At 50.8% G+C, this 121,634-nt stretch overlaps 4 protein-coding genes across 11 annotated transcripts; 2 read left to right on the plus strand and 2 right to left on the minus strand.

Moving 5' to 3' along the window:
• Nucleotides 1–2,263: 2,263 nt before the first annotated feature.
• LTBR (lymphotoxin beta receptor) lies at nucleotides 2,264–10,022 on the minus strand. 2 transcript variants are annotated; one of them, XM_088837399.1, is made up of 10 exons: nucleotides 9,777–10,022; nucleotides 9,541–9,637; nucleotides 9,164–9,289; nucleotides 8,929–9,081; nucleotides 8,466–8,562; nucleotides 8,242–8,333; nucleotides 4,976–5,083; nucleotides 4,639–4,664; nucleotides 3,436–3,664; nucleotides 2,264–3,154 (listed from the first exon to the last, which is right to left on the minus strand). In XM_088837399.1, the coding sequence occupies exons 1-10, from the start codon at nucleotides 9,870–9,872 to the stop codon at nucleotides 2,913–2,915; spliced, it is 1,266 nt and encodes a 421-aa protein (XP_088693525.1). In that variant the 5' UTR covers nucleotides 9,873–10,022; the 3' UTR covers nucleotides 2,264–2,912. The 2 variants fall into 2 exon arrangements, with proteins under 2 accessions (XP_088693525.1, XP_055250212.2); XM_055394237.2 differs by having other exon boundaries at nucleotides 9,756–10,022.
• Nucleotides 10,023–19,822: 9,800 nt separating this feature from the next.
• SCNN1A (sodium channel epithelial 1 subunit alpha) lies at nucleotides 19,823–50,689 on the plus strand. 4 transcript variants are annotated; one of them, XM_055394218.2, is made up of 13 exons: nucleotides 19,823–20,493; nucleotides 21,155–21,515; nucleotides 31,250–31,517; nucleotides 32,895–33,088; nucleotides 38,166–38,269; nucleotides 38,880–39,043; nucleotides 39,468–39,566; nucleotides 39,773–39,890; nucleotides 43,907–43,985; nucleotides 44,107–44,164; nucleotides 44,293–44,348; nucleotides 44,718–44,793; nucleotides 45,186–46,602. In XM_055394218.2, exons 2-13 carry the CDS (start codon nucleotides 21,160–21,162, stop codon nucleotides 45,564–45,566), a joined length of 1,953 nt encoding a protein of 650 aa, XP_055250193.2. In that variant the 5' UTR covers nucleotides 19,823–20,493; nucleotides 21,155–21,159; the 3' UTR covers nucleotides 45,567–46,602. The 4 variants fall into 4 exon arrangements, 3 of the variants coding, with proteins under 3 accessions (XP_055250193.2, XP_055250196.2, XP_055250195.2); XM_055394221.2 differs by lacking the exon at nucleotides 19,823–20,493 and adding an exon at nucleotides 20,500–20,646; XM_055394220.2 differs by lacking the exon at nucleotides 19,823–20,493 and adding an exon at nucleotides 20,660–20,991.
• An 884-nt stretch (nucleotides 50,690–51,573) lies between these two features.
• Nucleotides 51,574–64,140, plus strand: TNFRSF1A (TNF receptor superfamily member 1A). Its single transcript, XM_055394244.2, has 10 exons — nucleotides 51,574–51,882; nucleotides 58,700–58,853; nucleotides 59,080–59,208; nucleotides 59,433–59,582; nucleotides 59,735–59,813; nucleotides 61,985–62,055; nucleotides 62,172–62,285; nucleotides 62,555–62,583; nucleotides 62,785–63,058; nucleotides 63,199–64,140. Exons 1-10 carry the CDS (start codon nucleotides 51,844–51,846, stop codon nucleotides 63,504–63,506), a joined length of 1,347 nt encoding a protein of 448 aa, XP_055250219.2. The 5' UTR covers nucleotides 51,574–51,843; the 3' UTR covers nucleotides 63,507–64,140.
• Nucleotides 63,759–80,607, minus strand: PLEKHG6 (pleckstrin homology and RhoGEF domain containing G6). Of its 4 annotated transcripts, none has more exons than XM_055394215.2 (16): nucleotides 80,454–80,605; nucleotides 78,977–79,182; nucleotides 77,444–77,599; nucleotides 76,223–76,387; nucleotides 75,687–75,782; nucleotides 75,390–75,440; nucleotides 75,010–75,132; nucleotides 73,916–74,026; nucleotides 73,667–73,816; nucleotides 73,342–73,479; nucleotides 73,043–73,162; nucleotides 71,712–71,844; nucleotides 71,487–71,602; nucleotides 66,325–66,470; nucleotides 64,969–65,667; nucleotides 63,759–64,527 (listed from the first exon to the last, which is right to left on the minus strand). In XM_055394215.2, the coding sequence occupies exons 2-16, from the start codon at nucleotides 79,112–79,114 to the stop codon at nucleotides 64,518–64,520; spliced, it is 2,352 nt and encodes a 783-aa protein (XP_055250190.2). In that variant the 5' UTR covers nucleotides 79,115–79,182; nucleotides 80,454–80,605; the 3' UTR covers nucleotides 63,759–64,517. The 4 variants fall into 4 exon arrangements, with proteins under 4 accessions (XP_055250190.2, XP_055250188.2, XP_088693529.1 ...); XM_055394213.2 differs by having other exon boundaries at nucleotides 74,983–75,132; XM_088837403.1 differs by lacking the exon at nucleotides 63,759–64,527 and having other exon boundaries at nucleotides 64,965–65,667; nucleotides 73,667–74,026; nucleotides 74,983–75,132; nucleotides 80,454–80,607.
• Nucleotides 80,608–121,634: the final 41,027 nt, after the last annotated feature.

Below are 121,634 nucleotides of genomic sequence, written 5' to 3' on the forward strand. Positions count from 1 at the left end.
AACAATCTCATCCTCTGTCGACCCCTTCTCCTCCTGCCTTCAATCTTTCCCAGCATCAGGGTCTTTTCCAACGAATCAGTTCTTCGCATCAGGTGGCCAAAGTATTGGAATTTCAGCTTCAGCATCAGTCCTTCCAATGAATATTCAGGACTGATTTCCTTTAAGATGGACTGGTTGGATCTCCTTGCAGTCCAAGGGACTCTCAAGAGTCTTCTCCAACACCACGGTTCAAAAGCATCAATTCTTCAGTGCTCAGCTTTCTTTATAGTTCAAGTCTCACATTCATGCATGACTACTGGAAAAACTATAGCTTTGACTGGATGGACCTTTGTTGGCAAAATAATGTCTCTGCTTTTCAATATGCTGTCTAGGTTTGTCATAGCTTTTCTTCCAAAGAGCAAATGTCTTTTAATTTCATGGTTGCAGTCACCATCTGCAGTGATTTTGGAGCCCAAAACATAAAGTCTCTCAGTGTTTCCATTGTTTCCCCATATATTTGCCATGAAGAGAAGGGACCGGATTTATTCATTAAGCTTTTTTTTTAATTGGGTAACTGCTTTACCATGTTGTGTTGGCTTCTGTCATACAATATGAATCAGCCATAAGTGTGTGTGTGTATATATATATATATATGTATGTGTGTATATATATATATGTATATATATATATATATATCCCCTCCCTCTTGAAACTTTCCTCCTCACTCCTGGCACCATTTCTTAAAACAAAGTTTCCTCCTTTTATTTTGTTGAAAAAAAAGCGTATATTTTTTTTTAAATCTAAATACCCTGGAACAACGATTAAGGAATCATGATGTCTGGCTCTAGCCTATGGCAAGAGCAGGAGGCTTTTGTTCTCTGTCTAAAAATACAGCTCACATTATTTACTGCTCAAAAAAGGAAGTTGGATTTAATACTTTCAAGGTCAACCTTAAATAACCCATCCACTGGGTTGGATCAGAAGACTCTTGGAGTGTCTGCCTTGGAGCTTCCCCACCTTGAAGGGCCCCAGCAACAGTCATAACATCAGACCCAGAGGGTGGCCTTTTATGGAAGGAGCCGTCAGCTGCAGCAGCTCCCCTCGCAATCTTTCCAGCTAAGACTGTTTCTACTGGGCAGCACGGTAGATAAATTCTGGGGCCCCAAACATTTACAAACAACAAGAGAGCCTGAGAAGGTCTGGAGTTCTTTAGGGGAAGAAAAGAAAATACAAGCATATTCGGAGATGCTGTGGTTTGATACCAGACCACGGCAATAAAGCGAGTCACACGGATTTTAGGGGGTTTCTCACTACATCTAAACATTATATGTACACTGTACTGCAGCCTATTGAGTGTGCAATAGCATTATGTCTAAAAACCAACAGACATGCCTTCATTTAAAAATACTGTATTGCTAAAAAATGCTAACCATCATCAATAACTCAGGGTTGCCACGATTTGTTTAAAAAAACCCACAATAAAGCGAGGTAAGCCTGCAAGACAAGAAGAAATAAAGTAAAAGTCACGGTGCTTCTTCTGGTTGAAGGAGGCTGGCCTACATCTCTTTATCAGCAGAATGTGAACTTGGCCTCTTAATTTATGTCTAAAGCATGGATCTTTCCCTTCACCAAACCTTGCCAAATACAGCCTTCTCTGGTGTTCCAGGAGCTATGACTCCATGCTTCCGATGCAGGGCACAGGTTTGATCCCTGGTTGGGGAGGTTTGCTGCATGTCACACGGTGCAGCAAAACAGACAAAATAGAGAACGTTGCCAAACACTTTTGTACTTTGTTTTGAACCTGGGGGTTTGAGAGTTGGCTGAGAACTTCATGCATGCGGGGTATGGAGGAGGTCTGATGATTTGAGAAAACCAGTCCATTTTATCTATTCAGAGATATTCTCTTTTTTACCCACCAGGACTCTAGAGCCAGTCTAACAGGGCCTATCCCAACCATGTGCAGCTAAACTGGGCAACTGACTTACCCTCTCTGGGCCTCAGTCTCCTCATATGTTAAATGGGAATAGTCCTCATACCTGCCTCCTGAGGGTTTTGTGAGGGCTGCATAAGGTAAGGTTGCATGGCATTGAGAACACTGCCTGCCACATTGTCAGAGATTGTTGGCCAATACTGTCATCACCTGAGTTCCATATACCAGCCTCTCACACAAATACCTTGCGGGATTATAGTTGGTAACATTTTATATTCCATAGTTTTGACCTGTGCCTTTGACATGGCCCCAATGGAGTCGCGTTTCTCTATAAACCCCAAGGAAATCAATGGCCTAGGTCTCAGCCTCCTCTTTATTTGTATGTGGGTACAGTTCATAAATACACTCACCAATTTTTTTCCTCCCCATCCAAAACTCGCCCTTATACCTCGAACCCCACCCAAGCCCTTGGTTAGAGAGACTCGCTTTCCTGTCGAGGAGGGGAGCGGTGGGTGGTCCTGCTCATCACTCTGGCTCCTTGTTGGGTCTCCCTCAGTCCACTGAAGTGTGGGCCCTCACAGGGCCTCTGAAGCTTGAGGATGTTGAGCACCACGACTCTGCCTGGGGGTCCCAGTCCTTGAGTGACCGTGTGGCTGGCTCTGTTCTGTGCCAGGCTTGGGATTCAGATGCCAGGGGGCAGTGGTTAGGGTCATATGCCCTGTCTGTGCCTGAGGCTGAGCCAGTGCAGCCCCAGTGGGCAGGGAGTCTGCAGTGGAGTCCTGGGCCTGCTCAGGTGGCCTGGAGAGTCCCGCCGGGGCGCTGTTCCCAGCCAGCGCCGGCCCTGCTCTCAGAGAGGCAATGTCTGAGGCCTGGCCCCTCAGGGTCCAGCTCTCTGGGCCCTTCTCAGGCCCTCAGTCAGACCTGTGCGGGGAGGGCAGCCTCCCTTCTCCTGGCTCCTCCAGACACCATCCGGCATGGCTGACGCTTTGGGTCCTTGGCCCTGTCAGAGGGCGTAGCACCCCAGTGTCTCTGTCTCAGCCAGGTGCCAAGCCTTGCCGTCCTCCTGGTAGGGCATGGAGAGCCCGGGAGGGCGGGGGGCACCCTCTTCGGGGACGGGGTATGGAGGCTCTGGGGGGGCGGGGGGGTCTCCAGGGCCCCGGGCTCCCCCCAGGACCGGCCCGTTGTAGATGTAGATGTTGCCGGTGACCGTCACAGAGCCGCCGGTGACATGAATGCCGTTGGTGCCTGTGGGAAGGAAGGCAGAGTGAGGGGCGAGGGGTCAAGGTTGAGGGGGGCCCCCCGCGCGCTGCCAGCACGGGACGCCCCAGGGCCCCATCCGCCGCCTCCCCTTTCCTCCCTCTCCGTGCGCTTTGGTTTCCTGAGCTCTGCGTTCATTCCCTGGTTTCTTGGTTTTTCAGTCTCGTCCCTTCTCTGTAGTCAGGACACTGGCTGTGGCAGTCTCCTCTTTTCAGCCCGGCTCACACGCTCCCCTCCATCCACCCTCCCTCCCTGTCCCCTCTTCTCACCGGGGGCCACCTGGCCTTGCTCTGGGGGCTCAGCATCCAGGTCCCTGGCCTGGCTCAGGGGACTCTGCTGTTGGAGCACCTCTTCCTCCAAACCCGGGTTCGCTGGGACGCCGGCTGAGGCCAGGGTCAAGTCTCCAGGGGCAGGCAGAAGTGGCTTTACCAGGTCAGGAACATGTGTGTTGAACCTTGGGGGCTCCCAGTTTCCATCAGCAGGATTTGATTCCTCTCCCTGCAGGACAGAGGCCGAGAACCAACCAAGGACGGGGGCCTCAGTCTCCATCTTTCTTTAATTCCCAACCCCACCCTGTGCTTAGGCAGCTCCATGCCCTCTTCATCAAGCTTCCTGCCTCAGGGCCTTTGCACTTGACGTTCCCTCTTCCTGGAACTCTTGGTGTCTGGCTCTCTGTTTTCTTCAGCTCTCTGCTCAAATATCAGCTGACCACAGAGGCTCTCTCTGTCCACTCCAAGGTAGTATAACCTCATTGCTTGCCACTGTCACTGTCCCCACTCCCCTCCCCGCCAGCCTCACCATGCTTTATTTAGCAGTTGGGTTCAGTTGCTTCAGTCGTGTCTGACTCTTTGCGACCCCATGGACTGTAGCCCGCCAGGCTCCTCTGTCCATGGGATTCTCCAAGCAAGAATACTGGAGTGGGCTGCCATTTCCTTCTCCATATTTAACAGTTGTCACCATCTAATACATAGTCGTCTAACTTTATCCTTGCACCACTGGTATGAAACTCTGGGAGGGTAGAGACTTTGCTTTGCTCACTGCTATTTCCATAGTGCCTGGCACATGCTGCTGCTGCTGCTAAGTGGCTTCAGTCGTGTCTGACTCTGTGCAACCCCATAGATGGCAGCCCACCAGGTTCCCCCGTCCCTGGGATTCTCCAGGCAAGAACACTGGAGTGGGTTGCCATTTCCTTCTCCAATGCATGAAAGTGAAAAGTGAAAGTGAAGTCGCTCAGTCGTGTCTGACTCTGTGTGACCCCATGGACTGCAGCCTGCCAGGCTCCTCCATCCATGGGATTCTCCAGGCAAGAGTACTGGAGTGGGGTGCCATTGCCTGGCACATAGCATGCTCAGTAAATTATTAGTTGAATGATCAAATGGATGTTGAAGCTGCAGATTCGTTTCCTGCCTGCCCCCTACCCCTGTTCACCTGTCCCCTGCCCCTCCTCACTGCCTCCCTAGCCTCCCCATTACCTCTGGGTGCCTCTTGAGCAGGGATCCTGGAATAGAAAATGAAACGGCAGGCCTCAGACCCCCAGGCTTTCCCCTCCACACCCGACCCCATGGTATGGCACTGCCCACCCTGGGCTCCCGGAACGGTCAGTCTGTCGTTACCCTTATCTCCAGCCTCAGAATGAAGGGGCTGGATAGATGTGGTGCCTGTGTGGGGACAAGTGCTGGGTGTCTTGAGGGTGTGAAGGGGCAGAAGTGTTGGCCCTGAGGGAGCTGAATATTCCCTCCAGCCCCCTACCCCATCTGGATGGGCACAGACCCAGGCAGACATCCCTGCTGGCGTCTGAGTCTTTCCTACCCAGCTTTCTGCAGAGAGAGGGGTGGCTCTTCCAGGTGTAGACGAAGACGGTGGTGAGGAGCAGAAACGAGACCAGAGGCAGCAGGATGGCCAGCACTAGCATCGTTCCTGGAGGACGGCAGACAGGAAGAGGCGTGAGGACACGAGGAGAGCAGTGGGTGGATGGGGCTATTAGGGAGCAGCTCTCCAGTTCTCAGGCCACCCAGATGGAAAACAGGGAGCAGGCTCCCCCTCCTGCTACTGCTACCGCTCAGTCCTGTCCGACTCTTTTCAACCCAGGCTCCTCTGTCCATGGGATTTTCCAGGCAAGAATATTGGAGTGGGTTGCCATTCCCTCCTCCAGGGGATCTTTCTGACCCAGGGATGGAGTCTCTTACGTCTCCAGCATTGACAGGCGGATTCTTTACCACTTGTGCCACTTGGGAAGTTCTTTCCCCTTGTAGACCCACTGCAGTTCCTAAAGGAGAAGTTGGAGAAACTTCCCTTGGGTTACAGAGAAGGGGCATGGAGCCTGACGTGTCCACCCCTCCACTGAGAACCAGGAGAGACTCTGCCTCAGATGGAGATGTTTGGGGCGAGTGTGGTTGGCCACCGGCACAGGGGCAGCCCTGTGGGTGAGGACAGGCACTTGGGCTGGAAATGGGAGTGGGAGGCAGTAAGGGAGGGTGGGCTTGGAGTTGTGGGTAGACTCAGGCTGTGAGCGGGGCTGCTGGATCTCCACTGGCTTGCTTGGAGCAGCTCCCAGGAGTGGGAGGGAAGGGGAGGCCCGGCTTCTCAGGTGTCTGTGTATAGCCATGGGCAACTGCTGTCTTCCTGTGGGCCTGTGCTGCCATTGACAGCATGGAGTCCACTAAGCCTGTCACTTTTTCTGTCACCTGCTCCTGAGGAAACTCAGGAGGACTCAGAAATTTAGACAGTGGGAGTTCACCCTTGGTGGTCCATCTAATTCTGTGCCCTAAGTGAGTCCAGAATGGGAGGTGTGGGGAAGAATTAGACCTGGGTTCCTGCCCAGTTATGTGTTTTTCATACACAAAATGAGGAGATTAGCTTATGTACTCTCTGAAAGTCCAGCTCTAAATACCAATCTGAGAATTACAGAGCCAAGGACATGAAGACCTATTAGCATCAAAAAATGTATGCTTCCAACAGGGGAAGGATGTGGGGAAGGGATAGTTCGGGAGTTTGGAATAGACACATACGCATGGCTATATTTAGAATGGATAACCAACAGGGACCTACTGTATAGCGCAGGGAACTTTGCTCAGTGTTCTGTGGCAGCCTGGATGGGAGGGGAGTCTGGGGGAGAATGGATATATATGTATATATATGTATGGCTGAGTCCCTCTGCTGTTCACCTGAAACCATCACAACATTGTTAATCAGCTCTGGTGGTGGTTGAGTCGCTCAGTCATGTCCGACTCTTTAAGACCTCATGGACTGTAGCCCGCCAGGCTCCTCTGTCCATGGAATTTCCAAGGCAAGAATACTGGAATGGATTGCTATTTCATTCTCCAGGGAATCTTCCCAACCCGGGGATTGAACCCAGGTCTCCTGCATTGCAGGCAGATTCTTTACTAAAGCCACCAGGGAAGCCCTGTTAATCAGCTATGGTGGTGGTTTAGTCGCTAAGTCATGTCCGACTTTTGTGACCCCATGGACTATAGCCTGCCAGGCTCCTCTGTCTATGGGATTCTCCAGGCAAGAATATTGGAGTGGGTTGCCATTTCCTCCTCCAGGGGATCTTCCCGGCCCAGAGATTGAACCCAGGTCTCCTGCATTGCAGGCAGATTCTTTGCCAACTGAGCTACAAGGCAAACCCTCATCAGCTATACACCAATACAAAAGAAAAAAGAAAAAAAATGCCAATCATTTTTGATACACAGTTAAAATTAATAATAGAATGTAGAAAATGTTATGATATAGTTAGATGAAAAATTAAGTTACAAACGTTCAAATGACTCCACTTTTAGAAAAAATGTTACTTTTTTCTATTGTGTGGGAAAATGTCTGGGGAGATATATTTAAAAATGTTGGGTGGATATGCCAGCTGATGGTTCTGTAGGTGAGGTTTAGTTTTGTTTATCTGAATTTTCTCATCTTCTACAGTCTGCATGTATTACGGCATGGGTTTTGGAGTAAGAAAGACCTAGAACAGGTATTCATAACACCAACTACCACATGGCTGATCTTGGGCAAGTCTAACCTCTCTGTGCCTTGGTTTCCTCATCTGTCAGTAAGGATAATAACAGGACTATTTCACAGGATCATTATGAGGTTTAAATGAGCTAGTGAAAGTCAAGTTCAGAGAGTGTCTGATGCACTAGCTGCTCTTATTAAAGGGAAGCTATGATAATAAGTGCTCAGCCATTTTTTAAAATTAAGGAAATAAACTTTTCCCTGACTGATAACAATGACAGTTATCAGAAACATCCTATAATTCTCTATAGGGTTTCCCTGGTAGCTCCGCGGTAAAGAATCCGCCTGCAATGCAGGAGACGTGGGTTCGATCCCTTGGTGGGGAAGATCCCCTGGAGGAGGGCAAGGCAACCCACTCCAGTACTCTTGCCTGAAGAAACCCCTGGACAGAGAAACCTGAGGGCTATGGTCCGCTGGAACACGACTGTAGCGACTAAGCACGAGCATGCATAATCCTCTTTCAGGCAAGGAAAGCAATAATTCCACAGAAAAGAGCAAGAAAGCATCAAATGTAGAATCTTCTCTCTAGCGATGGAAGGTGTAACCTACTATACTCAGTAAATGGGTTATGTGATGGTGGCATGTCCAAATGATGACAGTGATGTCAGGTACAGGTATATCTATATCTCCATGGTGGCTCAGAGGTTAAAGTGTCTGCCTGCAATGCAGGAGACCCAGGTTCAATCCCTGGGTCGGGAAGATCTCCTGGAAAAGGAAATGGCAACCCACTCCAGTATTCTCGCCTGGAGAATCCCATGGACGGAGGAGCCTGGTAGGCTGCAGTCCACGGGGTCGAAAAGAGTTGGACACGACTGAGCGACTTTACTTTCACTTTCAGAAGTAATATTGCATGTAACTTTTAAGTTACATGTAGAACATATAACTTAAAAAGTACACGTATACACAGACATGTGTGTAAGTAACCTGGCCCAGGGATGCTCCAGTTTTTCTCTGAGGAGCTTCCTGCCACAACTCTGAGAGGAAAGGGTTCGTCATTTCCCCGTTTGTTTAGATGGATGGAACTAAGGCATCTCCCCAGATGCCCCCTCCCGGCCCCGGCCCCTCCTCACCTGGCATGTCAGCGGGCTCTTGTGGATTTCTGCAGCTGGTGTCAGACTGGGCGGTGCCCGGGGCTTCCTCCACGAGGCCCTGATCCTCACACCTGTGGAGGAAAGAGCCCAGCTCAGGGGGGCTCCCGGCTGCAAGTGGAGCTGGTCTGTGAAGCTGAGCGTAAGGTGGGCTGGCACCGGCTGGGGCTGGGAGGGCTGGAGGAACACAGACCGGGCACCCTCACCTGGTGTGGGGCTGGCAGCGGGCGGTGGGAGAGGAGGTGTTCTGGAAGTGTCCAGCTTTACAGGGGACACAGTTGCTGTTAGCCTCCGTGACTTCATCTGGCAGGAGAGAAGCGTGGGGCAGCCAGGGTGAGTGGGCACAGGGGGCTTCTGTTCAGCTGTGGGCTTCTGTGATGCCTGCTGGATGGCCCCCTACCCACCCATCCTCCCCAGTCTGTACTTCGCAGCATCTTTCTCTCCCCATCGCCCAGGTTCCTCTCAATGCTGGGAGGACCTCGAACCCTGCACAGTCCCAACTCCATTTCTCTGCAGGTTTCATCTGTGAGCCTTTCTCAGGGAGGAAGAAGCATTTTATTACACAGAGAACTAGCCACCTGGGGCGTCACCATGGACACAGCACCCTGCACCCATTCAAGAGCGCCCGCGCAGCCTCCTTCCCACCCTCTGCTGCCAGTGACCTCTGACCTTTGAGCTCGGCCTCGGTGCCAGGCGGGCAGTCGGAGAGTGGCTCGCAGTGCTCACACTCAGAGTTCCAAAAGACGCAGTACATCCCCGGCTGGCAGTGGCACTGGGTCTTGCGGTCGCTAGTGCAAGGCATGATCTCCACGAAGCCCAGCACTGCGGGGGTGATGGGGGATGCTCGGCACAGGGGCTGTGCTCCAGGACATCCCAGCCCCCCACCCTGGAACACCCCACTCACTCTTGTCACAGGGGCGGCACAGCTGGCAGAAGGAGAGGTGGTTCCAGTGCTCGTTGTACGATTTCTCCGGGCACGTGGCACAGACAGTGTTCTGGTGGCGGCTACATTTGGTGGAGATGTGTGTGCCTAGGTTGTGAGCAGGGCAGGAGAAGGGTCAGGGGACTGGGGTTCCCGGTGCCCTCTGCTGCTCGCTGCATGACCCTGGGCCTGTCCTGGTGCCTACATAGGATGGCCGGCCAGTGTTTCTTGTTCTGTGTTTCTGCCAGCTGATTTCCCTGGGAGCCGGTATCTGGTGTCTATGCGAGGCAGCAAGGCGGGCTGGAGCCCCCTGTAACCCGCCTCCCCGTCCCAGACTTTCTCTGGCCCTGGCCTCTCACCTGGGGGGCAGCGGGAGCAGCAGAGGCGAAGCTTGGACTCGTAGTACTCCTTTTCCTGGTCTCCGCAGCTTTGGTTCTCCGTGTGGTATGGGAGCCCCTTCAAGAAGAGATGGAATCAGGGGGTAGAATTATTCAGGGGTCAGCTGGGAGGAGCAGAGGGACATCAGAGAGGATGGCCCAGACCCCTCTCCCCAGCCAAGCCCACCCCCACCTACCTGCATGGGCCCCTCCCTCACCAGCTGGGGTTGGGATGCGGCCAGGAGACCCCAGACGCCCAGGATGAGTAGCCTCCAGGCCAGGCCGCGGTGGGAGGTGGCCCACGGCAGGCGCATGGCGGCCAGTCAGCCTGCCAGCCGAGCAGAGGGATGGAGGCCTGGGAGGGAGGTGGGAGCCTGGACGTCCTGGCCAGTGGTGGCAGAGCCCAGAGGCTGGGACAGGACTTGACGGACGCGCCCCGGGGGCCGGAACGGCCGGGCCTTGCCTGGCCTCCAGGGCTCCAGCGCCGGGGCTCAGGAAGTGGGAGTGGAGCGGCCGGCGCGGGGCGGGGACAGGGAGCGCTGGAGCCCAGGCGGCCTCTGTCGCAATCGGGAAGAGGAACAGGCTTGGCTGGCCGACGACGCAGGGCGGGAGGGGCGGCTGGGAAAGCACGTGAGGGCAGCGGGGCCGGAACCGGGCCTCCTCCCTTCTCCGCAGGCCTGATTGGAGAGGAGAACGCAAGCCAGGCTGGGCCGGCTGGTGGGAAAGGGGTGTTAGAGCCAGCGGACGGTGCTCGGATGGGCACTCGAGAGCCCGGCTGGGGCAGAGGGGACCCAGGAACAGATAGAGTTCCAGACAGAGCTGTGTCCGGCCAGATCTGAAAACATGGATGGGCTTGGGACTGTCAGATTTTGAGAGTGTGGAGACCCACAGGGAGCCAAGGACAGCCAGCCAGACCAGCATCTGGGAACCAGAAGTCCCTCTTGGCAGACTTGTTAGACTCCTGGGTTCCCGCCCTGTTGTGCGAATTTTTAATATAAACTACAAAAGAGTCGCCCCCGCCCCTCCCCTGAGTCAACCCAACCCACAGAGCAGTGGGCACAGGTCTCCTGGGAGACACTCCAGAGGATACAGCAGCCCCTGCCTCCCCCACCTCCGTGTCCTCAGAGAATGCGGGGATGTGAAGACCGACTTCCCATGGTCAGGGTGGCCAGGCTGGGGCTGGGCAACCACCACCCTCAGTCCTAAGACCTCACCTTAGAGCCTTCGGATCCCTGAGCTGACAGCCCGCCTGTCCAGGCCTCTCACCTTAAGGATGAGGATGCTGAGGCCAGGATACCATGTAAAAGAGGGCAGGATTTCAGGAGGGCTTGGTCTGGCCCCTGCCCTGTTTCTTCCTACCATTTCCTTGCAATTCATTAAGGCATCCTCGCCCTCCCTGGCCCATGCCAGGGAGTCTGGTTTCAACGTTTCTGTGCTCCTGGCTAACTCCCACCTGTCACTGAGGGTCACCTGGGCTTGGGGAGGCACCCTAGCCTGGGTTGCACAGCCACTCCACCCAGACCCCTCCCTGTGACCTGCTGCTTATCATCTGCCGGCCACTGGCCTTTTGTGCTTGGCAACAGCCTGCCCTGAAACTGCAAGTCTGGGTTCTGGGAGCTTCGCACAGAGTCTGGTACGGACCATGTATCCAGTACATATTTATGGACTAATTTGATGATGCGTTTGCCTACAATGCGGGAGACCCGGGTTCGATCCCTGGGTCGGGAAGATCTCCTGGAGAAGAAAATGGCAACCCACTCCAGTACTCTTGCCTGGAAAATTCCATGGACGGAGGAGCCTGGTAGGCTACAGTCCATGGGGTCGCAGAGTCAGACATGACTGAGCGACTTCAATGTCAGTGTCAATGCTGATGACGCCTTGCCCACATCACAGAGCCAGTCCATGGCAAAGCAAGCCTAGAGTCTAGGTTCCAGATGTCTGGGTCCTAGCTCAGTCCAGCAACTGCCTCCTCATGACTCAGGGGAGCCCCTCCAGGCATGAGTGGTTGACTCGCTGGGCGTACATCCTTACCCTGGTTGGTCTGACTGGCTGGACAGGCTCCTGGTGGAGAATCAGGGGAACCCTGGGCAGGGGTGCACCTGTGGGGTCAGGGGAATCACAAAAGAGTGAACTGGCCTGCCTGAGATTTAGACACCTCTCTTCTCTCCTGGAGAAGGAAATGGCAACCCACTCCAGTGTTCTTGCCTGGAGAATCCCAGAGACAGGGGAGCCTGGTGGGCTGCCATCTATGGGGTCGCACGGAGTTGGACACGACTGAAGTGACTTAGCAGCAGCAGCAGCTTCTCTCCTGGTACAGGCCCAGGACTCGTCTTCTTCCAGTGAATTTCCTGGGCTGCCCCGGGGGTGGGGCGGGGGGAAGAATTGTCAGAATAGGTGTGCACTGCTCAGGTCAAGGAAATGGAGACTGGGGCTGGAGCAATTAAATTCAGAAAGGTCTGTGTGCGTTTTGACTTTAGATCCATTTTTCTGTTTTTTAAAGACATTTGTAAAAATGGAAGTTTAGTTTATTTACAATATTGTATTAGTTTCAGGTGTTGTTGTTTAGTTGCTAAGTTATTTCCAACTCTTTTGCTACTCCACAGACTGTAGCCTGCCAGGTTCCTCCGTCAGTAGGATTTCCCAGGTAGGAATACTGGAGTGGGTTGCCATATCCTTCTGCAGGGGCTCTTCCCAACCCAGGGATCAAACCTAAGTCTCCTGCATTGGCAGGTGGACTCTTTACTGCTGAGCCACCAAGGAAGCCCAGTTTTAGGTGTACAGCAAAGTTATTTTCTCAGATTCTTTCCCATTATAGGTTACTATAAGATATTAATTATAATTCCCTGTGTTATATAGTAGGCCCTTGCTGTTCATCTATTTTATATGTAGTAGTGTGTACCTGTTAATCCCATACCCCTAATTTGTCACTCCCTGCTAACTTTCCCTCTTGGTAACCATAAGTTTGCTTTCTATGCCTGTGAGTTTATGTCTATTTTGTATATAGAATCATTTGTATTATTTTTTAGATTCCACATTTGTGATATCATATTATTTGCAAAAGTAGGAAGTCAAGAAATACCTGGAGTGACAGGCAAATTTGGCCTTAGAGTACAGAATGAAGCAGGGCAAAGGCTAATAGAGTTTTGCCAAGAGAGTGCACTGGTCATAGCAAACACCCTCTTCCAACAACACAAGAGAAGATTCTACACATGGACATCACCAGATGATCAACACTGAAATCAGATTGATTGTATTCTTTGCAGCCAAAGATGGAGAAGCTCTATACAGTCAGCAAAAATAAGACCAGGAGCTGACTGTGGCTCAGATCATGAACTCCTTATTGCCAAGTTCAGACTTAAATTAAAGAAAGTAGGAAAACCACAAGACCATTCAGATATGACCTAAATCAAATCCTTTATGATTATACAGTATAAGTGAGGAATAGATTCAAACGATTAGATCTGATAGAGTGCCTGATGAACTATGGATGGAGCTTTGTGACATTGTACAGGAGGCAGGGATCAAGACCATCCCCAAGAAAAAGAAATGCAAAAAGGCAAAATGGCTATCTGAGGAGGCCTTACGAATAAGTGTGAAAAGAAGAGAAGCGAAAGGCAAGGGAGAAAAGGGAAGATATACCCATTTGAATGCAGAGTTCCAAAGAGTAGCAAGGAGAGATAAGAAAGCCTTCCTCAGCGATCAGTGCAAAGAAATAGAGGAAAACAACAGAATGAGAAAGACTAGAGATCTCTTCAAGAAAATTAGAGATTCCAAGGGAACATTTCATGCAAAGATGGGCTCGATAAAGGACAGAAATGGTAAGGACCTAACAGAAGCTGAAGATATTAAGAACAGGTGGCAAGAATACACAGAAGAACTGTACAAAAAAGATCTTCATGATGAAGATAATCACAATGGTGTGATCACGCACCTAGAGCCAGACATCCTGGAGTGTGAAGTCAAGTGGGCCTTAGGAAGCATCACTATGAACAAAGCTAGTGGAAATGATGGAATTCCAGTTGAGCTATTTCAAATCTTAAAAGATGAGGCTGTGAAAGTGCTGCACTCAGTATGCCAGCAAATTTGGGAAACTCAGCAGTGGCCACAGGACTGGAAAAGGTCAGTTTTCATTCCAATCCCTAAGAAAGGCAGTGCCAAAGAAAGTTCAAACTACTGCACAATTGCACTCATCTCACACCCTAGTAAAGTCATGCTCAAAATTCTCCAAGCCAGGCTTCAACAGTACATGAACTATGAACTTCCAGATGTTCAAGCTGGATTTAGAAAAAGTAGAGGAACCAGAGATCAAATTGCCAACATCTGTTGGATCATCAAAAAAGCAAGAGAGTTCCAGAAAAACATCTGCTGCTGCTGCTGCTGCTAAGTCACTTCAGTCGTGTCCGACTCTGTGTGACCCCATAGATGGAAGCCCACCAGGCTCCCCCGTCCCTGGGATTCTCCAGGCAAGAACACTGGAGTGGGTTGCCATTTCCTTCTCCAAGACATCTACTTCTGTTTTATTGACTATGCCAAAGCCTTTGACTGTGTGGATCACAACAAACTGGAAAATTCTTAAAGAAATAGCAATACCAGACCACCTGACCTGCCTCTTGAGAAACATGTATGCAGGTCAGGAAGCAACAGTTAGAATTGGACATGGAACAACAGACTGGTTCCAAAGCAGGAAAGGAGTACATCAAGGCTGTATATTGTTACCCTACTTATTTAACTTATATGCAGAGTACATCATGAGAAACGCTGGGCTGGATGAAGCACAAGCTGGAATCAAGATTGCCAGGAGAAATATCAATAACCTCGGATATGCAGATGACACCACCCTTATGGCAGAAAGTGAAGAGGAACTAAAAAGCCTCTTGATGAAAGTGAAAGAGGATGAAAAAGTTGGCTTGAAGCTCAACATTCAGAATACTAAGATCATGGCATCTGGTCCCATCAGTTCAGTTCAGTTCAGTTGCTCAGTTGCGTCTGACTCTTTGCGACCCCATGAACTGCAGCATACCAGGACTCCCTGTCTATCACCAGCTCCCGGAGTTCACCCAAATCCATGTCCATTGAGTCGGTGATGCCATCCAACCATCTCATCCTCTGTCGTCCCCTTCTCCTCCTGCTCTCAAACTTTCCCAGCATCAGGGTCTTTTCAAATGAGTCAGTTCTTCGCATCAGGTGGCTAAAGTATCATTTCATGACAAATAGATGGGGAGACAGTGGAAACAGTCACATACTTCATATTTTTGGTCTCCAAAATCACTGCAGATGGTGACTGCAGCCATGAAATTAAAAGATGCTTGCTTGTTGGAAGAAAAGTTATGACCAACCTAGATAACATATTAAAAAGCAGAGACATTACTTTGCCAACAAAGGTCCATTTAGTTAAAGCTATGGTTTTTCCGGGCTTCCCTGGTGCCTCAGAGGTTAAAGCGTCTGCCCCCAATGTGGGAGACCCGGGTTCGATCCCTGGGTCGGGAAGATCCCCTGGAGAAGGAAACGGTAACCCACTCCAGTATTCTTGCCTGGAGAATCCCATGGACGGAGAAGCCTGGTAGGCTACAGTCCACGGGGTCGCATAGAGTCGGACACGACTGAGCGACGGAACGGAATGGATGGTTTTTCCAGTAGTCATGTATGGATGTGAGAGTTGGACTATAAAGAAACCTGAGCACCGAAGAATTGATGCTTTTGAATTGTGGTGCTGGAGAAGACTCTTGAGAGTCCCTTGGGCTGCAAGGAGATCCAACCAGTCTATCTTAAAGGAAATCAGTCCTGAATATTCATTGGAAGGACTGATGCTGAAGCTGAAACTCCAATACTTGGGCCACCTGATGTGAAGAACTGACTGATTTGAAAAGACGCTGATGCTGGGAGGGATTGGGGGCAGGAGGAGAAGGGGATGACAGAGAATGAGATGGCTGGATGGCATCACCGACTCAATGGACATGAGTTTGAGTGAGCTCCGGGAGTTGGTGATGGACAGGGAGGCCTGGCGTGCTGCAATCCATGGGGTTGCAAAGAGTCAGACAGGACCGAGCGCTTGAACTGAACTGAACTGATATTATTTGCCTTCCTCTGTCTTATTTCACTTAGTATGATATCCTTTATGTCCACCCAAGTTACTGCAAATGGCAGTATTTCATTCTTTTTTTATGGCTGAGTAATATTCATATATATATATTTTTATGTATAAACACACACACATACCACATCTTATTAAACCAGTGGTCTGTTGATGGGCACTTGGGTTGTTTCCGTGTCTTGCTTATCATAAACAGTGCTGCTATGAACCTTGGGGTGCATGTATGTTTTCAAATTAGTCTTTGTCTTTACTGGATACATGCTCAGGAGTGGGATTGCTGGATCATATGGTATCTCTACTTTTAGGTTTTTAACAGAAGCAGAAGATATTAAGAAGAGGTGGCAGGAATACACAGAACTGTACAAAAAAGATCTTCATGACCAAGATAGTCATGATAACATGATCACTGACCTAGAGCCAGACATCTTGGAATGTGAAGTCAAGTGGGCCTTAGAAAGCATCACTACGAACAAAGCTAGTGGAGGTGATGGAATTCCAGTGGAGCTATTTCAAGTCTTGAAAGATGATGCTGCGAAAGTGCTGCACTCAATATGCCAGCAGATTTGGAAAACTCAGCAGTGGCCACAGGACTGGAAGAGGTCAGTCTTCATTCCAATGCCAAAGAAAGGCAATGCCAAAGAATGCTCAAACTACCACACAATTGCACTCATCTCACACGCTAGTAAAGTCATGCTCAAAATTCTCTAAGCCAGGCTTCAGCAGTATGTAAACCGTGAACTCCCAGATGTTCAAGCAGGTTTTAGAAAAGGCAGAGGCACCAGAGATCAAATTGCCAACATCTGCTGGATCATGGAGAAAGCAAAAGAGTTCCAGAAAAACATCTATTTCTGCTTCATTGACTATGCCAAAGCCTTTGACTGTGTGGATCACAATAAACTGTGGAACATTCTGAAAGAGATGGGAATCCCAGACCACCTGACCTGCCTCTTGAGAAACCTGTATGCAGGTCAGGAAGCAACAGTTAGAACTGGACATGGAACAACAGACTGGTTCCAAATAGGAAAAGGTGTACGTCAAGGTTGTATATTGTCACCTTGCTTGTTTAACTTATATGCAGAGTACATCATGAGGAACGCTGGGCTGGAAGAAGCACAAGCTGGAATCAAGATTGCTGGGAGAAATATCAATAACCTCAGATATGCAGATGACACTACCCTTATGGCAGAAAGTGAAGAGGAACTAAAAAGCCTCTTGATGAAAGTGAAAGAGGAGAGTGAAAAGGTTGGCTTGAAGCTCAACATTCAGAAAACAAAGATCATGGCATCTGGTCCCATCACTTCATGGGAAATAGATGGAAAAACAGTGGAAACAGTGTCAGACTTTATTTTTTTGGGCTCCAAAATCACTGCAGATGCTGATTGCAGCCATGAAATGAAAAGACGCTTGCTCCTTGGAAGGAAAGTTATGACCAACCTTGATAGTATATTAAAAAGCAGAGACATTACTTTGCCAACCAAGGTCCGTCTAGTCAAGGCTATGGTTTTTCCCGTGGTCATGTATGGATGTGAGAGTTGGACTGTGAAGAAGGCTGATCGCCGAAGAATCGATGCTTTTGAACTGTGGTGTTGGAGAAGACTCTTGAGAGTCCCTTATATTGCAAGGAGATCCAACCAGTCCATTCTAAGGGAGATCAATCCTGGGTGTTCATTGGAAGGACTGATGCTAAAGCTGAAACTCCAATACTTTGGCCACCTCATGCGACGAGTTGACTCACTGGAAAAGACTCTGATGCTGGGAAAGGTTGGGGGCGGGAGGAGAAGGGGACGACGGAGAATGAGATGGCTGGATGGCATCACCGACTCTGTGGACATGAGTTTGAGTGTACTCCGGGAGTTGGTGATGGACAGGGAGGCCTGGCGTGCTGTGATTCATGGGGTCGCGGAGAGTTGGACACGACTGAGCGACTGAACTGAACTGAACTGATACTGGCTATATGCAGAACCAGCTGGAAAGGACTTTTGTAACCACCTGGGCTGCCTTACACACTCCACGCTCCTGCTGTCTCCTCGAGAAGCCTGGGCCCCACAGTGGTAACATGTCATTTAAAAAGTAATTAATTAATTTGGCTGCACTGGGTGTTCTGTGCTTGGGATCTTTGACCTTCCTTATGGCATGATTCTGTTTTCAGTTGCAGTGTGGGAGATCTTTAGTTGCGGCATGCAAACTCTTAGTTGTGTTGTGCAGGGTCGAACTTGGACCCTCTGCTTTGGGAGCTCAGAGTCAGGGAAGACCTGAGTGTCATTTCCGAAGTCACATAGTTTAAAAGTAAAAATGGAAGTCATAGAATAATGCCTATAACATGGTCCCATTTATGGAAAACCTATGTATTTGTTTTTTAAAAATATACGGAAGTCTACAATAGCACCCAAAAAAGATACAGATGGACGCAAATGACAGTGGCACCCAGAGTCGAGGGGTGGGAGCAGAATGGGACTGAGAGAAGCTTTTATTGATCTGCAAACTTCTGTGTTATTGGAAAACTGTGTTGTGAGGAAAATGTGTTCAGGTTTTTTTTCCCCTGCGCCTTAAAAGATAATATTTAAATCGGAGCTATGACACAGGTGCAGGCCTCAGGTTTCTTTTTTTTTTTTTCACCAGAACAAGCTTGCTCTGGCCCATTCCAGATCTGGAATGCTGCTGTCTCTAAGCTGCCACACCTCGGCAGCCGCTTCGGGGACACTGGGCTCGCTCCCCGGCTCAGCCCAGATGGGGCCTCGGGATCCTGCTCACAGAAGCTTTGAAGGAAAAACTATTTGCCTTGTGGCCTTGGGCCAGTGATTGGATTTCAGGCATCAGCCGGCAAACAGAAGTGGCAGGGACGTGACTCTCTGAATCTCTGAGATGGGACAGGCAGGGTGCTGGCTACCCCTCCTGTTGGTAGGATGTCCTTTGGGAAGGTGGGGATGGTAGGCAGAGCTTCTCATGGAGCCTGGGAGACAGTCCAGGACCCAGATGGCTGGTGGGAATATGCGAACCTGCCTGACTTTCAAAACCAGGTGCAGGGGGCCCCAGTTCCCCCATGAGACTGTGGCTGGTCTGTCTTGGGGTGTGTGGCAAAAGCCCTAAGCAGATAACCCCCCACTTGGCAAAGAAAAATCCTGCTTCTATTCTTCACGCTACTACTGTTTGGTTTTGCATCCACAGAAAACTGGCCAGTCTTTGCGGAGGGTAGTTTCTTCAACTGGAAAATGAAGAAAAAGCCAGCCTTTCCCTTCTCCACAGAAGGGTCCCCTAAGGCGTTGGGGAAAGCGATGCGGTGGGATTGGAATCCTGATCGACAGCAACTCTCACTTTAAGAGGCTGCGGGAGACTGGCCACAGATGGGAGCCTTTGTTTCGCAAGACCCAGCTGAGATGCCGCCTTCTCCGAGAAGTCTTCCTGAATCTCCTGGGTTAGTGCCTCTCCCTTCCTCCTCACCCCCAGGCTCCCTCAGCACTTGGCTCCCCTCTCTGTTACCAGGATCCTTGTCTTATGATTTCATGACCTCGAGGGCCTGTCTTCTCCTATCCAGCTGCATCCAGGCTCAGGCTGGGCCTGTCTGCTTGTCCCAGCCCCCCTCCTCCCGGAGGCGAGAGGAGCCAGTGGCTACCTCCTACGGGGTCACAGTGGCAGACCTCTGGCCTGGGCTGTATGCTTGGGTCTCTGTGCTTCCTGGGCCCTTCTCTGATCCCTTCCCCCTTTCCTGCTTGGTCCCTCACTCTATTCGCTTGCGGGGTTGTCTGGGGCAGAGATTTTGGAGGAAAACCACGGCCCCCACATTGAGTTTTTGCTTCCTTCCAGGGTTGGTGCAGCCTTGGGCCAGGCTCAGCTTCTTCCTCCCCACTCTCTTCACAGCCAAATCCCTCCTGCCTCCTCGGTGCCCACTATCCCTGGGTTCCAAGGCTCTGCCCAAGTGCCCTGCTGGCCCCTCTTCGAGCACACATTCCAGCAACCCCGTGACCACAACTGGGGACACGACGCATTCCTGGCCTGGCAGCCAATGGTGTAAAAAGGAACAGAATGTCCCAGGGCCCCACCCAGCCCCCAGCTCCACCTGGGCCCCTCCCTGGGCTGCACAGGCTCGGGGTGGGGGTGAGGGGTCAAGAGGGCAAGACCAGCTGGGAGAGGCAGAGGGGTGCTCCTGGGCGGGGTCACACCTTAGTGAGCAGGGAGGAAGCCTGCAGGCCGTGTCTCCTTCTTCTCCAAGGCCTGGGGGTGAGGCTGACCCAGGGGTGCCCCTGGAAGGATTCCCCAGGGAGGGGCCCTGGTTCTTGGAAGGGCACCGGGGGCAGTCCCTCCCCCTGCCTCTCCTTCAGTGGTGGGGGAGAGGGACTCCTCTGGGGGCTGGCTCCGTCCTCCTCACCCCCGCTTCTCTGCCTGTCCTCCATCCATCCCTCTCTCCCGGTCTGTCTCCCTCTCCTCCGTCCACCCACCTCCACTATCTGGCCTTCCCTGTTCTCCTGGTCCCCACACCTTAGTCTCACTCATCCGGACTTGTCCTTTTTCCTTGCTCTGCCCTCCTGTCTTTGCGTTCAGCATCACCTCCTGGTTCCAGACCTCCGTCCCTCGCCTGCCTTCTTGTCTCCCGGTCTCCCTGCCTGCTGGCTTCCCAGGACTCCCAGCCCTGACTTTTCTTCTGCCCCACCGTCCTGCTTTTCCAGTCCGGGTGCTGCAGGTCACCTGCCCTCAGGAGCCCTCCTCCCTCGGGAGAGCTCTCAGCTCGGACTCCTCCTCGGCCCCTCCTCCTGCCCGGCTCACCTTTAATTGAGATGCTAATGAGGCTTCTGCAGCTTCCCTCCCGGCCCAGCGGGCGGGCTCCCCGGTCTGGCTGCTGCACCTGTCAGGTGAGGGGGAGGAGAGGCCGGGCTGCCAGATTCAACTGGAAAGGAACCAGTCCCAGTCCAGCCACAACCTGGGAGTGGGAAGCAGGAGGCAGCCCAGACCTCTCGGAGCCCAGCCGTCCCTGGGACCGAGAGGGAGTCAGGTCACAGCCCGAGGTCAGGCCCGGGGACCAGAGGGGAGAGTCCAGGCTGCAGGGAAGAGGGGGCTGGGCGGGGAGGAAGAGGGGCGAGATCACAGAGCCTGACACCCGGACAGGAAACAGGCAAGGAAGAGGGCCGAGACACCCAAAGAGGGGCGAAAGGCAGAGAGAGGGCCAGAGAGAGACGGAGTCGGAGAGAAGCTAAGACACAGATATTGGAGGAAGACCAAAGACAGACAGACCGGACAGAGGAGACAGAAAAGGAGAGTCTAGGACAGAAACCAGAGGGAGTCTTATCAGCGAGGCAGAGAGGCCACTCAGGGGAGCTTTGGCTCCAGCTCTTCTGACCAGACTCTGGCAGGTCAGCAGGCTCCCGGGGACGGGGCCTGGGGAGGAAGGGGAGAAAGTGGGCAAGAGGTGGGAGGAGGGTGGGATGAGGGCACGGGCCCCAGGTGATGAGGCTGGAGGAGGCACCCAGAGCCCAGAACTCAGCCCGGCCCCTCGCCCTCCCCGACCCCACCAAGGGCTCATGAAGGGAGACAAGCCTGAGGAGCTGGGGCCGGGCCCCGAGCCTTCGGGCCCCCCGCCGCCCACGGAGGAGGAGGAGGCCCTGCTCGAGTTCCACCGCTCCTACCGGGAGCTCTTCGAGTTCTTCTGTAATAACACCACCATCCACGGCGCCATCCGCCTGGTGTGCTCGCAGCACAACCGCATGAAGACGGTCTTCTGGGCCGTGCTCTGGCTCTGCACCTTCGGCATGATGTACTGGCAGTTCGGCCAGCTCTTCGGAGAATACTTCAGCTACCCCGTCAGCCTCAACATCAACCTCAACTCGGACAAGCTCATTTTCCCCGCTGTCTCCATCTGTACACTCAACCCCTACAGGTGGGTCTCCTTCCCTGAGCCCGGGAGAGAGTTCAGAGGGGATGGGGTTGTCCACTGGGCAGGCGGACGCTCAGTCCCTAACCCGAGTCAGATGTCCCTCTGGGCAGGAGAGGGGAACCCTTGATGTGATGGGCCGGCCGCCCTGCCCAGGGAAGGCTTCCTAGTGCCTGAGCCTTCTCTAGAGTGGGCTTGTTGGACTGACAGTCTCCTCCTCCACCCCTTCATCCTCCTGAAAGTGGGAGGGAGCGCTGATGCTGATAAGTTCGGAAGAGCAGGGTAGGAATCAGCCCCTCCTCCTTATCAGGAGATGAATCTGATGAAGATCCTGCAACGAGATGATTGCAGGTGTGGTGGGGAGGTGGTGGTGGTGATGGGAGCTGGCTGGGACTGGGCCCTGGAAGGGTGGTCTGGGTTGAGAAGGGCAGTTTGTGTTGGAGAAAGCAAAGTGGGGGAGCGGTGGTGATGGAAACTTCCATGAGCCTTGAGGCGGGGTTGGGGGGGTGAGTGGGGGTGTAGTCACAGAGCCAGGACAACAGGACAGGATAGAAGGTACCCTGGTCAGGCTGTTTCCCCAAAGGCCCAGGTGACCCTGTTGAGCTGTGCAGTCCACCTGTCCAGGTGCGGTGTTTGGGTGTGTCCTGAAGTTTTGGGTTTCACCAGCGTTCTTTGCCAATTTTCGGTTTGGAAGCCAGAGGGGGTGGTGGTAACCATGGAGAAGACAGGAGGGCAGGGTTGGGTGTTTACACACACCTTTTCTGTGTGTTCACTCGGTCCTGCCACACCTTACACCTTGGGACACCTCCAGCAGGCCATACACGGCTCTAGGCACCCGGCGAATGGGTTCATCAATAATTCCTACAATCTTTGCTGAAGGCCAAGTACTCTGCTAGGTATTGAAAGACAAGATGGAAGAGATAGGCATATAAACAGATAACCTCAGCGCACTGTGACAGGTACCATAAAAACTGTGAGCTAGAGTCAGAGTGTAAGGTTTATGAGCGAGTGTGTATGTGATCGCATGAATGCGTGTGAGCAAACAAATGAGGTGTGCGTGCAATTGCGAGTGGATGGAACTGGTCACATATCAGGGGTGCGATAGTCTGTAGTGTCCGGAGGTGTGTCATGAGCTGATCAGGGTTGGGACATCGTGTCCTACAGAGAAAACACTGCTCTGCCACTTCACTGATAAACTCCTGTATGAGGCCCAGGTTAAGAGGCCAGGTACTGAGAAGCTGCTTCATGCACCAGACCACCAGACGCAGTTAAGGACGCAGTTAAAAACTCCTCGGGCACCTCCTTTAATTCTTCCAACAATCCTCTGAGGCAGATACTGTTATTATTCCTGGGTTACACTTGAGGAAACTGAGGCAGAGAGAGCTAAGGCTCAAGGTCACAGACTCCACTGTGACTTTCCCTGTTTGTGGTGGTTGTTCCGTCACCAAGTCCTGTCTGACTCTTTACAGCCCCATGAACTGCAGCACCCCAGGCTTGCCTGTCCTTCACTATCTCCCCGAGTTTGCTCAAACTCATGTCCATCGAGTCGGTGATGCCATCCAACCATCTCATCCTCTGTCATCCCCTTCTCCTCCTGCCTTCAATCTTTCCGAGCATCAGGGGCTTTTAAACCCTGTTTGCCTGATTGTAAACCCCTGCCTCTTCTTAAAACCCAAAATGTGAATGTGGAATAATGGAGTTTCTGCTCAGATGTTACATCTCATTTCTTTTTCGTTTGTTTGGGGTTTTTTTTGTTTGTTTGTTTTGTGCAGCATGTAGGATCTTAGTTCCCTGATCGGGGATCAAACGCGCACCCCCTGCGTTGGAAGCACAGAGGCTTAACCACTGGACCACCAGGGAAGTCCCTATATCTCATTTCTGAGCTTGTCTTATTCCTCTCTCAGCCTCCTTTCTCTTCCCCTGGTGCCTGCGGCTTTGCTTCTCTTCTTCCCAACCTCAGTACTCCCAGCCCTCTTCCTTCCCCGACTTCCCCCACCCTCATCCCCTGAGGCAGTGGGGAGGGAGGGCAGGTAAGCCGGAGGAACTAGCCAATAACAGGCTCTCAATGAAGACTGTGGTTGAAAGCTGTGGGTGAGAGCTGGGCAGTGCAAGGATAACTCTGTCGAGGCCTGCATATTTTCCGAGGCTCCACAGGGCGCAAGGCCCAGGGCAGTAGAGGAGAACGCCCCAGGGAATGAAAACCAGAGCCCTGGCCTCTGGGGCTTGCAGGCTGGGAGGCAGGTGTTCTCACCGATTAAAACAATCCCTTCTGCAGGAGATAGTGGGGAGACACCCAGCACCCTGGATAGGAGGGGAGTCAGAGAAGGTTCCTCAAAGCCGGGGAAGGATATGGAGCCCCTACTATGTGCTTGATCCTGCACTGGGAGTTCTCTAAGCACTACCTCATTTAATCTTGACAGGTCCATGGAGACGGGCATTATTTCTATTTTGCCGATGAGGAAGTGGAGGTGAAGTAACTGAGCAGGGTCAAACAGCAAGCAATAATAAAAATAACTAGAACTTCTCTGGCGGTCCAATGGTTAAGACTCTGCACTTCCAATGCAGAGGATGCCAGTTCAATTCCTGGTCAGGGAATTAGGACCTCACATGCCATAGGGTATCCCAGGGATGGGGGAGCCTGGTGGGCTGCTGTCTGTGGGGTCGCACAGAGTCGGACATGACTGAAGCGATGCAGCAGCAGCAGCATGCCATAGGGTGTGGCCAAAAAAAAGAAAAAACACCAATGATAATGGCTAACACATATAGTACTTAATATGTGCCAAACAAAAAAAAATTTATATTTAATCAAATGATTTAATTTTCACAACAGATCTCTTATGTAGATACCAGTATTGCTCCCATTTTATAGATGAGGAAACTGAGGCCCAGAGAAGTTAAGTAATTGCCTAAGTTCACACAGGGAACTGGTGGTGAAACAGATTCAAAAATCTGTCATCCCCCCATTACGTAGAAGCCAGTGAATCTAGGGTCAGTAACTGAGTCAAAGACCAAGTATGTTTGCTTTCAAAGTTCTTTCTCCCATAGCAGTTTAAGGAGGGGCCAGGCAAAGGCAGCCAGCGGTGGGGGCTGGTGGGAGCCCGTGGGGAGCAGCGGGAGTCCAGAGGGAGAGAGAGGAGAGAAGGGAAGGATCCGGGTTATTGGTTCCTGTTCCAGGAGAGAGGCAGGGGTGGGTGGACAGGTTGATGTAGCCTGGTGGGTGGGGACCTGTGTGTGACTCATGCTGCTAGCTGGCGTGGGTGCTGGAGGCAGAGGCAAGATAGGTGACTCGGACTGGGAAGCGAGGAGGGGGTGGAAGTCGTGGAAGAGATAGAGGAGCTTGTGAGATAACTGGAGGCAAAGTCAGCCCAGGTGCCAACTGCAGGTGGCAGTAGTGTGGCCAGTAGAAGGGGTGGGGTATTCTGGGCTGTTCTGTAACTTCCAGGAAAGGGGATAAGGCTGAAGACCCTCATACTAAGCAAGGAGGTGTTGAGAGTCCAATGTGAAAGGTCAGCCACAGCGATCCCCATCCCCTTTCTGGTTAACAAAGGGCTTTTTTCACCCAAGAGAGGGGGCCAGACAAAGCCACATCCACGGCAAAGAGAGCTCAAGAGCACATTTTTTTCATTCAATCCTGGGAGGGACTGAGGCTGGTTTTAAGGAAGAGTGTGGCATTCTTGAAGAACTGTACAAAAAAGATCTTCACGACCAAGATAGTCACGATAGCGTGATCACTGACCTAGAGCCAGACATCTTGGAATGTGAAGTCAAGTGGGCCTTAGAAAGCATCACTACGAACAAAGTTAGTGGAGGTGATGGAATTCCAGTGGAGCTATTTCAAATCTTGAAAGATGATGCTGTGAAAGTGCTGCACTCAATATGCCAGCAAATTTGGAAAATTCAGCAGTGGCCACAGGACTGGAAAAGGTCAGTCTTCATTCCAATCCCAAAGAAAGGCAATGCCAAAGAATGCTCAAACTACCACACAATTGCACTCATCTCACACGCTAGTAAAGTCATGCTCAAAATTCTCCAAGCCAGGCTTCAGCAATATGTGAACCGTGAACTCCCAGATGTTCAAGCAGGTTTTAGAAAAGGCAGAGGCACCAGAGATCAAATTGCCAACATCTGCTGGATCATGGAGAAAGCAAGAGAGTTCCAGAAAAACATCTATGTCTGCTTCATTGACTATGCCAAAGCCTTTGACTGTGTGGATCACAATAAACTGTGGAACATTCTGAAAGAGATGGGAATCCCAGACCACCTGACCTGCCTCTTGAGAAACGTGTATGCAGGTCAGGAAGCAACAGTCAGAACTGTACATGGAACAACAGACTGGTTCCAAATACGAAAAGGAGCATGTTAAGGCTGTATATTGTCACCTTGTTTATTTAACTTATACGCAGAGTACATCATGAGGAACGCTGGGCTGGAAGAAGCACAAGCTGGAATCAAGATTGCTGGGAGAAATATCAATAACCTCAGATATGCAGATGACAGTACCCTTATGGAAGAAAGTGAAGAGGAACTCAAAAGCCTCTTGATGAAAGTGAAAGAGGAGAGTGAAAAGGTTGGCTTGAAGCTCAACATTCAGAAAACAAAGGTCATGGCATCTGGTCCCATCACTTCATGGGAAATAGATGGAAAAACAGTGGGAACAGTGTCAGACTTTATTTTTTGGGCTCCAAAATCACTGCAGATGCTGATTGCAGCCACGAAATTAAAAGATGCTTACTCCTTGGAAGGAAAGTTATGACCAACCTAGATAGCATATTAAAAAGCAGGGACATTACTTTGCCAACCAAGGTCCATCTAGTCAAGGCTATGGTTTTTCCCGTGGTCATGTATGGATGTGAGAGTTGGACTGTGAAGAAAGCTGATCGCCGAAGAATTGATGCTTTTGAACTGTGGTGCTGGAGAAGACTCTTGCGAGTCCCTTGGACTGCAAGGAGATTCAACCAGTCCATTCTAAGGGAGATCAATCCTGGGTGTTCATTGGAAGGACTGATGCTAAAGCTGAAACTCCAATACTTTGGCCACCTCATGCGACGAGTTGACTCACTGGAAAAGACTCTGATGCTGGGAAAGGTTGGGGGGCGGGAGGAGAAGGGGACGACGGAGAATGAGATGGCTGGATGGCATCACCGACTCGATGGACATGAGTTTGAGTGAACTCCGGGAGTTGGTGATGGACAGGGAGGCCTGGCGTGCTGTGATTCATGGGGTCGCAGAGAGTCGGACACGACTGAGCGACTGAACTGAACTGAACTGTGGCATTCTTGGACAGCAAAGAAGGTCATGAAATCTTCCTTCCCCTCAGAGAACTGCACTGAGGGAGGGGAAGGCTCTGAGCCAGGCCATCCAACCTTGACCCTGGGGGGGACCCTGCATTGTCCCCTACTCACCTCACAGGATCTGGAAAGCAGGCTCTGCATTGGCAGGCCTGGCAGGGACAAAAAGCCCAGACTTTTTTTTAGAGCTGGCACTGCCCCGCCCCATCCCCCACCCAGTGATGAACTCCTTTGTGTCAGGAATGTCACTTATCTCTGCAGCAACTGCTGATGGAAAATTCTTCCTTAGGTAAAGCTGCAGCTTCAGTTCAGTTCAGTTCAGTTGCTCAGTTGTGCAACCCCATGAATTGCAGCACACCAGGCCTCCCTGTCCATTACCAACTCCCGGAGTTCACTCAAACTCATGTCCATCGAGTTGGTGATGCCATCCAGCCATCTCATCCTCTGTTGTCCCCTTTTCCTCCTGCCCCCAACACCTCCCAGCATCAGGGTCTTTTCCAATGAGTCAACTCTTCACGTGAGGTGGCCAAAGTATTGGAGTTTCAGCTTTAGCATCTGTCCTTCCAAAGAACACCCAGGACTGATTTCCTTTAGGATGGACTGGTTGGACCTCCTTGCAGTCCAAGGGGCTCTCAAGAGCCTTCTCCAACACCACAGTTCAAAAGCATCAATTCTTCGGTGCTCAGCTTTCTTCACAGTCCAACTCTCACATCCATACATGACCACTGGAAAAACCATAGCCTTGACTAGACCGACCTTTGTTGGCAGAGTAATATCTCTGTTTTTTAATATACTATCTAGGTTGGTCATAACTTTCCTTCCAAGGAGTAAGTGTCTTGTAATTTCATGGCTGCAATCAGCATCTGCAGTGATTTTGGAGCCCCCAAAAATAAAGTCTGACACTGTTTCCACTGTTTCCCCATCTATTTACCATGAAGTGATGGGACCAGATGCCATGATCTTAGTTTTCTGAATGTTGAGCCTTAAGCCTCACTGTAACTTCTGCCCTCCGGCCCTAGTTCTGTCTTTGAAGCAGGTCTAAAGACATCTCCTCCTTCTTTACCCAGTGGTCATCAGTTCAGGGGCTCCAAGGACAGCAGTCACCAGGCTGTCATTTCGGCATCCATTATCATGATCTGATCTTCGTCACAGACTTACTGGATAAGGAGGGAACTACCAGCCCAGGGTCGGAGGAGAAGACGGAGGCTCTGAGAACCTAAAGGTTTTGCAAAGGTCACCCAACTGTTTAGGTGGACGAATCAGAATTGGAATCTGGTCTTCGGCTCCACTTTTTTTTTTTAATTAATTAATTTATTTTTGGCTCCGCTTGCTCATTGCTGCCATGTGCGGGCTTCCTCTTGTTGTGGAGAATAGGGGTGCAGGCTTCGCATTGCGGTGGCTTCTCCTGTTATGGAGCACCAGCTCTGGGCGCATGAGCTTCAGTAGTTGCGGCGCACAGGCTAAGCTGCTCAGCCCCATGCGGGAGTTTCCCCTACTAGAGAGCCAGCCCGTGTTCCCTGCATCGGCAGGTGGATTCTCAACCGCTGGACCATCAGGGAAGTCCCTCCACTTCTGTTAAGATCGCAAAGTCACAGGGCAGTTGAGTGGCAGGCAGTGCTCTCCTGTCTCCTCAGCTTTCTCTTCTCCAACAATAGGTTACTATTATTTTACTATTACTGTTCTTATTAAAGAACAGTTGTGACCATAAAAGCAATAGCTGCAGTTAGACAGTACTCACTCGGCCAGCTCTTTTTTCTCACCATGTTTCTCATATGTTAATTCACTTAATCCTTATCACCACAAAGGTAAGTGGTGAGGCTAGGAAGTGAACCTGGGAAGCTGATTAGAACTCAGTTCCTATAACTTTTACTGCTTTTTTTAAAACTTTTAATGTTACATTGGAGTATAGCTGATTAACAATGTTGTGATAGTTTCAGTTGCACAGCAGAGCAACTCAGCCATCCATACACATGTATCCATTCTCCCCCAAACTCCTCTCCCATCCTGCCTGCCCCGTAACACTGGGCAGAGTTCCCTGTGCTATACAGTAGGTTCTCATTGGTTATCCATTTTAAATATAACTGCTGTTCTTTTAATGACCAATAACAAACAAATCTCAGAATGCCAAACACACACCTTCGACCTGAGCTACATTTTTCTCCTATGAGAGGATGAGGGGCAGCCTGCTAGACTTTTATGAGGGAGATGGTGGCTGAGGACTGTGAGGTTTGGACTGGGCACATGAGGACCACCGTGTGTGTGTGTGTTAGTTGCTTAGTCTTTGTGACCCCATGGACGCAAAGGCTCCTCTGTCCATGGAATTCTCCAGGCAAGAATACTTGACTGGGTAGCCATTCCCTTCTCCAAGGGATCTTCCCAACCCAGGGATAGAACCCAGGTCTCCTGTATTGCAGGCAGATTCTTTACCATCTGAGCCACTAGGGATTGTCCTCCATATCGGTGGTACCATTTTAGACTCCCGCCAGCAGCAATTTCAGACGCTCCACATTCTCACCAACACTTGATGTTGTCAGTCTCTATGTCTGAGCCTAATGGATGTTAAATGGTACCTCATTATGGTTTTAATTTACATTTGAGGACTAATGATGTTGAGCGCCTTTTCATGTGTTTAGTGACCATTTGGATATTTGGGGGGTTCCTTTTTAAAACAATGTCATTTTCTTTTTGATTTGTAAGAATTTTTTATATTTCAGGATTTCTTCTTTAGGTATTTTTTATTCTAAGAAATTTTGCCTACCCCAAGGTTGTGAAGGTATATTTAATGTTTCCTTCTATAATCTTTATGGTTCTGAATTTTTTGTTTGGGTTGCTTGAATTAATTTTTGTATACAGACTAAGGTAGAGGTTGAGGTTCTTTCTTTCCCCCCTTTTTTCATACAATATCCAGCATCATCTTTTTTAAAAAAATTATTTTCCTCATTGAGCTGAACAGGTGCTTTGGTCAAAAATCAGGTTAACCATATATATGTTTGAGTTTATTTCTGGACTCTATTCTGTCCCATTGATCTGTTTATCCTTACATAAGCACTACACTGTTTTGTTTACCATGGCTTTACAGTCTTAAAGTTAGGTTGAGTAAGCACTCCAACTTAGCTCTTCTTTTCCAAACTTGTTTTGGCCATTCTAGATTTTTGCATTTCCAAAGCAATCTTAGAATTGACCTGTCAATTTCTCCAACATTTCTGCTGGAATTTTGATAGGGCTTGGCTTGAATCTGGGCTTTCTGGGTGGTTCAGTGGTAATGAACCTGCCTGCAATGCAGGAGATGTAGGTTCAGTCCCGGAGTCGGGAAGATCTCCTGGAGAAGAAAATGGCAACCCACTGCAGGATTCTTGCCTGGAAAATTCCATGACAGAGGAGCCTGGTGGGCTACAGTCCTGGGGTCAAAAAGAGTCCCACACAACTTCTCCACTGAGCATGCATGCACGGCTTGAATCTAGAGAGCAATCTGGAAGGTGGCATAGGAGTTCCTGATCTACTAATGTCTGCAACTCCTTTTATTTTGGTCTTTATTTTAGCAGTGTTTTCAGTGTACAGGTCTTGTACACCTTTCATCAGATTTACTCCCAGTATTTGATGTTGTTTATGCTATTTAATACGGTGCTGTGATTTCATTTTCCATTTTTTTGATCGCTAGCATGCAGAAACATTTTTTGCGTTTTAGTTTTGTATCCCGCAACCCTGTTTATTTATTGGTCCTAGGTGTTTGTTTTGTTTTGGTAGAGTCTATCCCTAAGGCCCTGCTACTTTGCCTGGACTTTCATGATGGAGATGATATAGGCCCTGTATTGAGAAAGAATGTGAGGATTTATTCTGGACAGTGTTTAACTCACGGTTTTTGAGCCCCACCTGAAACTCCTTAAAACTGAGTCTTCGGTGTAGGAGGGCGGGGAAAGGAGAGTGTGCGGTATCTGTATTTTTAAAGTTCCTCGGAAGGTTCTAGAAGTGCAGTTGAGACTCCCTGATTTAGAAAGTGTCAAGTGGCAGACGGTCAAAGGCCACCCTCGCCGAGAGGGGGTGCGGATGGCCCATGTACCTCGGGTCCGTGGGAGTGTCTGGGCCTTGCCGTCCCACCCCTTCTTCTGCTCTGGGAAACGGCAGACAAGTTCCCGGTTCCCTTCCAGGCCAGGGCCAGTGGGAAGAGAGCACCTTCCGCCTCTCCCTTACGATAAACATGCGGCAATAAATGCTGTCCCCGCTGGGACTCACTGTCGCCTCCAACCACCCGGCGGACACACCTGTCTGTGCCTCCCCTCGCCCCCGAGATAGCCCAGGAGACCTCAGAGTTATTCCCCGCAGACTTCTCTGGGCTGAACTGATCTCACCCGCTACAGACGGGGAAACTGAGGCATGGGAGATGGTGGGGGGGCGGCGAGGATTGTCACCAGGCCGCCACCTCCTAGTCTAATAGTTCGCTATCGCCCCTTCCAGGTACAAGGATATTCAAGAGGAGCTGGAGGAGCTGGACCGCATCACGGAGCAGACGCTCTTCGACCTGTACAAGTACAATTCCTCCAACAGCCTCGTGGCCCACGCCCGCTCCCGCCGCGAGCTGCGGGAGCCGCTGCCGCACCCCCTTCAGCGCCTGCCCGTCCCGACGTCGCCCCACGCGGCCCGCAGAGTCCGACGCCCCGGCTCCAGCGTGCGGGACAACAACCCCCAGGTGAACAGGAAGGACTGGAAGATCGGCTTCCAGCTGGTAAGGGCCCGCCCCCGCCCCGCCCACCGCCCGGAGGCCCCGCCCCAACCCGCTGGTTCCGCCTGCGAGCAGGAGTCGGCTCAGCTCCCCGCCCTCCACCACTCGCCTTCGCTAACAATGATACGAGGCGGGAGTCCGCGCTGGCAAAATAAATAGGTTACATACACGAATAAATTTGAAAATTAAAATTAAATGACGTCTCTCTGGGCGCCAGCTTGTGGAGGCTCCTCGCTGGGGGCCTCTGTGGGAGCGTTTATGGGATGGGAAGTCAGATCTACTGTGGAATTCTGATTCCCAGGGTGGGACTCACTTGGGACCTTCCGGGGTGATGGGACATTGGGGCTCCGGCAGGCCCAAGACAGAGAATTGTTGTTTAGTCGCTCAGTTGTATCTGACTCTTGGCGACCTCTTAGACTGTAGCCCACCAGGCTCCTCTGTCTATGGGATTTCCCAGGCAAGAATACTGGAGTGGGTTGCTACTCCCTTCTCCAGGGGATCTTCCCGACCCAGGGATCTAACCCAGGTCTCCTGCATTGATAGGCAGATTTTTTACCACTGAGCCACCGGGGAAGCCCATATCTATTTATCTATATCCTCTCTCTTAAGCCTCCCTCCCATCTCCATTTATTTTTTTAGTTTTCTTGCTATCGTCTCCCTATTCTCTGTCTTGGGCTTCCCCGGTGGCTCCCTGGTGGCTCAGACGATGAAGAACCTGCCTGCAATGCGGGAGACCTAGGTTCCATCCCTGGGTCAGGAAGATCCCCTGGAGGAGGGCATGGCAACCCACTCTAGTATGCTAGCCTGGAGAATCCCCATGGACAGAGGAGCCTAGCAGGCTACAGTCCATGGGGTCGCAAAGAGTCTTAACACGACTAAGCGACTAAGCGCGCATACACACATATATACATATACATATATATATATATATATATTTATGGCTGATTCATGTAGTATGGCAGAAACTAACACAATATTGTAAAGAAATTATCCTCCAATAAAAATAAAAATAATAATAAAGATTAAAAAAAGGGAGCGAAGCAGAGAGACGGTACCCAGAGACCAGGGTTCCAGTCCCACCTTTGATATTGGAACAAACTGCTTGATCCCTCAGTATTTCCATCTGTGAACTGGGGAGAAGAATCCTTGCTTCACCCTCCTCAGAGGCTGCATAAGTGACCCCAAGGTGTGTGCAGCTCCCAGTCTCCTCCATCAATCCCATGCTCTCCAGGTCTGCTGTCTTCCAGGTTTTGGCTTCTCCCAGCCTGGCTCCCCGCCCCTATCTATCAGTCTTTAGGACCCCAGACCATTCATTGCTTGACCTTGCCCTGCCCTGCTTACCCTTGATGCTGGTCCTCTGATGCTCTGGTCTCTGTCCAGTGCAACCAGAACAAATCGGACTGCTTCTACCAGACGTACTCATCAGGGGTGGATGCTGTGAGGGAGTGGTACCGCTTCCACTACATCAACATTCTGTCCAGACGGAGACAAGACACCTCTCCCTCGCTGGAGGAGGACGTGCTGGGCAAATTCATCTTCTCCTGCCGCTTCAACCAGGACTCCTGCAATGAGGCGTGAGTCCTTCCCTGCCGCCGGGCTTCCTGCTCCCCTCCAACCCCTGTCACCCCCTCCCCCGGGTCTCCTTTGCTGGACCATCCTGAGATTCAGCATGGAAGAGTGCTGGTTGAATAACTGAGTGCCTGCAGGTGGGGAGGAAGGGAAAGTATTGACCTCAGGTCCAAACCTCTGCCTGGGGAATGGCCCTGCAGGACGTGTGTGGCTCCCTGTTCCCTGGGTCTGCGGCAGTGTCAGATGGGAGCCTTGGGAAGGCCGGGCTTGAAATCTGGCTTTGAGAAACTAAGGACTAAAGCATGGCTCCCTATTTTTCTAAGGCCTCTTTCTCACTGGCATCAAACTTGAGAATGCCTGGAAGGTCATCTGGTCCCCTGCTCCGCTGGCTCAGATAATGTGGGCAGCAGTGGGTGGTGGACACACATGGATTGAGTCAGGGACTAACCCTCAGTTCCTGCTCTGGCTCTATTTCTTCTGGACCAGGTGACTCTGAGCATTTCACTCCACTCTTCAGAGCCTATTTCTTTGTGAAATGTAGGGAAATAAGATTCTTTCAGTGTTCATTGAACAAATACTTTTGACTATCTGGACTATGTGCCAGTCACTGTTCTGGGCATTTGGGGTACATCAAAGAAGAAGAAAAAATCCTTGCCCTTCTGACACTTTTTCTTTCTTTTGCCACACTTGGGGGCACGCAGGAAGATCTTAGTTCCCTGAGCCATGCCCCCTGAAGTGGCATCTCAGAGTCTTAACCACTGGACCACCAGGGAATTCCTTTGGCACTTTTCCTTAAGCGATGAAGATGATAACATCCATCTCCGAGTGCATGAGATAAGGAGTTTGAGGGCACTTTATACACTGCAGTGAGTCGTGGGTCTCATGGCTCATGGGAAGTGACAGTCACGCAGGTAAAGGACATCAGGCCAGCCAGAGCCAAGGGTCCCCCTCACACTACTGCACTGCCCGCCTGGCATTCTTTCAGTCACATCTCCTCTCATAATGTCCTTGAAAAGAGGTCATGGCTGCTGCCAGCTCTCTGAGGGCTGGGGGTGGGGAGGCTAGGAGTAAGGGAGGTCCCATTCTGTAGCCGCTGCTCGCCCCCACCTTCCCCTCCGTATTCCTCGAAGTTTAGGCACTGTCTCCCTGCCTCTACCCGGCTGAGGAAGGGCCCAAGGCAGCATCTCCACCCCACAGGGACCCTGTCCCTTCCTTGTCACTGAAGGCTGTCGGCAGGGCCAGGTGTCACCTGCTTCTGCCCCACGCCCCTCACCTGGAGCACACACTCTGCCCCGCACACACCTTTGTTCCTGGCTCAGGTTTGTATGTTTGTTTGAGGACAAGTAAGACAGTAGCAGCACCTGAGCCTGTGGCAGCCCACACCTGCCACCGAGTGGCTGTCGCCCTCTCACTTTGCCCGCCCAGGCTCCCGCCTTCTTATCGATGGAAAGTCCATAGTTCATCTCAGTCTTGACACTTAGGTCACTTCCTCACTTCAGAGCCTCATCGAGTCTCACTGGGGTTATCATAACCCCCCCAATCTGTCTCTCCACCCCTCGAGCCTCCCTTTATTCTGCAACCACAGGAAGCTTTATTCTTCAGCATTCTGCCTGCACTTCACTGAACTTAACTATTCCAGACAGTCCTGTATGAAATCTGTCAGTGTCTTTCTGGCCTTCGGGATCGAGTTAAAGTTCTTTATCATGGCTTTATCATGCCTCTCCTAGGTATTCAATTCTCTTGCCTCTCTCTCTATGATCTTTTCTTTATAAACAGCTTTATTGAGTTGTACATCGCATACCACAAAATTCATCCTTTGAATGAATATAATTCAGTAGTTTTTACTATATTTACAAAATTGTGCAATTATTAACACTGTCTAATTTTAGAATGTTTTCCTGTCTCCCTATATCATCCCCTCCTCCAAGCCTTGGGAACGACTAATCTACTAACCTCTGTCTCTATGGATTGCCTACTGGGGATATTTCATATAAATGGAATCACATAATATGTGGTCTTTTGTGACTGGCTTCTTTCACTTAGTAAGGTTTATCCATGTTGCAGCATGTATCAGTAATTCCTGCTTTTCTTTTTTTTTTGACTGCATCACAAGGCAAATCTTAGTTCTTCGACCAAGAATCCAACCCTGGTTCCCCTTGCAGTGGAATTGTGTAGCCTTAACCATTGGACCACCAGGGAAGTCCCCCAGTTCATGTCTCTTTTTCACTAAATAGGTTTCAATTGTATGCTTATGCCACATTTAGTTTATCTCTGCTTTGGTGGATGAACATTTGGGTGTCTTTCACTTTCTGGCTGTTATGAATAATGCTGCATGCTGCCATGAGCATTCCTGTACACGTGTGTGTGTGGATGTATGTTTTCATTTCTGTTAGGTAGATACCTAGGAGAGGAACTGCTGGGTCGTATAGTAATTCTATATTTAACATTTAGAGGAATGTCAGACTGTTTTCCAGGTATCTGTACCATTTTGCATTCCTACCAGCAGTGTGTGAGGGTTGCAAATTCTCCACAGCCTTGCATGTTATATCTGTCATTTTGGCTTTAGCTGTCTTAATGATACCCTATACCCTTTTTTTTTTTTTGGCTGCACCATGAGGCTTGTAGTATCTAGCCCCGACTAGGGATTGAACATGGGCCTACAGCTGTGAAAGAGCTGAAGGCCACTGGACCAGCAGGGAAATCCCTGATTTCCTATACTCTTAATAGAAAATTTATATAGCCCTTACTCAGTGCTAAGCACTGTTCTGCTGCTACTGCTGCTAAGTCGCTTCAGTCGTGTCCGACTCTGTGCGACCCCATAGATGGCAGCCCACCAGGCTCCCCCGTCCCTGGGATTCTCCAGGCAAGAACACTGGAGTGGGTTGCCATTTCCTTCTCCAATGCATGAAAGTGAAAAGTGAAAGTGAAGTCGCTCAGTCGAGTCTGACTCTTAGTGACCCCACAGACTGCAGCCTACCAGGCTCCTCCGTCCATGGGATTTTCCAGGCTAGAGTACTGGAGTGGGGTGCCATTGCCTTCTCCGAAGCACTGTTCTAGGTGTCATTTAATCTTCCCAGAATCCCTATGAAGTCAGTACTAGTATCATCCCCATTTTACATATGAGGAAACTGCGACACAAAGAGATCAAGTGCTTGGGCTGGTCCCCTGGCTGACAGTCATTAGAGGTGGGGTTCAAGTCCTAGTAGCTTTGCCCTGGAGTCCGTACTCTTCACCATCATGTCACACTGCTTCTCATACACCCTCGTAATGCACTCAATGTGTTTCTGTTTGTATGTGTTTTTACCAAGTGTGTGTGTAATGTGGACATAAATGGTGTTGTATTATGTATCTCATGCTGCCTTTTGCTTTTTAAACTAAGCTCTGTGAGTTTAAGCTTCATCCATGGTCTGCTCTATGGATTCCACCTGCTGCTGACAGCCCCTGGTGGCCCTGTCCCTTCCCCTCTGAGCAGGGCTCCCAGGCCTTGTAGGACTGGCCTCTTCCTCTTTTGTCCCTCTCTTGGCACAGCCTATGCTCTGGAAATGCTGCCATCCTAGCTTTTCCCAGAATGTGCACTAGTATTTCACACCTTGAGCCTCTGCTTTTTGAGGCTTATGGACTATTTCAGATCATTGAGCTCCATTTCCTCATTTTATAGATGAGGACAGTGAACTTAAGGAAAATGGTTTGCTGAAGGCTGTATAGTCATCACCCCCCTCCCACCCTCATCTCCGTCCTGCCTTCTTCCCTCCCCTACTTCTCTTCCTTCCTCCTCTACCACCCCCAGCCCAAAGACCTGCCCCTCTCTTCACACTGCCGCCCCCATGGCTGGGGAGTTAGAACAGATACCCCCTGTTGGCTGAGGAGTTCAGTTCAGTTGCTTAGTTGTGTCTGCCTCTTTGCGACCCCATGGACTGCAGCATGCCAGGCTTCCCTCTCCATCACCAACTCCCAGAGCTTGCTCAAACTCATGTCCATTGAGTCAGTGATGCCATCCAACTATCTCATCCTCTGTCGTCCCCTTCTCTTCCTGCCTTCAATCTTTCCCAGCTTCAGGGTCTTTTCCAGTGAGTCAGTTCTTCGAATCAGGTGGCCAAAGTATTGGAGTTTCAGCTTCAGCATCAGTCCTTCCAATGAATATTCAAGACTGATATCCTTTAGGATTGACTGGTTGGATTTCCTTGCAGACCAAGGGACTCTGAAGAGTCTTCTCCAGCACCACAGTTCAAAAGCATCAATTCTTCGGTGCTCAGCTTTCTTTATAGTCCAACTCTCACATCCATACGTGACTACCGGAAAAACCATAGCTTTGAGTTAGATACCCACTGTTCCCATGTGGGCTCTGGCTGCAATCTGCACAGCCTCCCCGTTGGGGGATATGTGATTTGCTATCAAATCATGTTCCTATTGTAGCAACATAAGTCTGGGACTCCTTTCTCTCTGTTCCCAAGCCTGTCCCAGCCCTGCTTTGGACCTCCCAGCGGGAGGCATGCTGTTGCAAGACCTGTTCCTGCCCTGGATCTGACCTTCCTGGTCTCACTGTCTTGCCCCTCCCCCTACCACTTCCTTTCTCTTCCATTCATTCATCAACTATTTGTTCTCGATCTCCTGTATCTCCTACATGCCAAGAAGCATGCCATTAACCCAGAGATGATTCAGCCATGAAGGCGACGTGTTTCCTGTCCTCAAGGAAAGTATAATCCGAATGGGGAAGTAAGATATAGACGCGTGAGAAGCCAGGGCTGCTGCAAGCATCCACAGTGTAGAGCAGCACCGAGACGGGAGAGGTCACAAGGCCCACGAGGTTGTTGGCCTGGGGGGTGGAGCCTGGGCCAGAAGGTAGCTGCCCTGGGTTTGAGTCCCGTCTCATGCTCGCTGCTTGTGTCACCTTGGGCAGCTACATGACCTCTCCGAGCCCGTCTTCCTCTCTTGTGAAGTGGGGATGATGCTTAGTGAGAGGGCCTGGATGAGGTTCCAGCACCGCGTCCGCACATAGTAGGTTTTCAGGAAACAAAGGGCTCTGAAAATGCTCTCCCTGACCCCTGCACCTTCCCCTCTGACCCCCCTCTCTCTCCTGAACAGGAATTACTCTCACTTCCACCACCCAATGTATGGAAACTGCTACACTTTCAACGACAAGAACAGCTCCACCCTTTGGATGTCCTCCATGCCCGGGGTCAACAATGGTGCGCTGTCCTGACCCCAGCCCCAGCCCCTCCGCTGCCCTGTGTGCCCATGTCTGCCTGCCGTGAGCTCCTGTCGCAGAAATGCTCCAGGCGTCACTGCAGCACGCCCATCTGTGTCCTGGAAAATCCTCTTTGCTTTTTCTCCCCTGTGGGCATCACTTATTCCATCCCAGGTGTGATAGGAATCCTGTCCTGGCTCTGGCTGGCCCTGCATCCCAAATCCAGCTTGCGCGTGTACGTGCTTGATCACTAAGTCGTGTCTGACTCTTTGCAATATCATAGGCTGTAGCCCATCAGGCTCCTCTGTCCATGGAATTCCTAGGCCAGAATGCTGGAGTGGGTTGCTATTTCCTTCTCCAGGGGATCTTCCTGACCCAGGGATCGAACGCAGTTCTCCTGCATTGGCAGGTGGCTTCTTTACCGCTGAGCCACCAGGGAAAGCCCCCGAATTCAGCTCAGGGGTTGCCAAATCCATTTGCAGGTCTTCCTGAACTTGCTGCCCTGGGAGGCTTAGAGACTAGGCGGGGTGGGAAGATGGGTTTCCACACCCTGATGCTTCTCTCATCCAATGTGCCCCACCCCCTGGCTCTGTTCCCCCTGTTCCCCCCAGGTCTGTCCCTGACACTGCGCACAGAGCAAAATGACTTCATCCCGCTGCTGTCCACGGTGACTGGGGCCCGGGTGATGGTGCATGAACGGGATGAGCCTGCCTTTATGGATGATGCTGGCTTTAATCTGCGGCCTGGCGTGGAGACCTCCATCAGCATGAGTAAGGCAAGGATGCTGACCGGGAGACGTGGGGAGGACTCCAGATGAGGGGCAGAGAGAGGGCTAGGAGGGTGACAGCTAGAAGACCAGAAGAAGTTGTGATGGGTGAGCTTCGAGCACGCAGTGGTCTTCAGGAGCAGAAATCTGGGGCAAGGGGCCAGCCGGGCCGAGTATGTATTAGGAAGTAGGTTTCTGAGGAGTACACGTGGGATAACACTGGGAAGGGGTTTGGAACATGCTGAGGGTTCCAGGGGATGCTCCAGGCCCAGTGTCCTCAGCAGTAGCCCTGGGGGCATGTTGTGAGATGACCAGGCAGGTAGGAAAGACGGCGAGAAGGACACACAGCCAGGGACTGAGGGAAGACTGAGGTCAGAAGAGGCCTGGACCACTTGCTCTGACCTCTGACCACTTGGTGTCTCTGGGTTCTTAGGAAGCCGTGGACAGACTCGGGGGCGACTATGGTGACTGCACCAAGAATGGCAGCGAGGTCCCGGTGGAGAACCTTTACAATACCAAGTACACGCAGCAGGTGAGGCCCAGCCTGTTTCCACGGCAACTGTCTCCCAGTGTAGGCCAGCCATAGCCACCAGGTGTGCGTGATGGGCAATGGGGACGGTGGAGAGAGGGGTGGAGGCACACTGCGGGGGCTGGTTTGTCCTCCCCTCCCCTGCCATCTGGGGCTGTGTGGGGGTGGGCAGGCCTGACCCCATCACCCTTCACGCTCCCCTTCTCCAGGTGTGCATCCACTCGTGCTTCCAGGAGAGCATGATCAAGGAGTGTGGCTGTGCCTACATATTCTACCCGCGGCCCGATGGTGTAGAGTTCTGTGACTACAGGAAGCATAATTCCTGGGGTGAGACTGTGGGAGGCCGGCTCCTGCTCCCACCTGAGCCCAGGTCTATCCCAGGAGCCCTGCACTCTCAGTGCCCCCACTGTGGCTTCCAGCTCCCACGTTCTCCAGCTGGTTCTCCCACTGCCTCCTGTTTCCTGGGTCTTAGATGCCGCCCTGTCCATTTTCCTCTCTGTCTCTCTTCTCTGTCTCTCCCTCACCGTTTTTCTCTCTCTTTTGACTTCTGTCTGTTTATAATCCGATGTCCCCATTTAAAAATAACTTATGGGACTTCCTTGGTGGTCCAGTGGTTAAGAATCCACCTTGCAAAGAAGGGAGCACAGGTTTGATCCCTGGTCAGGGAACTAAGATCCCACATGCTGCAGAGCTACTACGCCCACGAACCGTAACTAGAGAATCTGTGAGCCTAAAGGAAAGATCCTTATGACACAATTAAGACCTGACCCAGCCAAATAAATAAACAAGCAAATAAATAATTTTTAAAAATAACTTGCAGCAAAAGGAAAGAAGAGCATGTGAGGAAGTTCTCCCTGGATTCCTTGCCTTGCAGGTAGCATCCTGCTCACTCCTTAGGGCACCAGCAGGGCTGGTGCTGGGCGCTGGTGAGACAGTGCTGGGTGCAGGAAGAAAAGACTAGAAATTGTGTGAATCTGCCTCATTACCTAACACCTTCCAGTTTATGTATGTTTTATCGTGCACGTAATGTATCAGTTCAATAGGAGCAGGTGTATCATTTAGAAATGACTTGTGGAAGAATTAAAACATTAAAACTAGAGGAGAGCACAGTCAAAAGAATCTGGAAGACGCTAGACTCTCCTCCGGGCCCTGGTCTAGGAGCAGATCAATCTCTTTTCCTTTTCTTTACAGCTGAGTTAGTCAGCAGGGAAGGTGAGAGAGAAAGTCCCCAGCAAGAGAACACAGGACATAGAGGGCAGACATAGAACATAGAGGGCGGGCGTCCTTGGTCCACACCCCCTTATGTGGCACAGCTGACCCCTCCGAGGGGACAGGGCAGGGACACGGCGGACCCCAGGGTGGAGAGCAGCCTCCGTCTGTGCATCTCTCTGCCTGCTTTCTTTCCTGGTGCTGCTCTCTCAGTCCTCCCCCAACCTGTGCCCTGCAGTCTCGGCCTCTGATTTCTGGCTTTCTGGCCTTGGAAAATCACAGCACGTCTGAGCTGGAGGGAAGCTCAGAGGCTGTCTTGTCTGATGGGCCCCTTTCTCAGATGAGCAAGCTGAGGCCCAGAGGGAGGACGGGATGTGCCAGGACATGCAGAGCAGGCACTCTGCCCATTGTTCCCCAGGCCCCCAAATGCTGATTGCTAAGTGGTTGTGAGTTTTAAAAAGATCCTTGAGAGAAAAATGACCTTGCTGTTTGCTAGAAGCTGTGAGGATGAGGGAGAGAAACTCGGCTAAAGACACAGTCTGCTGAGTTTCCTAAGGACTGCTTGCTCCCCAGCCTAACTGCTTCCCAGTCTTTCTAATTAAAGATTAATTCTGTGATTAATTATATAAACCCTGGTATTCAGAGGGATTTGGGTCAGAAATGAAGAAGGACCCGGGTGACTGAAAGTATCGAGAATAACAAAAAAACCTTACTTAGAACTTGGGAAATAGGGGTGAAGGGAGAATCCACAGTCCCACTGAAAGTGAAAGTGAAACTCGCTCGTTCATGTCCTGCTCTTTGTGACCCCATGGACTGTATAGTCCGTGGAATTCTCCATGCCAGAATACTGGAGTGGGTAGCCTGGCTGTTCCCTTCTCCAGGGGATCTTCCCAACAGAGGGATTGAACCCAGGTCTCCTGTATTGCAGGCGGATTCTTTACCAGCTGAGCCACAAAGGAAGCCCAAGAATGCTGGAGTGGATAGCCTATCCCTTCTCCAGCGGATCTTACTGAACCAGGAATCAAACTGGGGTCTCCTGCATTGCAGGTGGATTCTTTACCAACTGAGCTATCAGGAAAGCCCTTAAAAGTGAAAACCTCTCAGTCGTGTCTGACTCTTTGTGACCCCATGGACTATACAGTCTATAGAATTCTCCAGGCCTGAATAATGGAGTGGTCAGCTTTTTCCCGCTCCAGGGCATCTTCCCAACCTAGGGATCAAACCCAGGTCTCCCACATTGCAGGTGGATTCTTTACCAGCTGTGCAACAAGGGAAGCTCATGGTCCCATTATTCTTTTTTTGGTGACAGATGTATTGAGATAATTCATTTCCTGGATAATTCACTTATTGAGTGAATGCAATTTTAGTATTGTGTGTGCCTAGTCACTCAGTTGTGTCCGACTCTCTGTGACCCCATGACCTGTAGCCCTTCAGGTTCCTCTGTCCATGGACATTCTCCAGGCAGTATAGTTTTAGTTTTCTTGCATAGTTGTGGAACTGTGTGACAATTATTGCAATCAGTTTAGAACCTTCTCACCACTCAAAAAAAAAAAATAAATTTGTACCCATTAGCATTCCCTGTATCCACAGGCCCTCCCTCTCCCCCTCCCCCCACCCCAGCCCTCAGAAGCACTCAACTGCTTTCTATCTACTATAGATTTGCCCCTCCTGGACATTTCCTAGATCACAATATGTGATGCTTTGTGATTGCCTTCTTGTACTTAGCAATAATATTTTCAAGGTTCATCCACCTGGTATCAGGTGTTCATCCACTGGTATGAGGGCTTCCCTGGTGGCTCAGCTGGTAAAGAATCTGCCTGCAGTGAGGGAGACCTGGGTTCGATCCCTGGGTTGGGAAGATGCCCTGGAGAAGGGGAAAGCTACCCACTCCAGTATTCTGCCCTGGGAAATTCCATGGACTATAGTCCATGGGGTCTCAGAGAGTTGACGGAGTGACTTTCACTTTCACTTTACACCTGGTAGCATATATCAGTACTTCATTCCCATTGTATGGATAGACCACATCTTGTTTATCCATTTATCAATTAATGGACATTTGGGTTGTTTCCCCTTTTTAGCTGTTGGGAACAATGCTGTTGTGAACATTTGTGTACGAGTTTTTGTGTGGTCAATGTTTTCAGTTCTCTGGGGTGTGGAATTGCTGGGTCATTTAGTAGGTTGAGGGTTTCCCCAGTGGGTCAGCGCATAAAGAATCTGTGGGCAGTACGGGAGACAAAGGGGACACAGGTTTGATCCCCGGGTTGGGGAGATCTCCTGGAGAAGGACATGACAACCCACTCCAGTGTTCTTGCCTGGGAAGTCCAACGGGCAGAGGAGCCTAGTGGGCTAGAGTCAGACCCGACTGAGCAGCTGAGCACACATGCATGTAGCATAGTACTTTATGTTTACCCTATTGAGGAACTGCCAGACTGTTTCCACAACAGTGGCACCAGTTTATATTCCCAGCAGTGATGAGTTCCAGTTTCTTCCTGTCCTCATCGACACTCGTCTTTGTCCTTTTGGTGGTGGTAGTTTGGTCACTAAGTCGTGTCCAGCTCTTCGCGAGCCCTCCAGGCCCCTCTGTCCATGGGATTTCCCAGGAAGAACACTGCAATGGATTGCCATTTCATTTCCAATAGCCATCTTAGTGGGTGTGAAGTGGTATCTCATTGTAGTTTAATTTCATTATTCTTGTACAAAAATTGTTCCCATTTTTCTTTTTCACTTTTCAACATTTGTCTGTATCTGGAATTTGCCTGCAATGTGGGAGACCCACATTCAATCCCTGGGTTGGGAAGATTCCCCTGGAGAAGGAATGGTAACCTATTCCAGTATTCTTGCCTGGAGAATTCCATGGACAGGGAAGCTATAGTCCGTGGGGGTGGCAAAGAGTTGGACCCATGACTGAGTGACTAACACTTTCACTTTAACAAAGGTGTAACCTGTTGCTTTTATTTTTTGCTGGACTTGGCTTTATTTCTTAAACATGTTCTGGTGCTGTCACTCAGGAGCCCTTCCTGTTTTGCTCCATAATACATTGTGCAGTGGGTGCCAGGGGTCCTGGGAGACCTGGAGGGTGTGGGTGGAGAAGGTGGCGGGGGCCTAGGAAAATGAGCACCTCTCTGCACCCGCAGGCTACTGCTACTATAAGCTCCAGGATGCCTTCTCCTCAGACCGCCTGGGCTGTTTCACCAAGTGCCGGAAGCCATGCAGGTGAGCATCCCCCCCTGGAGCCCAGGTTGGTCATCTGGGTACCACAGAGGATCCTTGGTCCATCTTTGAACAGGAGAGCCCCACCCCTGCCCCCTTCACTGAGCACCTTCTCCATCCCCAGTGTGACCATCTACAAGCTCTCTGCCAGTTACTCACAGTGGCCCTCCGTGACATCCCAGGTACTGTACTTGTGTGCAGCACTGCGGTCTTCTCTGGGCATATGTGTATGAGTGTGTTTGACCCCACCCCAACTCTGTAAGCCTGAAGTGTACGGGGGTGACCCCACTGACACCTCATCTCCTCCCAGGACTGGGTCTTCCAGATGCTGTCCCGACAGAACAACTACACCATCAAGAACAAAAGGTCAGTCCTACCCTGGTCCCGGGCTTCCCTGCCCACTAATGCAGGAGTCTCGGGTTTGATCCCTGGGATGGAAAGATCCTCTGGAGAAGGAAATGGCAACCCCCTCCAGTATTCTTGCCTGGAGAATTCCATGGAAAGGGGAGCCTGGCAGGCTCTAGTCCACGGGGTCCCAAAAAAGTCGGACACGGCTGAGTGACTAAACAGTAACAATAATTCCTTTCCCTGGGTCCTGGGCCTGGGAAAGGAATCTGTGGGAGGGAAAGCAGACCAAGAAGAGGGATGGGTACAGCTGATTGGAGGAGAGTGTTTTTGAGCAGCAGAGAAATTAACCCTAGGCCATCTCTTCCCATCCTCTCCCCCACTCCAAAGGGATGGAGTTGCCAAACTCAACATCTTCTTCAAGGAGCTGAACTACAAATCTAATTCTGAGTCTCCCTCAGTCACGGTGCGTCCCACCCCACTGAGCCTGGGATTCTCTGGGGGCGGGGGGTCTTAGTCAGGGGGCTGTCCGTGAACACGGGATTCCCTCTGTGGGGCCTGAGGGTTTGGGCCTCGAAGGTGGGGGACCAAGGGAAGAAGGGGAGGAAGGATGCTCGCTGGGGTGAAGTCTGGGCGGGGGGAGTGCTGGATGATGGGGGGAAACCTCTTGAGACAGGCCTGGGTGTCAGCCATCCCCACGGTGGCCTCATTCTTGGTTTTCCCTGGAAGAAACCAGCCAGCAGTCCTGTGCTCCCAGAGGAGGGAAGCAGAGGCCAGGGGCCCTGGGGTCAGGAGAGGCCGAGTGGAGTGGAGGATGGGCTCCCTGCCAAGTGCTTAGCGTGCCTCTCTCCCTCACAGATGGTCACCCTCCTGTCCAACCTGGGCAGCCAGTGGAGTCTGTGGTTTGGCTCCTCTGTGCTGTCCGTGGTGGAGATGGCCGAGCTCATCTTTGACCTCCTGGCTATCACCTTCCTCATGCTGCTCCGGAGGTTCCGAAGTCGATACTGGTCCCCGGGCCGAGGGGGCAGGGGCACCCAGGAGGTGGCCTCCACTCCAGCCGCCTCCCTCCCCTCCAGTTTCTGTCCCCACCCGGCTTCCTCCTCCTCATCCCCGCCGGACCCTGCCATCTCCCCGGCCTTGTCAGCCCCTCCACCTGCCTACGCCACCCTGGGTCCCCACCCAGCTCCATCAGGCTTGGCAGAGGCCAGCGCCTCTGCCCACACTCCGGGGGAGCCCTGAGAGGGAAGGACAGTGTCCCCTCCCCAAGGCAGGCACTTCCCTTGGTGGGAGGGACCCAGCCTTGGCAGGATTCAAGAATATTTGGTGGCTTCCTCTCAGAGCTGCCCAGCTGCCCCTGGTGTGTGCGTGGGCGGTGGGGGGGATGAAGTAGGATGGACGGGGGCTGCAGAAATTGCCTGGAGACCCCCGGCCAGCATCACCCCGGTTCCTCCCCGTACCCGCTGGTCTTGCCTCGAGAACACTTTGCTCTCCCCCACCCCAGTGCAGCCAAGTCCTCTTTTTCCCTGGATCAGCCAAGCCAAACTTGGATCTCTGACAAACAACTTTCCTAGGAAACAACTGACGACCAGAACAAAACACGGACAAGGGCGCACAAAGGCGTGTGTGGTTTCCTTCTAAAGACGGCTGGATTCGGCCCAGAGTGGCCCTCCACACTGCCTTCCAGTGACACAGGCGTTTGCTCCTCTTCTTGAACTGGGGTGGGGAACCCTACCCCAAAAGCCCCCTCGGTTAGTTGCTAGGCAATTCTGTTTGCCTGACTCTCAGGGCAGGAACTGGGGCAGTCTAGTGTAGTGGAGACCTGGATTCCCAGTCAGCTTCACTACCCCACCCCTCCGCCATGGAGCCTCGCCCAGCGCCTCTGCCCTGTGTCCTTGTCCTTTGTAACTCTGTATTTGCTCAAGCTATTTCCTTAGCCTGGAAGCCTCCCCTGCCCCCCCATCTGCTGGAGAACTCGTATGCAGCCCTGAGAACCCTGCTCAGATACCATTACTCCTGTGAAGGCTCTTCCCCACCCTGTCTTCCCCAGATCTTACCACTTCCCTCTCCCGTGGACTCCCATCACACACCATCACACCCGTGGAAGGGCTGATGCTGCATTTAATTTTCCTGTTCATTTCTGTCTGTGTCCCCAGCATGACTGAGCTCACTGCGGTTAGGGATTGAGTCTTGTTCATTCATGGATCCTCACGGTCTAGCCCAGTGTCCCGCTTGGAGCAAGTAGGCAGGTACTTAATAAATGTTGTTGCATAAAGAATGCCTGAGGGACTTCCGTGGGTTGGGGAACTAAGATCCCCCATGTCATAGGGCATGGCCTAAAAGAAAATGTCTGGAGAGCTGGATGGCACCATGAGGGGGCCAGGGAGTGGGTGCAAGGCCCACAGTCCTGGGTTGGGGAGTGGGGCACAGGACAGTCTCCCATTTCCCTGGCTGCACGATGGGAATGACCATCCTTCGGGGGCCTTGGGAGAGACAAACCGTCTTGCTAGTTCTTCCACGGGCATTGCTGAGCATCTGCTCTGTGCCCATCACCTCGTTCAGGTGGGAGGTGAAGACAGGTGCTCCTCCCCACACACCAGCATCAGCCCTGGGAGCCAGGCATCACCCTTCCGCACCCTCCTTAGGGCCAAATCCCGGTGCCTTAATCTGGCTTCCCTCACCCCCCACCCAACCCTTGTGATCTGCTTGACCAGAGGCGCCACGTGAATCTTGGGAAAGAGGGGGAGATGGCAAAGGGAGGGGAAGGTAAAGGCTGTGTGGGGGAAATGATGTGATGACTCCGGACTTCCCTTTCCTAGACTCACAGTGATGAGGGGAAAGTGCTGGTGTTACAACAGTTTCCTCTCTGAGCCCTCAGGTTCAGCCTGCTCCTGTGCTCTTTGGCCCCAGCATGCCCTGGCTCCCTTTGCCCTGCCTGGCGGGCTCCCTCTCCCCTGGTTCAGTGGGTGGGGCCTGTCAGACAAAGCTGGAGCTATTAAGGATGACAGAAGGCAGCCCCTACTCCCCATCCTTCCCCTGCCGCCCCCAGTCCTCGCTGGAGTTTCTCCTGCCAAAAAGCAGGTCCACCTAGGGGTCTTTCATTCTCCCTTCCATCGGTCTGTTACTCCTGCACACTAGCTTTTTTTTTTAGCTTTAAAAATAGTTTATTTCCTTGTTCACCAACATCCCCTCCCCACACACACATGCACATCCTGACCATTATTCAAAGCTTCACAAATTCAATAAAAACTGATGTTAATGTATTCATCTGACGTGATTCAAGATAAAGTGGATTTTAAAAGCAAATGGCGGAGAAGGCAATGGCAAGCCACTCCAGTACTCTTGCCTAGAAAATCCCATGGATGGAGGAGCCTGGTAGGCTGCAGTCCATGGGGTCGCTAAGGGTCGGACACGACTGAGCGACTTCACTTTCACTTTTCACTTTCACACATTGGAGAAGGAAATGGCAACCCACTCCAGTGTTCTTGCCTGGAGAATCCCAGGGACGGGGGAGCCTGGTGGGCTTCCGTCTATGGGGTCACACAGAGTCGGACATGACTGAAGTGACTTAGCAGCAGCAGCAGCAGCAGCAAAAGCAAATGGATGCCAATTATGGGGGCTTCCCAGGTGGCGCTAGTGGTAAAGAACCCACCTGCCAATGCAGGAGACACAAGAGACTCAGGTTTGATCCCTGGGTTGGGAAGATCTCCAGGAGGAGGAAATGGCAACCCGCTCCAGTATTCTTGCCTGGAGAATCCCATGGACAGAGAAGCTTGGTAGGCTACAGTCCATAGGGTCGAGAAGAATCTGACATGACTGAAGTGATTTAACATTCAAATGTGGGAAGGGACTAGGGCAGGTATCAGTAACATGGGCATGCATTTTTCTAGAGTGTTTATTTTTTATATTTTGGCCTCATTGTGCGGCATGCGGGATCTTGGTTCCCCAACCAGGGATTAAACCCCATGCCTCCTGCATTGGGAGCACAGAGTCTTAACCAATGGACCAGCAGGGAAATCTCTCTAGTGTTCTTTGAAATGGGTAGTGATCAACACATGTGCATCATATGAGCAGTTATCCAGAATGAGCACATTCAGGAGAGGGGTGCTGTCTGTTTCCTCCTTTCTAGGTCTCAGGTTGATCAGGCGGGTAGAGGAGACAGTTCATGCTGCCTCATTTTCCTTATGGAGCTTATCAGGTTAAGTGACTTGTCCAAGTTCATGATTAACACAGAATCAGATCTCAGTGTGACACACGGGGTTGGAATGACTGGGCTGGGGCTGGGACCCACGTCACCCCGACTGGGAGTCCGGTGTCCTTTCGCTGACCTTTGCTACTGCGGGGTTTGTGACACCTGATGAGAGAGGGGGCTCTGTTTTCTGGAGCTCCTTTCCCTTCATCCTTTGCTCCACAAGCCCTAATAGCCAATCCTCGTTTACCCCCCTTCTTTTAAAAAAAAAAAAATTATTTATTTAGTTTTGGTGGGGTCTTAGCTTCAGCACACAGGCTCTCTAGTTGAGGTGTGAAGGCTCAATAACGAGTACAAGGGCTTAGTTGTCCTGTGGCCTATGGGATCTTAGTTCCCCGACCAGGGATCAAACCCATGCATTGGGAGGCAGATTCTTAGTCACCGGACCCCAGAGAGGTCCCCTGCCCCTCTTCTGTTGTCTGTCTCTCCCTCACCATGATTCCTTCTTCCCGGGAGGGCTTCTGCTTGTGCTCTCACCTCTTCCACAAGACTAGTTAGCTGTTCATATTCCCAGATCCACCCACCTCTCACCATCTTGTTTAAACAGAATTTTATTGAACAGTTGAATACCATGTTTCTCAAGGCTTTAAGCTTGCTGAGTAAATAGGCATTCACCCTAAACAATGAAAGAAATTCTCCTTTTGTGCTGGGCTATGTGCAATGGCTTTGGCAATTGGAACAGACTATTAAAAGTTTCTTGGAACATTAAAAATAGGACACTGACACCTGAAACTAACACAACATTGTAAATCAACTGTATTTAAATAAAAATTTAAAAGAAGGAAAGAAAAAAAAAAACAGGACATTGAAGTTGTTAGTGTTAATACAAAATATTAACATTATTACCACTGGGAAATTCCCAAGCTGTCCAGTGGTTAAGACTCTGTGCTCCCTGGTCAGGGAACTAGGATCCTACATGCTGAAAGCCATAGCCAAATAAATAAATAAAACACATTGCTACCACTGACTGATCCTAAAGGAAATCAACCCTGAATATTCATTGGAAGGACTGATTCTGAAGCTGAAGCTCCAATACTTTGGATGCTGGGAAAGATTGAAAGCAGGAGGAGAAGGGGGTGACAGAGAATGAGATGGTTGGGTGGCATCACCAACTCAATGGACATGAGTTTGCACAAACTCCAGGACATGGTGAAGGACAAGGAAGCCTGGCATGCTGCAGTTCACAGGGTCACAGAGTAGACATGACTTAGCAACTGAGCAACCGCAACAACCACTGATTGAGTGCTCAGTATATGTCAGACCCTTGCTAAACACTTTACGTCATTTATCATTCTTGCGTGCGGTGTGAGGGGTACCAGCAAGCTTCCCATTTTTAACACGAGGAGCCTATGGCTCTCTTAGTGTCTTCACACTGGAAGTTGGGCTATTTGACTCTTGCACTGTATTTCAATGACTTGGCTCCTTCAAGAGCTCTGCTTTGGGTCCACTCATGCTGCACGTGGAGCCTCCCTGGGTGATGGTAGAGGTAATCCTCATCCTCTGTGGGTCCAGCTTTAATCCTCAGAAGCTGGATGATGGGGTAGAGTGAAGTCAGCCAGAAGTAGGGGCATCGAGGCTCCAATCACACCTACCTGGGATCACAGAGGGCCAGAGAGGGTGGACTCCAGGATTGAGGGTTAGCTGGTGGATCAAGAGATCAATGGGTGAGGAGCTCTGATGCCAAGTCACAAAACCATAGGCCCTCCTCACTCCTGTCTGTTCTCCCTGTATTTCTAGCAGTCTCAGCAGCTGGAGAACCCGGGGCCTGGACTGGGTCTTGGGGATGCTGCTCATCGCATCCAGAGAACATTGGATGAATGTTGTACTCCATTGTGGGATTCATCTGGGAGACGTCCTGCATGGATGGGCGTGGCATAAAACATCCTAAGAGTGGAGGGTGGAGTCTGACTGACTCAAAAGGACTGATAGAAAAGTGACAATTATCTGTTGCAACAAAACAGGGCCCTTGGTCCAAAGTCAGGAGTCTGCGGGCTGGGCTGGCCCAGCAGGGCACATGACCTGCACGTCTCTGGGCCTCAAAGCATGGAAACATACACACTGCCGTATGTACACCACCAGTGGGAATTTGCTGTATGACTCAGGGAACTCAAACCAGGGCTCTGTAACAACCTAAAGGGGTGGGAGATGGGAGGGAGGTTCAAGAGGGAGGGGACATATGCATATTTATGGCTGATGCATATTGATGTATGGCAGAAACCAACACAATATTGTAAAGCAATTGTCCTTCAATTAAAAATCAATTTAAACAACAACAAGGGGGAGTAGATTATTTTTGAGGGCAGTTTGGATCGATGTATCGGAATATTTGGGAAAAGGGCACTGGGAACATTCTAGCAATAGCCGTGGAGTGAGCTGTAATTCCATTAGGCCTCATGACGTCACCCTTCCCCATGGAAGCTGGGCCAGGCACTGTGGCACTCATTTCACGACAGAGGTCTTCTGGGAGGTTCAGCCAGAATCAGCAGTTGGGGATCCTGCCGGGCACAGATCGGATGAGACCTGGTGGGGTGGGGAGTGGGGCAGGTCAGGACCCCCAGTCAGGGTTAAGCTTTACTCTGAGGTTTGAATTAAAGTGAGACATTAGGATGTCATTGGAGAACCCTGGGAAAGGGGGCAGAGCCCTGAGGACTGGGATCAGGTCTGGCATCGCTCACCTGACTGCGGCAGTGTGAGAGGGTCTCTTCATTATGCAGACCCTAAAAAAGCAGAGAGTTCTGAGCTGGGACCCAGCGAATCTGACTCCAAAGCCCTGTCTTTCTCCTTCTGTTCACTTGGGACAGGCTGGGCATTGTGAAAGAGGAGGTGGAGGGCTGGGAGGGGCCACCTGGGTGTTTGGGGGGGGTGTGGTTAGGCCCGGGCACGTGGCCGCTGGATCCCGGAGCCCTGCCTCTGTCTGACTACAAAGGGTTAAGGGACCTTGGCCCCCCTTCCTCCTGCCTCCTCCCGCCTCCACCCCAGGCTCTTCCTGTCCTGAAGTTGCAGTACTCCATCTGCCTCTCTCCCTTCCCCTCCCACCTCCTCTCAGCTCAAGTTTTCTCGGAGTTCTCCCAGCTAGGGACCACAGGGCTGGCCTTCCGGGTTTGAGGTCCTCCGGATTGGGCTGAGTCCCCGCCCCAGTCTCAACCCTCCACTCCCCGACCCAAGGCCCAGGCTCCACTGGGGAAACGCAAGGACTGTGTCGCTGCCACTGTCAAGGGCCGCCACTGCCCCAGCCCTGATGGGGGATTGAGAGGTCACAGCTGGCCGGACATGGGCCTCCCCACCGTGCCTGGCCTGCTGCTGCCACTGGTGAGACGGGGAAGGGGCCCAGGGTGGAGTGGGCAGGCGGGCGAGGGGCGCCTGGGGTTGGAGAGGGCGGAGGGCCGGGCCCAACCTCAGGCCTGCGCGGGCCTGCCCGCACACACTGCCGCGTTCACTCACGGCCCAGAGCCGGGGACAAGCTTGAAAGGCCAGGAGGGAAAGTGGACCCAGGCCTGGGCAGGCTAGGAATGTGGCGGCAGATGCCCACAGGGTAAGGAGAGGCAGTTTGTTAGGAAATTGAAAGGAATGGGAGAAAGAAGGTGGGTCCTCTCAGAGTCCGGATGATTCTGCCCGGTACCTCGTAGTGTTGGGCCGCGGAGAGGCGAGGCTACCTGGGCGCCGGGCTGAGAATGGAAAGCAGGGGCTGGATGCCACTCGTGAAGTGGAGAAACTGAGTCCGGGAGAGGCCCTGGGCTGGGGTCGGTGGGCTTGGGATGCTGTGTTGGGGGCGTTTGGGAAGGGAGTGGGTAACCACATAGGGGCTGGAGATCCCGCGGCCTCCCCAGGCCCAGGCCTCCGGGCCCCCTGGGGGGGCACCCTTCACCCTTGGTCTGTGGCCTCTGTCTGTCGGACTGACCCTCCTCCGAGGCCGCAGAGCCTCAGGGCCTGTCCCCCGGCCGCCTCCCCTGACCCCAACAACAGATCACTTGCTTTCTTCTTCCACAGCTCAGTTTGGGGAAGTTGGTAGACACTTGTTTTCGTCACTGGAAAATGTCCCTTCCTCTTGCCTCAGCCTTCTTTCAGTGTATCCTTGACCCCTCCGCAGTGGTCGGGCGGAGACCCAGCTTCGACTTAGTTCTGGGGGCTGCGTTGGCCACTTTCCCCTGGTTCACTCTTCCTCTGCCCAGTCGCCCTCCCCACCGTGACTCCCCCAACCTCTTCTGCCCCCATCCTCCTGCCGCCAGCGTCTCCTGCTGCGAGCCCTAACCGTTCCTTCTTTTCTGTCAGGTCTCCCCGCAAGCCCAGGCTTCTCGGTCTCCTCTGAACCTTTCTCTCTGGGTCCTCCCTCTTCTCCGCTCTCGTCCATCTTTCTAGACACTAGCTCCTCACGAAGCACCCCTCCTCCCTCCTGATCTCCTTCGTCCATTCTTCCACACCCCCAAGCCCACCTTTCCCTTCTCTCCAGGCTGTCTTCACAGGCTCCCTCCATTTCCCTATCCAGCCTCCCTGACTCCTCTTCTCTCCAGGGGCAAACCACCCGATCCAGTCCTGTCTCCCTCAGGTATTGGCTGTCTGGACTTGAAAGGGTTACGTAACCCTCCACGTCTTGCTTCTTTATCTCTCAGATGGACAGAATAGTCACCACCTCATAATGTCTTTGTTTTGGTTTGTATTTAATTTTATTTTATTATTAGTTTCTGCTGCATAGTGTCATTTCGAAGATGACATAGATGGATACGTATCAGATATTTCATTCCTTTGTGCCTGCTTGGTGCTGGATACTGTTTTAGGCGCTGGTAGTGAACATAGTCTTTGCTTTCCTGGGATCTCTAATCTAGTGGAGGAACAGCGTATGGCAAACAGAAAGCACTCAGTATTAATGAAAGCTTTTCTATTGTTAGTAGTAGTGTGTGTGTGTGTTGCTTAGTCTTGTCCATGGACTGTAGCCCGCCAGGCTTCTCTGTCCATGGAATTTCCCAGGCAAGAATACTGGAATGGGTAGCCACTGCCTTCTCCAGGGGATCTTTGTGATCCAGGGATGGAACCCGGGTCTTGCACATTGCAGGCAGATTCTTTACTGTCTGAGCCACCAGGGAAGCCGGTAGTGGTGGTAATTGCTCAGTGGCTTCTGCATTTGGAAAACAGAGGTACAGGGGCCTTGGACAGATAAAGAAAGGTGTCAGGTGCCTGGGGTTGCGGCTGATCCAGTGCAGGTTGGGGTGTGACAGTTAAGGGAACAAGCTCAGCCTAGAACTGGAGGGGACACAGGTGGTGTGAGGTGCTGGGTAAGGCTGTCCCTGGGCCAGTCAATGAGCAGTGCAGGGAATAATGTGTGTGTGAGGGGGGAGAGGGTGGTGGGGGTGGGAAGAATGCACAGGACACTGTGACAGAGCACATAAGATCTTGCTGCTCCCAAAGAGCTTACAATCTTGTAGCCAAGACAGCTTACAGGAAAAAAAAATGATTTTAGAGATCTCGGGGAAAATGCCCACAAAAACGTGATGTGGTGCCCTGGAACACCGAAGGGAGGCAGAACCAGGAGGGGGGTGAGTGCTGCCCTGTCTGCGGATCAGTGCCCAGCTCCCTCCCTCGCCCAACTCTGAGCTAAGAAGTCTTTTGTGTCTTCATCTCAGCTTCCCTGGCATTCCTGTGGGGCCTGCACCTCAAAGGTGCTCCTCCTTGGTTTGTTGAATGAATAACGGATGGAATGAGGGAGGGAACGCCTCCTGGAAATTGGGTTTGGAGCTGAGATCTGAAGTCACACACAAGCAGGAGGATGAAAAAAGGGATACTGTTCTGAGGGAGAGTTTGGGCTTCCCTGGTGACGCTAGTGGTAAAGAACCTGCCTGCCAGTGCAAGAGATGCAAGGGACACAGGCTCGTTCCCTGGGTTGGGAAGATCTCCTGAAGGAGGAGGAAATGGCAACCCGCTGCAGTATTCTTGCCTGGAAAATCCCATGGACAGAGGAACCTGGCGGGCTACAGTCTATGGGGTCGCGAAGAGTCAGACATGACTGAAGCGACTTAGCACGCATGGCATGGAGGAACAGAACAATGGGGTTGTGTGTTGGAGGCTGGTGGTGGCAAGAAGCTCAGTGTCTTGACTGTAGGGGTAAGACTCTGTTGAGGAGCAAAAAAAGTGAGAGGGGCTCCCCTGGTGGTCCAGCAGCTAAGACTCCTGAGCTCTCAATGCTGGGAACCTGGGTTTGATCCCTGGTTGGGGAACTAGATCCCACTTGCCACAACTGAGACCCTGCGCAGCCAAATAAATAAATTAAAGTAAATATTTTTTTTAAAAAAAGAAAAAGTGAGACAGAAAATTGAAGGAAGTAGGGGTCGGGATGGAGAGAGAATCTTGACTGTGATCCTGGTAGAGGAATTCTGCTCATTCATTCATTTCTTCATAAATGATTCTCTCAGGTCTGCTGTGTCCAGGAATGTGTCCAGAATAGTAGTAGGCACCTCTTCAAGCTCTCATTCAGGGAAGGAAGGAGTGACCTATGGAAATGATGTTCAGGATCAGGCGAGAAAGATTCCTACACCTGTGGGAGCAAGTTTAAGCTTGAATGCAGATAAGCAAGGGTGTAGGCTGGACTGGAGCAGGGAATAGGCGAGAAGGCAGTGGCAATGATCTGGGAGTGAGGCAACCCATGGAGAGGACTGAAAGACGACGGAGGAGGTCTGGCAAGATGGACTACAGACCCGGAGTGCGGCACGGGAGGGATGGGGGCCCTGAGGAGAGGAGGGTGGCTAAGACAAGTTGATGCTGTGATATCTCTCCGGATCAGGAGGGTAATGGGTTTTGTTTGGGGGCATGTAGAGGGTCTGGGAATTCTCCAAGTGAAGTGCGTATCTGACAGGCTCAAGCAGAGGTTCTCAGACCCTTATCTGCCTTGTGTTCAGGCAGGAATGTTTAGACTCTTATCTGTAAGCGCTGCCTTCACTCACCAGGGATGCTCAAAAGGACAGGAAGGCTTGCCAGCATCTCCTGTGAGATTGTGCAAGTGGGTGTGCGAGTGTGTGGGAAGGAGGGAGGAGTTTTCCCCTGGAGATAAATATATTCCTACAGCCCAGCACTGACTCCCATCTTCCCACTTTGGTCATCACTGGCTTTTACTGGAGTGGAAGAGAGATAGTCATAAAATCAATCAATCAAACCACATTTATTTTGCCCCTACGGTTCTGTGTGCAGGGGATTAGACAGTATCGCTGACCAAAACGCTTTCAGATCTCTCACCGCACAGTTTATGGTCTACTTGGGGAGATTATTATCTAGTCACTCAAAGCGGTTATGTTATGCCCAAAATAGATATCATAAATTCATATTTTTATGTTCACAGGGTGGGGTTTGCATGGGATGAGCGGGAAGGGGGGAAGCCTCACTCATGAGGGGCTTCAGGGGAGGGAGGCCGGGCCTCAGCAGAGCCTTGGAGGAGAAGCTGTCTTAAGCTCCCCCAAAATTTTGACATCAAATGAACAAAACACACTTTAATGAACAAGTGAATGGGGGACAAGAGAGTGAGGCGGCTGGTCAGAGCGAGACCACAGGGTCTTGCTCTGCTGTCAGCTCTTCCACCCCCACGCTGCAGCCCCAGTGCAGGAAGTTGCACTTAAAAGCCTCCCCAGGCGGAAGTTGTGGGGGAGTTGGAGGGGTGCTGGGCCGCCTCCTCAACTGTCTCTCCACAGGCACCCCAGCTTCCTGCCTTTGCCCTGCTCCAGGCCACAGACACTCAGGTTGACTGGGGTCTGGGCGCTCAAAGCTCACCCTCTGTTTCTACTGTTTTACTGCAAGCCTGCCAATGCAGGAGACATAAGACATGCGAGTTTGATCCCTGGGTCCGGACGATCCCCTGCAGGAGGGCATGGTAACCCACTCCAGTATTCATGCCTGAAGAATCCCATGGACAGAGGAGCCTGGCAGGCTACCGTTCATAGGGTCTCAAAGAGTCAGACAAGACTGAAGCAACTTAGCACAACACACACTGCAAGATGCAATAGCTAAAGATGTGCTCGGTGCCAAGGGATGGTGCCCACTAGTGGGGGGACCTGAGGCCCTGGCTCCTAGGATCCAAGTGGGCTGTCTGGGGGCACATGTGGGGACGGGGGGGCACCTCTGGGGAAATGGTGCTGGTTGTCTTCCATCCCTGCTTGCTTGCTGCCTCCCTCATGGTGTTCAGGGCTCTGGAGTTTTTCCTGTGCAGCCTGTGGACTTGCGGGGGTGGGGGAGGGTGCTGAGGAGCCTCAGAACTGGCCTTGTTTCCTAAGGTTTGTTTGAGGATCCCAGGGAGGTCCCCAAGCCCAACCCAGCTGGCCAGAACCAGCTGAGCTGTGGGAAGGCAGTGAACTTGGTTGGAGGGCAGCCTTGGTTCGCTCCCTTCTGGAGCTAGTGCGGGTCAGGGGGCCCTCGTCGTCGGGGGGACTGGCAGAGCTGGGAGGAGGAGTCTGGGTGAGGCTGAGTCTAAGGGAAGGATGCTGAGGGGTGGGAAGGAGCTGAGTGGCCCTCCGGGAGGGGGAGGGGCGGGGAGTGACCTGAGAGGGGGAAGCCCGAGGTCACCGGAGACTTCCCTTTGGGATGAAATGGGCTAGGGAGCCATTTCCCGAAAAAGTGGGCCAAGAGGTACTGAGATCCATGGCCTGGCTATTTGGAGGAGGAGGGGAGGAAGGGGGGTGCTGCGTGAGGATAGAGCCTGGCCCCCAGGAGGAGGGAATCAGATGGGGTCCAGATTGCGTGCGGGGTCCTGGTCCCATCAGCCTTTCAGCTGACTCATGACCCTTGAGGAGCGGGGAAGCGACGGTCCCCTCTCACTCCCCTGGATTTCCACCCTCCCTCTGGCCTGAGTCACTGGGCGGAGCTGCTGGGAAAAGATTTCCCTTTCCCGGATCTGAGTTAACCCCCAAAGTGCTGGGGATTGCGGCAGGAGGCATGTGGCCTGAGAAAGCCTCTTTCCTTCCTTCTTGGGAAGCTGATTCCTCACCAACACGCAGTCCCTGGAAAGCTGCAACCCCCGCCAAAGAACTGGACCCCCACCCCACCCCCCGCCCCCTGCCCCCATTTTTTTCCTGACGCTGTCTCTGCAGGTTGGCTCTGCTTCCAGCCGCCTGGCTGTAGTTCCAAGGTCCTGTGACCTTAGATGCTATGAGCCCTTCTTCGGGAAAGGAACTGCACATACAGGATTGGGAAGCCCTTCCCATAAACATCTCCAAACTCTTCCTGTTGCCCTGGAAGCCCCAGGCCTGTTGTCAGGGGCTGTGGCATGGGGCTGGGGTGGCTAGGGAAGGGTGCTGCCCCTGGGTAGGGGAGGCGCCCTACAGGGTTGCAGCTGGGTTTCTGAGCGTCGCTTCCTCTGGCTGGTGCTGGGGCTGGGGCTGGGGCTTTTAACTGCTGCAGCAACACCCAAACGGGGGACTGGGGGGTGACCTGCCTACAGCTTACCTGCTCTGGGCTGCCAAGCCCTCCTGTCCCGGCTGGGGTCTCTGGGCTCTGATTAGCCTGTTGCTCTCAAAGTTTAACAGGGCTTCCCTGGGGGCTCAGCGGTAAAGAATCCGCCTGCCAGTGCAGGAGACATAGAAGACTTGGGTTCGATCCCTGGGTTGGGAAGATCCCCTGAAGGAGGAAATGGCAACCCACTCCAGTATTCTTGCCTGGAGAATCCCATGGACAGAGGAGCCTGGTGGGCTACGGTTCATGGGGTCACAAAGAGTCGGATATGACAATGTAATACAGGAAAGGGCACAACCCTAAAGGTTCGCCTCTGTGAATGTTCACAAAGTGAATACACCATGAGCACAGCACCCAGATGGAGAAATGCCACCTCAACCTTTAGGGCTGCTCATTGGAAGGAAAGAAAGGCCTGTTCTCAACTCCCCAACTGAACACCTGCCCTGATCCAGTCCTGAGAGCTGATTGGGGGAAACAAGGATAAAGTACAAGCCGCCCCTGGGATCTTCCAGCCTTGAGTTGGAGGGAAAAGGATGGGAAAAGGAGAGAACAATGGCGATGGCACAGTGCCGACAGCCCAGGCGGAGTGTAGGCGGGGGTGTCCCAGGGAGAAGACTTGAGAAAGCTGAGAAGGCTTTAGACTTGCTACTGCTACGATCCCCGTCCTCCCTCTCCTGAAGGTCCTCCTCGTCTGACTCCTCCCCAGGTGCTTCCGGCTCTGTTGGCAGATGTGTACCCTGCTGGGGTTCATGGGTTGGTCCCTCACCCTGGGGACCTGGAGAAGAGAGAGAGTTCCTGTCCCCAAGGAAAATATAACCACCCTCAAAATAGCACCATTTGTTGCACCAAGTGCCACAAAGGTAGGAGAAAGAGATCCCCGTGGAACTCCTCAGTCAGGAGGCCCTGCTTCTTCCTTTGCATTTTCCAAATGTTCTAGAACCTGGCTTGGTTGCCTCTCCTGGTCTGGGGCTTTCTCCCTCCTTTCCTCTCCTAGGGACTTTGGGAGGTGCCCAGGCTATCTCCCCAGGCCTGGGGCTCCTCCCCTGAGCTCCTGGCTACAGCCTCATTCCAACCCCTGAATCACAGGTACCTATCTGTACAATGACTGTCCGGGTCCAGGGCTAGACACAGACTGCAGGGTGTGTGCCTCTGGCACCTACACTGCCTTGGAGAACCATCTCAGACGATGCCTGAGCTGCTCCAGGTGCCGGGACGGTGAGTCTCAGGAGGGTGCAGGGCTCTGAACAGATTGGGTCAGGCAGGTGTTTGGAGGGGTGTGCAGTCTGTTTTTAGGGGAGGGGACGGGTGTGTGCTGCTGGGGGTGGGCAGGGATGTTCGTGCACACGTGACTGAGGGCACGGCTGTGAGCGTGCATTACACAGAAAGACACACCAGATGAGGACCGTGGGGGCTCATACCCCATCGCTTCCCCGTACCAGAAATGTTCCAGGTGGAGATTTCCCCTTGTACAGTGGACCGGGACACTGTGTGTGGCTGCAGGAAGAACCAGTACCGGAAATACTGGGGTGAAACTGGCTTCCGGTGTCTGAACTGCAGCCTCTGTCCCAATGGCACAGTGAATATTCCCTGTAAGTATGGCTCTCCCAACCCCGCTCCTTATCCCATCTCCATCTCCAGAGGAGGGTCTCCACCTTGCTGTACCCCTGCCCCTCCTAGCCCTCCCTCTTGCCCCCAGGGTGAGGGGCGTCTGCTTTCAGCTGTCCTGCTTGTCTCTCCACAGGCCAGGAGAGACAGGACACCATCTGCCATTGCCATATGGGCTTCTTTCTAAAAGGCGCCAAGTGCATCTCCTGTCATGAGTGAGTCCTTCCTCCAGCTGCTAGGCACTGGATTGGGGTGGGAGGATGGAGAGGTTCTAGGGGGTGCTTTTGCTCCTACGGGATGCTTTTTTTTTAATATATAAATTTTTATTTATTTATTGGCTGCGAGAGGGCTTTATCTCATTGAGGAGAGCAGGGGCTACCCTCTAGTTTGGGTGCACGGGCTTCTCATTGCGGTGGCTTCTTTTGTCGCAGAGCACAGGCTCTAGGGAACTCGAGCTTCCATAGTTGTGGAACACGGGCTAAAGAGTTGCGGCTCTGAGAGCTGGGGCTCAGTCGTTGGGTCGCACGGCCAGAGCTGCCTTGAGGCACGCAGGATCTTCCTGACCCAGGGATCGAATCCATGTCTCCTGCATTGGCAGGCAGATTCTTAACCACTGGACCACAAGGGAAGCCCGCTACCGGCTGTTTGGTACGGGAGACACTTCATGTCGAGATACCAGCCAGTCTTCCCTGCCACCAACATGTTCAGAAATCTTATGAAGTCTTTGAGGAATAAAGGTTCATACCCCCAAGGACTCGCAGTTCCTTTTAGACATTCAGATCTTTTTCTGAAGACATTCAGATTCTTGGATGACAGACTCTGCTATTGATTCTAGGAATACAGGTTTACATCTCTGAAATCAGACTGCATCTTACAATTGATGGCACAGGTGGTAGCTGTGTGTAGGATGTAAATAATGCCTTTGATTGTTGATTTAGGTTTGATGCAGCATGGTCTTTCCTTCCCAGTCCTTTTGACCACGCCTCCTCACTCCTTCTTGCTTTGCACACTTGCTTCCAAAGAAGAAACTCTGAAGGCTCTAAAGTTGAATTGCCCTGGGTTTAAACTTCAGGCTAGCCACGTATTGGCTGTGTGAGCTTGAGCCAGTGACTTAACATCTCTGAGCCTTAGTTCTTCTTTACCTTTAAAGATAATGATGTCAGGTTGGCAAAGTTGTAAGAACCACAAAACATAACTACAAAGTGTCTGATGAGAAATTAGTTTCTTTTTCCCATTAGTCTATTTTTCTTAAAATCACTTTTAAACCCTTTCCATGTGGTTCTCCGCATGAACTTGTGAGGTGGGCAGAATCAGCTCTTCTTGTTTGCAGATTCCTACAGAAAACTCACCTCCTCAAGTTCCTTCCAGAACCCCTGATGTAGTTCTCATCCTTCTGTGCTGCCTGGTGCTGGCTCCCAACATGGGAAAACGTGCTTGTTCTAGTGTTCTCTGGCTTCCGCCAGCAAGATGTGTTTTTTAATGGTTCACATGTATGCTAGACCCCCTCTCAAAGTCAGGTGCTGTCATCAGCAGTGTCATTTAGAGAAAAAGTTCTTTAATCTCTCTGCCACTGGCTTCTCATCAGTAAAACAATGATAAAATAATTCAAAGGACTTCCCTGGTGGTCCAGTGGCTAAGATTCTTCTCTCCCAGTGCAGGGATCTGGGTTCCCTGACTATGGAACTAGATCCCACACGCCGCAACTAAGACCAGTGCAGCCAAATATTTAAAAACAAACAACAACAACAAAAACAGTTCAGTGACAGTCAGCATGTATCAAGCATTTGCTATATGTCAGGCATAATTATTTTATTTAATCCTTAGTCCAAGTAGGATCCCTGTTTTACTGATGAGAAAACTGAGGCTTACAGGTGAAATGATGTGCCTGTAGTCACACAACCAGTCTGGTGACTCTGACTCTGACTGGTGGCTTGGTGGTAAAGAATTCGCCTGCCAATGCAGGAGACACAGGAGACGCTCATTCAATCCTGGGTCAGGAAGATCCCCTGGAGAAGGAAATGGCAAACCCACTCTAGTATTCTTGCCTGGGAAATCCCATGGACAAAGGAGCCTGGCGGGCTATGGTCCACAAGGTCACAAAGAGTCAGATATGACTTAGCACGCACACACTGACTGCTTTTAACTCTTTCTCTACACAGCCTCTTCAAGATCAAATCCAGCTCTAAAATGAAACGATTCTGGGATCAACTTTTTTTTTTTCCTTTCTCTGCATCAGTTGCCAAGATAGGATTAATTTCCATTCTATCGGGAGATAGCTAAATATTTGTAAAGGACAGAATTTCATCAATATGTATGGGTCTTTCTCTTTTTTTCCCCATATTCCCCTTAATGGGGGGCCTCTACTCATCAGCACTGTCTCTTTTAGTTGTAAGAACAAGGAGTGCGAGAAGTTATGTCCAACCCTACCTTCAACTGGTGAAAACTCTCAGGACCCAGGTGAGGAGAACTCTCCTAGTGCCCAACCAAGCCCAGGGGCCCTTTTCTGGTCATGCCCCAGCCCCCATCCATCCCGTCCTGCCCTCGCCTCTGACCACGTTCTGCTCCGTCTCCAGGCACTACAGTACTATTACCCCTGGTGATTGTCTTCGGGCTTTGCCTGGCATCCTTCGCCTCTGTCGTTTTAGCATGTCGCTTCCAGCGGTGGAAGCCCAAGCTCTACTCCATCAGTGAGTGGGGACTTTGGGCGGGCAAGGGGATAAGGGAGGGTGGGAAGGAGATTAAGGGTGTCCTCTTAGTTCCCTGACGAGGACCGCACTGGCCCGAGCTGGTCCGGGATGGCTGGTGAGAGCTCGCATTGCATCAGAGATTCTCTCGTCCCTGGGGTCACATAGGCCCTGAAGCGTGTCACCACAAGGGCCCACCACCAGTCCTGCGATGGGCGCCAGGGCTGAGAGAGGAAGTGAAATCTGTGACGCTCTGTTTCTTTTTTTCTCAGTTTGCGGGCAGTCGACTCTGGTAAAAGAGGTAAGATGATACCGGGGAATGACCCCCAGTCTTCCCTGACTGTCCACTATTACCTTGTAACACCCAAAGCACGCGGAATCAACCCCTCATCCTAGGTCTCCTCTGATTCCCTCTAGCCCGGCTCCTGTCCATAATCCAGAAGAACTGGGGCTGTGGGGCTATTTTTCCTCTTGCGCTAATGCTGTGCCGTCCCTTCCTCAGGGGGAGCCAGAACTCCTGACCCCGCCCCCAGGCTTCAATCCCACCACCACCATCTGCTTCAACTCCACCCCAAGTTCCAGTCCCGTCTCCATTCCCCCTTACATCCCCTGTGACCCGTCCAGCTTCAGAGTCGCCGCATCTCCCTCCAGCGAGATGGCCCCGCCCCATCTAAAGGCTGGTCCCATCCTCCCGGGGCCTCCGGCCTCCACCCCGCTCTGCGCCCCAGTTCAGAAGTGGGAAGCCAGTCCCAGCGCCCCCGATCAGCTCGCGGATGGTGAGCTCCTCATTCATCCTCTCTGGGAACCCCGGCCCCGGCCGGGGAGGCGGGTGGGCTGGGCGCCCTGGGTTGCGAGCGCAGTGCGGGGCCGGGCCAGAGGGCTGTCGCTCCAGGCTCACCGCGCTGCCTCCCCGCAGCCGATCCCGCAACCCTGTACGCGGTGGTGGACGGCGTGCCCCCGTCGCGCTGGAAGGAGTTGGTGCGGCGGCTGGGACTGAGTGAGCACGAGATCGAGCGTCTGGAGCTGGAGAACGGGCGCCACCTGCGCGAGGCGCAGTACAGCATGCTGGCGGCCTGGCGGCGGCGCACGCCACGGCGCGAGGCCACGCTGGAGCTGCTGGGCCGCGTGCTCAGGGACATGGAACTGCTAGGCTGCCTGGAAAACATCGAGGAGGCGCTGGGCGGCCCCTCCGGCCTCAAGTCCGAGCCCCGCCTTCTCCGGTGAGGCCCCGCCCCTCCGACGGCGGACGGCTGCTTCCTTCCTGCGCCAGGCAGCCCGGAAGGACCTGCGAGATGCCCTCTGGACCTCCTGTTTTTTTTTCTGGAGCGGAAGAGTCTTGGAGGAGCAGGCACGATCCGGCAGCCACTGACCTGGTGCTACTCCCTCAGTGTACATAGCTTTTCTCGGCTGCCTGAGCACTGCTGGCGAGTCAGCTGTGTGTAGTGTATGTGTGTGTCTGCGTGCAGTGAGTGTGTCTGTGTCTCTGTATGTGCGTCTGTGTAATGTGGAGTGTGTGTATTCGTGAGAAAGGCCGCGTGTACCCGGAGCCCACGGCAGTGGTTGCGAAGATGAGGGGCGCCCTGCCTCACTGCCTTATTTTTTGGACTTGGAGAACCCCGCAAGGCGACTTGGGGGCTCTACGGTGGTCCCTGAGCCGGTTTCGCAGTAGATAAGCCATCTTTGTATCCAGTCTGCACATCCACTCATCCACTCTGTACACTAATAGAAACTTTGTCCCCCTGCCTGGACCAGCTGAACTGTCTAGGCAGAAGGGGAGCACAGAACAATGGGGCCTCCCAAGGGAGCTGTGGACTTCTGTAAATACACTAAAATCCTCCAATTAAAGCTCTGCCCTGGAGGGAGTGGTTTTTCTGAGTGATGATGCTGTTGTGGGAGGCCGGGGAGGAGGAGGCCAGAGCCCTGATCCTGCTGGGGCACAGATGGAGTCACCTGTGCTGTCAGTTACAACCGCCCCTGGCCCCCACCCCAGGTTCTCTTTGCTCTGCCCTCATCTAGTGCTGCTTGGACGGTGGTTTTGACGTATAACTTTATGTGGGGCTTTCCGGTATCTGTGATACATGAATGTACAGTTCTTGATCCCCAAAGTCCTCTGAGCAGGAGAGACAGGATGCCTGGGGAAATGTCCTTGAGGTAGAGTCCCAGGGTGGAGGTGGTGACCAGCACTCATTGGAAGAGATTTCCTCCTGGAGAAATGCTAAGGGTCTTTCGTGTTCCTTAAACCTCTCTGAAAGGGAAAGAAGCAGGTGTCAGGTAGAGGTGGGTGAAGAGTGAGGCTAAAGGCCCCTCCCTGCCATGACACCACTACCCCATTCCTGCCCTCCTTTATTCTTTGCCTTTGCGCAGTGGCTAAGTCATGTCTGAGTCATGACTCTTTGTGACCTCATGGACTGTAGCCCACCAGGCTCCTCTGTCCATGGGATTTTCCAGGCAAGAATACTGGAGTGGGTTGCCATTTCCTTCTGCAGGGGATCTTCCCAACCCAGGGCTCAAACTCGTGTCTCCTGCATTGGCAGGTGGATTCTTTACTGCTGAGCCACCTGGGATGCTCTCCTATGTTGACCCATCTTACCCTCCCTCTGCTGACCACCACCTCTTGCATCCCCAGTGGTTCCACACTGGCCTTTCCCTCCACTCCGTCCCAAGCCAGCTTCCTTTCTGCACTTACGATGTGGACAGGGGTGTGTCCAGGTGTACGACATGAAACCCTCGCATCCTCTGCAGTTGGACCCGAGTCAGCTTCCGAGGCCTGCTGTCCCCAGGCTCGGGGACACCCTCGATCCTTTGACTGGCCAGTTCCTCGCGGATCTCTCGGAGCATGTCCTCGGGCTGGAGGGGGTGAGGGGAGGGGGTGTAGTCAGGTCCCTGGAAGAGATACCCCTCTTCTTCTTCGTCCCCTGAGGACTCCCAGGGGCCTTCCTCAGAAGAGTCAGCGTGGGTCGGGGAGGGGGACAGCTGCCCCCGAAGTTGGGCCCTCTGCAAGGTTTCCACCACCACATTCTCGCCCACTGAGGTCCGGTCTTCTTCCTCAGACCAGGTCGGTGGGTCTACCCTGGGAAGACTGCCTGCTTTCAGGACACCTTCCTCTGGCAGTACAGGGGCGCTTCGGCGTTGGGGAGCCTGGGGGTCAGAAGGCTGGGGACGCAGAGGGACATCTCGGAGTTCCAGGGTGGAGAAGGTGAGGCGAGGGTCCCGCCGAAGGGCCCTCAAGCGTAGACGGCTCAGCGAGGAGTGGGACTCTTTGGGAGAGCCTGGGATGAGAGTGCCGTAGCCAGAGTCCGAGGTGTCATCTGGTACCGAGGGGGCATCTGCATCTGTGTCTTCTGTCACCACCAGGTGGGGGATGACGGTCGAGGACTCGCACGTCCTACAGTTAATAGCAAATGGTCAGAGTCAGATGCTGAGGGGTCAAGTTCAAGTCCAGGGAATCTCCCTCGATCCCTCCACCCAGAAATGGCCCCTCCAAACTTACTTTGGTCTTACTTTTTACACTACATTGATTGTTTTTCTGATCTCACTGGCTAGCCCACAAACTCCTTTAAGGCATTTTAGCCCCTACGTTTGGGTTCAGAAACATGTTATCAAGTTTTTGCTGTTTCCTGAGCTCTGCTGAGTTTCCCCCGCCCCCGCCCATGGATGGAGTCTTTTTTCCCCCTGTAATAAACCATGATGCTCAGCAACTGTGTTATTTCAGTGAAACTCTCACATTATCCGTCCAGATTTGAACTATCCGGGTTCCTACAGCCCTGACATTCTGCAAAACCTCTGGCCCCGGGAGCCTATTCCTCTCAGGGAGTTTGTGCCTCTCCTGTCTGTTTCTTTTACCCTGTGCCCACCCAAGGCTGGCTAACCCAAAGGCAGTCCTTTACAGGGCTGGTGCCAAACTATAGCCTGGATTCCTCAATCACATCCACCCCCACCCCCAGCCAAAGTTGTCATTCCTGGCCTCACAGGTTCCCCTTCCTTTCTTCCCAGCCTGCAGCCCCCCTACCCTGGGAGAACTTGTGCTCCCTGTGGTTCTTACCTGTCCTCCGTGCTGTTCTGAGAGCCCTCCTGGGAAGGCGTAGAGGGCCTGGTGCTTGGGGACTCCCCATCTCGGTCCCGATAGAGGGCCAAGAGCTCCCTCTTCTGTTGGATATACTCCTCTGCCTTCAGCTTTTGCAGGGTGGCCTGGAGTGCGGAAACTTTCATTAAGAGCTCTCCTTTATTGAGTACCTGTTGTATGCCAGGTACCATGCTAAGTGCTTTACAAATATTATGTTACTTCATCTCCACCACCCTATGAAGCAGATTTTTTTGCTCCTACATCACGCCCAGGACTTCCCTGGTGGCTCAGTGGTAAAGAACCCACCTGCCAATGAGGAGACTCAGGTTTGATCCCTGGGCCGGGAAGATCCCTTGGAGAAGGAAATGACAGTCCATCCCAGTATTCTTGCCTGGAGAATCCCATGGACAGAGAGGCCAGACAGTCCATGGGGTTGCAAAAGAGTTGGACATGACTTAGGACTAAACTACAACAACTTTACTCCTGAGAAACAGAGACTCCGAGGTTAAGTAACTACCAAGGTCATGCCTTGGGAAAGTGGGATGGAGCCAAGATTTGAGCTCTTGAGCTGGTCATGGGGGTAGGTGGGGGAACAGAAGTGCCCTTTCCCAAGCTGTACCATTTTTCCTGCCTATCATGCCCCCTTGGCAAGCCCTCTCTCTTGTTTGTTTTTTCCTTCAAGAAGCCCTTCCTGATTGGTGGTGATAGTGGCATAATTGCTCTGAATAATGCTGGATCCTCAGGTTACTCTTCCTCCTACCTGCAGGATGGGCAGGGGTATGCTTTGTCCTGGGCTGAGGACTCTGCTGTTCCTTAGAGATGAGAGCAATATCGTTCCAAGAGGAATGGGAAGAGGATATACCACATTTTGTCCTCCTTAGCATTTTCCTACGGGCACCATCAGAATAAAAGAGTGATGTCTGAGAAGTTGTTCATAAAGCCCTCCTACATGCATGTGGATATTGGATACACCGGGATACATTGGCTATTGGATTCCACCTGGCAGGGTGGAAGCATGGATATTAGCCCGTTTTACAGATGAGAAAACAAGACTTAGAAAGTTGAGTGGACTTGAACCAGGCCGCACAGGTAGAGAGAAGCCTTTGTGAGTCCTAGTTCAATAACTGCACTATTTTTCAAGGGCAGCCTTAAAGGGTCAAGAACGATCCAAGGACAACTTTTCTCTTGGCGGCGGGGAAAGGCGGCAGCGGAACCCTTGGAGAGGCTGAAGTCGGAGGTTTGGCAAAAAGGCTGTGGTGGCGGCTGCTGCAGGCAGCACTGGTAGCGGCACAGACTGAAATGGCCGTTTCACTGTGGAAACATCGAAGGACTTCCATGCTGGTGAGCAGAGGGTTCCTGCCTGAGCCTCACGCCTTCCTTCCCCAAGGTCCAGCAGCTGCGAGATAACATCTGGTACGTCAGGGGGCCGCTAAGACCACACCCCCAAGCTCTACTCTGATTGGTTGATGCTCATTAAGGAATTTGAATATGCCCCGGCCCCACCCCACCCAGACTTGAAGTACAGGAACCGGCAACTCTTAGGCACCAGGACCTTCTCAAAACCTCTCTAGAAACACAGCGAGGTAAGGGGGACCTGGGTCTGTACGAGAGACACGTTGGAGAAATGGATGAACAGAGACAGGAAAATGACCTCAGGCTCCTATTTCCAATTTTCCCACCCTGGCTTCCCTGTCACTCTCTCCTGCTAGGATGCTGAGTGGTCTCATAAGACTTGGTATGTTGGCCAGAGCCAGGGTGATGGTTCCTGGGGGGCAGGAGACCACCACGCCAGGCCAGGTCCGGTGACCTGAGTGTGGCGAGGGAAACGAGGTGGGAGGAACTTGTCTTGGGGTCAGGGCGGGGCTGGGGCAGCCTGCTTGATGTTCAGGACCCAGGGATCCAAACTACATCTCTTCCATCTCCTGCATTGGCAAGTGGATTCTCTACCACCGATTCACCTGGGAAGCCCCACCCTAGCCCTAACCCAATATTACGAAATGATCCCCGAAGAGTCTAGTTAATAACCATCACCATGTGTTGTTACAAACATCTTTCTCCTTGAGAAAAGGACTTTTTAGGATCCTCTCTCTCAGCGACTGTCATCGTTCACCCTTATCTCTCACCTGAACTCCGGTCTGTTTCCATATTTCCACAAACCCCCAACGAGCCCTTAGATCTCTGGGCTTCGCAGGTGGCTCAGTGGTAAAGCATCAGCCTGCCAATGCAGAAGATGCAAGAGATGTGGGTTCCATCTCTGGGTGGGGAAGATGCCCTAGAGAAGGAAATGGCAACCCATCCCAGTGTTCTTGCCTGGAAAACCCCATGGACAGAAGAGCCTGGCAGGCTACAGTCCATGGGGTCGCAAAAAGAGTCGGACACAACTGAGCACACTTGCACTGCTAAGAGATCTCAACTTGGCTGTCTCCTACGACTTCATTTCCAAAGGCTTCTGTTTAAAATGAAACCTCACTACCCCAGCCCCACCCTACCCAGGAAGCAGCAACTAAACAAACAGGTTTCCCTTTCTGATGATTTCAGTTGTCTTTGCCAAGGCAGCTTTTCACACAGGAACCTTTCAAGCAAGTCATCCTTTGTCCTTGTGGATCTGAGTTACCACGAGCTGGCACCACATTGCCTGCTTAATCTGAATGGTTTCTTTGAATCTTCCCTGTGAGACAGGACTGTTATTTAAATCCATTTTGCAGGTGAAGAAATGGAAGATCAGCCTCATAACTCCCCCAAGGTCACCCAGGCAGTAAGAGGCAGAGCTGGGGTCTGAACCATGCATTCAATATAGGCTTCTCTTAATTTCCCTAAGGCTCACCTGTCTCTTCTCTCTTCTTTAGCTCCTTTCTTCTTTTTTGTACCACGTCCCTAAAGCCATGGCACTCAACCTCAATGTTTCATATCCAAACTAGTATGGTAAATCTCCTGCCACCAGTCTCTCCCTCTCCCAGCCCACCTGTCACATGGCCACCTAACAATTCAAGACCAGACACACAGATTTCACCATGGCCTTCCCTTGCTCAAGAATCTATGGCAACTCTTGTGTCAACCTGCTAACTAAATTCAGACTTGTCCAGTCTACTCTCTTCCGCAGGCCCTGGGGTCCCTGTAGAACTCGGCCTGTCATCACTGGCTCCACACAAAACCCTTCCCTCAAGACTCAGAAGGCATGCTTACTGTCCCCCTCAAATAAATCCAGCCCAATTTCTCCCTTGAGTCTTCTGCCTGGGGTCTTCCCATCCTTAAAGTCCAACTCAAATCTTCCCTCTTTAAAAAAAAAAAAAAGTTTATTTACTTATTTGGCTGGGTCAGGTCTTAGTTGCAGCATGAAGGATTTTTATTGTGTCATTCGAGACCTTTCCCTATGGCACTCGGGCTCAGTTATCCTGCTGCATGTGAGATCTTAACTCCCGGATCAGGGATTGAACCCGCAACCCTAGCATTGCAAGGTGAATCCTCAACCACTGGACCACCAGGGAAGTCTGCCTCCCTCTTCTTCGAACGTTCTGCTCCCATAGTGGGTTGAATCGTGGGCCCAGACAGACAGGTCTAGGTCCTGACTCCCAGAACCTGTGAATGTGGGTGGCCTTGTTTGGAAGAAGGGTTTCTGCAGATGTGCACAGATTCTAAGTGAAGGATCTCAAGAATAGGTCATCCTGGATTTGGGGCTAATGAGCAGTGTCTAAGAGACAAGAGAGGGATACTGGGATACAGAGACACAGAGAGCTGGACCACATGAAGACAGAGGCAGAGAGTGGAGTGATGCTGCTATAGGTTAAGGAACACCTGGAGCCCCAGTGAGCTAGAGGAGGCATTGAAGGATGCCCCCTAGAGCCCTGGAGAGGACACCTTGATTTTCAACTTCCAGCCTCCAGAAATGTGATGGAATGCATTTCTGTCATTTTAAGGCACCAAGTGGTAACCAACACAGCTGCATTTGGGCAACTTCCTTGGTGGTTCTGTAGCTAAGACTCCATGCTCCCAATGCAGGGGGCATCTGGGTTCAATCCCTGGTCAGGGAACTAGAACTCACATGCTGCAACTAACTAAAGATTTCCCATGCCACAACTAAGAACTGGCATAACCAACCAACCAACCAACTAAATATTTTAAAAACTATAGCTCCATTTGGGTCTCGCTGCTTTTGAATTCCTCTAGTTTTTGTTGCAGGAATCTGCCTAGGGTCACTTGCCAAGTTAACATTTTCACGGGCTCTGTGTCATTTACAGGACAAAGTTCAAGTGCCCCAAGCATGGCATCTGGAGACCACGTGATCTGGCAGGGCACTGCTGCCCTTGTGCTGGATGCCCTGGTAATGCTGCCCACTAGGCTGGTGATGGTCTTAACACACATGACTGCCTCTGATTTCTGACCTTCACATACTCTGCTCTCCATCTGGAATGTCTTTCCCACCCACCTCGTTCCCCCAACGTGCCCCAAGAGATCCACCAACTGGGCTCAGACAGTAGCTCCTTTTGAAGCCTTCTTATCATCCCCACCCTCTGCACAGTCCCTGTCCTAACCAACCCCCAGAGAGAGTGAGCCACGCTCTGCTCCGTTCCTTCCACACGTTTCTGTTACGTGTATACTCATTTGTCTAGATAGCCTGTAGCGTGTATTCTGTGAGGGCAGAAATGGCATTTTATACTTTTCTGATTCCCCAGCCCCTTGCCTTTCATATGCAGCAGGTGCTCTGTCTGCTGACTGGAAGCCCAAGTTCAGCAGTTAATTGTTTCACAGCCTCAAAACCTTCAGGGAAGTGTGTCTTAGCTGGCCCAGAGATGGGCACCCAAGCTGGCCAAAAGCTTTCTTCTAGGCTCTTTTTTCTTTTATACTTTTTTTTTCTTGGCCGTGTCCCATGGCTTGTGGGATTTTAGTTCCCAGACCAGGAACTGAACCCATGCTCTTGGCAGTGAAAGCGCAGAGTCCTATCCACTGGACCACCAGGAAATTCCTTCTTCTGTGCTCTTAAGGATGGTCAAGCTGTGTCTTCCTCTGAGAGCACATCAAAGTGGGCAGAAGTTCTGGTCTGAAGCTGAGTGCTTCTCCCCTAACTTCTCTCTCCTCTCCTTGATCCTCCCCTCTTGTGTCTGAGCTCCAGGGCCCTCCCCAGCCCCACACCCAGCATCACATACCTGGGCCTGCTGGGTCTTCTCCAGCCACCGGGCCCGGTCGGCAGTGCTGGGACAGTGCACGGTGAGGGCACTGGAGACACACTGGAATTCAGTGAGGTGGATCAGCAGGAAGCTGCCTGGGGGCAGGAAAAGGTCTGCTTCCAGGGCTGGACCTTATCTGATCCCCAACCCCACCTCTGCTTCTGTGGCGGATGGGAAGGGAGACAGCAAAGAGGAGAGACTTACTGGGATCACGGAGTGGCCGGCATACAAGCTTCTCCAGCATGAGGGGTGGGCGGATAACCTTGGCTTTGTCCGCCTTGCGAGGGGGCTTGGTCACTAGGAGGACATCAGAGAACAGGAACAGGTACACGTCCAGCTAAGGGCGCGCAAGGAAAGAGACAAGGGTCAGCTGGAGCAGGGGTGGAGGGACAGGGGTCAGGCATGGGTGTGCGGGCAACACAGAGCAGCGGGAACTGAGAGCTGGGAGCCCCTCAGTGTGGGCACGTCTCTTTACAGGAAAGAAAGTGGCTGACTTGGGTCACAGCAACCAGCAGAGCATGTCCTCTTCCCAAAACACACAGACACACACAGAGAGACACATGGACACACATACAGATATAGACACACACACAGACACAGACACACACACAGACACAGACACACACAAACATGGACACACACACAAAGACACACACACAAAGACACACACACATAGAATGCAGACATAGACACACACAGAGACACACGGACACATGCACAGACACAGAGACAGACAGAGAAACATATGGATACACACACATAGAATACAGACATAGACACACGCAAACACGCAGAGAGAGACATATGGACACACACAGACATAGACACACACAAAGATACACACAGAGAGACACAGGGACACACACACATAGACACACATAGAATGCAGACATAGACACACACAGAGACACACGGACACACACAGACATAGACACACACACAGACACAGAGACACACACAGGGACATATGGACATGCAGACACACATACACAGACACACACAGACACAGACAAATACACAGACACACAGACACAGAGACACACGGACACACACACAGACATAGACACACACACAGACACAGAGACACACACAGGGACATATGGACATGCAGACACACACAGACACAGACACGCACAGACACAGAGACACACGGACACACACACAGACACACAGAGGGAGACATATGTACACACACAGACATAAACACACACAGACACACACAGAGATACACACAGAGTGACACATGGACACACAAACAGACCAGACACACACACACAGAATACAGACATAGACACACACAGACACACACAAAGATATACGCAGACACACAGAGACACATGGACACACACACAGACACATGAACACTGGCAGAGATACACACACAGAGACAGACACAGACACAAGAGATGCGTACACAGACACACACACACACACACACAGCCCCCTCCTCCCATTTCCAGCCTCTGATCCAGCCTGGCTCCCAGGGCCTCTCCCTTCTTCCTCGTCCCTTCCCTCCCATCCTCCCCGCTCCTCACCTTCCCTTCACGTCCCTCCTTCACACGCGCGGGCCCCTCGAGCAGCAGCTGCCTGGTGTGCTCCGGAGCGACCCCCAGCATGGGGGCCGTCAGGTCCAGGGTGGAGAACGGTCGCAGGTTCTGAGGGCGCAGAGAGCAGAGCGGGCACTGGGAACCCCGCCCCTTGGAGGAGCGCCTCGGGCTCACGCCCCCAGGCCAGCCCCGGGCCCGCCCCACGAGGAACGCTGGCCACTCGCAGAGCCCTCGGCACCAGGCCTGGGGGCCTTACCTTCCCGAAGCCCCCTCCCTCTGTCTCTCACCTTCTCCACCTCCTCGCTGGACGGCTCCAGCACCTCGTAGGGCCCGATACGCCGCGCTGCAGCCACCAAGCTCTCCTGCTCTTCGCCCTGGCGTACCTGCTTGTTGATGTGTCGCAGGAACGACTCCATCGCTGCGATCTGGGGGAGCGGCAGGGGAAGGGTGCGGAGGAATCCCACCCACCGTTCACCCCACCCACCGACGACATCAGCGCCACACGGGCACATACGCACGAGGAAGGAGACCTCAAGGGTTCCCAGAGCTGCGCCTCCACACACCAGCCCCCGACAGCCCCCCTCCCACAGGGGTCAGCCCTGCCGGTCCTACCATGGCGGTCAGGGCCTCCCGGGCCTGGGGCTTGGGGGTCCTCTTGAGCACAGCCTGGAGCAGCAGCGGGTACTTGGTGATGCGCTGGTGGGGCTTGATGAGCAGGTCTCCCAGCATCTGCCTCCCTGAGCGCTTGTGCTTCTCACACCACTGCCAGGGAAGGGGGGCAGGGGTCAGGGACTGTAGGCTACCTTCCTGCCTTGGACCAAGGTCCGCCGCGTTCCCCTTCCCCAGCGCTTCCTCTCCCACCTGCACGAAGACGTGGAAGAGAGGGTTGTGGTCCTGCTGCTCCTTGGCGTAGGCCATGGTCTGCCTCACCCGCAGGCAGTATAGCACGTAAGGCTGGAAGCGCTGGCTGCACTGGAGGGAGAGGTGTGGGGGCGGGGAGCGGGCAGGGGAAGGCAGGATGAGATACCGGCTCCAGCCGCACACAACACGCGGAGCAGCCTGCCCTAGACCCTTCATCCAATGCCTGCCAATCCAGACCCTCCTCAACTTCCAGCCCCCATCCCTGGACTCCAAGGAGGAATTGAGGTCCTGAGGGGTCGACCTGCTGCCCCCCTCTGAGCTCCATCCTCAGCCCCCTCGGTGCCCCGCTGCTCTGGACTTCACCCGCCATCAATAATTCAGCAGACTGTTGTCAAGGCGCTGCAAGATCCCCATCCAGCCCAGCTGTGGAGTGGTGACCTGAGGCTTGCCCAGAGCCCTGCCCTGGAGAAGAGGGCCACGGAAGGTCCTCGGGAGACTGTGCCCCCACCGCTCTACCCCAACCCAACTGGGCAAGGCCATGCTTCCCTGGCTGGGGAGCTGGGCAGAGGCTGGATCCTGGGCCTCTTGCTTGCCAGTGCCCTGTGGTCTTTCACATCCCCTACCCCCAGGCTCCCAAGGTACAAGTCACTAAGGCCCCAGTCTTGCTCCCTGATGCTGTCCCTGGATCTCTGTCCCGGACATCAGATTTCATGATGTGTGTAGCCCTTCCCTGAGACAGCTGCCCTCTGGGATGTTCAGAAGCCCAAAGAGCCCTGGGGACAGGGGTCATACTGGTGAAATGAAGGCAGGAGATGAACTGGTATTTGGGGGTAAGGGCCATGCCTTTGGATTCCCTTGAATCACAGCAGGATTCCGGCGGCAAGGGTTTGCCCTGCTGGGATGAAGGCAGGAGATGAACTGGTATCTGGGGGTAAGGGCCGTGCCTTTGGATTCCCATCTTGAATCACAGCAGGATTCCGGCGGTAAGGGCTTGCCCTGCGGACAGGACCCCTCGGGGCCCTCCCAGACCCACCCCCATTTGGAAGCAGCCCTTCTCCCCTCCTCACTGTCAGGAAGCCATCCTGCAGGCTGACCGGGTCCAGAGGCTGGCCTGAGGCTCGTGTCTCCTCCAGGGTGGGCCCCAGCACCTCTTCCCAGAAGCTCCGGTGGGCTCGAATCAGGTTGGGGACGTTTCCAAACAGAGTCTCAGCTGACACCTGGGGGAGGGAGTGGAACTCAGCCACATGCCTGGGCAGGTGACCTGTGGGCTGCACTGGCCATGGACAGGCAAGGCCAACTGAGATTGGGTGGGGCTGGGGTCTAGAGCAAGAAGCGGAGTGGGGAAGGTGGGGTGGAGGTCCTAGTAGATGGGGCAGTGGCATTTCAGTTCTCTGTGACCTTGCTCCCCCTAGACCCCAAGCTCAGTCCACCCACACTGATCCGTCCCCCCGCCCCACACCGAGTGCCCACTCACTTCTGTCAGCAGACCCACGCGTTGCAAGTTCAGCAAACCCGCAGCTAGGAGCTGGATGCAGGGAGAGAGAGGGTCTTAGCGCCTGGCCTCCTCCTCTCGGACCCCAGCCTCACCCTTCACAGCATCCCCACCCCCATCTTCAATACCTCAAATCTCTCTCCCAAGACCCTGGGCAGGGGGTTCTAGGCATCCTGCCCCTCCCTTTCCAACAACCCTGCCCCATCCTGGTCTGGATGATAGGGGATGATTCGAGGGCCAGGGCTGGGGCTGCTGGGTAGGGGGTGGGGGTGGGCTCACATCCGTCATGATCTTGAGCTTCCGCACGTAGATGAGCTCTGTGGTCAGTAGCTCCCACAGGGCCTCCTGCTGGTGGCAGAGCTCCCGGCTCATCTCCTGGTTGGGGATGGGGCTGGTGAACGATGACAAGACCAGCTGCCACCATCTGCTAAATGCTACCGGATCTGCATCCTAGACAGCCTTTAACCTTCTCCCGGTCTTCCAGTGTGGAGGGGGTGTTTGTCATCCTCATGTCAGGCGACTGAGGCATGGAGAGGCTTGTTGTCTTGTCCAGGGTCTCACTAGTACATGGCGGGGCCTCACTAGTATCTGCCGGGCTCTCACTGGTACCTGGCGGGGTCTCACTGGAACCTGGCAGGGCCTCACTGGTACCTGGCGGGGCCTCTCTAGTACCTTGTGGGGCCCGGATCTGAAGCTTCAGTGACATGCCTCTTAGTGCTGACCCTGCGGACCCCACTTCCCATGGCCTTTCCCTCCTCTGGGTCAGAGGTGAGGGGTGTGTGTGTGTGTCTCAGACCCCACGCGGACAGGCTTACCTTGTGCCCGGGCACCAGCTCCTTCCAGGACTTCTCGATCGCCACGCTGTTGTCGTTGCCCTCCCCGATCTCCCAGTGCTGCCGGTCCTCCCGGGGCAGGCGGGGCATCCCAAACATGCTGAAGGTATGTAGCCTCACCTGCAGCTCATGGGCCTTGGTGACTTCCTGGGGGCGCCAAGAGGGCATTAGTCCTGGCGCCTGGACCACCTTGCTGGGGAAGGGCTGCGTGTGTGCTTGCGTGCGTGTATGTGGGAGAGCTCATCCTTAGGTGGGTTGATAAGGAGTCTGGGGCCCTTGAGGAGAAAGGGGTCTAGAGCCCTCTAGGAGGAGAAAGGGGTCTGGGGCTCTCAAGGAGAAAAGGACAAACTTTTTACATTGTTTTGTCTTAGTCAATATAACAATGTATCTTGCTTGAGGGCATGATTCCCCTTAACAAGAACCTTCTGACTAACCTTGTTATCTTAAGACATATATTGTGGGAGTGAGTCTGGTAAGCCCTTTCTATTGTTAGTTCTAATCTTGTTAACTTAAGATGTATGTTGTGGGAGTGGGCCTGGTAAAACTATATAGGGTCCTGATAAGACTAGGGAGGGGGATACTCTCCTTCCCCCTTCTGATATCTGTGTCAGAAGCTTTCTCGGTCCCCTTTCACTTTAATAAAACTCTGCTTCACAAAAGCTCTTGAGTGATCAAGCCTGGTCCCTGGTCCTGAAGCTAAATCTTCGGAGATCATGAATCTGACATCGTTCACTGTAAGTTATCATATGCGTGTGTGTGTGTGTGAATGGGAGGTGGCAAGCAGCCCTGAGCATGAGTGGGGACACGCAGGCCTGGCGGGGGGTGAGGATCAACCCTGGCTGGGGTTACAGGGGTCGGCACAAGGCTGGAACCCGTGTAGAGAGGCGCCTTGTCTGCAGGAAGGTCCCTGACTCCGGGCTCCCTAATCAGAAAGACAGCTACCAGGTCTCTCCTGAGTCAGACCCCTTCAGAGGGACCTGCAGGTAGGGGCCAGAAGGGGGCTTAGGGAACCAGCGGTCCCAGGAATATTTGGACACTTGCCTGTAAAGCGGACATTCTTATGAGACAGCCTGGCTGGGAGATGCTCCCCTGAGAGGGTCTCTAGACAGAGAGGCACTTGGCTTCTTGGAGGGCTCTGGTGTTCTCAGCTCTGATCGCAGCTCAGGCTGGGAGCTTGGTGATGGGAGGAGAGGGACCCCTCACCTTGAGTTTGGGGGAGTGAGGTGTCCCGACCCCAAAGGGACTTCCGTGCGTCTTCTCGAGCTCTGGTTCTCGAAGCCTCAGGGGAGACAGGCGTCGGGCTGGGCCAGAACCCGTGGTGAAGGGGCCATAGCCCTGGAGGAGCCTGCGGCTGGGATCCTGGAGGAAGAGCAGGGGGAATTCTGGGCATGCCCCCTTCCCGCAGAAGTCCCAGAGAGGCAGAGTGGGGCCCAGCTTAGCTCTGGACAGCGTCCCCTACACCTGCCTGCAAGTTGGGCTGGCTCACCGCTCCCCTAAAACCAGTTTAGTGTGAGCCGCTCTGGCCCTGAGTCACAGTGGCCGCTGCCAGGAAGGCTGCCTAGATGGGCAGGAGCCAGTCGGGCAGGGCAGAGGGGCCGGGGGTAGAAGCGGCCTCATGCAGAGCAGGTGCAGAGGCACGTACGTGACTGGGCTCTGTGTGTGCCCCAGTGTCCCCAGCTCCCGTGTGCTCCCGTGTACCCCCGTGTGCTCCCATGTACCCCCGTGTACTCCCGTGTACCCCCGTGTACTCCCGTGTGCTCCCGTGTACTCCCGTGTACCCCCGTGTACTCCCGTGTACTCCCGTGTGCTCCCGTGTACTCCCGTGTGCTCCCGTGTGCTCCCGTGTACCCCCGTGTGCTCCCGTGTATCCCCGTGTATTCCCGTGTACTCCCGTGTACTCTGGCCGTGTGTGTGCACAGGGCCCAGTGCACACGCACTGTGCGACCCACGCACGTGGGGGTGAGGCACACACATGTGTGCCCTCCCATCCTGTTGGGAGTGGCTGCCCTTCTGTGGGAGTAGTTGAGGCTTGGGCCAGCAGTCCCTCCTGGGCAGGCCTGGTCACATTCCTTGACCTGCCTGTGGCCTCACTTACCCCACAGACTTCCTAGTCTCCCTTCCCGCCCTCGGTGGTGTCCCACGGCCAAACCCTCCTCCAGTCAGACGAGGGATATCCCCAGTTGAAATAGAATTGACCTCAAGGTGGAGGGAGGCCGAGGGAAAGACCGCTGGGCCTCCACGCCCCTTTCCTTGGTCAGCGCTGGAGGCTAGCCAGGGGGGTGGAGCTGGGCTGAAGCCAGACAGGCCCCCACACCCCTCCCCACCTGTAGAGTAGGGACACCTTGAACCTTTGCTCTTCCTCCAGGCCTGACTCAGAGGAAGGCAGGTCTCAGGGAGCCGCTCACAAGCTCTTCCCTAGTAAAGGTGGGAGTCTGGGAGGCACCGAACCCTGGGTTTGGTGACCTCTCACCCCCAGCTCTGTGCCTCCGACAGCACCAAGGGCTTGGCCCCTCCTGGCTCTCTGCCTCACCTGCCCCTTCTGTCTGGGGTGGGTGTGGAGTCCCAGGACCCTGGCTCCACACAACCGTCCTCTCCCTCACAACCCAGGAGGGAAGGCGGGGATGTGGGCTGGGAAGAGTGCCACCCAAGGCCTGGCAAGGGGACACAGACTTGAAAGCCCGGGTGTTCTCCCACCTGCCCCGCCCAGATCACCTCTGGGGCACGGCCTGGACTCACCAGCAAAAGACCTCCTCGGGGATAGACATTGCCTGGAGGACTCACGACCGAGGCCCGATACCTGCCTCCATAGGTCTCAATGCGGGAGGCCACCAGCCCTTGGTGGGGACTCTTATCGGGAGGACCCAAGGCCTGCATCCCTTCTCTCCTGGGTCACCTGCAAAGGCTCATCACTCCAATGTGCAGGGGAAAGGGGCCCCCGGAGGCTGCAGAGAGAATATAAGGATCGAAGGGCAAGCCTTGGTTAGTGGAGGGTGCCAGGCTGGAGACAGAGGGGGAGGGGAAGAAGAGGGAAAGGAGAGAGCCCAGTTTGCTTGTTGGGAGAGAACAGTGGCGTCATCTAGGACTTGGTGGTGGTTGGGTACACCCCCACATGCTGGGCAGAAAGCCCCTGAGAACCGTACCCCCTCATTCACATATGCACGCTTGGGATACAGTTCCTGCAATGGCTTCAAAGGATGCTGACATCCTAAAGACTAGCTGGGAGCAAGGGTCACAGACAGGTTCCCTGCTTCCTGGGTGCCCCCAGGTGAGGGGGATGCCCCTTGCACCTAGCAACACCCTTCCCTCCCCAATACACAGGAGTAGGGGTGCGGGTGGGAAGTTGCGGGGTGGGGGGGCAGGGGCGGTGAAGACAGCCCGACCTGCCACCTGTTTTTGCACAGCCCACAAACTAAGAATGGCTGTTTTACATGTTTAAATAGTTGGAAAAGTCAAAAGAAGAATAAATTTAAAAAGTAAATAAAATCATGAAAAAGAAGAATAGTTAACAACACAGGTAGATTATACTCAATTCAAATGTCCCTAAAGAAAGCGCTATGGGATCACAGACACGTTCCCTCCTTGGTCAGTTGTCACTTCCTCCCTGCTAGCTGTGACAGAGATCATAGAGGCTTCAAAGTCTGAAATATTTACTCTCCGGCAACACATTCCAGTATTCTTGCCTGGAGAATTCCATGGACAGAGGAACCGGGCAGGCTACATACAGTCCATGGGGTCGCAAAGAGTGGGACACGACTGAGTGACTAACACACACACACCCCCGAAAGGAACGCCCCATCCCTTACCTGGACCCTCAGGCCATGGGCAGGTCTTAGACCGCTGGCCTTAGAGATGGGCAGAGAGGGAGCGGGCTGTCTGGTTTCGCCAGCCTCTGGGAGCTCCTCGGTGAGGCTAGGAGACACGCGGGGGGCTCCCTCCCCTCCCCCTAAACCTCGGTGGAGGCCTCCCGGCTCTCTGGGTGGGCGGGGCTTGGAGAGGAGAGACCGGTGTCCCTCCAGGTGGGCCCCGGAACCCCGCTCCGCCTCCCCTCACCTTTCCTCTGGTTTGTGAGCGGGGGAGAGCAGCGCTCCTTGCCTGCTAATAACCCTCCCTCCTTGGGCTCCGAGTCCCTCTCCCCGCAGCCCCGGGTCCTTTCTGAGCTTTGACCCGCTTCCCTTCCTCTGGGCCCCGCGCCCCCCGCCCTCCCGCCGCTCACCTGTGCCCGCCGGTGTCCCGGCGCCCGCTGCCCGCGCCGCCAGCCCCGGTCTCCGACGACGACTGCCCGGCGATGCCCGCCCCGCGGCCCGGCCGGGTCTGGGACCGAGCGGCCCGCAGGACCCGGGCTGCGCGGAGCCGGACCGGGAGGGCGGGGCCGGGGCGGCGGGCTGGCTCCTCCCTCTCCCGCGGGCATCCGACCCGCCGCGCAGCGGGCGCCCTCGGTCCCCGGGCGCCGGGCGGCTCTGCCTCGCTCCGCAGGGCTCCCTCCTCTCTTCCCCTCGCCCCTGAAATCTCCACCCACCCAGTCCGGTCTGTCACCCTCGCGCCCTCCGGGTCGGCGGTGGTAAAGACCGAGCGGCCCGCTGCAGGTGCCCACCTCGCTTTCCGCGTCGGTGAGTGACCGGCTAGCCCCGTGCCCCGGCCTCGGCCTCGGCTTCCTCCTTTAGCCAGGCAGGAGAGCAGGACCGGCAGCAGAAGGGGCCTCGGGGATCAGGGACCCCGGGGGCACTGCCCCCTTCTGGCAGCGGAGTCCAAAGTGTGACCCTTATCTCTGCTTGTCGGCTCCAGCCATCTGGGGGAAGGTTGGACTTCACCTTTGCTCCGGGGATTCGCCTGATGCCAGGCTGAGGCTGGCCCAACACTTCTCCCACTAACCAAGTCTGGGAGTGGGCGGACCCCACTCTTTACTGGCTACTGCCACTAATTAAACAGACACTGTTCAAGGAAGGGCACACTTCACATTCCCAAGGCAGGACACATAGTCTGACAGAAACACTGGATATTGAGAATCAGGAGTGTCCATAGATGTGCGGTCACTGTCATCTCACACTCGGGGAGCCAAAGGCCCAGTGGAGGGTGGGAGGGAGGTGGGGGCAGGTCTAATGCAGTGGCTGCAGCCCTCCACCGTGTCCCGGGGTCTTCCTCCTGTGAGTTGGCTATGCTCCCTCTCTCATTGTGTCGCTGGCATATTGAGCCCACCAGTAACCTCAGGTGTTCCAGTCCTCGCTGACTGTGATGGCTCTGTTTGATGTGGAAGAGGGATCTTTATCCTTTGATGCTTTCTAATCTCATCCACCTTCCTCCTATTTGCCCTCCAAGTATTTTCTTGTTCTGAGCTTGCTGTCATGTGATTGCTCTTGTAGTTCAGAAGAGCTGTTGGTACCTCCAGCTCTGTACATCCTTACCTCCTGTTTCCTGCTTTCCAGCTGATTCGGATCAGTTTTAGGGAGAGCAGTAGGATGGGGCAGGAACTGGGCTGGAGAGAAGCCTTTTTCCCATTCGTGTGTGTGCGTGTGTGATAGATGGAGAGAGAGACCCAGAGATAACAAGACTAGCCATGAGAGAAAGACAGCCAGTAAACAGGAGGTGATGATTACTGGCAGTATTAAATGACACCCCAGACACTGCTGGTGCCAAGGATGCTCTCCCAGTGTCTCCAGGAAGGAAGTAGAAGGAATAAGAATGGAATTGAAATTGAGAGACCAGAGGCAAACCTGGACTTACAGGCTCTGGGGAGAGCTGGCTGGACTGGCCCAGTGGACATGAGGGTGTTAACCCTTTCACTTCCCTCCAGGCTGAGATCCAATCTCCACCAGCCACTGCCCCAGGGCCTCCCTCTGGGAGGCAAGGTTCCCAGGGAAAGCTGGAGTCTAGAAGCTGGGGGAGTGGCCGGCAGGAGTGTGTGGGCTGGGAGGTGGGACTCCTGTGTTCTATTTGTTCCATTCTGGCCTCCTTAGATTGTTCCCTTGTCCTTCGGGGCTGTGGGGAAAAGACCCCTGCCTGTGATAGGTTGGGAGGGGAACACAACTCAGGGAGCTGAATGCAACCTAAAGACTTGAGAGATGGGCGGCTGGCATCTCCTGAGTGGAGCTGGGGTGGCGGCGGGGACGCCTGGATAGTGTCTTTCTTCCTGGCTGACCCCCGTCTTCCCTCATACCTCTCCCTCTTTTTCTGGCTGCACCACACAGCTTTCAGCATCTCAGTTCCCCGACCAGGGATTGACCCTGTGCCCTCAGCAGTGAAAGCGCGGAGTCCTAACTGTTGGACTGCCAAACAAGTACCCCGGCTTGAGTCCCATTTCTCCTCTGCGCCTCAGTTTCTGCCCCAGTGCAGATGACCCCATCAAGTCCCCACCTGGACCCCGCAGCTAACGATGTGTCTGTCTAGGAGTGGAGTTCTGAGGGCCAAAACTGTCCAGTACAGCATGAGGGTAACTTCTGGGGCTGGCGCAGGGAACCCCAAGTCCCTCCTGCCTTTCCTCACAGGTGGGAAGGTCATGGAGATTCCCCTGATCCCTGAACTCTGCCCAGCCCGTCCCTCTCAGGGTGGGGTGGGGGCCATCTGGGTTAATGAGGTGCTGGCAGGCACTGGCAGCCAGGCAGCTGACTGGAGGTGTGTCTTTCTCTAGGCAGAGTTGGGAAGGGTGAGGTTGGGCGGAGGAGCTGAGGGTTCCAGCTGGGAGGCACCAAGTCACGTGAGACAGATAAAACCAGGAGGCCAGGCCAAAGGGCACAGCTGACGGCTCCTTAGATGGGAACTGATGCCCTCCCTCCCTACGCTGCTTACTGGCAGTGTTCTCTGTGCCAAGGTGCGAGGGGTATATAGAATACGCATTCCTAGTATGAGTATCCATATTGAATAGTACAGGCTTCCCTGTACTACCCTGTAGTTCAGCTGGTAAAGAATCTGCCTGCAATGCAGGAGATCCGGGTTCGATTCCTAGGTTGGGAAGATTCCCCTGGAGAAGGAAATGGCAACCCACTCCAGTATTCTTACCTGGAGAATCTCATGGACAGAGGAGTCTGGCGGGCTACAATTCATGGGATTGCAGAGTTGGACACGACTTAGCGACTAAACATCACTACCTACTCCAGTGTTCTTGGGTTTTCCCTGGTGGCTCAGGCAGTAAGAATCTGCGTGCCCTGCGGGGGATCTGGGTCCAATCCCTGGGTTGGGGAGACCTGGGTTCAATCCCTGAGCTCGGAAGATTCCCTGGAGGAGGGCATGGCAACCCACTCTAGTATTCTGGCCTGGAGAATCCCCAAGGACAGAGGAGCCTGGTGGGCTACAGTCCATGGGGTCGTAAAGAGTTGGACACGACTGAGCAACTAAGCACAGAACAGCAGCATTCTTAATACAGACATAGTCTCTGACTTTCAGGAGATTACAAAAGAACGGGGAGACACACAGACCAGTGGGGAACATTGGTATGTAAGTTACATGTAAGGAATGAACCAAGAGCTGTGGGAGGGACTTACAGCTACATAGGGCAGCCAGGGAAGGCTTTGTAGAGGAGGCGAACGTTGTGCTGGGGCTTTGAAGATAATTAGGAGTTTGCTAGGTAGAGTAGGAGGGAAAGGCATATCTGGAGGAGGGAATGGCATGAATGAAGACCAAGTGTTTAGAAAGGAAGGGGAAGGGACTTCCCTGGGGGTCCAGTGGTTAAGATTCCTCCTTCCAAGGGGAAGCTGATTCAGATTAGGGGACTAAGGTCCCACACGTCTCTGGGCAACTAAACCCTTGCACACAAACAGAGCGCCCTCGAGCTGCAACGAAGACCCAGCACAGACAGAAAAAAAAAGAGAAAGTGGGGAAGGGCAAGACTCCCAAAGGCCTCCTGAGAGTCTGCCCTGATGGCCTCCTGGGGACATCGCCTCCTCCCAGCTGCCGATTTCTGGGTGGTGGCTTGAGAGGACTAACTTCTTCCTGGCATTCAAAGACTTCAAATGTTGGTCCTGGTTATGCTTCCTGCCTTTCACCTGCTGCTCCTCTGCTTTGTCCCTGGACCGTCCCCATCCTCTGAATCTGCAGCAGCTTCCCTGGCTCCATGAACTTGCTCAAGCACATCCCCCTGGCCAGCATAGCTATCACTTCTGACCCCTTGTCCCCCCATCTCTACTTCTGCTTCTTTCAACATCCTGCATCCTGCATTTTCCTGCCAGTTCTTCAACCAGAGCAATCACTTTCTTTCCTGCTTTCAATGCCTTGGCCACCAAGCTCCTTTGAAAGGCACAACCTAATCTTGCTGCTGTGGGCCTAGTTGCCCAAGGCCCTTGCTGGACTCTTAGCTCCTTGGGGGCTGGGACACCCTAGCACAGGGGCTGGTGCAGGCCTAGCATTGCTGTCTGTGGAGTTGAATGGCCTTGACTTACTAAAGGACCCAGATAGAATGAACTTGTAGGTAGAATGTCATATCTCTGCTCCTGCTGAAGTAACCACCTTTGTTTTTTAAATACTTGGAACGCTTCCCTAACTTCATTGGGGCATTCCGTTCATTAGTAAAGTTTCAGCGTTTTCTCAGTGGTGCTCATCTAAAGGCTTCTGGCTCTTTAAGACAACCACTGCACATAGGTTTTACCTTGCACACCAATTCTCATGGATTAATAGTGGAGTATTCTAGAATATTTTGTCCAGGGCTTCCCTGGTGGCTCAGTGGTAAAGAATCCGCCTGCTAATGCAAGAGACACGGGTTCGATCCCTGGTTTGGGAGGATCCTCTGGAGAAGGAAATGGCAAACCACTCCAGTATTCTTGCCTGGAAAATTCCATGGCCAGAGGAGGCTGGTGGGCTATAGTCCGTGGGGTCGCAAAGAGTTGGACACATCTGATCCACTAAGCACACAGCATGCACCTCACCCCGGAGGGCCCTGGTCTCCCCTAGTGGCAATCCTTGGAAGTGCAGTTATATTTGGTCTGCGTGGGCAGGAGTGGCCAGGCCCCCAAGTCCTGGCCTTTTTCAGTGAGATGGCAGCTGTGTGGTCTCACAACTCAGCACTCCTCGCTGTGCAGGAAGGCTGCCTAACATCCTTGGCAGATGGTTCTCGCTGCTGCCTGATTACTGCCAGCAAGGCTGCTGCCCAGATTGTCCCTTTGTTCCCGCAACTCTGATCACTGATAACCCCTTCCTCCAAGTTGTCATTTGATTTCCTCCCTCAGGTCTGGCCTGACAGTGGGTGTCCACCTGCTCAGCCCAAGTGACTCAGAAGCTCACAGAATGAAGAATTTTAAGGCTCTGGGTCAGTCTTTGCAAAAGTTTTCAAAGTGAGAGTAGCTCACGACTCCCAACCTCGGTCAGCTTCTATGAGCACTATGGCCCTTGTCACGAGTCCAGGCTCACAGCCAGCTCTTGCTCATGAAATACACAAAGTATATGTGTGTTTTGAGGTTCATTTGGCCAGAGGGACTGACTGTCGGCCCATCTCATTATGACGCATCTTGCCCAGCCTGGGAAGGTGGGCAGCTCTTTCACTCCTAAAGCAGACGCTAGCACAACAGTCCTAAATCATTATTTATAATTTGATTTGACAACCCTGAATTTCAGGAAGTTCTTTCTCATCTCTGACCCAAATACCTCCTGCTCAAGCTTAAAGTTATTTCCTCATGTTCAGGGGAATACCTGTCTCTGTATCATGGGCCCCTTTTTGGATAATTGAACCCCAATTTGGGTCACAGTTCATGGCTTCCCATGTGTCGCTAGTATCAAAGAATCCACCTGCTAGCAAGAGTCTTAAAAGACACTGGTTTGATCCCTGGGTTGGGAAGATCCCCTGGAGAAGGAAATGGCAACCCACTCCAGTATTCTTGCCTGGAGAATTCCATGGACAGAAGAGCCTGGCAGGTTACAGTCCATAGAGTCACAAAGAGTGGGACATGACTGAAGCGACTTAGCAAGCACACTCATTGTAGCAGCATCCTGAAGCCTTGGATTCACTCCCCAACCTTCAGAGACTTAGATTCTCAGTTTGGGGTCATGTGGGCAGCCCCTAGGTCTCAAGAACCATCCTGTGCACCTGGCACTGTGTTCAGTGGAGACCAGTTAGCTCTCTCCCCTGCATAACCCAGTGGAGCAGGGCTGCCTGTATTAGCCCATTTTGATAGATACAAAAACGAGTCTCAGAGGTAAAGCCCTTGGCCAAGGACATGAAGCCAGTATGTGGAACAGCACATGGAACATCCAACAAGGCTTCAGGGCAGGCATTGGTCCAAACACTAGCCTCACAGGAGATCTCTGTGAGCATTTTGGAGAGATGTCTTCTCTGACCTCGCCCCCATTTCATCCCCATTTTTTGCTCGTCCCTCGTGGCGCTTGTCGTAAAGAACCCGTCTGCCAATGCAGGAGACTTAAGAGACACAGATTTGACCTTGGGTCAGAAGGAACCCTTGGAGGAGGAAATGGCAACTCATTCCAGTGTTCTTGCCTGGACAATCCCATGGACAGAGACTTGTGGGCTACAGTCCATGGGGTTGCAGAGAATTGGACACGACTGGGCACACAAGTGTTTGTCTCTACCCTGATTCTGCATTGATCCTTTGCATCTGCCTAGGTGACCTTCAGTCATGGCCCCATGCGTTCCTTACAGTCTTTGTTCAAAGGCAGGCCCTTCACAAGGGCTTTTGGGGCAGGTGAAATTGACTTCTCCAAGTCTCCATCCTTGTATGTAAAATGAGGATAATAATACTAATTTTTGTATCATTATGATAATAACAGCTAACTTTTTACTAAAACAATTACTAGTGCAGGCATAATTTGGCACTTGACATGTGTCATTTCATTTAATCCTCACCAAAACCCTTCGAGTTAGATATTAACCTCATTATAACAGATGAGGAAACAGGCTTGGAGAGGTTATATAACATGCTCACGAGGACAAAGTTAGCCAGAGGAGAAGCCGGGATTTGAACTCAAGTTGTCTGACCCCAAAGCCTGCACCTCTCACCTGCAGAAAGCAAATGGGTTACTGTGGGTAAGCCTGTCGTGAGATGGTGAAGGACAGGGAAACCTGGCTTGCTGCAGTCCATGGGGTTGCAAAGAGTCAGGCATGATTTAGCGACTGAAATGAACTTAACTGAAAGCCTGCCATGGGGCTAGGAAACCTGCCTTGTTTCCATCTGAAAGGTTGTCTCAGCATTCAAAGAGACAGAAGTCTCATTCCTGAAGCCTTGAGAAGTGATGTTGGTCTTTGCTCAGGGCTGTCCTGGGGCACACTGTTTCCTTAAAAAAATAAAATAAAAAAAAGCATCTTCATGGGATTTTGCTATTGGTCTAAGGGTTAAGACTGCACGCTTCCACTGCTGGGGAAATGGTTTCAATCTCTGGTTGGGGAACCAAGATCCCGCGTGCTGAGCGGCACAGCCAAAAATCATCTTCGTATATCACCCCATCCCCCAAGTATCACTTCTCACATCTGTTCAGCCTCTCTGCTCTGTCTCCTCAAAAGCTCTCTTCCTGATCATCTGTCCCAAAGCCGCATCCTCTTGTCGTTATAAAGCCACCTGCCCCTGTCCTCTGGCAGATTTTTCTGGGAAGCCACTGTGCTCAAAAGCAGGTAGTCAACTCCCATGAGGGTGGAAGATGCTTGTCTTGGTATCTGGACTCTGGGCACGTCCGAGGCTGATGGGAAACCCTAACGGGCTGGGGGGCCAACCAAGAGGGGATTTAGAGAACTACCTTCCTCATGGGCCTCTGTTCCGTCTCCCTTTTCCTTCCCCTCCTCCAGTCCCCAGGGGAGGGCTGAATGGGGGCTTATTCGACCCTCCGGACCCATCCAGTTCTGCACATTCTGCACAACTCAGACTGATCCCCACCCAACCATCAGGCCCCTCCAGTCCCCGCGCCCTCTCCCACCTTTGGCTCCTGTTGCTTTCGCCACCCCCTGCCTCTGGCCCTGCCTTCACTGTTACCAAACGTTCCGTGGTGAGTGGTGGGTGTTGCTTCTCCTTAACTAGGCTGTGTACTCCTTCAGAGAGGCAGCAACAGCACAGTTGTCTAGCTCAGGTGTGGAGTCAGGCAGCCTTGGTTTGAATCCTAATTCTGACACTTTGGCTATGTGGCCTGGGCAAGTTACTTAATCTCTGTGTCTCTGAATCTTCAAAGCAGAAACATCTATCTCATCTGATTGTATGAGGACCAATTGAAAGTATTGAAAAAGCAAAAGTGTAAGTCGCTCAGTCGTGTCTGACTCTTTGTGACCCCATGGACTGTAGCCCACCAGGCTCCTCCGTCCATGGGGATTCTCCAGGCAAGAATACTGGAGTGGGTTGCCATGCCCTCCCCCAGGGGGTCTTCCCAACCCAGGGATCAAACCCAGGTCTCCTGCATTGCAGGCGGATTCTTTACTGTCTGAGTCACCAGGGACCAACTGAGTTAATATTAAAAAGGGCTTAGAATGTGATCTGACATTGTATGCTCAATTCATGTTTATAATATAAATAAAATGCAGCAATGGACAAATAATTAATTACTGCTGGAATAATTAGGCTTCAGAGCAAATTAACAAGAAGAGAAGATACTACAATACTAGTAAGTGGCAGGCTTGCAAAGTATGTATTTAATGATTGTTGTTAAATGCGTTCTTTACAGGAGAATCACATCACAGTGCTGTTAAAAGTTAATCTAACAAGGACACAGTAGGAATAAACAAATAAGCTAAGAAATGACTGACGATTGACAGGCAGGAGATGATCCAGCAAGCAGGAGACTTGTATCCAAATTAAAAAAGGAAAAAGAATGATTTTCCATTATCCAGTAAATTAGGGGCCAAAGTTAATGAAAAAATTTTCTAGAAGTCATTGTTTTCAAAAATATAAAACACTGAAGTGCCTCTGATACTTGTCCCTTTTACTTAAAGACCTCAAGTAATAGCTCAGTTGGAAATGCACCTGCAATGCAGAAGACCCCAGTTCGATTCCTGGGTCACGAAGATCCACTGGAGAAGGGGTAGGCTACCCACTCAAGTATTTTTGGGCTTCCCTTGTGGCTCAGCTAGTAAACAATACATCTGCAATGCAGGAGAACTTGGTTCAATTCCTGGGTCGGGAAGATCCACTGGAGAAGGGAAAGGCTATCCACGCCAGTATTCTGGCCTGGAGAATTCCATGGACTCTATAGTCCACAGGGTCACAAAGAGTTGGACACGACTAAGTGACTTCCGCTTTTACTTTCTTTTGCATTCAACTGTTGAAAATAAATGTGAAACTTCTCACTTCCTCCTCCTGGAAGTCGTGTGAATATACAGAGGAGAACAGACCCAGACAACACGTCTGAGGGTACTAACCAAGCTCTTCAAGGCTGAGAACAGCCAGGGAGCAGGTGTGCCTCACAGCAGACAGATGCTCTTTAAGAATCATGACTATTTTTAAGATAGACAGATAAGGCATGGTGCTACGCCACCAGTTTGTCACCTACATCATGTAAAGTACCATCACTCTTAGAACTTCACCTGTTTTGTGCTCAGGGATTCACCCTCAGGAATCAGGCATTCTTGGACAATGGGGGGCAAATGGAAATGAATAGCATCATGGGGCTTTCCCAGTGGTCCAGTGGTTAAGATCCTGTGCTTCCTTGGCAGAGAATTTGGGTTTGATTGGTCCAGGGAGTTCTGCCTGCCTCAAGGTGCTGCCCCTCTGTGATATATCCAAGTCTAATGGCAACCCACTCCAGTGTTCTTGCCTGGAGAATCCCAGGGATGGCGGAGCCTGGTGGGCTGCCGACTATGGGGTCACACAGAGTCGGACACGGCTGAAGCGACTTAGCAGCAGCAGCAGAACACCCCAATGGGGCCCAAGTATATTTTTATTTATTATCATTTATCACTGCTTTATGGACTCATTTTCTATCAAATCCTCAAAAAATTTTTTATTGCAGTCTGTGCTGTACTTAGTCACTCTGTCTTTCTCTTCGCAACCGCAGGGACTGTAGCCCACCAGGCTCCTCAGTCCATGGGATTCTCCAAGCAAGAATACTAGAGTGGGTGGCCATGCCCTCTTCCAGGGGATCTTCCTGACCCAGGGATCAGACCAGCATCTCTTATGTCTCCTGTATTGGCAGGTGGATTCCTTACCACAAACAGCACCTGGGAAGCCCCAGTTGCAGGTGTAGAGCAAATTGACTCAGTTATACATACATCCCCTCTTTTTTAGATTTTTTCCCCATATAGGTCATTACGGAGTATTGAGAATAATTTCCTGTGCTATACGGCAGGTTCTTATTATCTATTTCATATATGGTAGTGTTTACATATCAATTCCAGCCTCTCCAACCCCCTGTCCCTTACTGCCTGGTAACCATAGGTTTGTTTTCTGCATCTGTGACTCTATTTCTGTAAATAGAAATTTACAGAATTTTGTAAATAATTCTCTTATTTTGTAAATAAGTTCATTTGCACCTTTTTAGATTCCACATGTAAGCACTATCATGCTATATTTATCTTTCTCTAAGATAAATATTTATCATGCTATATTTATCTAAGGGAAGTGACTAACTTCACTCTGTGTGGCAATCTCTAGGTCCATCCACAACTTATCTTCTTCTTAATGTCACACTGGAGAAGGGCATGGCAACCCACTCCAGTATTCTTGCCTGGAGAATTCCATGGACAGAGGAGCCTGGTGAGCCACAGTCCATGGGGTCGCAAAGGGTCAGACACAACTGAGAGACTAACACTTGTGCCGAAAACCAAAAGATATATGTGACAGAGAAGACATGAAGCTGGGTCACAGGCTTGTGGTGATTCGATTAAAAGAGGACTCAACAAAACTGATATTTTGGTGTCATTTTGTTTGGGGCCACAAAGCTTTTGCATTCCAAGCATTAATATAATCAGTTCAGTTCAGTAGCTCAGTCGTGTCCGACTCTTTGCCACCCCATGAATCACAGCACGCCAGGTTTCCCTGTTCATCACCAACTCCCGGAATTCACTCAAGCTCATGTCCCTCAAGTCGGTGATGCCATCCAACCGTCTCATCCTCTGTCGTCCCCTTCTCCTCCTGCCCTCAATCCCTCCCAGCATCAGGGTCTTCTCCAATTAGTCGATTCTTTGCATGAGGTAGTCAAAGTATTGGAGTTTCAACTTTAGCATCGGTCCTTCCAATGAACACCCAGGATTGATCTCCTTTAGGATGGACTGGTTGGATCTCCTTGCAGTCCAAGGGACTCTCAAGAGTCTTCTCCAGCACCACACTTCAAAAACATCAATTCTTCGGCGCTCAGCTTTCTTCACAGTCCAACTCTCACATCCATACATGACCACGGGAAAAACCATAGCCTTGACTAGACGGACTTTTGTTGGCAAAGTAATGTCTCTGCTTTTTAATATGCTGTCTAGGTTGGTCATAACTTTCCTTCCAAGGAGTGTCTTTTAATTTAATGGCTGCAATCAGCATCTGCAGTGATTTTGGAGCCTAAAAAATAAAGTCTGACACTGTTCCCATTGCTTCCCCATCTATTTGCATGAAGTGATGAGACTGATGCCATGATCTTCATTTTCTGAATGTTGAGTTTTAAGCCAACCTTTTCACTCTCCTCTTTCACTTTCATCAAGAGGCTTTTTAGTTCCTCTTCACTTTCGGCCACAGGGTGGGGTCATCTGCATGTCTGAGATTATTGATATTTCTCCTGGCAATCTTGATTCCAGCTTGTGCTTCTTCCAGCCCAGCATTCCTCATGATGTACTCTGCATATAAATTAAATAAGCAGGGTGACAATATACAGCCTTGACGTACTCCTTTTCCTATTTGGGAACCAATCTGTTGTTCCATGTCCAGTCCTAACTGTTGCTTCCTGACCTGCATACAGGTTTCTCAAGAGGCAGGTCAGGTGGTCTGGTATTCCCAACTCTTTCAGAATTTTCCACAGTCTATTGTGATCCACACAGTCAAAGGCTTTGATCCAGCGGATGTTGGCAATTTGATCTCTGGTTCCTCTGCCTTTTCTAAAACCAGCTTGAACATCTGGAAGTTCACAGTTCACGTATTGCTGAAGCCTGGCTTGGAGAATTTTGAGCATGACTTTACTAGCGTGTGAGATGAGTGCAACTGTGCGGTAGTTTGAGCACTCTTTGACATTGCCTTTCTTTGGGATTGGAATGAAAACTGACCTTTCCCAGTCCTGTGGCCACTGCTGAGTTTTCCAAATTTGCTGGCGTATTGAGTGCAGCACTTTCACAGCATCATCTTTCAGGATTTAAAATAGCTCAACTGGAATTCCATCACCTCCACTAGCTTTGTTTGTAGTGATGCTTTCTAAAGCCCCCTTGACTTCACATTCTAGGATGTCTGGCTCTAGGTGAGTGATCACACCATCATGATTATCTGGGTCGTCAACATTGCAGGCAAATGCTTTAACCTCTGAGCCACCTGGAAAGCTATTAATATAATACTTAATAATAATTAGTAACAAAAATCCAGGAGGGGTGAGAGGCTAAGGCACACCTGTAGTGCCTTATGTGCTGTGTATTATTTTTTACCTGTTCCCTCCCCTCCCTATTAGACAAAATTATTTTCAGCAATAATCATGAAAAGAAAGATGACATTTCATATTTGTCCTGACTCAATGAGAAATGTTTAAACTGTGATTTACCCTCTTTTTTGATGTTTAAAAACAGAAAACACCTATTCGGCCTTTAGATGTCAGGCCCCTTAAATGTTGGGGCCTTCTCTGACCCCTGGAAGTGTTCTCCGTAAGTGTCAAAAACCCCATGAAATGTTAGTAGAAAGATGAGGGAAGAACATTTCATGGAGTAAGGACTTCAGGTAGGAAAGTCAAGCGCCCAGATTTTCCAACGTAGGGAGTTTGAGGAACAGAAATAAACGCAGGATGGGGGGCTCAGGGTCAAGTGGATGCTGGGCATTGTGAGCAGGAACTCTAGAAGAATGGCCCACGGTTTATCTGTGTTTGCTAGCCTTGCCAAATGTCTGCTCTTCCAGGAGGTTCTCAGAGACCAATCCTGAAATTCAGGGCCCTGCCCGTCCAGGGTTGCCCAGGCAACCTCTGTTGGTAAAGAATCCTGTTTACTACCTTCTGACTCACGCTTACCTGTGGTTTCTATGACTGCCACCAACAATGAAGCATAAATCCACTCCTGGAGGGTGGGGTCTGCAGGGTGAGGCTGCCCTCTTCCTTTTTCTGGCTCAGAACCTGGCAGAATTTCCCAGACCATAGAAGAGATAGAATTTCAGGTGTGGGTGTCCTTGGGAGGGGATTCGGAGAGGCGGGGGGCGGGAGTCAAGCAGGGTAGAAGCACAGGTCTCTGCATTTGGGTCTGGGGTTCATGCAGAAAGAACAGTGTGGCCTGAAGTTTATCAGAAGCTCTCTCTGTCTAAATAAATATGGAGAGAGAGTCTTCGGGTATAGAAGAGTTAGAGCAATGAGACTTCCCTGACTGTCCAGTGGTTAAGCCTGCCACCAGTGCAGGGGGCTTGGGTTCAATCCTTAGGCAGGGAACTAAGATCCCACATGCTGCAGTGTGGTAAAAAAAAAAAAAAAAGCGTTAGAGCAAGATTCAGGAGACCTGGGTACTTTCTTCACCAGAGACAAACAAGCTTTCGTCCTCAGGATGGCAGTGGGGATGATAGACTGGATTTATAAACACAAAGCCGGGGGTGGGGTGTGGGAACAGGCTGATGGCAGCTGGTGAGGACGCACACAAAGGAGCCAAAAGAAAGGCAGCCGAAGGGACAGAGGGTCTTTTCAAAAGACCCTCTCATACTGATTCCCTTTGCTACACACCTGAAACTAACACAACATTGCAAATCAACTATACTCCAGTAAAAATTAAAAAAACAAGCACAAAACACCATCTCATCTCACACGCTTGCACAGTCCTAGAGGTTACAAAGCACCTGTGTGTCCATTTTCTCATTCACTTTCCACAGAGCCATGTGAGGAGGCCAGAGCAGGAAATACAACCTATCCTAGAATGGGGAGACTAAGGCTTATCGAAGTTGACTAACACAGTCGAGGTCAAAACCAAGACTAAGATCTAGACATCCTGGCTCCCAGTTCAGTGCCCTTGAAAAACCAGTGCTTTTCAAGCTTCAGCATCTATAGACCACTTTAGTGGGTGTCCAGTACTCACAAAGTACCAAAATTTTGGACACGTTTTAAAAATGATCACAAACTCTAAAATAGAATAAAAAACATTTTAAAAGGTAGCAAATTAATGAGAAAGATATACATGAAACCTTCACTAAAGTATTTATATGGAGGTCGATGTCAGATAGTTTGAGTCATGTCTCTTGTTTGAGTCATATCCAGCCAGTTTTTTGTTGCTGTTGTTCTGTTTCCACTCAATTAGGACAAGTTAAGGAATGAGGTTGAGTGCTTCATGAGACAGGCCTGGATTACAGATGGAAACTTGTATTCAGAACTGTGCAGAGCATTCTCAGGGAAGATGGTTTGCTGAACAATTAGGACCGAAGTCTACAAGTTGAAAGACTGACTATTTTAACTAGATGGTGGTTTAGTCACTTAGTTATGTTCAACTCTTACGACCCCATAGACTGTAGTCCACCAGTCTCTTCTGTCCAGGGATTTTCCAGGCCAGAATACTGGAGTGGGTTGCCATTTCCTTCTCCAGGGGATCTTTGCCACCCAGGGATTGAACCCAGGTCTCCTGCATTGCAGGCAGATTCTTTACCTTCTGAGCCATCAGGGAAGGTGGGGGCAATTGCGGATTCCTTATCCAACCCTTGACTTGGTTCAGCTTTGGAAAGTACTTCTTATTTTGAAGGGCTTCCCTGATAGCTCAGTTGGTAAAGAGTCTATCTGCAATGCAGGAGACCCTGGTTTGATCCCTGGGTTGGCAAGATCCCCTGGAGAAGAGAAGGTCTGCTGCTGCTGCTGCTAAGTCACTTCAGTCGTGTCCGACTCTGTGTGACCCCATAGACGGAAGCCCACCAGGCTCCCCCTTCCCTGGGATTCTCCAGGCAAGAACACTGGAATAGGTTGCCATTTCCTTCTCCAATGTGTGAAAGTGAAAAGTGAAAGTGAAGTCGCTCAGTCGTGTCCGACCCTTAGCGACCCCACGGACTGCAGCCTACCAGGCTCCTCCATCCATTGGATTTTCTAGGCAAGAGTACTGGAGTGGCTTGCCATTGCCTTCTCTGAAGAGAAGGTCTACCCACTCCAGTATTCTGGCCTGGAGAATTGCATGGACTGTGCGGTCCATGGGGCCGCAAAGAGTTGGGCACAACTGAGAGACTCTCATTTCACTTTCTCATTATGATGTAGAATTACAAGTTGTGTGTGTGCATTCCGTTCCGTTCAGTCGCTCAGTTGTGTCCGACTCTTTGCGACCCCGTGGACTGTAGCCTACCAGGCTTCTCCGTCCATGGGATTTTCCAGGCAAGAATACTGGACTGGGTTACTATTTCCTTCTCCAGGGGATCTTCCCGACCCAGGGATCGAACCCGGGTCTCCCGCATTGGAGGCAGACGCTTTAACCTCTAGTTTACCATTTTATCAAAGTAGGTTTAAAATTCTCCTAATTATATGTTTTTTATTTCTTTTTCAAAGAAATCAAATATTGAGACATAGTAAAACTTTGATGAAGCAACTGTGCCAGAGTTTTAGCTTTAAGAAATCCTGATGTTTTATGCCAGTGTTACAACTGTGAAATTTTGATCCTGGGTTCTGATATATAATTAAGACATATTATTTGAGCAGTTCAGTCACTCAGTTGTGTCCGACTCTTTGCGACCCCATGGACTGTAGCACGCCAAGCCTCCCTATCCATCACCAGCTCCTGGAATTTACTCAAACTCATGTCCATTGAGTCGGTGATGCCATCCAACCATCTCATCCTCTGTCACCCGCTTCTCCTCCTGCCTTCAATCTTTCCCAGCATCAGGGTCTTTGCAAATGAGTCAGCTTTTTGCATCAGGTGGCCAAAGTATTGGAGTTTCAGCTTCAACATCAGTCTTTCCAATGAACATTCAGGACTGATTTCTTTTAGGATGGACTGATTTGATCTCCTTGCAGTCCAAGGGACTCTCAAGAGTCTTCTCTAACACCACAGTTCAAAAGCATCAATTCTTCAGCACTCAGCTTTCTTTATACGCAATTGGAGAAATGCTCTTTATTGGTATTCTTATTTATTGTCATCCCACATTTCATGTTTTTTTTTTTTTTGGTTGTGAGTCATGTGGGATCTTAGCTGTCTGACCAGGGATCAAACCCATGCCCCCTTGTATTGTAAAGCAAAGTCTTAATCACTGAACTTCCAAAGACATCCCCACATTTCAAAAATTCATATCGTGAAAAGAAAGAAGCAAAACTGTTTTTATTTTCAGATGATATGGTCTTACTTATTTAAAAAAAAAAATACCTGAAGAATTGGTGAAAAAAAAAACCCAAACAAAAAACAAACACCTAATCCTGATTAGAGATAATAAGTAAGTTCAGCAAACCTGAGGGATGTAAGATCAATATAAAAATCAGTTTCACTTCTATTTGCCAGCAATGAGCAATCTGAAATTAAGAAAGCAATTCCATTTATAATAACATCAAAAAGAATAAAATACTTAGGAATAATTTAACCAAGTAAGTGCAAGTCTTGTATGCTCTGAAACACTGAAAGAAATTAAGGACGTTTAGACAAATCTAAGAACATCCTTGTTCATTGTTTAGAATACTTAATATTGTTAAGATGGCAATGCTCACCAAATCGATCTATAGATTCAGTGAAATTTCTGTTAATACTGCTTTTCTGTTTTATTTATTTATTTATTTCAGAAATGGACAGGCTAATCCTAAATTGCATACAAAATTGCAAGGAACCAGGAATAACCAGTACAGTCTTGAAAACAGCAGGACAGGGTTGAAGGACTCACACTTGCGAGTTTCAAAACTTGTGACAAAGCTACAGTAATAAAGACAGTGTGGAATCAGCAGAAGGACAGACAGAGATGGATGGGACAGAACTGAGAGTCTGGAAACAAACCAGGCGTTTATGATCAATAAAGGTGCAAGATGATTAAATGGGGGAAAGATTAGCTTTTTCAACAAAAGATGCTGGTAAAACTAGATATCCTCATATGAAAGAATGAATTTGAAGCCTTCCTTCATGCCAGAAACTAAACTTAACTCAAGGGACCTCCCTGGTGGTCCAGTGATTGAGACTTCACCTTCCAGTGCAGGGGCTGCAGGTTCCATCCCTTGTTGGGGAGCTAACAACCCACATATCTTGAGGCCAAAACACCAAAACATAAAACAGAAGCAGTATTGGATATAATAAATTCAATAAAGACTTTAAAATGATCTACATCAAAAAAAATCTTTAAAAAAAGAACTGAACTCAAAAAAGACCAAAGACCTAAATATAAGAGTTAAAACTATAAAACTTTAGAAGAAAACATATATGAAAGTTTGTGTGACCTTTGATTAGGCAATGGATTCTTAGAAATGAGAACAAAAGCACAAGCAATCAAGGAAGAAAAAATACAAATCAATTGGACCTCATCAAAAACAAAACTTTTGCAGTCAAAGAACACTAACAAGAACATGAAAATACAGCTCATAGAATGGGAGACAATATTTGCAAATCATATATAAAATAAGGAGCTAGTGTCCAGACTATGAAAGGAACTCTTACATCTCAATATTAAAAAGATCACCTAGTTAAAAAATTAGGCAAAGGGTTTGAATAGGTATTTCTCCAAAAAAGGTAAACAAATGGCCAAAAATCACATGGATAGATGTTTTTAACATTATTAGTTACTAGGGAAATGTAAATCAAAATGATAATGAGATGCTACTTCACATCCACTAGGATAGTTATAATAATTATAATATAATTATAATTTATAGTATATAATTATAATGTAACAGCATCGACAAGTGTTGGTGAGAATGTAGAGTAAGTGGAATCCTCATACATTGCTCCTGGGAGTGTGAAATATTTCAGCTGCTGTGGGAAGCAGTTTGGCAGTTCCTCAAAAGGTAAAATACAGGATGACCATCTGACTCAGCAATTTCATTCACATATACCTGAGAAAATTGAAAACATTCATTCACACACATGCTCGTGCATGAATGTTCATAGCAGCATTATTCAAAATAGCCCCAAACCAGAAACAATCCAATGTCCATCTACTGATGAATAAATAAACAAAATGGGGTCTATCCATACAGCAGAATGTTATTCAGCTGTAAAGGGGAGTCAAGTACTATTATGTGCCACAGCATGGATGAACTTTGAGAATATGGTGCTAAGTGAAGTAAATCAGACAGAAAAGACCGCATAGTGTAAGAAGCCATTTATACGGAAATATCCACAACAGCAAAGCCATGGAAGACAGGAAGTAGATTAGCAGTTGCCAGTGGTTGGGGAAGAAGAGAATTTAGACTAACAGCTAATAGGTATGGGGTTTCTTTTAGCGTGATAGGAACGTTCTGGAAATTAGATAGCATTGATGGTTGTACAACAGAGTGAATATACTAAAAATATACACTTTAAAATGGTGAATTTTGGGACTTACCTGGTGGTCCAGTGGTTAGGACTCCACACTTCTATTGCACGGGGCATGAGTTTGATCCCTGGTCAGGGAACTAAGATCCTGTATGCCGTGTGGTGTGGCCAAAAAAACCCCCACTAAATTTAAAAAAAAGTGAATTTTATACTATGTAAATTGTATCTCAGTAAAAATGCTAAAACAAAACAGAATTCATATGAACTCTTCTGCCCTCCAGTATCTATGTACTTCCCAGGGCTTGGCAGAAGGAAGCAGGTTCCTGTACTTCTATTTCTATGACCATGTTGAAAAGAATGTATCCTTCATGACTGCAGTTTGACTCACGATGAAAATGTTTTCTACTTCCTCCAACACTGAATTAGGTTCAGGACACATATTGAGGACTGTCAGTGGTTCTCTGAATTAAGCGGTGTTCAAACCAGCATTCATGTAATGATAATAATAACTCACCTTTATTGAGTACTTCCTTATTTTTTTAATTGTTGGATGTTTGATCTTTGTGGCAGCATGCAGGATCTTTAGTTGTGACATGCAAACTCTCAGCTGCAGCATGTGGGATCTAGTTCCTTAAACGGGGATTGAACCTAGGCCCCCTGCACTGGGAGCCCCTAGTCCTAGCCACTGCAGAACCAGGGAAGTCCCCATTGGGTGTTTTCGATATGCCAGACATCGCTTTATGTGTAGTTCTTCACTAATCTTAACCACCTCTGTAGGAAACAGGTATTATTATTAATGTTAACAGCATCATTCCCACCTTTCAGAGGGAGAAACTGAAACACAGAGTTAGAAAATCTCCTTTGTTAGAATTTTGACCTCCTGCCTTCTTGCTCCCAAAGCCAGTGTTTCATCTATCCTGATTCCAAGGTATCTTTTTCATTTGCCAAATAACCTCTAATAAAACAAAATATTTTCCTCTGGCAGTAGAGAATTTCAGAGACAAGCAGAACAAAAATCCAGTGGCTACTTTGCCATCGTCTACGCTTTCCCCTTTCCAAACGCTATTGCACAGTCTGGATATGAAACTTTTCATATGTGGAAAATTTGAATGTTGGCATCTGTACCTAACGGTGATTGCTCATGAACGCAGTGTGCCATTGTTCTATGACGTCCAGCAGTGGCATTTCAACTTCTTTCTTGCCAAGTATTTATATCACTAACTCCACAGCTGGTCTGTCTTTTCTGCTGTTTCTTTTCTGTTCTGTTGCTCTGAAGAGTGAGGGCAACTAGGAGTGATGTACTCTATTTGGGGGCCTTTTTCTATCTCTATCACAAAATTAAATTTTTCTTCTGGGAAATGCTATATTGGGCTTATTCTGGGGGAAAAAAAATCAGTAGGCTTTACCTGTGACCAGTACACAGGGTTTGATGACTTTGAATCTTGATTTGACATTTCAGAGTTGATAATACACTGGGGACGGGGTGAATTGTCAACAAAACCCAGTTTCTAGGACTTTCTTGGTGGTACAGTGGTAAGACTCCATGCTTCCATTCCAGGCTTCCACTGATTTGGTTCCTGATCAGGGAACCAAGATCCCACATGCCACATAGTGTGGCCAAAAAAAAAAAAGACTCCCAAATCCTCCAGTTTCCAGATAATGTTTATGGTAGTTCCTATTTGCGATTTCTCTTTTTCTTATTGTGCGAAATAATCACTCATATTTTCCTTCATCCCAGCCCCTTTGGACATATTATACCCCACTGAATGCTGTTCACACTTTATGGATGGCATTGTTCTGAGTTGTCAGATCCCTCTTACTACCTTCATCACCGCTTTTATGGGTCAAGGAAGCACTTTTGAGGCATTGATGATTTTTTTCTAATTTGGGGCTATAACAGCAGGGCAGTAGGGATATATAAGGCACGTTTTACAAGGTAAAACAAAAATGTGCATACAAAAGAAAAATGATTTGGCAGTGTCAACTGCTCCCACTGACAAAACACTTAAGAACATGAAATATTTAGGATTGTAATAACTATTAACATAATGAGACGCGGTGATGGCTGTAATCAATGCCACATTTCAAATTTGTGGAAAGTGGCGAACTAGGGTGTTTATTGGGCTTCCCAGGTGGTGCTAGCGGTAAAGAACCCGCTTGCCAATGCAGGAGACCTGAGACACAGGTTCAGTCCCTGGGTGGGGAGATCCCCTGGAGGAGGGCACAGCAACCCACTCCAGTATTCTTGCCTGGAGAATCCCATGGACAGAGGAGCCTGGCGGGCTACAGTCCATGGGGTCGCAGAGTCGGAGACGACCAAAGAGACTTAGCACACACGCAGGGTGGTGATTACCTCTTCCCCTAAAACTACCCTCCGTCTACCTGTGGGCTCAGTGATACAACTTGCCTTGGAAACATTTCAAAGGGACAAGAGATTTTACATTCCTCAGAGATAGGCTGTGGGGAAGATGACAGAAGACAAAGGCCATCCGAGGTGCTGAGAGAGCCTTGTAGCTGGGACTCGGAATCTTGCAATTCTCCCCCTTGGCCTGGGAATCCTATGTAACAGTTCTATGTCACCACCAGAGGGCGCTGTAAAACTAGAGATGATAGCATTGAACCTGCCGAGTCTGAGTTGCTTTAGTTATTCCCCAGGCATTATTGATCTTTTTAAACTTTCTTTCTTTCTTTCTTTTTTATAAGACATAATCTTCCATGAAACGGTCTAGATGTTCTTTCATTTTGTTCTTTTCTTTCACAGTTCATCCCACAGCCAGCTTAAATCCCTTGAATATTCAAAGATGAGTATAGTTTCGTCTTCGTTTTCCTTTTTTAAAATTATTTATTTATTTATTTATGGCTGTACTGGGTCTTCATTACTGCAAGGACTTTTTTCTCGTTGCAGCAAGCTGGGACTGCTCTCTAGTTGCAGTGCGCAGGTTTCTCACTGAAGTGGCTTCTCTTGTTGCAGAGCACCGGCTCCAGAGCACAGGTTCAGTAGTTGTGGAGCTGGGTCTAGTTGCTCTGAGGCATGTGGGATCCTCTGGGATCAGGGATCAAACCCATGCCCTTGCATTGGCAGGTGGATTCTTTAGCACTGAGCCACCAGGGAAGCCCCTGCCCCAGGCATTCTTTACAGCTAACTTCTAGCTTTGTTTTTCTCCCTTATACTCAGGGCTCTTAACCTGGGGACTCTGGTCAGTCTTCTAATCATCAGTGACCATCCAATATTTATGTGTAAAATATGTGTGCCTGTGTTTAGCTTCATTACTGTATCTAGAGGGAGTTTTTTTTTGAAGCTGTTCTGGGTATCATTTGCCACTCTTGGGATCTAGTTCCCCGACTAGATGGAACCTAGGCCCCACTGTATTGGCACAGAGAGTCTTATTACTCACTGGACCATCAGGGAGGTACCTAGAGGTATGTTTTATAGTTTTAAATCAAACTCTCAAAGGGATTTGTGACCTTCCCATTCCCCCCAAAGCAACAGCATCTCCTTGAGAGTGTAGAACGCAATGATGTTAGGCACTGTTGACATCTATCAATAGTAAGCACTTGTTATATGTAATGTGACAGAGGCCAAGTACGTGTTCAGTCATGTCTGGCTCTCTGTGGTCCCATGAACTGTAGCCCAACAGACTCTTCTGCCCACGGGGTTTTCCAGACAAGAATACTGGAGCAGGTTGCCATATCCTCCTTCAGGGGATCTTTCCAACCCAGGGATTGAACCCGCATCTCCTACATTGCAGGTGGATTCTTTGCCCCTGAGCCATTGGGGAAACCCAGTATAACATAACAATCTCTAAAATTTCCTTGCAAAATATCCCTGTTTTGCAGAAAACCAAAAAAACCTTACAAAACCCTCTGAAGTTCAAAGAGATGAAAGTACTTTGCCTCATGTCACACAGTTAATAAATGGCGAGGCTGAATTTGATTCCAGGAATGGTTGCCTTGAACTGCTCTGTTGCTACACTGAGAAATAAAAGGAGCCAGAGATTCACTCATTCATCAGCGAAGACTGAGTGTGTGTCCAGCACCCTGAGCTGTGAGCTGGGTTAGAGGGGGAACCGGACAACCCTGCTTCCAAGCTTCTTGGCGCTTAATGCCTGGAGGTGATGGTGGCAATGGTGGTCATGTCAGCAGGAAACAGGCAGTAAACAAATAAGCCTGTAATTGCAAATCGACAAAGGCATTCTGAAGGAAACAAAGGGAACAGAGACATAGAAAAATGGGGAAATTTATAGATAGTTGGAGCTGAAGCTGCAATACTTTAGTCATCTGATGTGAAGAGCAGACTCATTGGAAAAGACCTGATGCTCGGAAAGATTGAAGGCAGCAGGAGAAAGGGGCGACAGAGGATGAGATGGTTGGATGGCGTCACTGACTCAATGGACATGAGTTTGAGCAAACTCTGGGAGATGGTGAAGGACAGGGAAGCCTGGTGTGCTGCAGTCCACGGGGTTGCAAAGGGTTGGACACGACTCAGCAACTGAACAACAGCAGATAATTGGGCTAGGGAAAACCTGAGCATGCTAGCTCAGAGTAAAGGGTGGAGGTTTCTGTGAGAAGAGGCAGAAACAGAGTCTCTCAGGCAGGGATAAGCCTGGTCTGGGTACACATGTGAGAAGCGTCCGACATGGCTGAGCAGGGGACCCAGAGCAGAGGTGAGGGTGACAGAGAAGCAGAAGTCATTGGGGTTTTCTAGACCAGATAAGGAATTCAGATCCTATTCTTAGAGAACTAGGAAGCCATTCTAAGGAAGAAACACCAGCTAATTTGTTTTTTCTTATTTTATTTTTCTTTTATATACATATATATTTTAATTAGAGGATAATTACTTTATAATATTGTGACAGTTTTTGCCATACATCAACATGAATCAGCATTAGAAAAGTGAAAATGAAGTGTCCAACTCTTTTCGACCACGGACTGTAGCCTACCAAGCTCCTCTGTCCATGGGAATTTCCAGGGTTGCCATCTCCTTCTCCAGAGGATCTTTCCGACCCAGGGATCGAACCAGGGTTTGCCGAATTGCAGGCAGACGCTTTACCATCTGAGCCAGCAGGGAAGCCCTGAATCAGCGTTAGGTATACATATGTCTCCTCCCTCTTGAACCCCTCTGCCACCTCCTTCACCATCCCACCCCTCCAGATTGTCACAGAGCACTTTGGCTTTGGGTTCCCTGCATCATACATCGAACTCCCATTGGCCATTTATTTTACATATTTTACATATATTAATGTATATGTTTCAATGCTATTCTCCCAAATCATCTCACCCTCTCCTTCCCCCAGTGTCCAAAATGTCTGTGCCTCTTTTACTGCCTTGCAAGTTGGATCGTCAGTACCATCTTTCTAGGTTTCATATATATGCATTAATATATGATATTTGTCTTTCTCTTTCTGACTAACTTCCTTCTGTATAATAGGTTTCAGTTTCATCCGACTCAGTAGAACTGACTCGAATGTGTTCCTTTTCATAGCTGAGTAATATCCCATTGTGTGTATGTACTACAACTTCCTTATCCATTTATCTGCCGATAGACATCTGGGTTGCTTCCATGTTCTAGCTATTGTAAATAGTGCTGCAGTGAACATTGGGATACATATGTCTTTTTAAATTTTGGTTTCCTCAGAGTATATGCCCAGTAGTGGGATTGCTGGGTCATATGGTAGCTTTATTTCTAGTCTTTTAAAGAATCTCCAGGCCATTCTCCACAGTGGCTGTATCACTTTGCATTCCCACCAACAGTGTAAGAGGGTTCCCTTTTCTCCACACCCTCTCCAGCATTTATCGTTTGTAGCCTTCGATGATGGACATTCTGACCAGTGTGAGATGATACCCCATTGTAATTTTTCATCTGCATTTCTCTAAAAATGAGAGATGTTTTCAAGTGTAAAAAACTCCCACACAATGCCAAATTTACCACCTTAACCATCTTTTTAGGTTTACAGTTCAATAGTGTTAAGTACCGGAGAAAGCAATGGCATCCCACTCCAGTACTCTTGCCTAGAAAATCCCATGGATGGAGGAGCCTGGTAGGCTGCAGTCCGTGGGGTCGCTAAGGGTCAGACACGACTGAGCGACTTCACTTTCATTTTTCACTTTCATGCATTGGATAAGGAAATGGCAACCCACTCCAGTGTTCTTGCCTGGAGAATCCCAGGGACAGGGGAGCCTGGTGGGGTCTATGGGGTCACACAGAGTCAGACACGACTGAAGTGACTCAGCAGCAGCAGCAGTGTTAAGTACCTTCATATAGCTGTGCAATCAATTTCCAAAACTCTTTTCATTTTGTAAAATGAAAATTCTGTACCCATCAAAAAACAACCTCCCATGTCCCCCCGCCCCCATCTCCTGCAGCCCTTGGCAACCAGCCTTCCATCTCCTTCTGTCTCTGTGGATTTGACCACTGGAGGGACCTCCTGTAAGTGGAATCATCCAGTACATGTGTGTGACTGGCTTATTTCTGGCAACATTATGTCCTCAAGGTTCATCTGTGTTGTAGTCTGAATTGGAATTTTCATCACCGGGGAGGAAGAGGACCCAGATCAGAGGCCACGGTGACGGTTGGGTCTTTCGCATGGATGCCACCGGGTAGAGTGAGTAGTTTCCGGGAAGAGCAAGCCTGGAGCCAGGAGCCCGGTCTTCAGGGAAGGAGGGGGCGTGGCCAAGAGGCCAGAGGAGGACAGTAAGCATTTACCTTTCCTGAGACTTTTCCTGTTAGCTGACCTGTAAAGGTGGGCCGGGGCGGGGGTGGGGGGCGGAGATAATCTTTCATTCCCCAATTGTTGTGGAATTAATGTGTTGCTTAAATAAGTGGTCTACAAATTGTCATTATACAATGACCTAAGTCTTCCTTTCCTTCACTGAGTTTGGGTGCATAATGGCACCTGCCTCCCCCAGGGTGGCTATGAGTGTGAAATAAATGCATAAACTAAGCTCTTTATGACCCCATACAGTCCATGGAATTCTCGAGGCCAGAATACTGGAGTGGGTAGCCTTTCCCTTCTCCAGGGGATCTTACCAACCCAGGGATCAAACCCAGGTCTCCTGCATTGCAGGCGGATTCTTTACCAGCTGAGCCACCAGAAAACTGAGATCATGGCATCTGGTCCCATCATTTCATGGCAAATAGATGGGGAAACAATGGAAACAGTGGTAGACTTTATTTTGGGGGGCTACAAAATCACTGTAGATGGTGACTGCAGCCATGAAATTAAAAGACGCTTGCTCCTTGGAAGGAAAGTTATGACCAACCTAGACAGCATATTAAAAAGCAGAGACATTACTTTGTAAACAAAGGTCTGACTAGTCAAAGCTATGGTTTTTCCAGTGGTCATGCATGGATGTGAGAGTTGGACTAGAAAGAAAGCTGAGTGCCGAAGAACTGATGTGAACTGTGGTGTTGGAGAAGACTCTTGAGGGTCCCTTGGACTGCAAGGAGATCCACCTAGTCCATCCTAAAGGAAATCAGTCCTGAATATTCATTGGAAGGACTGACGCTCAAGCTGAAACGCCAATACTTTGGCCACCTGATGCGAAGAGCTGACTCACTGAAAACAAGCTGATGCTGGGAAAGATTGAGGGCAGGAGAAGGGACGACAGAGGGTGAGATGGCTGGATGGCATCACCGACTCAATGGACATGGGTTTGAGTGAACTCCGGGAGTTGGTGATGGGCAGGGAGGCCTGGCGTGCTGCGGTTCATGGGGTCACAAAGAGTCGGACACGACTGAGCGACTGAGCTGAGCTGCACCGAGGCACAGAGGGCTTCTGGTGGAGCCGCCGAGGGCGGGGCTGGGAGTGGGCGGGGCGCGGGGCAGGGCCGGGGCGCGGGGGCAGCAGGCCGTCCCGGTGGCCACCAGGGGGCGCCGCGGGGGCGGAGGGAGCGGGTCTCCGGGCGGGCGGGTGACTCACGGTGGCGGGGGGGAGGGAGGGAAGATGAGTCAGCCGTCCTCCGGGTTCCCGCGCCCGCCGCGCCCAGGCAGCCGCCCGGAGCTGACCCTAGGGAGGGGCCCCGGGGGCGCCGCCCTGCAAGCCGCAGGGTCCGGGCCTCCCCGAAGCGGGGACGCGCTGGGCCTCGCTCTCGGCGTCTTCTCCTCCAGGGCCGGGGCTTCGGGAGGAGATTCAGCGAGCGACCGGGGCTGATGATCCAGGGCGGCGGGTGCCAGCTTGGGAGCCGCAGAGGCGCTGTCCCGGGCTCGGGGTGGGCGGTGGTCCCGCCTGAGGGGCCGGGGGAGGGGGCTTCCCTGGGGAGCCGCTCCCGCCAGGCCGGCGGGGTCAGCTAGGATGCTCCGGGTGCGGTGGGCTGCGAGCGGCGGCGCAGAGAACCGGGTCACCCCGCCCTGCCGCCAAAGCCGCACCCAGAAAACCTGCCCTGTTCCTTGGCGTGCAGGCTGTTTTCGCCTCTTCCCAACCTGGTGCCCGATGCCCGGTGCCTGGAGAGGGTCTGACTCAGACCTTGGGGGTCAGAGCTGCCCGAGACCTCGCGGAGCCTGGGCCCCGGCCTCGCGTGGGCGATCCAGCTCAGGCAGGGAGGTGACTTGTCCAAAGGCCCCAGAGGGGAGACCGAGCTCCTGAGTCGGGACCTCCTACTCACCAACCAGCTCGTGGAAAGTGCTTAAAATAGTTCCTGGCACCTAGTCAGCAGTTATGGATAATAAATAATATATATGCCTAATAGCTCATTGTGATTCATGGGGTCGCAAAGAGTCGGACACGACTGAGCGACTGAACTGAACTGAATAGCTCATCTTTGTGGGGTACCTACTGTGTGCCCCTACCTGTTCTTCATGGATTGCTTGATTCTCACAAGTGCACTAAGACATAAACACTATTCTTATCCTCATATGGGGGCTCTGGAAACATGCTCAGAGAAGTTAGGTAACTTGCCCAAGATCACACAGCTAGGAAGTGGTGTGTGGGAGTTAAATCCAGACCTCTTAAATTCAGAGGCTGTGTGCATGAGGCTGACTTCAAATATTGGTGAGGTGCAGGTGTTAACACAAAAATTAACTAGTTGATCTAAGAAAGAAATGGGAGATTTTTATTGGTGCCAAACTGAGGGGTTAAAACCTGAGAACAGCCTCTCAGAAAGCTTTGAGAACTGTTTACCCTGTTAGGGGCTTCCCTGGTGGCTCAGACAGTAAAGCATCTGCCTGTAATGTGGGAGACCTGGGTTCGATTCCTGGGTTGGGAAGATACCCTGGAGAAGGAAATGGCAACCCACTCCAGTACTTTTGCCTGGAAAAGCCCATGGACAGGAGACCTGGTAGGCTCCAGTCTGTGGGTTGCAAAGAGTCGGACACGATTGAGCGATTTCACTTCACTTGGCCTTTTAGAGGTCAACGCACGGTTGTGTAACAAGGTTTGAGAGAGGGGGCTGTACATTAAATGACAGGTTATTGACAGTTTACATGATCCAGATCCACAGGAGCAAAGCACAGTCATGGATTATCATCTTACAAGATTAAGAAAGAAGTTTATCTCTTAAGGAATTGCGACCCTTTATGAGATTAATAAAGATCATGATCGAAGAGGAGGTTGGGTTAATGCAGAGACATCACACGTGTATGTGCACACACATATGCAAAAACGGGAGAAAGGAGCCAAAAAGGACAAAGAAAAAATTAATGCTTAAATTATGACTTGCCTTAGAATTTGGATTTTATTTCATCGCAGGGCTGTGCTGCAGGTGGTTTGCTTCTCAGGGTGTCTGAAGAGCAATAGTGTTAAACTGAGAGCTAGCTAGATGCTAGGGGTGGGGGTCTGGTGAGCTCTGTCCCTCCAACCAGGGCCCAAGTTCTGCAGTTTCCCAGGTGCCACAGGACAGAAGAGAAGCACTGGGCGTCATCTTATCTGGTCATTGGCTAGCCCTCTGCTCCCTGGTCTCTGGCCCCAACTTCCGGCTCCTTTGGTGGCCCCACACTCACTGCTTGGGGGAACATTGCCTTTAGCAGAGTTTTCCAAATACGTGCCAACAGATCCCAGCCCGTGGCAGAGGGGTGATTCTCAGCCTTGATCTTACATTGGTGCTCAGTGGACTTTATGCCTAGGTCCTCCCCACTGGAGATTCTAATTAGATAAATCCGGGAGTCCCCCTGGGCCTTGGGGTGATCCTCAAGTGCAGCTGAGATCGAGCATGGCTGTGCCAGAGGTAGAGTCCGGAGGGTGGAGGTGGCCTTAGGAATCTCTGTGTTTAAGAAGCCGCTCATGTGATTTTCAGGTTGCTCCCCTGTTTGCCAACCTCTGGTGTAGAACACACTTTCTTCTAATTGTCTTTGAAGACCGCCCCAGATTCTTACAACTGAACTGTCTGCCTTATGCGTGTGAACTGCCTCGCAGGTTGTCTTGGAAACTTTGCATCAATTCTCCCATGCAAGAAAGGGAGCAGGGTCCCTGCTTAGCTTCTCCTAAGCCCATACCTTAGTTTATAGGAGTTCTCTCCTTACCAGAGACCAGCATTCTCACCCATCCTGTCAGCTTCATTGCTCAGAAGTTCTGGGCAGGGTGGTCAGCTTCTCTGAGCTGGTGGTCACCTGGAGGCGGAACTCTTGCATCCTGAGGGATCAGCCATGTTGACAGCCGGAGGACCTCAGGGAACCTTCAGGCCCATCCTCTTTCCCCAGGTCTCAGCAGACGGTGTTGTCATGACAAGTGAGCTGGCTCGAGGGACGGCTCCCGGCTTCCTCTGGGACCTATTTTTAGCTTTCTTTTTTCAGTGTTGTTTTCTGCCCTGAGGGCTTCCCAGGTGGCTCAGTGGTAAAGTATCCGCTTGCCAATGCCGGAGACTCGAGTTGGATCCCTGGATCCCTGGGTCTGGAAGATCCCCTGAAAAAGGAAATGGCAACCCACTCCATTTTTCTTGTCTGGGAAATCCCATGGACAGAGGAGCCTGGTGGGGCTATAGTCCATGGTATTATAAACAGTCTGACATGACTTAGCAACTAAACAGCAACAACAATAAAATAACAACTTCTGCCCTGGAGTAAAGTTACATCTATCTCCCAGCTTGAGAGCCAACCTGTGAATCTGGCTACTGTGAGTTCTTCTGGTTTCTTGGTGCTCACGTTAGGTGTGAGGCCAGGAGTCTAGGTACCTGCGTTCTGGACTGTGTACCCCAGGGCATATTACGACCCCTGTGATCCTCTCCCCATCACTCCGGGTCCTGTGGCACCCCTGTGCCACCTCACTCAGGTCACCCCCTTCCCGATCTCTGACCCTGCCTGACTGCTCCACCCTCCACCCAGAGCTGCCGTCCATTGTTCTCCTTGGGAGTGGATGCATCATGGGAAACCACTGTCTGGGGCCAAGGAGGAAGGAAGGAAGGAGGGACGGGAATGGAAGGGGCGGGTGATGGAAAAAGTGACTGCCAGCCATTGCCTGGCAGTAAGCATGGAAGGCAGGGCAGGGCGGTTGCCGTGGTGATGGTCAGAAAAGCACGCCACCACTGGTTCCCTGTCCTTGGCACTGAAGGCTACTTGTGTGTCTTTCCTGTCCTGCTCTGATACCTTTAGGCTGCCTCCTGGGGTAGGGTCAGACACCCAGATTTAACTCTTGCGCCTCAGGTTCCCAGCCTGACAAAAGGAAGGTAAAGAGTATGTGCGGAGTATTCCATCTGCCCCTGCAGACCTTCCAACCTTCTCCACGTGCTCTGTGCCCCTAGCCGGCTCACCTCTGTGGGCCCCTCCTGGGCTCTCTTGCTCTCTGGCTTTGGGTCAGAAGCCCAGGGGGCCTCACCTTCCCTAGCTGGTCTCCCTCAACCCCCACCTACCCCTCTGTTATTAGCCCCTCCCTGGGCACCCCTTTCTTTCCATCTGCTGCTGGGATCCTGGCTGCTGGAGGGATCCTGTTAACAAGGAGGGAGGGATGAAGGAGGGAAGGCACTTCAGGACTCCTTTCTCTGATCAGGCTCTGGCAGGCTGGCCTTGTGGGCGGGGTAGCCTTAAAGGTGTAATCTGAGCTGTACCCAGAAGGCTGCCCTGCCCAGAAATAGCTTGGCTGAAATCCTGAAGTCCAAGGGTCACTCTCTGGGTTAAAGAGTTTCTCTGTATTTCTGTATCGCATATAGGGTTATTGTTACCATCTTTCTAAATTCCATATATATGCATTAGTATACTGTATTGGTGCTTTTCTTTCTGGCTTACTTTACTCTGTATAATAGGCTCCAGTTTCATTCACCTCATTAGAACTGATTCAAATGTATTCTTTTTAATGACTGGGTAATATTCCATTGTGTATATGTACCACAGCTTTCTTATCCATTCATCTGCCGATGGACATCTAGGTTGCTTCCATGTCCTGGCTATTATAAAGAGCGCTGCAATGAACATTGGGGTACATGTGTCTCCTTCAATTCTGGTTTCCTCTGTGTGTATGCCCAGCAGTGGGATTGCTGGGTCATATGGCAGTTCTATTTCCAGTTTTTTAAGGAATCTCCACACTGTTTTCCATAGTGGCTGTACTAGTTTGCATTCCCACCAAAAGATGTATAGAACAGTCTTTTGGACTCTGTAGGAAAAGGCAAGGGTGGGATGATCTGAGAAAATAACATTGAAAGATGTACATTATCATATGTGAAATGGATCGCCAGTCCAGGTTTGATGCATGAGACAGGTGCTCAGGGCTGGTGCACTGGGATGACCCAGAGGGATGGGATGGGGAGGGAGGTGGGAGGGGGGTTCAGGATGGGGAACACATGTAAACCCATGGTTGATTCATATCAATGTATGACAAAAACCACTACAATATTGTAAAGTAATTAACTTCCAACTAAAATAAATTAAAAAAAAAAGAGTTTCTCTGTAAAGATCCCACATTCCCTGGGAAGGTGAGTACATTACTTTCATTCATTTCTCAATGTATTTTATAATAGTTTCTGCAGAAAAGAAGCTTGACCGTAAGCTTCAAGATGCGAAGACTATCTTCCTTGTGTAGACATGGGTGGCATGGGGACTGGTGAAGAGTAGGCTTAAAAAAACATCTGCTGAATAGATTCATCCCTGTTCAATAAATGTTTCTTGAGCACCTACTGTGTTCCAGGTGTTCTAGATGCTTGGGATACATTAATGAACAAACAGATAAAGAGCCCCTTCAGGCAGAGAGATGAACAGTATATTTTATATACATATATATATACATATATATATGTGGCGCTCCTTGGTGGCTCAGAGGTAAAGAATCTGCCTGCAGTGCAGGAGCCGCAGGAGATGCTCGTTTGATGTTTGGTTCAGGAAGATCCACTGGAGAAGGTCATGGCAACTCACTCCAGTGTTCTTGCCTGGAGAATCCCATGGATAGAAGAGCCTGGTGGGCTACAGTCCATAGTGTCGCAAAGAGTTGGACACAACTTAAATGACTTAGCATGCATACATGTATATGTGTGTGTGTGTGTCCAAAGCCTGCTACCTCCTCTGAAGAACCTCACTGAACCCCACAGTCCCATCCAGACTTCCTCTGTCCCCTCTGCTATAAGCAGACTGTGCCAAGTTGCTCTTTGTGACCCCATGGACTATAGCTGCCAGGCTCCTCTGTCCATGGCATTCTCCAGGCAAGAATACTGAAGTGAGTTGCCATTCCTTTCTCCAGGGGATCTTCCTGGCCCAGGGGTTGAACCCGAGTCTCCTATGTCTCCAGCTTTGGTGGGTGGGTTCTTTACCACTAGCACCACCTGGGCTAAGCAGACCAGTCTCTTCAAGTTTCCTTGGTGTATCTTATTTCAGAGACAGTTGACAAGGAAAGCAGAGGCTCCTAACAAAGGAGATACTTGTGGCTACTACGGAGTTTTTACGGTTGTATGTTGTATAATAAACCCCACACTGGTGAAACTTAATGCTGTGTAAATGACTGTATTAAAAGCAGTCAAGTACTGCTTGATCCAAGTAGGTGATGTAGGAAGTTCCTGAACTCACCTTCTCTTATGAGCACAGCAAATCTATAGCAACACATGGAAAAATTCCATCAAAAAATCCAGAAATCAGCAGAGTGAATTCTATACATTGGATGAATGTATAGAATTTGATGAATCCACATCAAAATGAGTAGAAAGGCTGAGACATAAACCCCATCCTACACAGTGCTATGCAGTCAGGAGGGAACTCAACTCCCAGTGTCTTCCTGGGGAACCAAGGCTTTGGACCTAATATCTTGTGTTCTAGCTTTTAGGACTTCCACTTTAGGGGATAGGCCTGAGATAGGAGATAGATGGGCCCTAGGCTGAACAGTTTCTCCCCTCTGGACAGAAACTCCATGATAGCAGATACTCTATAAGTGCAGGATGATGGAGGAGGCTGGGCCCTGCTCAGATTAAGAGATAAAAGGCCACATATTCCTCATTCTTGAAGTTAAGGAGACTCTTCAACTACATATGCCCAGAAAGGCTCTTTGGAGTTTTAAAAGGGAGGGAGTGCCACGTGATATCAACTACCCATAGGCCTCTTCACTAGAATCCATCTTGGCTAAGAGATGAGCATGGACACATGGGAGGACCCTGAGATGTACCAAATATGGACGCAGAACCAGGCAAATCAAAATGATTGGCCAAAGAAAACCCGGAAGAAATGTCCTACATACATGATTCAAACTTCCATGAGGGTGCGACTCAGCGACTCTCTCTATCCACGCACACGTACTCTTCTTCTAATAAGTGCTTTACTTGTTTCACTACTTTCTGTCTCTGTGGTAATTCTTTTCTGCAAAGCTGAGGAGCCAGGGCCTTGTCAATGACCACTTGTCCAGTGGCTACGATTTGGTGCTCTCACCACTGTGACCTGGCTTCAATATCTGTCTGGGAACTGAAGCCCTATTTCAAGCCACTGCAGGCTGAGGCCACCTGAGATCAGCCCCCCAAAACACATAGCTCTGGAAGTCAGTGGGGCTTGCATCCATAGGATCCACAAGACTATAGCAAATGAAGAAACAGTTCTTAATGAGCTACCCACCTCCAGGCTTAGTGTAGAGGGAGCAGACAGAAATGTCCTTTTCTCAGTCTTTCCCTGAAGAAGTCCTATTCGCATAACTTAAAAACTGTTGCTTCAGAGTCTGGCTTCCAATCAGCCTGTATCTAGATTGAGATCAGATAGAGATCTTCGACTTTGGGACACTGACAGGTCTCAGCATATCCTCAACTACTGAGAACCATGGAGAAGAAAGAATGCAGCTTGGACAATCACAGAGCCTTGAAAGATAATCAAGAACCAGCCTGTCAAGAGCTGAGCTGAACTGAATGATAAAGTTCATCTTCTACTTGAGACCAGCCTGTCAAGATCGGGACAGGTGGCTGTTTTGTCTATTGCACAGAAAACAACTTGGAAAATAAAGGAAAAAGAAGAAACAGGAGAATATGCTTCAAAAAAGAAAGAAAACAAGATAAGAAATGGACATAAATTGTTTACTTGATAAAGAGTTCAAAATAATGGTCATAAAGATGCTCACTGAGGTCAGGAGAACAACGCATGAACAAAGTGCGGGTTTCAACAGAGTTAGAAAAATATAAGGAAGTACCAGACAGAAATCACGGAGCTGCAGATTTCAGTTACTGAACCGAAAAATTCAATAAAGGGAATCAATAGCAAACTACATCAAGTGGGAGAAAGGATTAGTGAACTTGAAGACATGATAGTGGAATTCATCCAGTTAGAGGAGCAAAAAGAAAAAAAGGAAAAAAAAGGGGTAAAGATAGCTTGTGAAAGTGAAAGTGGCTCAGTTGTGGCTGACTCTTTGCGATCCCATGGGACCCCATGGGACCCCGTGGGACCCCATGGGCTACAGTCCATGGAATTCTCCAGGCCAGAATACTGGAGTGGGTAGCCATTGCCTTCTCCAGAGGATCTTCCCAATCCAGGGATAGAATCTAGGCCTCCCACATCGCAGGTGGATTCTTTACCTGTTGAGCTACCAGGGAAGCCCAAGAATACTGGAGTGGGTAGCCTATCCCTTCTCCAGTGGATCTTCCAGATCCAAGAATCAAACTGGGGTCTTCTGCATTGCAGATGGGTTCTTTACCAGGGAAACCCTAAAGATAGCTTGTGGGATGCCATTAAGTGGACTAATAGTCACATTATAGGAGTTCCATGAGGAGAATAGAGGGAGAAAAGGACAGAAAGTTCATTCAAAAAAGTAATGGCTGGGACTTCCCTGGTGGTTCAGTGGTTAAGAATCCATCTGCCAGTGCAGAGGACATGGATTCGAACCCTGGTGAGGGAACTGAGATCCCACATGTCTCAGAGTAGCTAAGTCTGCAACTGCTGAGCCGGTGCTCTCTGGTGAGCCCACGTGCCACAACTAAGACCCAACATCGCCAAATAAATAAAAAATAAAATAAAAAAAAGACTCTGAGTTTCCAATGCAGGGGTCATGGATTCAATCCTTAGTTGGGGAAGTTCTGTGTACTGTGCACCTGGCCTCCTCCACCAAAAACCCCCAATATGTCATTATAAAAATTAGTATGAAGTTTACTCAAAAAACTGAAACTAGAACTACCATATAATCCAACAGCCCCACTTCTGGGTGTTTATCCAAAGGAAAGGAAAAGAAGATCTCAGAGAAATATTAATATATGCAGCCCCATGTTCATTGCAGCATACTCACAACAGCACGATACAGATACAACCTAAATGTCCCTCAATGGATGAACAGATAAAGAAGATATATACACTATGAAATACTATTCAGCCAGGAGAAAGATGGAAATTCTATGGTTTGTGATGACATGGACAAAACTTGAGGGCTTTATGCTAAGTGAAATAAGCCAGACAGACAAAGACAAATATTCCATGTTATCTCTTATAGGTAGAATTTCAGAAAATTAAACTCATAGGGACAGAATGTAGAAAATTAATTGTCAGGGCCTGGGGGTGTGTGGTGGGGTGGGGGAAATAAGGAGAGGTTGGTAAAAGCCTGCAAACTTTCAGATGAATAAGATCTGAGGATCTAATGTAAACATGGTGACATTCAGTTCAGTTCAGTTGCTCAGTTGTGTCCGACTCTTTGCGACCCCACGGACTGCAGCACACCAGACCTCCCTGTCCATCAACGACTCCCAGAATTTACTCAAACTCATGTCCATTGAGTCAGTGATGCCATCCAATCATCTCATCCTCTGTCGTCCCCTTCTCCTCCTGCCTTCAATCTTTCCCAGCATCAGGGTCTTTTCAAATGAGTCAGTTCTTCGCATCAGGTGGCCAGAGTGTTGGAGTTTCAGCTTCAGCATCAGTCCTTCCAATGAATATTCTGAACTGATTTCCTTTAGGATGGACTGGTTGGATCTCCTTGCAGTCCAAGGGACTCTCGAGAGTCTTCTCCAACACTGCCATTCAAAGGCATCAATTCTTCGGTGCTCAGCTTTCTTTATAGTACAACTCTCACATCCATACATGACCACTGGAAAAACCATAGCTTTGACTAGATGGACCTTTGTTGGCAAAGTAATGTCTCTGCTTTTTAATAAGCTGTGACTTAATGGTGACTTTAGGTGATAACAATGCATTGTAAGGCTTCCTTGGTGGCTCAGATGGTAAAGAATCCACCTGCAATGCAGGAAACTGGGTTCGATCCCTGGGTCAGGAAGATATCTTGGAGAAGGGAATGGCAACCCACTCCAGTATTCTTGCCTGGAGAATTCCATGAACAGTGGAGCCTGGCGGACTATAGTCCATGGGGTGGCAGAGAATTGGACATGACTAACCAACTAACACTTCACTTTACTTCAGTGTACTGTATAATTGCAATTGTCAAGACAGTAGAACTTAAATATTCTTGCAAAAAAAGCCCCTAAAACAAAAGATAAATATATGAGGTGATGGATATGTTAATAAACTGGATGGGGTAATCCTTTCATAATGCATATGTCTATCAAATAACCACAATGTACACCTTAAATATCTTACAATTTTGTATGTCAGTTATACCTCATTAACTCTGAAATACAATAAATCAAGTAGCTTCTGTGAGTGTGTGTATCAGTGTTTGTAGCTGCAAAATATAAAACTCTTGGTCAGAAAAGTAATTTATTTTAGCATATTTGATGCCCAGGAAACTTCCAGGAATAGCAAAGAGACCAGCTTGCAAGCCACACAGACTATTACTAGGCCAGCGAAGGCACGCCCCCATCCCTAGTCATGGGCAGTGCATCTCATACACAACATGGGTCCTCTAGACACAGGAACCTCCTGTCCTCCAGCCCCAGACGTCCATGCCTCCGTCTCCTCCACTGCCAGGAGATGTAGCCCTGCTGGTGCCTGCCTCCTCACTCTCTTTCTTCACTCACAATTTTAAACCTCAGTTGGTTGCCTTGGGTGGGTGGAGCTTAGGTCACATGCCTGCTCCCTGGCTTGAAATGAGGCTGGGAAAGCAATTTTTCTGGCTTCTACCAGGTTCTGTCAGTGTGTGTTCTTGGTTTTAGCCAACAGAAACTGACTGTGGTTGACTTAAGTGGAGGGAATTTACTGCAGGAAAGGTAGGAGGAAAGTGAGGGGGGGGGCAGTCTTTTGCGAGGCATCTACTTTGTGCTTTGTCATTCACGTTCTTTCTTTTAATCCTCATGTCAACCTTGTGAATTAGGTATTGTTACTCCCACTTCACAGATGAAGAAACTGAGGCTCAGTGACTTTAAGGGACTTGCCTAAGATACAGAAATAAAACCTAGAACGTTTCGATTTAAAATCCATGCTGCTTCTGGAGTTTATTTTTCTCTTTTTATGTGCATGGATTGCCCAAAAGCTCCAAATATTTTCACCACTGCTGGAGTCCTGGCAACATCAGCCAGTGGGGTGGCTGCCAGGGGCTTGTGGCCGCAGAGGAGACTGGGAGGCGGGGTATGCCTGTGTGGGTCCTTTGTGTCAGGTATTTATAAACCTGAATCTTCTCCCTCACAACAAATATCAGAGGTATTTCTTCTGGCTCTCAGATTCAGGCAAGGTCTCCTCCCCTCTGTTCACAAGAACACTCCCAGGAGAGGCAGTACCCAGAGGTCAGATGAGGCCAGGACAGCTGGGGGTGAACTATGGCTCCCAAATTATAGGTACCCTGCAGACTTGGGATCTACCATAGAGTCCCTTGGACAGCAAGGAGATCAAACCAGTCAATCTTAAAGGAAATCAACCCGGAATATTCATCGGAAGGACCGATGTTGACGCTAAAGCTTCAACCCTTTGGCCACCTGATGTGGAGCCAATTCACTGGAAAAGACCCTGATGCTGGGAAAGACTGAAGGCGGGAGGAGATGGGGGCAACAGAGGATGAGATGGTTGGATGGTATCACTGACTCAATGGACATGAGTTTGTATAAACTCTGGAAGATGGTGAAGGACAGGGAAGCCTGGCACGCTGCAGTTCATGGGATCTCAAAGACCTGGACACAACTGAGCGACCGAACAACAACAACATGGGACCAAAGGCCCGAAGCCTCGTCTGAAGGATTTTGCCCCGAACCACGTGGCCTTGCCTCCTTCGGCCACGAATGGCTGGTTCAGCCGCAGCACCACAGGCTGACCAGGGCCCATGATGGGCTTTGGTGTCAGGGCTGTGGCCAAATCAGAACGCAGGGGATGGGCTGGGACTTATGGTTGAGGGGCAGAAGCAGGAAGAGGCCCAGAAAGATCAGAAAAAGAGGCGGCCCACTTGAGAGGTGATCGCACCCTTGGTCCTGGGCACTGCCCCCTTCCTGTTACGTGGCTTCCTGTAGGGTGGTCGTTCCTGGTGTCCCTAGAATCCTTCAGAACCTTCTTGCTGTGAATTCCTTACAGCTACATTTTTAGACCTAACGGGGTGAGAGAGATTGTGGTGACCCCATGAGACCTGTGAGGAAAGCCCTGGATCACAGGCCCTGACGTGGTCTGCCCATCGCATCCTTGTTGGCCGTCCTTGGGGAGCTGTCGTCGCCCACACTTGGGTTCCTGAAGTTCAGCATCACAGGGATGCCTCAGGGCCAGAGCCTGACAAGGGGGTAAGATGCGGACTAGAAGCCCAGGGGGAGAGAGAGGAAGGGCCAGAGGGATCAGGGGCGCACCGTGGGCTTCCACTCACGACATCATCACGGAGTGCAGCCATGGGTGTGTTGCAAATAGTGTGTTCCACATGGGGGTCAAATCACAGGTTGTATTTTAATGTGTGTACTGACTCATTTAACTGTTTCAAAATTCAGAAAGCAGAGAAGGGAGTGCACTGAAAATCTCCCTCCTTCCCAGCCGGCAGCTCCCTTCCCCAGGCAACCACTGGAGAGTTTTCTCACCCTTCCGGAAATGTCCCACGCACATGGAAGCAAGCTCACTAACATGGCGTGCTAATGACACAGATGTTAGCCCACGGTTCCCATTCTTCATTGTGAATAAGTGACTAATGTTCTCCTGGGTGAGGGGAGATTAGAGGTCATCCTGGAACAGGTAACAGAGCTGCAGTCTGCTGGGAAGGTGGACACAGTGGGCGGAAGCCTGTTCTGGCCAGGCCCTCAGGGAGGTTGTGTGTGTGTGTGACTGTGTATGTGTGTGTGAGTGTGTATGTATGTGAGGGTGTATGTGTGTGAGGGTGTATGTGTGTATGTGTGGGAGGGTATGTGAGTGTATATGTATGTGAGTGTGTGTGTATGTGTGTGACTGTGTGTGTGTGAGGGTGTGTTAGTATATGTTTTTGTATGTGTGTGAGTGTGTGTATGTGTGTGAGACTGTGTATGTATGTGAGAATATGTATGTGTGTGAGTGTGTATGTTTTTGTATGTGTGTGAGGGTGTGTGAGTGTGTATGTGTGTGAGAGTATGTATGCGTGTGTGAGGGTGTATGTGTGTGAGGGTGTGTGTGTATGTGTATATATGTGTGAGTGTTATGTATGTATGAGTGTGTGTGTATATGTGTGGGAAGGTGTGAATGTGTATGTGTGTGAGGGTGTGTGTGTATGTGTGTGAGTGTGTATATGTGTGTATGTGTGTGAGAGTATGTATGTGTCTGAGGGTGTGTGAGTGTGTATGTATGTGAGTGTGTGTGTATATGAGTGTGTATATGTGTATGTATGTGAGAGTATGTATGTGTGTGAGTGTGTGTATGTGTGTGAGACTGTGTATGTATGTGAGAATATGTATGTGTGTGAGTGTGTATGTTTTTGTATGTGTGTGAGGGTGTGTGAGTGTGTATGTGTGTGAGAGTATGTATGCGTGTGTGAGGGTGTATGTGTGTGAGGGTGTGTGTGTATGTGTATATATGTGTGAGTGTTATGTATGTATGAGTGTGTGTGTATATGTGTGGGAAGGTGTGAATGTGTATATGTGTGAGTGTGTATATGTGTGTGAGAGTATGTATGTGTCTGAGGGTGTGTGAGTGTGTATGTATGTGAGTGTGTGTGTGTATGAGTGTGTATGTGTGTATGTATGTGAGAGTATGTATGTGTGTGAGTATATGTGTGTGAGTGTTATGTATGTATGAGTGTGTGTTTATGAGTGTGTATGTGAATGAGGGTGTATGTGTGTGAGTGTGTGTGTATGTGTGGGAGGGTGTGTGAATGTATATGTGTGTGAGTTTGTGTATATGTGTGAGGGTGTGTGTGTGAGAGAGTGTGTGTGTGAGAGTGTGTGAGTGTGTATGTGTGTGTATGAATGTGTATGTGTGTGAGGGTGTATGTGTATGTGTGTGTGTGTATGTGTGTGAGGGTGTGTGTCTATGTGTGAGTGTGTGTGTTTGTGTGAGAGTGTGTGTGTATGTGTGGGAGGCTGTGTGAGTGTCTGTGTGTGTGTGTGTTTGTGTGTGAGTATGTGTGTATATAAGTGTGTGTATGTGTGTGAGGGTGTGTGAGTGTCTATGTGTGTGAGTGTGTCTGTGTGTGAGGGTGTGTGCTTGTGTGAGAGTGTGTGTGTATGTGTGGGAGGCTGTGTGAGTGTCTGTGTGTGTGTTTGTGTGTATGTGTGTATATAAGTGTGTGTATGTGTGTGAGGGTGTGTGAGTGTATATGTGTGTCAGTGTGTGTGAGTGTGTGTATGTGTGTGAGGATGTGTGAGTGTATATGTGTGTGAGTGTGTGTGAGTGTGTCTGTGTGTGAGGGTGTGTGTCTATGTGTGTGAGTATGTGTGTTTGTGTGTGAGAGTGTGTGTGTGTGAGTGTGTGTATGTGTAGGGAGGGTGTGTGAGTGTATATGTGTGAGTGTGTGTATGTGTGTGAGAGTGTGTGTGTGAGGGTGTGTGAGTGTGTGTGTGAGAGTGCGTGTGCCTCCAGGAAGCCCTTGGGGAAGCCCTAGTGCAGAGCCCCACCCTGCACCTGGTTCTAAGTCTGCTGTCTTAACCCCCAGACTGGGTTTCCTTCCCACATGGGGGAGCGAGAAGAATATCCCTTGGGGCTATTGGGAGGGTGCGACAAGGATGTGCTGGGAAACCATCCTGCCAGGTGAGCGGTTATTCTCAGCTGGTCAGACTGGAAGAGGTTCTCCATTTCCCTGCAAGGGCATCTTGACCCTTCCCGGCTGGCCTCCCACCCACTGCCTCGTTCTCCGGAACTGACATCATCTCACCCTGGGGAATCAACAGAAGCCCTTGCCCCAGCCTCCCACCCCCACCTTCCTGCCCACAGACCGGCTTTGGCCCTACCTCACCTCTCTCCCACCCTCTCTGGAACTTGAAACGTTTTACCTCCGCCCTCTACCCCCAGGCCTTCCACCTTCCCCTCATTCCTGGCTCCCTTCAGCCTGTATTCCAATATGCTCAGATTTTTCCATCTGGTACAGTAAACCTGGGCTCCCTTGGGGCTCAGACGTTTAAGAATCTGCCTGCAATGCAGGAGACCAGCGTTCGATCCCTGGGTCGGGAAGATCCCCTGGAGAAGGGAATGGCTACCCACTCCAGTATTCTTGCCTGGAAAATGCCATGCACAGAGGAGCCTGCCAGTCCATGGGTTTACAAAGAATTGGATACGACTGAGCAACTAACATTCACTCACTCATAGCAAACCCTCCCCTGACCCCACATCACCCTATACTGCTGTTTTTCTCCCCCACAGCAAAGTCAAATTCCTTGAAAGATGAG

The sequence above is a fragment of the Moschus berezovskii genome, chromosome 6 (genome assembly GCF_049115385.1).
Source record: "Moschus berezovskii isolate FMDL1 chromosome 6, NW_MosBer_1.0, whole genome shotgun sequence".
Classification (NCBI taxonomy): Eukaryota; Metazoa; Chordata; class Mammalia; order Artiodactyla; family Moschidae; genus Moschus; species Moschus berezovskii.

What these genes read in the sequence shown, in the direction of transcription:
- LTBR (XM_055394237.2), bottom strand. Translation starts at nt 9,872, where the DNA reads ATGCGCCTGCCGTGGGCCACCTCCCACCGCGGCCTGGCCTGGAGGCTA. An exon ending in CTGCTCCCGCTGCCCCCCAG is followed by an intron (nt 9,290 to 9,540) that starts GTGAGAGGCCAG and finishes CTCACAACCTAG; the next exon opens with GCACACACATCTCCACCAAA. An exon ending in CACCGAGGCCGAGCTCAAAG is followed by an intron (nt 8,563 to 8,928) that starts GTCAGAGGTCAC and finishes CTCTCCTGCCAG; the next exon opens with ATGAAGTCACGGAGGCTAAC.
- SCNN1A (XM_055394218.2), top strand. Translation starts at nt 21,160, where the DNA reads ATGAAGGGAGACAAGCCTGAGGAGCTGGGGCCGGGCCCCGAGCCTTCG. An exon ending in TGTACACTCAACCCCTACAG is followed by an intron (nt 21,516 to 31,249) that starts GTGGGTCTCCTT and finishes CGCCCCTTCCAG; the next exon opens with GTACAAGGATATTCAAGAGG. An exon ending in GGAAGATCGGCTTCCAGCTG is followed by an intron (nt 31,518 to 32,894) that starts GTAAGGGCCCGC and finishes GTCTCTGTCCAG; the next exon opens with TGCAACCAGAACAAATCGGA.
- TNFRSF1A (XM_055394244.2), top strand. Translation starts at nt 51,844, where the DNA reads ATGGGCCTCCCCACCGTGCCTGGCCTGCTGCTGCCACTG. An exon ending in TTGCACCAAGTGCCACAAAG is followed by an intron (nt 58,854 to 59,079) that starts GTAGGAGAAAGA and finishes CCTGAATCACAG; the next exon opens with GTACCTATCTGTACAATGAC. An exon ending in GCCCAAGCTCTACTCCATCA is followed by an intron (nt 62,286 to 62,554) that starts GTGAGTGGGGAC and finishes TTTTTTTCTCAG; the next exon opens with TTTGCGGGCAGTCGACTCTG.
- PLEKHG6 (XM_088837403.1), bottom strand. Translation starts at nt 79,114, where the DNA reads ATGCAGGCCTTGGGTCCTCCCGATAAGAGTCCCCACCAAGGGCTGGTG. An exon ending in AGCTGGTGCCCGGGCACAAG is followed by an intron (nt 75,783 to 76,222) that starts GTAAGCCTGTCC and finishes ATCCCCAACCAG; the next exon opens with GAGATGAGCCGGGAGCTCTG. An exon ending in AGGAGGGACGTGAAGGGAAG is followed by an intron (nt 71,845 to 73,042) that starts GTGAGGAGCGGG and finishes GCGCGCCCTTAG; the next exon opens with CTGGACGTGTACCTGTTCCT.